General features: G+C 32.0%; 9 protein-coding genes across 18 annotated transcripts; 4 read left to right on the plus strand and 5 right to left on the minus strand.

The window, feature by feature from the left end:
- Positions 1 to 6,096: 6,096 nt before the first annotated feature.
- Positions 6,097 to 8,395, minus strand: SCL8 (SCARECROW-like 8). Its single transcript, XM_088126021.1, has one exon. It carries the CDS (start codon positions 8,126 to 8,128, stop codon positions 6,296 to 6,298), a length of 1,833 nt encoding a protein of 610 aa, XP_087982147.1. The 5' UTR covers positions 8,129 to 8,395; the 3' UTR covers positions 6,097 to 6,295.
- A 40,350-nt stretch (positions 8,396 to 48,745) lies between these two features.
- Positions 48,746 to 53,472, plus strand: LOC111026158 (protein DETOXIFICATION 35). Its single transcript, XM_022304180.2, has 7 exons — positions 48,746 to 49,176; positions 49,995 to 50,620; positions 50,967 to 51,023; positions 51,445 to 51,683; positions 51,773 to 51,891; positions 52,550 to 52,636; positions 52,980 to 53,472. The coding sequence occupies exons 1-7, from the start codon at positions 48,910 to 48,912 to the stop codon at positions 53,055 to 53,057; spliced, it is 1,473 nt and encodes a 490-aa protein (XP_022159872.1). The 5' UTR covers positions 48,746 to 48,909; the 3' UTR covers positions 53,058 to 53,472.
- A 2,001-nt stretch (positions 53,473 to 55,473) lies between these two features.
- LOC111026113 (Ribosomal protein S5 domain 2-like superfamily protein) lies at positions 55,474 to 65,704 on the minus strand. The gene is made up of 4 exons (XM_022304108.2): positions 64,843 to 65,704; positions 60,215 to 60,655; positions 56,011 to 56,091; positions 55,474 to 55,884 (listed from the first exon to the last, which is right to left on the minus strand). The coding sequence occupies exons 1-4, from the start codon at positions 65,420 to 65,422 to the stop codon at positions 55,793 to 55,795; spliced, it is 1,194 nt and encodes a 397-aa protein (XP_022159800.1). The 5' UTR covers positions 65,423 to 65,704; the 3' UTR covers positions 55,474 to 55,792.
- A 735-nt stretch (positions 65,705 to 66,439) lies between these two features.
- LOC111025387 (SKP1-like protein 21) lies at positions 66,440 to 75,946 on the minus strand. Of its 3 annotated transcripts, none has more exons than XM_022303242.2 (10): positions 75,703 to 75,944; positions 73,454 to 73,773; positions 72,990 to 73,211; positions 72,659 to 72,850; positions 72,465 to 72,575; positions 72,121 to 72,196; positions 71,730 to 71,839; positions 71,428 to 71,606; positions 67,168 to 67,298; positions 66,440 to 66,920 (listed from the first exon to the last, which is right to left on the minus strand). In XM_022303242.2, exons 2-10 carry the CDS (start codon positions 73,487 to 73,489, stop codon positions 66,871 to 66,873), a joined length of 1,107 nt encoding a protein of 368 aa, XP_022158934.1. In that variant the 5' UTR covers positions 73,490 to 73,773; positions 75,703 to 75,944; the 3' UTR covers positions 66,440 to 66,870. The 3 variants fall into 3 exon arrangements, with proteins under 3 accessions (XP_022158934.1, XP_022158941.1, XP_022158945.1); XM_022303249.2 differs by having other exon boundaries at positions 66,440 to 66,915; positions 75,703 to 75,940; XM_022303253.2 differs by lacking the exon at positions 73,454 to 73,773 and having other exon boundaries at positions 75,703 to 75,946.
- Positions 75,947 to 80,476: 4,530 nt separating this feature from the next.
- Positions 80,477 to 82,236, minus strand: LOC111023219 (uncharacterized). Its single transcript, XM_022300605.2, has 2 exons — positions 81,712 to 82,236; positions 80,477 to 81,047 (listed from the first exon to the last, which is right to left on the minus strand). The coding sequence occupies exons 1-2, from the start codon at positions 82,171 to 82,173 to the stop codon at positions 80,751 to 80,753; spliced, it is 759 nt and encodes a 252-aa protein (XP_022156297.1). The 5' UTR covers positions 82,174 to 82,236; the 3' UTR covers positions 80,477 to 80,750.
- A 3,646-nt stretch (positions 82,237 to 85,882) lies between these two features.
- Positions 85,883 to 96,850, plus strand: LOC111023204 (short-chain dehydrogenase TIC 32, chloroplastic). The gene is made up of 8 exons (XM_022300580.2): positions 85,883 to 86,042; positions 86,884 to 87,115; positions 87,849 to 87,928; positions 89,014 to 89,164; positions 89,556 to 89,634; positions 93,922 to 94,006; positions 96,115 to 96,161; positions 96,480 to 96,850. The coding sequence occupies exons 1-8, from the start codon at positions 85,937 to 85,939 to the stop codon at positions 96,636 to 96,638; spliced, it is 939 nt and encodes a 312-aa protein (XP_022156272.2). The 5' UTR covers positions 85,883 to 85,936; the 3' UTR covers positions 96,639 to 96,850.
- A 2,302-nt stretch (positions 96,851 to 99,152) lies between these two features.
- LOC111026040 (short-chain dehydrogenase TIC 32, chloroplastic) lies at positions 99,153 to 105,430 on the plus strand. Its single transcript, XM_022304006.2, has 8 exons — positions 99,153 to 99,476; positions 100,803 to 101,034; positions 101,162 to 101,241; positions 101,739 to 101,892; positions 103,945 to 104,023; positions 104,214 to 104,298; positions 104,784 to 104,830; positions 105,068 to 105,430. The coding sequence occupies exons 1-8, from the start codon at positions 99,275 to 99,277 to the stop codon at positions 105,224 to 105,226; spliced, it is 1,038 nt and encodes a 345-aa protein (XP_022159698.1). The 5' UTR covers positions 99,153 to 99,274; the 3' UTR covers positions 105,227 to 105,430.
- A 1,202-nt stretch (positions 105,431 to 106,632) lies between these two features.
- Positions 106,633 to 111,802, plus strand: LOC111026104 (short-chain dehydrogenase TIC 32, chloroplastic). Of its 4 annotated transcripts, none has more exons than XM_022304097.2 (8): positions 106,633 to 106,911; positions 107,488 to 107,719; positions 108,187 to 108,266; positions 108,392 to 108,545; positions 108,873 to 108,951; positions 110,129 to 110,213; positions 110,498 to 110,544; positions 111,455 to 111,802. In XM_022304097.2, exons 1-8 carry the CDS (start codon positions 106,806 to 106,808, stop codon positions 111,584 to 111,586), a joined length of 915 nt encoding a protein of 304 aa, XP_022159789.1. In that variant the 5' UTR covers positions 106,633 to 106,805; the 3' UTR covers positions 111,587 to 111,802. The 4 variants fall into 4 exon arrangements, with proteins under 4 accessions (XP_022159789.1, XP_022159790.1, XP_087981106.1 ...); XM_022304098.2 differs by lacking the exon at positions 111,455 to 111,802 and adding an exon at positions 110,654 to 110,993 and having other exon boundaries at positions 106,634 to 106,911; XM_022304096.2 differs by having other exon boundaries at positions 106,635 to 106,911; positions 111,505 to 111,802.
- A 511-nt stretch (positions 111,803 to 112,313) lies between these two features.
- On the minus strand, positions 112,314 to 119,007 carry LOC111025562 (mitogen-activated protein kinase kinase kinase YODA). 5 transcript variants are annotated; one of them, XM_022303463.2, is made up of 13 exons: positions 118,713 to 119,007; positions 118,429 to 118,540; positions 117,008 to 117,599; positions 116,145 to 116,876; positions 115,779 to 115,866; positions 115,607 to 115,669; positions 115,178 to 115,338; positions 115,007 to 115,082; positions 114,758 to 114,817; positions 114,544 to 114,651; positions 114,162 to 114,401; positions 113,660 to 113,751; positions 112,314 to 113,585 (listed from the first exon to the last, which is right to left on the minus strand). In XM_022303463.2, the coding sequence occupies exons 3-13, from the start codon at positions 117,553 to 117,555 to the stop codon at positions 113,084 to 113,086; spliced, it is 2,670 nt and encodes an 889-aa protein (XP_022159155.1). In that variant the 5' UTR covers positions 117,556 to 117,599; positions 118,429 to 118,540; positions 118,713 to 119,007; the 3' UTR covers positions 112,314 to 113,083. The 5 variants fall into 5 exon arrangements, with proteins under 5 accessions (XP_022159155.1, XP_022159150.1, XP_022159143.1 ...); XM_022303458.2 differs by having other exon boundaries at positions 117,008 to 117,616; XM_022303451.2 differs by having other exon boundaries at positions 117,008 to 117,616; positions 118,417 to 118,540.
- Between the last annotated feature and the right edge of the window lie 2,889 nt (positions 119,008 to 121,896).

A 121,896-nucleotide genomic window follows, 5' to 3' on the forward strand; every position in this document is an offset into this window, starting at 1 on the left:
TGGTCGTTTTCTTGCCTTCCATGGACCCACGCTTTGGACCTACCCCACTTTTTCACCCTTTATTTTCTTCCTTCTAATGAAACTTTTTCAATCTTGATCCCATTCTTCTTCGAGATTAACAGTGTGTGATCACTTTTCCACCGTGGGTGGCAATGAGTTTTAATAACGTGTTCATGGCATAATTAAGTAATAGTAAATTCTACGTTTATTCCTGTATTAATTTTATATTTGTGTCGATTTTGTTTTTTTTGTCCTTTCCAAAATCTTTAGTTTCTTTTCTATGATATATATCAACACTAATGATCCATGTCATTAATGAGTATTAAAAATTATTAGCAATATTCCAATCAATTTTTCATTAAACATGTCACTTCTATATTTTAATATGAGGTTGTCAAAACGAGTAAACTTAACGGTAATTGTTACAATTTGTAAAGTTTAAGGTAAATATTGCAACACGTTTCCAAAGTTAAGGTACAATTTGATAGAAATTGAAAGTTTAGAGGAAAAAATAGATTCACCTTACTAAATTCATGAGTAAAAAATTTTTTTTTATCCCTTTCTAAAATAGGTTAAATTACAAATTTACTCCTTCAACTTTTAGATTTGTGCTTGAAAAGCCTTTTAACCTTAAAAAAAATCTACGTCATTAAACTTTTAATTTTGTATCAAATAGATTTGTGTCTAATAATACTTTGAACTTTAAATTTTGTAATTGATAGAACCTTGACCCAATCAATATTTTTAAAATTTCCAAACTCATCAGATACAAAGATCCACTAATTTTAAAAATGTTCAAAGTTCAGAAATTTAGTAAATACTCTTAAAAGTTCATAGACATATCAACTACATAATTAAAAGTTCTCAAGTTAAACTATCCATTCAACTTTTAAAATAATATTAAATGCAACTTTTATTTATTTAAATTTTTTTTTTGGGAGAAAATTGAAAACATGTGTTTGGGAGTAGCCATAAAAATGTACTTTTTGGAATAAAGTTGCTCAAAGATAAGCATTAGTAATTCTGTGCTTCCATTGCTTTGTCAAGTCATTTCAGATGCTAAAGCCTAAAGCCTTGCTTGGGGCCCACCAAACTGCACACAAGAGAGGGGAAAAAAAAGCCTCATTTTACCAAACCCTTTGACTCTTTACCCCCTCCTTCCTTTGCCTTCTTCCTTTTCTTTCTCTTTTCCCTTTGACCATTACATTATTGCCTATTCTCAACTTTCTATATTTATTCCATTATGGTCAACATTTGATTTGTACTGGAAAAAAAAACATTTCATTTTGAGATTTCAATTTTATAGAAGTATCGATATATTGGACATGTGATCAAAGTCTCACATCCGCCGGATAAGGGGGAGATAATTGTATATAAGTGAGGGAAACGTCTTCATTGTTATGAAATCTTTTGGGTGAAGTTTAAAGTAAAGTCACGAGGGTTATGTTCAAAGTGAACAATATATCATACCATTGTGGACATGGGTGGAGAGTTTGTTATCCTAAATGGTATCAAAGTCATGCTCCTGACTTGGCTGTGTCGGTAGAATCATTGGGTGCACTGAGCCTTGAAAGATGATAATCATGATATGATATGTGGTTGAGCTCTATCGGACATGCAGTGTGCTCTAGAAGAAGAGGAGTTTGCCGAGACAAGAGTTGGATGACTATTTGAGGGGCTCTATCGGACAAGCAGTATACTTTAAAGAAGAGGAGTTGGCTTGGATAAGAGTTTAATGACTAATTGAGGGGAGACTCGATGGTACACTTTATTCGAGGGGGGAGTTCTTGGTAATGCAACCAAGCTCCTACATTGACTAGATAGGAGGAGGGACATTCTATTAAAAAAATAAAGCTACGATTCGGTTTATTTATTTATTTTTTTTTTTGGATTTACTGATTTAAATGAATTCAAATGAATAGTGTTTTGGCAAATTTTGCAATCAAAATAGTAGAAATTCTTGCCTTGTTTTCATATTTGGAAATTGAAATTTTTAAATGCAGAATTACATTAAGAAAAAAATAAAAATTTTGGCAAATATACTATTTCATGTTATAAACTCTGTAAAACATAATATATTATAAATTATATAATATTGTAAAATAATAATTCTATAAAATTTATAACATGTATGCTAATAAATTAATTTATATTATTTTAAATTGGACGATATTTTAGTTGGTAACTATCCATAGTTTATAAATGTATATTACTAAACATCGGATTAACTTTTTAAACTGAGATTTAATTTCATAATTTACTAACAAAAACATATCTGAAAACATTGAGGATATGAAATACAACTCTGTTTTTCATTAGATTTTTTGTTTTTAGATTTTTTTTCCAGATCACCAACCACATGCACCATAAATTTTATTAACAAAAAATTAATGTATATATTGTTATTTTGTTAAGATATTGGACACGTGAATAAGCCACTTAAATGCTACTATTAACGCATTAAATTTGATCAACCCTTTAGCAAAATTTGACCTACTCGCCAACAGAATTCGTTCATTTAATTAGCACGTTCATAAGGCATGCTCACGTGTCTAAATGTTAAAATAAAAAAAAACAATGAAAGAAGCATTAAATTTTTATTTAAAAAGTTTTACATTTCTTTATGAAAGGAATTGAGAATTTGGAAAAAAAAATGAGGAAAAAAATTTAAAAAGAACTATTTATTAATATATTATTATTATTATTATTTGGTTACAGTTCTCCAATTTCTCTCCAATTACGTATAAAAATTAGTTGGTTTTCCTTTAAATTTATTGAATCAATTATCGTCATTTTTAAAATATCTATTTCAAACTTTTACCTTTATTCAATTTCAGTCTATAATATATTTAAAATATTTATTATAGTTTATAACTATTAAAATAAATAACTAACGTTTTTCTCACAATTATTTGTCTAAATTGTTTAAAAAATAAATAATGTGGTTTTAAATATAAATGCCGACCTGCTGTAACATGTTAAAGTATTTGCACCATATAGGTTGGCAAAAGCAAGCCTTGGTTAGGCAAATATTAAGTGACAAAATAAATATCAAAATTATTATTTTTAAAAAAAGTTATCATAGATGTTTTAAAAGTTTGGAGATCAAAATAGTTGGCTTTTTAAAGTTCAGAAACTAAAACCATGATGTTGGAGGCGTTGACCAATGTTATGCCACGTAGAGGATAGAGAGTAGACAGGCTAATGAGTTTGCTGTTGATGATATTTTTGTGCAGGAACGACCTTCAACACTTAGTCAGATACTGGACATGGAAAGCCGGATGAAGCTGGTCTCCTTATCCAGATAGCGCATACCTAACAGGCCGACCTAATTCGGCCCACAAGTTCAACTAACGGTTGAATTTCGTGTGGGATACTCAAACCTATAAATAGGACACTTCGTTCTTCAGTCAGGTATCACATTTTACCTCAATCTCTATATTAAGGTCGAGTTAAAACTAACTTGAGCATCATATTATTTGTTCCTTGTGCACGCCTTTCCTTTCCAAGCGGCCTTCCAACTCTTATTGGACATCCAAGCTCTCTCAGTAAGCATATCTTGACCAGGTCGATCTTGATCGATATTTGTTGTACAAACACATGAGATTTTAAAAATTTAAATATTAAAATAGAATAAAACATAAACTTTATGATATTTTAACTAAATTTATTTTAGTTTCCGTCTCCATGCTTTTATAGCAAACTTGAACCATATTGCTTAATAGCATATGAATCTGTGTTTTAATTTTTAAGTCACATGTTTCAAATTTGATATTGAATGTAAATTCAAGTCTAGCTTAGGTGGATAAAAGCACATATTATTAAGATGAATATGATTCGATCCTCCTAAAAAAAAATTGATAATTGAATTTTGGAAAATTAGAGATTTCTCTAGAAGTAACTCAGTACATTATACATATAATACAACAATATGTGAGGGTGGAGATTTGAACTCACGACTTTTTTATCGGAGATACATGCACTTTAACGAGTTGAGTCAAGTTCAAGTTGGTAAAATATATATTAAATCAGATCATAGAAAGGGAGTATTTAATTAATTTTTTTAAAACAGAGTCCTTTCTAAATCTTAAATAACCTTTTCAAAAATTTTAATTCAAAATTTTAAATTTGGTAGTTTCAGCAATATTGTTAAATGAAAAAAACGAAAAAGAGAAAAAACAAGATAATTATTATCCACATTACCACAGCAAAAACTATTTATTTATTTTCTTGAAGTGAAATATTCAAAATTTTGTATCCCATTTTTGTTTTACTTAAAAAACAAGATAGATATCAACACAAAAGACATATTTTAAAAAATTTAAAAAGAACGGTTAAAAAGGAATTAGTAATTTCGTGAATGCCAAACAATCAAATTGGTTAATGTACAAAAAAATATATGATTTATTGCGAAAAAGTAAAAAAGAAAAAAAATATTCCACCGCTCTAAATAGGTACCATGCGTATTATTGACCTTGATTTACTAAATTCACGCTAAAAAAATTCTGATCCCAATCAAATGATGTGTCAAAGTTGCAAGTCTTTTCCTAAAATGGACACTAAGATGAAATTCTCTCTCAATCGAACTTTTGAGACGAAAACGACGTTACGTTCTTCACCTAAATAATTTGTAAGTATTTTACTTTTTCGAACATTCAAAAAATAAAAAAGAGATATATCTGAACATCACTCAACTGATTAAGACATATAACATTAATTAAAAAGTCAAAATTTCGAATCTCCCTCTATATATTATTTTACTTAAAAAAAGGAGGGGTCATTTTTAGAGAATAATAAATCATAAATATTTAATTAAAAATTTAGGTTGTTGGCGAAGAAAATATAGAATGGAGAATAGAAAATTGAAGCATTAAAAGAAAAGGAGATTGGAGTGGAGACACAAAGGGGCTCACCAATCCCTACATCATCGGTGGGTGCAACTCCATGGCCATCTCCTATTCCTTCAATAAATGAGAATGCTATTTAATCAATTTTCTCAAACGAATCTGTCCATCTAAATCTAACTAATTGATTAAAACTACATATATCCGACCAAAAAATCGTGAGTTCGAATTCTCACCCTTACATTTTTGTATTAAAAAATTTTAAAACCATCTCGAATGTTCATGGTTTGATCCCTGCTCTTTGAACTCAAAAGGTAACAATAATAATTATTTTCCAGTTTAAATTTTTATAATGAGTTGTATAAACTTTTATGTGTATTTTATTTTAGTTGTTAAATTTATAAACATTTATAAAAAAAAATATTTTTAATTTTTATCTATGTTTTCGAAAAGATGAACAAGTGTTCGAAATCACTCAGAAAAAAACTGGTCAATTTGAAAACACATTCAATTTGATAAGTTGCTTATTCTAAATTTGATAAAATCTCTAGCTAAGGAATACATTCTTTTAAGCATATTACCATTTAATTTGTTTTGATTTAATTTGAATCATAATTAGGTAGGAAGGATGTAGTAAGAAAATATAAAATTTACCAAGTTGGTAAAAACCAATAATTATTGAAACGCATTCCATACAACAATCTTATTTTTGGTAAGAAGATTCAATAATTTATTGAAACATAATGCCAATAACATGCCAAATAATTAATGTAGGAGTAAATTGCTAAAGTTACCAATCAATGACCCCCATTTAATGTCTCTTCCCATATTACTTTTTTAATTACTTTTTAAAATCACTAACCATTACACTTTTAAAAAATTAAAAAAAAAGTTACTATTAATATTTAAATTTAATTTCGAGACGCAAAGATATTATTATTTGTAACTAACTCGATAACAAATACGAATGATAAAGGAAAAAAGAATTTGACTTTCGAATTAGGTAACTACTATTAATGATTAGAAAGAAAAAAAGTGGATTAAATTACAAATATAATACAAGCCCAAATCAGAGATCGACACGTACTCGACAAATAGTTTATACTATAGAAAATTTAAAAACAATTAGAAGAAGGAAAAAAAAAAAAAAAAAGTGGGCCCCATCCAGTTTGGTAATTTGAGAGGGGAATCGACACTACAACAAGTTGGCACTTCACCAAACTTCCGCTTTCACACACCCCAAAAATAGGAATATTAATCAAATTTTCTTTTTTTTTTCTTTTTATAATTTTTAGTTTACAAGAATTTTCTCGGAATCCAAACACTACCCCTTTCCGTTTTCTCGGGAAAATGTTAATATTAATAATACTTTAGAAAATTAGGTAAGAGAGTGAAATTAAAAATTGAAAAAAAAAAAAGGAAAAAAAACATAGCAATGAGTAATGTTATTTTTAACGCCAAGCGGATGCGACGGTGAGCGTTCGGCCCATCCAACCGAAGCAAATTCCTCCGTTTTCTTCCTTGACGGTGAAACCTGGGTTGACTCGGTAACCTGAACTCAGCCGAGTTTTCATCGACTCGGCAACGCTTTGACTCATCGGTCTCAAGTTGAACCCGGCCATTCCCATCCTGGCCCGCCACTTACCGTAAACTTCGCACCTTTCGACCCGGTCCCTGCCCTCGCATGCCAGCGAGTTGGCGAGTTTGCGACCGAGTCCCTCCTCGACCTTGACCCGGTCCGGGTGATCTCGCTGCATGGTCGAGTCGATTGAGTCGAACAGCGAGCTGTAGTACACACATGACTCGGTGACGCGCGCCGCGAAGGTGGCGGTGTTCATGTTCAATTCTTGCTCCATTACCGTCACCACGGCGGGCGCCAGCCCTTTCACGCGGCGGAGGAGCTCGTCGCGGGGATTCTCCGTCGACACGCTCTCGTCCGGCATCCGGTACAATTTGAACGCGAAATTCACTGCCAGCGGCTCGTCCGGTTCGCAGCCGAGTGACTCCCGGGTCAACTCGGCGAGTTTCTGTCTCACGATGTTGAATTCGAAGCAGACGCCGACTCGGTCCGCGAGTTGACTCAGCGACTCGCCGACCTGTTTCAGATTCTCCTCGCCGCCGCTGCCGTGGCCGTTCTCCGCCACCGCCGTCAGTTTCACGGCAAGCTTCCCTTTCTGCCGGGCGGAGAGGAGGTGGAGGAGGTTCATGTACTGACCGCCCTGCCCGATATCGAAATCCACGACATGGAATTTGTGATCCTCCTGCCCAATCGCCTCGAGGATCGCGAGATTCGCCGCCATGAAAGCGAGCTTGAAACAAGGAGAGACGTCGTAGAGCGACTGCGTCGACGCCGAGTGTTCGCCGCCGTAGAGCTCCGCCACCGGCGGCGGATTTTCCGCAGCATTCGCCCGCGATTTCAGAGCCAGAACCATGTATTCCGCTAATCTCTGTACAGAACTACCCCTCGCATTTGAAATCTTCATCACCGGCGCAAGAATCTCATCAACGACCTCGAATTTCCCCTCCGAAATCGCCGCCGCAGCCTCCGTCACCGACTGCTTCCAGCAATCGGAGGCCGGAGAAGCCACCGACGACGAGGAGGAGGACGAAGACGAGGACGAAGCAGAGGAAGTCGGAGAAGTCGAAATAGCCTTCGGATTCTGAGTGGTCGGACTCGGATTCGGACTGATCAGATTATATATAGTCTCGCACCATGCGCTGTTGGAGTTGGTAATCACCGACGCCTCGTCACTCCCGTCGTCCTCGTCGTTATCTTCAAGGAGCTGCTTCTCGAGCTCCTGAAGGCGGTGATTCATCATCTTCTTCTCCGATTCCTGCGCCAAGGCCAGATTCTGAACCGGAAAGGCGGAGTTGACACCGAGCGTGACCGGCTGTTGACGGAGCTGCTGGAGAAGCGCGCCGGAGCTGGTCCCGTAGAGGCGCTGCGACTGAATATCCGGCGAGGGGAGCGACATGGTGGAGTAGAAATCCAAGTTAGAGAGCGGAGAAATCGGCGAGGCCTGATTGTAGCCCCTCGGCTTGACGGAGCGGAGGAAGAGGTTGTTGAGAGGAAAACTCTGTTGGCTCTGATGATGGTGGGAGTGGAGATCGGCGAGATTCCGCTTCCCAAGCAAGGAGGAAGGGATTTGGCGAGCGATCTGCGCGGCGGAGGCCGGATCCACAAACGCCCCGGCCGACCTGTAAACATTGGGCTGAGAGGGGTTCGCCATGGATCTGCCGGCGGCATAGAAATCGGGAGGTCCACCACCGGTGAAACCTTGCATCTTGGTCTTCTTCCTTATCTCTCACAACAAATGTCTCAATATTCCGATTGGAAAACGGAAGAACATATATAAATATAAAAATGAGAATAAAAATAAAAATAAAAATGTATATAAACAAAAAGAAAAGGGAAGCAGTTAAAAAGAAGGGTGGGGAAGGGGATTGAGGAAGCGCATGAGAGAGAAAGTTGTGTTTCTGTTACTGTAATGGTAATGGGTTTGAAATGATCCTCCTGAATATAACGGAAGAAGATTGAAGAGAGAGAGAGAGAGAGAGAGAGAAGGTTTCAAACTTTTAAAAGTTTTTTTTTCTTTTTTTTTTTAATAATTATTTTGAGAGAGAGAGAGAGAGAGAGAGAGAGAGGAGAGAGCATCTGATCTAATATCTCTCTGTTTGTTTTGTTATTTTTATTTTTTGGTTTGGGTAAATAAAAAATATTAAAAAGGGAGAAAAATGTGGGCCGTCGGATGAGAGGGGAGATGGGGTTGGGTGGCGACAGTTAAGAAGAATTTGTGGTGATAAAACGAAGTCGACCCATGCTCCTTACTTTCCACGAAACTTTTGCTTCTTCCAACATAATCCCCAACGCCCATCCTCCGCGCGTGTCCTTCTTCTTCTTCTTCTTCTAATAAATAATTAAATTACATTTCTTTCATTTTACACTTCTTCAATTTTAACTTTAATTACTAATTTTGTTTAACAGTAAAAGTGTCAGCCTCGTCACCAGAAGTTAATGAGTTTTGAATCCTCCTAATTGGCACACAACTGTAATATAAAAAATGAGATTAAGAATAAAATTAATGAAAAAAAATGGTCCCTTTTTTTTTAACTGTTTTAACTTTGTTTGTTATAATACTTACTTTCTATGGTTTTAAGAGCTTTAAGATCTTACGGCCTAAGATAAAAGCACATAACTAATAGAAAGTTGAAACAACATAAGGAAAAAAACACCACAAACGTCAGAAGTAGAACAAGAAAAAAATAACAATTTAATTATGAAAATAACTCCCCAACAAAACAAATCAATGGTTGGGAGAGATAACGAAAGCAAATAGTAGCATGAATATATACATCAATCGCTTTGAACAAGATGTAAAATAACTGGAGTAGGACAATAAAATTACGTTCACATCAAATGTGAGATATATAAACGATCCAAATAATTTTTTATACTCTATTATATTAGGTGAACAACCTCCAGTAATATGATAAATTCACGTTTATATCATTGTCGTTAACATATTCAATATGTGGCATGTATTTTGTTGATATAGCAATGAATTTGTTTGTTTATTTTTATTTTATTTTTTCCGTGCTAGTAAGCTATATTTGTATGTAAAAAAACAATTTAGACACAGTTTGTAAGGTATTTAATTGAAACTTTTTTAAAGTCTCAGATAAAATTAAAATTTTTTAAATTATTGAAATAAAATTCACAAGTAATTGTAGGATTGGATTTGTAATTTAATCATAATTTTATTTTTAATATATGAGACTCGATATATCATTATTGATTCCAAATATGTTAATGAGAGAGTTGTTACCTAATGCGTCACTAAATTAAATATCTCATTTATTTGTATTGTATCCTTCCAAATTATAATTGATTTTTTGATAATTTATCATCTTCTACTTTTTTATTCTTTAAAATTTCATTTTCTCGAACGGTATAAATTTAAATTGGAAAAGAAAAAAGAAAATTAGACGTTGAAACAAACTAACACCTTTTATCTCTACATTTGTAATTTTAAATTTAAAAAATGGAAACAAAAATGAACATTTTGTCTCCCTCCCAATGAGTTATAGTTCACTTATTTTCTAATTTTTCTTTTAAAAAAATATTGATGAAGTTTTTTATTTCACTTTTTAAAAATTGTACTTTCTCATTTAATGATTCTTTATTTTATCTTTTACGTCTTAAAAAGTAGATTAAAAAAAAACAATTGTGGGTAATAAGTTTATTTAAAAAAAATAATTGAAAATAAAACCTATAATTATTATAAAATGGCATAAAATAATATTTTGGGTGAATTCTGTCATTTTAAAACTTGAATATTTGTAAGTTCTGATAAAATAAATTCAATATTGTCATCCCCGGCATCAGGATGATTTTGAAAAGGGAAATTTTGACAAATAAGCCAATTTTGATGTCATTTGTTTGTTAAGGTATAATTACTTTTGTATTTTTCAGTTGCAATATATTAGTATATTTCTATTTTACTGTGGGTTAGACCATGTTTTCACCTTTAACTTCAGATATTTTCGTAATTCAGAGGTGTAATTTGTCTATTTTTGTTCATATTCCTTCGTATCTATTGAATATAGTATTAGTTCATTATTTTAACTTTGGTTGAATTTGATTCTCATGCTTTCAACGTATTTATTATTTATTTTGATTCATGTATTTTAACTTCTGTTTTTTAGTTTATATACTCTCAAAACGTCTATTTTGTTCTTGTACTTTAAAAAATTGATTATTTTATTATCTATTTGCAAAGTGCGAACACAAATTTTATATACAATAGATATACAAAATTGTGACAGAAAGAATTGAGATAAAAATAAAATAAAACGAACAAAAAATATTCAAAAATACAATAATCAAAATAAAGGTTTCAAAAGTAGGATGACTAAGATCCACAAAAGTTAAGTTAAAAGTAGATATAACAAAACAGATGTTTTGAAAGTATAAGAATCAAAGAGAAGAAGAAAAAAAAATCAAAGTTGAAAATATATAGATCAAAATAGTATTTAAAATAAATATCAAAGGTAGAAAGAGACGTTAGCATGCAAATAATTAAAGAAAGAAATTTGTTAAAAATATTATTGTTGTCATTTACGTCCTTGGATTTTAATCTTATTTTTTTATTAAAATTTCAACAAACAGGACGTTGAATGTATTTTTTAAAATGTAATATGATTTTATAATAAAAATTTTCCTTATGAATAAAATTTATATTAAAATTAAAAAAATATGCACCAAAATTATCGCTTTTTAAAATATATTGAATAGTGAAGGAGTGTGAGGGTGACGCGGTGGGAGGGCGCGTATAGAGGGGGGGAACGGGAGAGTAGAGTGGATGAAAGAGGCAAAATCCGGGAGTGATAATCTGACAGGTGAATTTAAAAAAGAACAAATAAAATAAAAGAGAAGGAAAAAGAAAAAGGAAATGAAGGGACAAAAAAGCCCATAGAATTGAATCAGTGGAAATCTAGTTTCACACGTGTACAAAGGGGAGAGGAACATTCAGCAGTACTTTGTCACAGCCACTTGGGATTAAAAACTCTCTCTTCTTAGTCCTTCCTTCAGCCAGTTGCCAAAATCCCACAACGCCGCAACCGCCACCTGTCGGTTCCCTCCTTCGCCAACCCCTATCCACACAACTTGCCCATCCTTTTTATTTTTCTATTTTCTTTTGGAAAAAATTGTAAAAACCACTCCTGAATTTCGCTACTTTGCTACGAACTTACATTCACATCGCGGTCGACCTTAAAAGTTGTGAAATTGTTGCAATTAGACAATTAAATATTGTAAAATGCACCCACCATCGTTAAATTAGAATTAAAATTTGTTTTTTTTTTCCTGTTGATGCAGATTCTGGACGAGATGGCAAGTCAATTGTTGATCAAAGACAGCTGTTGATGAGACGAGGCGATGACTTGAAAGCAAAATGTTATTCTAGTACGGTGCTTGACATGTATGTTTAGAAGCTTAAGTTAGTATTAATTAGTCTACGTATACCTTATAAGAATTAATGTATTAATCTCTTATATATAATGCTCTAGTTAGGTAATAGGTTCCCAGGGCCAAATATTTGATAATATTCTATTTTCTTGTTTCTTGTTTTATGTTTTTTTTTTTTAGAAACATAGATATTTGATAATTATTCATGTTTCTCACTTTGCAAACAATCAAATCAAGTTTCGTGTTTTTTTTCCTCTAGTTTCTTTTTTTTTTTTTTAACAAAACGTAGATAAAACATAAAAGTATTATTTTATCATTTTTAAATTATAAAATGCATGATAAATATAAAAAAAATAAATTATAACCTAAAATTTTTTATTTAAAATTTTGGAGAGTAACCGACAAAAATTAGTTATCAAACATGTTTCTATTTCGTTTTTCAATAAAAATAAATAAATAAAGAACAAGAAACACGAAAGGGTTACCAACACAATACTACTTTTCTCTATTGAAAATGAAAAAAAAAATTAGAAATAAGAAATAAAAACCAAAAAATAACAATGTTATCAAACCTTATTTAATATATATATTTTAACTTGTTTTTTTCCTTAACTTATAAAACTCAAATTGATGAAGCATAAAAAAGAAATATCAACATATGTCGATCGACTCTAGAACCAAAGTTGAAGTTTTTGTTAAATGATTAATAAAAAATTATGATAAGGACGACTAAACTAACTTTTCACGTAAATTTTGAATGTGTTGACATAACATTAGAAAATTAGAAAGACTAAAATAAAATATTTAAAAGTTTATATGAAAAAATAATAATAAAACTAAAAATGTATTTTGGTCTCTAATATTTTGGAGAGATTTTTTTAAAAAAAAATTTGATTCCTAATCTTTTAAAAATTTTAAATTATTAATAATGCATTAAAATTTTCTCATTAAGTTTTATGGTCACAAAATATTAGAATTAGTTGATAAAATAATGATATAATATCATAATACACCTCATTAATTAATTGAGTTAAAAGAAGATAGCACTCACCCATAGAATAAAATATGAAAAAGAAAATTACTAACTTGGCCTGTAAATGTTCATTGTTATATAAAATTGATCTATTAAAATGTTGGTAGGTTAATGAATTTCAAATTCATAAAAGTTATCATTTTAAAATTTATATATCACCACTCTTATAATATTAGTGAGTGTAAGCACTCAATTGAAAAAAAAACAAAAAAAAAAGTCAATATACAATGGATGAAATTGAAACTTTTAAAAACATTAGCTACCAAATTAAAAATAATAAAAAATATTATAGATTAAAAATACATTCCCATGGAATAATTATGAAAGTTAATTCCAACTACTCGTTAATGGATGGTATTAATTATTATATATATAAAAGGGGTTTTGATGTAATGTTGATGTAGGGTGGTGTCTAATTTTAATTTGATTTTGGTGTGATTAACAAATTTTTAAGGCTTATTAAAGCCTATAAAGTCTAAAATTAGTAAGCTTAAGTTTATTGATGAAATTAAAATTTTTAAATGACATAATTAGATGAAATTAGCACAAATCGTGAAAGCAATATTAATTTTGACCTAAGATTAAATAATTTGTCAACTTCTTCTTTTTTTTTTTTTTTTTTTGAAAAAATTGTAGTGGTCAAAATAATTTGTATACAATTGTATTAAAACAATATTAACTCAGTGGATTAAGATATCTTTGACCAATAGATTAGAGGTTTAAATTGTTGAACTAAAAAAACGTAACTCCATTATTTAGATGAGTATTATTGACTAAAATGTTAGAGGTTCAAATCTCCACCCGAACAAGTTGGTGAACTAAAAGAAAGTATTTATAAATTATGTAAATAGTTTTTTTAAGTTTAATTGTATAGGATGTGTACTAAAAAAGAAAAAAAAAATTGTAAAATATCTAAACCTTTTGTACATGCGAATAATGCTTTAATAGGTTGAGTATCAAGTTTTAGCTCAATTTTGTTAATATAATGATAGATTATAAAACAAAGTTATAATTTCTAGATTTTGCAAATGGTAGGGATGTCTGAAATATTTTTTACATCAGAGAGGCATAATCTAAAAATTAGACAAACCACCGCACTTTGTAATTACTTTTTCAAAATAAAAAAATATTTATATAAACAACATGTACTTTTAAATATAGTTAAAAAGAATTTAAAATTTTTATAAAAATAGCACAATCCATATGAAACTCTAACTCAAATATAATATAAAATAAACTAAGAAAAATGGTACTTACCCTACATTAGAAAAGAAATGAAAAAAAAAATTGTGACATTTTTTAGGATAAGAATTAAATTTAGGCTATGTTTGAAAATTAAAAAAAAAAAAAACATTTTATCCTTACATTTAGAAGTCTATTTTTAATACTTCCTTAAAATAAATTAAAAGTATCTAAAACTAAGCCAAAAACCCACACTTCAGTCGATGAATTTGAAAATCGAATTATAGAAATGTCTTAATCCAACCATATTAAGGATTTAATTTTCTTGAAATTTTGTAAAAGGGTGTATGACGTGGCGTGTGGGCCGACTAAAAAAATGCAAACTTTTTAGTGTAATGAAAATTTAATTAAAAATGATTAAGTCACTATCTCTGATCAGAATGTAAGTGAGTTCGAATCTCACCCCACAATGTTGTACTAAAAAAAAGAAAAAAAAAACGGTTCAAAATTGACTTTTTTGAGAAAACAAATTGTGATGAAAAATTAAAAATAGATTTTAAAACAATTTCATTTTTGAAATTATTTATTTATTTATTATCAAACAGTATAGAAACTATAGTAAATGCACTAAATTAATAACTGAAGGTGATTTTATTTGAAAAATCATTCGGAAAGACATATTAGTATCAAAATATTTAAACCGAAGTAAAAATCATCCAACATACTAAAATAATCCCACTATCCAAATTCAACATTGAATTTGATAGAATTAAAAAAAAAAAAAAAGTTCAACATTAGTTCTCCGAACCAAATACAAAATATTAAAAAAAAAAAGTATTTTTATTTTTATTTTTACGAAGAGGATATTTTGAGGATGGTTTGTGTCTAAGTTCATAAGCCCTACCACCATGTGCATTGAATTTCATATAAATTTTATTATCAATTTTAGATAATAAATTTGCTTCATTGATTGCAATGGCAGGCCATTTTTCTAAAGTTAAAGTGGAATTTAATTTCATTAATAATTGTTTTGTCGTTTCAATTACTTTAATTTATTTTTCATATTGACGAAGGGATCAATTTTTCATCCACAATTTGTTTTCTCAAAAAAGTCAATTTGAACAGTTTATATTGATTTCAACTTAAAAAATAATCTTTTTTTTAATTAAATTTCCATTACACTAAAAAGTTTGCATTTTTTTAGTCGGCCCACACACCACGTCATATACCCTTTTACAATTTCAAGAAAATTCAATCCTTAATATTAACACTGAAATAATTTTAGATATTTTATATGATGAACAAAATTTAGAAGATTTTGAGGCGTAATTATTCTGTATTTAATTTTTTTTCTTTAATCAAAAGGATTTGACTTAACATATTTTGATCTGATTAAACTATATTAAGTTGACAATTCTATAATTAATTATCAAAAATATCTTAGAATACTTTTAATATCTATTACATAATTACATTATATGAAATGAGAGGACATGGAAAAATTACAATTTATGAGTAAATAAAATATACAATTAATCAATTTAGTGAGTATTTGGTACCATTTCGATTTGTTTATCTATTGTTTTCTTTTTTTCAATCAAGGAAAATATAATTGCATTTGGTAACTGTTTTTTTTGTTCTTACTATTTTTTTATTAGAAAAAAGATCAGAAATTCTTTGATAACTCTTCCTTATTTCTTGTTCTCTAAAATTTGAATTAAGAAAAAGTAAAATCTTTATATGAAAATTAAAATTTCTAAATTTTATGTTATATTTATATTTTGATATTTATTATGCATTTTATGAGTAAATAAAATAAAATAATGCTTTTATCAATATTTTTTAAAGAACAAAAAACTGAGAACATAAAAAAAAATAATAAGAAACTTGATTATTTTAATGTGCGAAAGAAAGTGAACTTAAAAGAAATTATTCAGATATATCTTAAGATATATTCTAATTACAACTGAACTATGCTCGCTTTGTGTTCAAATTACACATTTATGTTGAAATTAAGTTATTTATTAAATGAGAAGTTTTTTTTCTTATGTGTTAAAGTTACCTATGTAAAAAAGGTTATATATGTGTTTAATTTTTGTGTGAGAGGTTACATGTTTGAACAACTATATAAACCATGTATAGTTGTTGGTTTGTTTCATTTGTGATATTCAAGCATTTCTTATTTGAGTTCCTCATCATCTCACAAGAATTATCTCTTCTTTTGAGTTGTTGTTTTTGTTTGTGTTGAAAGCAAGTGTCTAAGAATTTTGCTAGATTCGAGTAGTTCAAGGTTGTTCTTCTATCGGAGTTAGTAGTGTATCCTGCTGAGACGATCGTTATAGTTTGCTAACAACTTGTGCAGAACAAATATTTGTCTTCAAGTCAGCGTTATTAAAGTGTGTCTCGACTGAATTCAAGTTTTGGTTTCATCAAACTATCAAGATCTGTAATTGTTTGTAGCAAGTTACACTGTAAATTCAATTTTTATGTACAACGTATACTTACCCAACACTTTGGAGTTTATTTCATTTATATACTCCTATCATTTTAGAAGTTTAAACTCTACCATTGACCTGTCAACTTTTCCTTAAAAAGAGAATGGAAATATGATGTGCCATTGAATTGTAAAATAGTGAAGTACACGTAGGCGTATATTTTCAAATATGTTCTTAAACTTTGAGATATAAGTTTCAAGGTTAAAATATTATTTTGGTCCCTTTATTTTAACTATGGTTCATTTTGGTTCCTATACTTTGAAAATGTTCATTTTAGTCCTTGTAATTTTGAGAATGAATAAATTTTTACAACCTCCATTTTTTGTTTCCAAGTGTTGACGACGGAGGTTGTTTGGTGACAAACTCTGATGGGGGAACTCAGTAATGAAGAAGTCAAAATCGAACAAGAAAGGAAAGAACTATGAAGACGATTACCATTATGATATTCAATGATTTACTTTTTATTTGACAATTTAAAATTAACATGTAAACTATTTTGTTTTTAATGTCACATCATCACTCTGTTATTTTTTTTAACGGCAAATTAAAGGTAGGAAATAAAATGAACGTTTTTGAAAATACATGGACTCCCAAGTAAAAGTAGAGAAACCAAAAGAGCATTTTAACCGAGTTTCAATTATGCCCCTATGATTTCAAAAGTTTCATGGTTTCGAAACAACCATTGCACTAGATTCTTCGTTAAAGTGAAGAAAGGAACGTAATGTAGCATTGAGTTGTATATTCAAATGAAAAAAAAGGAACAAATTCCAAATGGGAGCTTTTCACTTTTTTTTTTTTGTTAAGAACCACATTTAAAATCTTATCTAAATTTTAACGGTAAAAAGCAATCTTTATGAAATTTCTTTTTCCAGTTTTAGTTTTTGAAATCAAATAAAGATTTCTATAATCAAAAACATTTTTAAAATACAAAATTTTCTTCAAAAAGAAATTAGTTAAATATTGAAGTTATTTTTTCAGGAATAAAAATATTGAAGTTATTTTTCAGCCCATAAAAATAAAAAATGGAATAGCTATCAACTGATATATAACTGCTGAGCTCAAAAAACTTATTTTAACAAAATAAATTAATTAGTAGTTTATTTCTAAGATTGAGGGGACCAAAGATATAATTTAATGTATATTTTTAACTTTTTTTTTCCACCACACATAGAGGTTGAGATTCAAAAGTCTGTTTTTGAAGCAAGTTAATTTATTAATTGTCTTTCAGCTGTATTCTAACTTTTATTTAATTTCCACCATTAATATACTAGTAATAAACTACTAATTAAGACCCATTAATTTGTCTAACTATTTGTCTAACTATTTTTCCAAAAAAATTTTACAGCACACATTGATTGAAGTAAGGTTGATGGGGATACCAGATTTTTTTTTCTCTTTTGTTTCATTACCATACTAATTAACTATAGGAATTATTATAATAATAATTATTTTTGATCGAAACTATAGGAATTATATAGGAATTATATAGGAATAAAGAAGTTAAAATATAGAGATAGAATTGAAAATTTTAGAATAGGGTTTCAGGTTGAATTTTGGCCAAGACCACCGAACAGACATCAATTGAAAAAAAAAAATAAAAAAGAGGAAGCAAAAAGTGAGACAGATTGAAACAAATTAAAACAGATAAATTTTATCCAAACTTAATTAATTTCAAATAATTTTTTGTTTTATATTTTAGAAAATGGAGCCAACCGAAAAATATAGTAAATCTTTTTCGGATTCCAACCTGTACCTGTATCTAAAAATATTAGATTTAAATGTTCTTTTAATTTGACTTTTATTTATGTATATATATTTTAAGTGCTATTTTTCATTTTGGATAATGTAGTAAATAAAATGACAATTTTAGTTTATGATAGTAAAATTTTAACCCCAGTTTCATATATACCTAACAGAAACCATTTAATATATATTTATGACTACATTTAAATAAATTTTGTGAATGAAATATAATGTAAAATTGTAATCGAAATAAATAAGATAGAAATAGAAATAGAGGAACAAAAATAGTCCATCTTTAAAAGTTTACAAGGACCAAAATAGAAGTTACGAATAGTGCATGGATTAAAATGAACAAAAATTAAAAATACAAAGGTTATAACAGACGTTTTGAAAATACATGAATTAAAAAATAGATGAATTAAAATGAACAAAAATCGAAAATACATATACTAAAATAGCATTTAAACGTGAAACAATAAAATTAAAAAGTATTATTTAACAGAAAATAAGAATAAAAAATAAAAAAGGGTAGCGTGTAGGCAAATCTAATTGAGAAATTAGTTACCAACCAACTTACTTTATCTTCATCTCTCTTCAAAATATTGGCAAAATCTCACACTTTTTGACACGTGTCGATCATTCACATGGTCACCTTGTCCCTTGCCTAACTCAAACTCCTTGACCAATCACATTTTTTTGTCCATTTTTATTTTTTCCCTCTCTCTTTAATATTCCATTTATTGTGTTATTTTCTCAAGGAGCAAGAGGGAAGAGATACCTTTTGAAATCCAAATTTGCCTGTAACTCTTTTCCTTCTAGACTAGGGTTTGGAAAAAGGGTTGGTATCAAAGTTGATAAATCCGTCTTTTAACAACCCACTGATAAATCGCATCTAATACGATCTATAACTACAAGCACATTTTGAAAATTTGAAATTTTGAATGAATATTCTTTTGATTTAGTCAATTTTGATGAATTTATCTTAATATTGAGTAAAAGTACTTTATTTTAATAAAATCTCTTTAGCTAACTACCATCTACCATCGAGTCTATTTTCATATTTTTATTTAGAAAATGTAGTTTTTGGTATATTTTTATATTGTAGTTGTCATATCACATTAATTTAGACCTAATAGTTACTTGTAAAAACGAGAGATAGTGAATGAATTCAATTTTGACACTAATACAAGCTCTACTCAAAGTTGGTACGACGATTGTATTGATGGGGAATATTAGCGGTGTAAATAATTCGGATTGGGTTGGATCAGTTGTTGGAGGAAATCGAACCGAACCAAACTCACTTCGGTTTGGATCGAGTTGCGTTGAGTTGCTATTGGGTCGGGCAAAGTTTTTTTTTCCCTTTCTTTCTTTCTTTTTTTCACGTGAGGCCAAAATGCCTATATACCATGAATCTAGACAACCCCTTAAAGCGTAAATATATTAAAATAAAAAACAAAATAATCACAATATTTCTTTTTCTTTCAGATTTTAGATCTTCTTTTTTCATGAAATTCCACCTCTCCGCTTCAGATCTTATTTCCACAAAAACCCACTTCATGTATTCTTTTTCATAAGATCTTATGAAAATGTCTTTTGGGTGGAATCGAATCGAACTGATTTCTACAATCAGTTTGGATCGGATCCTTACACCCCATTAAATATGAAATGAATTTAGGTTTCATGAATGAAGAAAGGAGAAAAAACTGTGAAGGATAAAATTAAACATGTTAGCCAGTGATTCACAAAAATTGTCATGCTTCATGTGAAACTATCAATTTATAGGACAAAATTAGCTTCTGTTTTTTTTTTGGTGACGTTTATATATGTGTATAGGTAAAAATACATTTCCACTTCGTGCAACAAATTTTGAAACTAGTTACTTAATATACCATGTTTCATAAAATTATTTGAGTGGGAATTCTCATAAATCAGATAACAAGAGTTCACATTCTAGAAGAAAATACATATATCCTAAGTAAAAAAATAATATAAATTTCATCAACCGATGGACCAAAAGAAGATTTATTTTATTTGTTGGTTCTAAATTCTCTTTTCCTCAATAAAATAAAGTGAGAGAGAAACCATTCAAATATTGGAAAATTTTATATTATCCAAATTGCCGAAGGCTAAGGTTGTGGGAATAGAATGGTTGCCACGTGTCCTATTTTAATATCATTTTCATGATTATTCGAAATTGGAATGCAAATCGAGAATGAGGCTCTCTTTCATGGGCAAAATCGTCATTTTGCATCTCCCTAAGTATTAGAAGTCGGTGGAGGCGTAATTAATCGACAAAGAAAAAATCTGGAAAATAAAATAAATTTAAAATCTTGAAATTTTTGTTATTAATTTAATTTATTATCATAAAGAAACAACAAATTCCCCGTCTCAGCAGTCTTTGAAAAATAACATTGAGAAACGTGGTTCTTATTTTGCATTTTGTAGACTAGAAAAATACTTGTCAATTTCCAAAGATTTAAAAAGTAATTAAAAAAGAAAATTTTGATTAGGAATCCTTCCCCTGAAAAACTAAACATCGGATAAATATCACTTAAATTTACATTAAAACTTATTAAATATTTATGAACTTTCAAATATTGAGTAGTTTTTTTTTTTTAATTACAAGTAGATGTTAGATTCCAACGTATGACTTTTGGTCCCAAAAGGGTGCCTTAACTCGTTCTTTAAATATTTCATTTTAGTTCACTTTGTCTAACAAATTATTTTAATCTTTTAATATTTACTGTTAATTTTTTCATAAGCCTCAGTCCATTTCAACGCACCAATTTGAGTATAAATCTATTTCAAATATCAATGGTTCAATTATCCACCCCAAAGTTGTTAAACTAAAAAAGATCATTTTGTAACAATTATATTTCTATTATTTTTTAAAAATATTATATCATAAATACATGAATGAGAATTCAAATTTGCAACATTTTTAAAAGGTAGACCATATTAGATTCAACCTTTTACGAGTTTTGATCCAAAATTTAAATTTTATGTATTTAAAAATATATCTTCATTTTATACCATTTAGGTAAACATCTCAAAAAATGTTTTTAAAGAAATTAATGAGAAGAAATAGTATATATTTTATAGTACTAAAAAGTGAATATGTGGAATCAAAAAAGAGTTTAGATCTCTAAGAGATTTTTTATTCACTATTATACAACAAAAAGAAAAAAAGAAAAAAGAAACAAGAAAAGGCCAGTTGGAAAAGATAATGCGGGGCATTGTTGTCTTTTAATGATAATGCGGCGCCTTGACCCGAAGAAACTGGGTGACCGGCTACTTGAAGAACCGGTCATGAGAAGCATTTTTCGCAGTGCTGACTAAACGAATCTCACGCACATCTACGGAAGTTGACGCGCAAACGCTACCTGATCTCTGACATGACATTATTTATTTATTACCATGATTATTATTATAAATTTAGTTAATTTATTTTGTTCTAAGAAAGGGGAGAATCAAACTCATATATTATTGGTCGAAAATATGTAATTCAATAAGTTGACCTAAGTTGAAATTGAAATATTTAATTTGTTTATTTATTTGTGACTAATTGGTATTTATTTAAAAAAAAGTGTCAAAATAAATGTTTGAACTAGATTTTTAAATTTAAAAAATATCTAATAGATCACCTGAGCTTCAATTGTGTGTCTAATAGATTATTGTTTCAATCAAAATCTTTTTAAATTAACAAATGACATAAAATTAAATTTTATGCTCGATAGAATTTTCGACGCTTTAACTTTATGTCTAATACATCTATGATTTTAAAAATATCAGTAGGATCAGAAAATATTTCGGATTTATTTGATACAAACTTTTTTGACAAATGATAGACTATATTCTAACTTAACATTATTATATTATTTTATTTTATTTGCAACATAAGCAATATGTTCTCATTCTCCTTGTATCATGCGCTACCATTAACTCAATATCAACGGTCAATATTTGTATATGTAGCTTTATTTTCTCAAATATTCATAAATATGTATGTCATAATTATATCATTTGTTTAAAATCAATTGTCATATATATTTTTGAAAAAGTTCAGCCCATTTTATGAAAATTTAAATCATTTTATGTTTTTGTCCTTTCTATTTTTTTGTTTTTTAAATTTTAGTTCGAAAACACTAAATTTGCTTACGTGGGTCTTTCTTTGTTCACAACAATCTTTTCAAAATCCAACTTAAATTTTATGAACTAAAAAAATTAACTACTTTTTTTTATTTTATTTCTAAAATTTAACTAAAAATCCCAAATATGTTGTTAAGAATGGTGAAAAAATTGTTCGAGAAATATGTATAGAAAACTTCAGGAAACACAAAACTAAAAATCCAAACCCAATTATTTTTTTAAGACAATTTTGTTCCCTCCACGGTACTCAAAGTTTCATGAACAATTGTCTCCCAGAATAGGACAATATACCAACCTGTGAATGCAGCACTTCACACACAGGACTCAATGAACTCACAATATTTAAGTATTCGTATAGAAGAAAAGAGAGAATTTTGAGAGATCAGTTTTCCTGTTTTGTAAAATCGGGAGGAACCATACACTATTTGTGGCCATTCAAATAGTCATATCTTTTCATGTAAAGTTATGTCGTTTGATAAAAGGACATAATCTTTACAAAAGACGCACAAGTTCATGAAAAGTTGTGATTCTTCTATTTTAACAAAAATAATTTTATTCAAAAAATTCCAACAAAAATTACCAAAGTAATTGCTAATGTACAAATGATTGATCATAGTCCTTACTAATTTACATGTATTTTTAAATTTTTTTTTCTATATATGTAATTACTTTTTAGTTTATCTACAAATTTTGTAATATTTTATTTTATTTGAGTTCATGGTAACATTTTATTTACATTAGAGTAGGCTTAATTTTTTTTTCATATTCGTGAGTGTTTTGGTCCGTTTATATGCACCTCGACTAATATTACGAGACAACTACTTAATCCTACTACACTTAATTATCAAATAAACACATAGAAAATTAATTAATATTTAGGTGGCTATTATAGGGTTAATATGAACTTAACTTGAATTTGTAAAACAGGAGAGAAACAAAAAGCTTAAAACTTGACTCCAACTGAAAAGAAAAAAAAAAAAACTTATCCCTTGTTATATTCTTGACTTTCAAATATTCATGAACTTAAACGTTCTTTTTAGAAAATTTATTTTAATCCTCGTAATTATAACTTTGTTTAAAAATTTCATTTAGCAATGCTTGAAATCATCATATTGTCTAGTTTTTTAATTTAATTCTGAATTTTGCTAAATAACTAAGAAAAAGTTAACAACCACACAAATGTCATATAAAGTTTAAAGAATAAAAAAAATCAATTGAATCACATAATAATAATAATAATAATAATAATAATAATAATAATTCTAACCCAGGATCTTTTAGTCAGAAAAAAATGTTAATTATCATTTAACTAATTAAGTTCATGTTAGCCCACATCAATATATTGGTTCCGTGTAGATGAATTCGATGTTACATTTTTTTTTTAAATTGATATTTTAAATGGGTCAATTTTACTGTTCTCAAAGGAAGGAAAAAAAAGGGTCAGTTTCATTTTTTCTTTAAAAAATATTTTTATTTAAATTTATTTTTAAAATAATGCTGCATTAAATAAAATTAAAGAGAAAATGCTTCTTTGAAACTTATTAAAAAAATGCTTTTGAAATTTGTCCCCACTTGGTCACCTCTTGAAGAGACGATCATGTCATTTTCAATAGTTGATCATCTCTTCAAGACGTCGACCATAAGGACGTGGCACAAGTGCCACGTTTGATTTTTTTTTTAAATCAAGACATGGTCGTCTCTTGAGAGATGACCATGTGTCGGAACCCATTTTACAGTCGTTTTTTCAAGGGACAGAGGGACAACTTGGATTTTTAAGGGAAAATAAATATTATTATATTTAATATATTAAAAAGTAGATTTCATTCGAAGAAATTGATTAGTGGCATGGTGGAATGGTGAAATTTTCCTAATAATAATAATAATAATGGTGAAACGAAATTTATTTTTTAATATATAATATATAGTAATATTTATTTTTTCCTTAAAAATCCAAGTCGTACCTTGTCCCTTGAAGAAAACGACCCTAAAATGGGTTCTGACACATGGTAATGTAGAGGCAAGCTGGCTAGAGTCGTGATAGAGTTTAAATTCACGTATGGGCGACGTGCAAGTGAGTGCAAGTGAAGCTTGGTTGAGGAAGAAAGAACTTCGCCTAAGGTTCGACGAAGCCACAAAGGGCGCGAAAAGTGGATTGGGGCTAGAGTTTCCCGTAAGGCTGGCCATGGTCGAGCTTAGATCATGGCGCCATACGGTTGAAAAATGTAGGATTGTGACATTTAGTATCAGAGTCGAAGTTGGCTCCATGAGTAGAGATCAATGCCCAAATCACAGAGTGTCATTGGGTATTAGAGCTGTTCTTTGTACGTTTAGTCGGACTGACGATCATATCTTGATTTTTAAAAAACTCAGATGTGACCTCCATAAAGCGCCACGTCCTTATGGTCGTCCAACTACTAAAAATGACATCTAAGTGGGGAACAAATTTCGAAAGGATTATTTTTTTAATAAGTTTCAAAATAAACCATTTTTCTTTAATTTTATTTAATGCAACATTATTTTAAAAATAATTTTAAATAAAAAAATTATTGAAAAAAATCCAGTTTCAATTGGTTTATTTTAAACAATTGAATTTCTAAGGGAAATATTTTTATCAAAGAATAAAGAAGAAAATACCCAATCGCTTAAACACCTTTCTTTCCCACTTTCTTGCAAGGCATTCAGGGATATTATTATTAGCCTTATTGCTTTTCTCTTCACCTTGATTTCACTCGAGGCATGATAATAATTGTAATGGGCCCAGATTCGACCCGACACGTGGGTGAATCTTCGAGTGGCACAAGAATTGTGAGTCCAATTCGAACTTGATAGGAAAAATTCGGGTGTCCCAACGACACGTAACTCCATTCGAATACTCTCATTGAACAGAGTTCACTTAGTAGGATATTCGTTGACAACATTTGACAGGATTAGTATGATCTCGCGTGCTAAAAAATCTTTAAAATTGACTAACAACTCTATGCCCGACGTTACAACTCGAATTTTCTAGAACACGTTCCCCCCGAATCACTCTCCTGTAAAAAGGAGTCATACCCTTAACAAATGTACACGATATATTGTACTATATTCTTTACTCTCGAGTGCATTTAGCAGAGTACGTACTATATTGGTATTGAGTTCGATTTTGCAGGTGATGCGCACAAGAAGCAAACTACCACGATATCATCGGCTGGACACATCAACATACTGAATTTTTGACGACGACAACAATAATAATTTAGTACTAACCAAGTTGAATATTTTTAACTGATTCTTTTAGAAAAAAAAAAGAAATTTGAATAATACTTCTCTAATGTATCAAGTTGGGTATAGGTTTGGTTTGGAAATCATTAGATTGGTGTCCCCACAGTAAATTTAGAGATAGGAACCCTATCAAATAAAAAGATAGGTTGCTTTACCAATAATTTTATTTTATTTTAATTCTACTCATCAAAATATAGTTTATTTTGACAAACACTTCATATCTTAAAATTACATTCTAAATATAATCTTACTTAGAAGATTCATTTGCAAATAGTTTAAGTTTCAAATTAAATTTTAGGTTTCCACCTTATTTTGGTCTCCAAGACTTTGGTGAAGAAAATTATGGGGCTAAATGAATAATCTTATCTTTATGAAATTTTTATAATTATATTACATAAATTTTATATAAACAAAGTTTAGATATGATAAATTCGTAAAGAGAGAAAATTAATGATTTTAATATTTGATCATTTCTATGGGAGAGTAATTAATTAAGACCTTAATTTATGAAAAGATATATGCTAATTAACTACAACATTTATTGAATTGCAAAAATGGATCCCTCTTTAGTTTGAATTGTGAGTAAAATTATTGAATTGAAAATTGGACCTCCCTTTCCTTCTGGAAAAGAAAAAAAAAATTAATGTTTTCCTCCTATTTTTGAACTTTACTCTCCCTTCAATGAAATCACTACTATATAAATTATAAAGGTTGGGATGGGTGAAACATTTCAAAATAATTAATTATATCATTTTTTTTAATTTCATAATTTCAAAATAATTTGATCCTACTAATTTTGTCTAGGAGACACCAACTTCAACATAATTTAACCTCGTTGAGGAAAAAGATTGTATTTAAATTAATTAGTATTTAAATTGAGGTAGTGTCGATCATAACAAGAATGATGTCACGTACTTCTCCCCATGGTACTATGCTATTTATAGGGAACTTTGAAATATGATCCATATCTTAGTGCAATCCTAACTGAGGTGGGGCATATGCGTTGGTCCTCTTGTGTCGAGTCAAAGGTATCCCTCACTTCGATTTAGAATTATCAGCTTGACTTCCACGTGGTCTTATCCAATCGTCCCGTATGTGGCCTGATTATTAACCATGTGGTGGGCATCTTCTTACCCATAACAAGTGAATAAAATTATTTTTTATCTCAGCCGTTAATTTTTACATTAATTATTTAACAAAAATTCAAACCTAAGTTTGGATAGGGCGACTTAGGTTTAGGTTTGTATAATCTTTATTTTGTAATTTGTAATAAAAAAGAGAGCTAATTTATACATGGATCATTTAATATAAGTTAAAATAAAATTACACGTGGTTGTACTAAAAAGTAATAGATAAATAAAGAAAATTACACATTAGATTTGATAAAAAATATAATAATATTTTTCTCTTGAAATTGGTATATAATAATTTAACAATGAATAAAATAAGTTTAGTAATATTGTGAAGGCAAATTTTATTTTGAAAAAAATATTTTGTAAAATATATCCAAGTTTGTTTTATTATTATTTGTTTTAATTGAGATTTGAACTCACCACCTTTTGATAAGTGACATTGTAAATTATTGTTGAGCTAAGTTCATGTTGCAAATTTATTTTCCTATTTATTGTCAAAGTTAAATCCTTCAAAGTTTATTATTTGAAATCCTAAGTTTGTTTTATTGTTATTTTTTTTAGTTCAATGGAGATTCGAACTCATGATCCCTTAATATTTATTTGAGAAATTAGTGTATTTTAAGAGAGAGAGGAGTTGAAACAAAATATGACACGTCAACAAGTCTAGGGGTACGTAAAACATTATTATTATTCGGATGAGTAAAACATTAAATATATGGTAGAAACATGGAAAAATGTTTCCTAAACGGATCTAGGAGTTAGGAAAACTAAGGTATTAGGTACAGGATTTCGTATGTCATGGAGGATCAAGTTAATAGGAGCTACGAATGACTATCGTACACATAACGAACACTGCACATTAGTGTGGTGTTAGTTCAACACATTTCAATGTCTAAAGTAGATTGAGGGTTCAGTTTAATGCCGCTAGAAATAAGATTGTGCAACATGCCTCGTGCATATATAAAGGTGTCTTCTCTTATTTATAAAAGGCCGTTTGAATCGTCTCTAGCACCGATCTCGATAATTTTCCGAGATTTTCGTTGACTTAATGACATACAGGATATTCAGTGATTGGACCAGCTCAGCTTGGTGGCTCGACAAGTTGGTGGCAAATCCTCACCTTTAGCCCACCTTGATTGGATGTTGTTCACTTCTGTTGGATGAACTAAATATGATAAATCCGTCCATAACACCATGTTTAGAAAGTATAAGTAAATATCGCACATAATGAGGCGGACACGAAAAGAATTTGCAACAACTCATTTTCTTTCCCTTCCAAATGGTAGATGAAAAGTCTATTAGTAAAGTAAGCTCAAGATCACTTTTAAATGATTATAGCTAAAGTGGTAATTGAAGCCAAAATGATGCTTATAATTCCATTGGCTTGAACGTAGAAGGTGTTGAAAACTATTTGTCATTCATAATTTGTATTGATCTCCCTTTCCTATATTCTATCTTTGAGCAAGTCTCCTCCTCAAATGATGCACTTCCACAAAAACAAGTCATTACTTTTAGCCTCGAGGTCTAAGAAAGAAGCTTTGCTAAAGTATTTGGTTTCGAGAACTTTTATCGTAGCCCTTACTTATATATTTATAATTTTAAGGCTACCCATCCGATTTTTTCTACCTTCGGTTTTTAATATTATGCATGTGTTTGAAGTCCAATATTGTATTATTAGTAATGTTCCTTCTGCAAACAAAAGCGCTCTGAGTACGATATATAATCTTATCAAGAAAGCCCTTTTAAACTATTATTAATGGTCTCAGAGGCATGATTGAAAATCATTTTAGGAGTGATTTTACTCACAAGTGATTTTGTGACATGGGCTTTTATATAATTATTTTAACGTTTGGTTATATATTTTTTCAAGTGATTTTCATATAATTAAAAGTGATTTTGAATTGCCAACATGAACATGGTTTCAGCAGTAATTGACACTTACTCCTTCCCTTAAGGTCGGAGGTTAAAAAATATTTTTCGACCTCTTAATATTTGATTTCGAATGTTATTTTTTAATGACCAAATTAATAACATTCTCCAACTAGAGCAAAATGAGGGATAAACATGAATAGTTGTCGTGGGTGATCCTCTCAAAGGTCATAGGACTGATAAATATGGAGATTTTAAAAAATCATTCTATCGTAAGTAAGATTTTGTAATATTTTTTTTAGTACAATAAGATTTTGTAATATTACTTTGACATCTATGAAGAAAATATGGAGTAAATACTAGCATTAGGATTATTAGAGCCTAATCATCGAATTGACCTGCTGGGATCAAGATATTTTAAAGAAATTTCACATGGTTAAGAGCTTCTATGTTAACGTGTGTGATTGCTTTAAAATATTTAAGATATAGATTAAAGAGTCCCAACGCAAATTTCTCTTGAATGAATTATGTTGATTATGATTTTGAAACTTTGGGAAAATGGAGCATGTGACTATATCCTACTTACTCAATCAGAGTTGGATGTTGTTTTGCTAGCAAAAATTCTATTTTGGTTTTCACTTTTCTCTACAACTACTTTTTTCTACAACCATCTTGCTCATTTTTTACCCTCGACTACCTATTGGTTTTTATACTACAAATTTGGTGCATAGAGGGTAAATTTTCACAAATCACCCTCATGATTCCACAATATATGAAAGGTATGGTTTTATAAATCATCTCCCATTGTCTTCCCGCTAAAATTTGTGAATTCTGATCTCAGCCGATGCCTACCTTCAGTAGGCTGCAAAGGTATTGTATTCTTGAACTGACAAGGGCTTTGTTAACATGTCAGCTGGATTGTTTGTTGGGGTTACCTTTCTCAATTTGATATTATTGTTAAATATCATTTCTCTCAAATAATGTATGGTACTTAACATCAATATGCTTAGTATGATCATGATAGAGAGAATTTTCGAAAGAGCTAGGATAGTCTGGTTATCACAATGGACCATTGGAATTGATATCTTTCCTATATCAATTCAGTAGCTAGACCTTTTAACCAAATAGCCTATTTTACTACATTTTTGTCAAGGCTATGTACTCTGATTCAGTTGTTGAAATGAGCAACTACTAATTGGAGTGATGATTTCCAACTTACGGTGATTCAGAATAGAGTGAAGATATATTGTTTAGTAGATCTTCGTCTATCTATATCAGCTGCATAGTCAGCATCGACATTGTTGGGACTTAGCCTAATATTAGAAGAGCAAATTGTCCCATATCGGGAAAGTACAATAAGGGGGTGTGTTCCAAGTGCTATGAAAGGAGCTCGTGCCTTTGGATTTTATTCATCCTCATGGTATGTCCACTTTATCATGATATAGGATATGATGTTAGAAGCTCCACAGGTTTACATACGGGCATTAGCTTCATGGTTATGCAAGGTGTGTGTGGTGGAAGTTACGTCGATGGCTGAAGAACTTCTAGATGAGCTAAGTAGGTGAAAGTTGCACCATAAATTTCAACTGGATTTATTGACATGTGACAAGGAAGCAAAATTTTGGAAGGCAACAGTTCAAGTGGTCTATTTTTATGGTGGAGTAGGCTATAGTTCTCTGAATCGAAAACTATGATTGTCGATGAAGACAATATTCATTTGATTACTTACATCTTGAGAAAAAGATGGAGCATATTAATTAATTATTCAATTCATATAGATACGATCTTTTTATCACTTACTACATGATTTAGTGTGCACTTACATCGGGTTATTAAATCATTAAACAATGCCACAAGGGAGAGCAACAGGGAGATTGAGGAAGAGCTAGAAATCTGAAAACTAAACTCTCTTTTTAATCTCTATTAGTCTTTCTCATCTCAAATATTTCATTTAATTTTTTTTTAATTTGGCTATAAATTCTCTTTTTATTATTAGATGGTTTTTCACTATGGTTATACCTTTTTTTTTAAAAAAATCTACAACGAGAAGACAACAATATTAAATTTTCATTTAAAGTATAAGAATTTGTTTGTTATAATGAAGTTGGATAATTTTGTTATGTTTTTTTTATAATATTTCTATTAAGATCATATTATTTAAAAAAAAAATCTAAAGATTCAAATGTAATGAGATTATGTAATTGGATAATAATAATATTAAAGTTTTTAAATGTAATCAAATAATAATAATAATAATAATAACTAGTTGTGTGTCTCACCCTCACTTAGTCTCACTCTCACCCTCTCTCAATCTCGCTTTCGCTCTCTCTGTTTTCAAAAAAGTCGAGATTGAGAAGTAGCGGATTATCGTTTAGAAAACTTCTTCAAAACTGCCTCCACATGATCTACAAAATCTTCAACAAAGAGAAACTATCGGTCTCTAGAATCGAAAATAATGTTGATGGAGAAGATGGTGATTGTTTGAGTGTGAATTGTAGGTCGGATTTTCCACGGTGAAACTCCGATCATAGTCTTGGACTTTCTTGGAGGGGACGTGAAGGTTGGCAAATTCTTAGAAGAGCCAACAGTAAAGAAAACTTAAGTTCAAAAAAATAATAATAAATAAAAAAATAAAATCTGCAAACATCCATGTCAAAGGCCCTCAAGCTTTCCCAATAAAAAATGCTAAGAACTTTTGCAAAAACAAAAAAGAAAAGTATATGTAAGATTAAGGACAGCTAAGTTGGGGGCAGGCAACGTCAAATCATTGAAAAGAAATGAAAACAAAACTGAAAGGGCAAAAACGTCATAACACAACAAAATAAAAAATGTGAGTAACTGAAAGCACGCGATCCTTTTCCGCGTGTCTGACCGCCGTAATCACCAGTGGAACGGCACATCACATCCAAAATTTGCCTCTTTCGGGGCCGTCTGATGCACGGAAGGACACGTGTCAAGATCTGACTGCGGACCCACAGGAAGCTGTCGGTGCGGTCGCCCACGCGGGATCAGAACCCTCGTATACAAAAGCTGGGAGGCACATTCAGTGATCAAAACGTGATTTAGAAATTAGAACTGATCCTCTGAATCCAAAACCTTCTAAATTCCACCCCTTTTTTCTTTCCTCTCTTTATTTTATTTTATTTAATTAAGATTAAAATATTATTTTGATCTCCCATCGTTTAAATTTGTGTTCGTTTTGTCATTATACTTTCAAAATGTTCATTTTTGTTATTATACTTTTAACTTTGATTCACTTTATCAAAATATTTCTTGTATTCCATATACTTTTGAAAATGGATCATTTTGGTCCCTATTTGCAAAATTTTAAAACAAATTTTACACCTAATGGAAACTCTTTAATATAAAATTATGATAACATTTTAACAAATACACTAAGTATAGTGTCGTGTTGAAATTGTGGTAGAAAAGATTAGATTAAAAGTTATATTAAATGATCAAAATTGATCACTTTTTAAAAGTACATAGACCAAAACGATCCTTTTTTAGAGTATAAAATGAAAGAAAATTGAAAGTATATGACTAAAATAATCAAAATAATATTTTAACTTTTAATCAAATGTTTGGATTTATGGATGTTGGCCCATTCAATTTTTGTACTAAATTATTGTCCAACTTTCAGTTGCAAATCATATATATGTATATCACTAACAAATTATTGTTGCTTTTTCTTTTCCCTTTTGGTACACAAAAGGTATCTTTTCAAAAAAAATTAGAAAAAGGATGTGGAAAAAACAATAAAAGAAGGGGTAAATACTAAATTATACCAGATGTCCCATTCTCCTTAAAAAAAAAAAAGGTTTTCAAAGGTTTGAATTTTACCTTTAAACTTTTGTTTTGTTTCAAAATTACCATTCCATTACCTTTTTTAGGTTAAGGAGAAGATGTAAAAGTGGTATGGTGGTGAGTTATAAAATAGTGGTAGACATGACAAACGTTTCGGGTTTCATTTATGCCCCTAACAAAGGATATATTTTAATTATATCTTTATTATTTAAAAAGTTTATTTTAATCTTGAATCATTGAAATTGTTTATGAGGTCGCGATGAGTTGTATAAAAAATAAAAGATAAAAAGAGTCTTAGCCGAATTTAAAATGACGTTATATAATTTTGAGGGCAATAAAACAAATTTGGAGATTAGGGTAAAATATTGTTTAATCTTCTTACGATTAAAAGATGGAGGGAGAAAATTTTTTTGGAGCTTCTATGTCATGATTAATTTATGAAAATTAATGTTAGTGCATGAATGGAGGAGAGGAAGAGACAAACAAAGAAATTCAAGACAACTGAACCTAGAGATTGTTGTTTCTTGATAGATTTCTTAACATTTGAGGATGAAAATTGTCTTCCTTCATTAGTCAGTCTTTTTCTTTGTTGTTCTTCTAACTTCTGTAGACCCACGTTTTCAATCGACTCTAGTCTTCCACAAATTTTCTCTCAATAAACATATTCCTCTCGTAAGAAGTGAAGCTTTCTCCCTTACTCATTTTCTCTGTTGACTTTTACAATGTTTGAGTTAGGGAGGGTTTGATTTTTACACATGGATGACTTTTTTCACAATATTGCTCCTCTCATTATTTCAAGCAAAACTTTATGTCTTAAATATGTTTTCCCTTAATCTAATCTAGACAATTTTGTGTGGGATTAAAATCCTTCAACTCTTTTATAACTTACTGCCAAAATACGCCCACGTATAATCTTTATTTTTCAACTAATCGCACATTATATTTTTATCTTCATTTTGACGAGAAAGCTAATAAGGTTGTTTTAAAATAATTTCACAAGTTAAAGGTTAAAATGAAACTTTTGAAACCATAAGGGTATAATTGAAACCTATTTAAAATTCAGGGGCATAATTAAAACATGTCCTATTCCACGTGTACCAATATTTCACAAGTCACAATCATATCACTTTTTCATCTTCATTCTAACGAAAAAATTAGCGGAAGGGTAATTTTGAAATAAATATAAAATTTAAAAATGTAGGAGTATTATTTATTTATTTATTATTATTATTTTTAAAATTAAAATGTGTAGGAGTATTATTTAAACCTACCTAAAGCTCAAATCATCTTTTGTATAATTTAACCTAAAAAATAATACATTGCCAACAAAAAGTCTGGTTTCTTCAAACTAATTTTGTTTAACATTTTCTTAGGTTAATTTGTAAATTTTCTCATTTTCTCATTTCTTAGGTTATTTGGTCTAAGCTTTTAAATATAACTATTTAAGTTTATTCTATTGTAAAATGTCGTCTCACTAAAATAATTTTTTGAAAAAAATTTAAGAAACAAAATAAAACAGAGTTAAAAGTCTTGTGATAAAAATGGACATTTTGAAAAAAAATAAGAGACTCTTGAAACAAATATGAAAATACAAAATACATATTTATATTTTTCTGAAAGAAAGAAAGAAAAAGAAAATAAAAAGAAAAAAGCTATATGTTTATATTTAAAGTAAAAAATATTATTCATAAAAAGTTAATATCTAATATTCTATTTTTTAAAAGGACTTGAAACAAACCAGAGTACGAAATGTCTAATTTAACCTATTTAAAATTTTATATATGCAGCAGAAATATTAACTGTAGAAAATGATTTACAACGTTCTACTTTTGAGAAACTAGAAAAAAAAAAATTGTATTCAACAATTTTTTAATATCTATTAATGACCTAGATCATTGAGATTAATAAATTATGGTTAAAAAAAACATGCATGTTCATGTATTTTGAATATTATCTCAATCTATTTATTTATTTTTTAGGTGAACTAGAAAATGAAGATTCAAACTTACCACTGTTGAGAAGTTGAGAAGATAAATAATATCTTAACCAATTGAGTTATACACTGTTGAGAAGTTGAGAAGATAAATAATGTCTTAACCAATTGAGTTATGCTCATGTAAACATGTCAGTTTAGTTTCAAAACTTTAAAAAATTCCAATTACATCTTTAGACTTTAGTTATATGCTTATCTTTAACATATATTATCAATACTCAAATGACGAATATGTTGACTCAGTACTTCATTACAACAAATTTGGATGAGGAGACAGTGATCTAACAATTAATTGGATGAATTATAGATTTTGATGTCATAGACCAACAACTACTCGTCCCAAATCACAATAATTGTATATACTGATCATTCTTTTTCAACTTTTATGTTAGATATCATAATGATTAAATTTATCTTAATCTATCCGTTTAATTTTTTGGTTCACTGGTAATAATCATATTTGAGATAGCGTGAACTCCTATATTATCATTTACTCCCTATTTAATATTTATTTTCACAGTATTACACATGATGTGTTAATAACAAAAACTAAGCAAAAAGATAATTCACAGCTAAAGAATATAATTTGTACTTTGAAACTATTTAAAGTTCATAAATTAATTTTTAATATTTTTTTTTTATCGAATCCATCTTTATTCTATTTAAAATATCTCAAATATTAAAAAGAAATCATTGCTATTATTTTCTTTTCAAAAGTAAATATCTCAAATATTAAAAACAATTCATTAATTATATTAAACATTACTTTCATTTTCTTTAATTTAAAAAAGGTCTTGATGTGAGTGTTGTGTTTGGTTGGAGAGAATTAATCGCAACCACGAGAAAACACGATTTGATAAAGATTTGCTTTAATCTAGATTTTCATATAAAAATTTGTTTTAAAAATCTTGGATTTTGATATTGGTAATTATTAGGATAATTAGTTTTTTTTTTAATACCAAGTAAATGTCTTAACCAATTCAACTGCTTCGGTGGAATCTTTTGTGATTTGTATAATTAGTATTTGAGGATTATCACATTTAAGACCTCCCAATTAATTTTTTAATCTTTTAACCAATATCAATTTCTTTAAATATACATTTTTAATTTATAAAACAACCAAATGCAAACAATTAAACTATCTATAAATTCTCTGTTTATAAAACTACCCAATACACTATTTTTATAAAATTACAAAAGTCATGTCATATTTAAAATAAAATTTTTATTAAATGACACGATAAAATAATAAAATTTAAAATACTACGTGCTCATTACTTTAATAATTTTATAAACATAATCTGTGATTCCTTGCTACAGGGTAGAGATATATTATTGTTAAATTTTACTTTTTCATTTTTTTTTCTTTTTAAATTTAAGTTCAACAACATAATGGATCTTTTGTTCGAAGATATTACTTCAATCAATGGACTTGTACTCAAGTTTACATGCCATAAACATATTATCATAATTTTACACTAACATTTAGATATTATTTTGTTATCTTTGTAGTGAAGAGAATTTACGGATTCGATAATAATTGAAATAATAATAATAATATAGAAAGAGAGAAATTATATCTTTATTTCTCGAAATATTGAAGAGAATAAGATCTGTTTTCATGTGGTCCTAAAGTTGACATACAATCTTATATGATTAAACTTCACTTCTAGACAAAATAATAATAAATAAATAAATAATTATTGATTGTAGGTTGGCTTAGGGTAGGTATCATTTTAAGTCAATCTGTGGTCCTAAGTCTTCTTCTATCTTTATTTATATATTGACACACGCTTATATACACATGAGAATTCGAACAACTAACTTATAAAAATAGATTCGTGATCTTTAATTTGAGGTTTCATACGCTCTACGTCGAGATTGATTTGTTGCGCTACTTTCGACTTTTGGAAGATGATATTGAGGATATATCGGAGGTGGAGATGCTTCTTTCTGATATTCAATGTCGCTGCAATTTGTTAGGTTCTATTAATTTTTGCTTTACTTTTCAGGAGGGTAATGGTGTTGTGTACCAATTAGCTAGAGCTACTTTGGTTCAACGTGTTAATAAGGTGTGGCTTGACGATGTTCCCTCCGCCATCATCCGAGTTTTTGCTTCTGATCGTCTTTGTTGCATTCCTTAGTTTGTTTGTTCTCTGTTGTTATTTTAAAAAAAAAAAGAATTTCAACAATGAAGAGGTAAATAGTTATAAAATATCTCAATCAATTGAATAATGCTTAGATTGACATGTTTTAATTAGCTAATCTATATTTAGTTTGAGTATTATATTTCTATATGTTCAATATAACTTTGGCTTTAAATTTACTCTTTTTTTCATCAGTACGTTTTTGAAACGTTAATTTTAGACAGTAGACTTCGAATTTTTTTTCTTTTAAATTATAAATTGGTTTCCATTTCCGTTAAATTTTACATTTATCTCATATTTGGTAGTGCTTCTAATTATGACAAAAGTATTTTAAAGTGGTTAAAAAACAGAAATGTTTAGGTTTATTTTAAGAAAAAAAATTAAAATACTTCAAAATTCATTTGAAGATCAAATGATGGGTGCTTCAATATATATATAATATATACAATCATATATATCAATCATATAATTTTTAGTGTCAAAAACGAGTATAACTCAATGGTAATTGACATGTACCTGCAACTATGAGATTGTGAGTTTGATCCCCCACCCTCACATGTTGTACTAAAAAAAACTCATATGATTCTTAGTATCATCTGATTTAAAGTGATTTTATGTTTTTTTAAAACTAATTTTTAATTTGCCAGACTTTTTTTTTTCAAATTAACATCGAAACATAAATGAATATTTTAACCTTACAAACATGAATGTTTAAATAAATTATTATTAAATGATTAGCAGTAGTTGGACATCTATTTCTTCCGTATTCAAATTCTATACTCACAATTAGTTGTGCTAAAAAAAGGTGATTATTAAATTTATATCTAAGAATCGATGAGATACTTCTTTTAAAAAAAAAAAGAAAAGGAAAAAAGCTAAAGTGAGCATAGCTCAAACAAAATTGATGAGATATTATGAACAGTTTGATAATTGTTTATTGTGGTTACCATACCTATTTCAATTTCCTTTGTAAATTAAAAAAAATAATAAGCAATAAAACAATTACGAAACATAATTATGTTATTCAATTGAAAAAGAGCAAAAAAAAAAAAAAATTAGAACATTATCAAACGAAACTCAATCTAAACTTTAATTATTTGGGTCAAATACGCCACACAAAAAAACAGCTATCTTTTCTTTTTAATGCTTTTCGGTGGCCGCTTGATGTGTGATTGAAGATGCATGTACATGCCTGTTCATTTCCCCTCTTCCACTCTTAGTTTTGTTTTTATTTTGTTTGTAAATGACTTTTATTCTAATAATCTAGCATCAACCTTTTGTTTTCTGAAACAAAACATTAATTTTATCCAAACTAATTAAACCTATACCTAAGTAGAGAGATATTACTAATAGGCATGTCAGTTTTTTTTTTTTTTTCATTTTGATCTCAAATAAAGTCAATTAATTACATGATTGAACTTTCGATTATGTTTTTAATTCATGATCAGTCCTTTGCTATTAACATCATTCATGAAATATTGAGCTCGTAATGTCCATTAGATAAATTTTAGTTGAATTTGGTGGGGAGAAGAAACATGTCGGTTGTTGTTTTGCTCTGTATCTCAAACATTTGGCTTTAGTGAGTTCCTATTATGAGTTTGTTTCCATGGGCAAAGGTGTTTCAAAGGGAAGCCCACTTTCAGAGGCAAGAAAATAACGCAATCGCTCTCACAGACATTTTATCAAACACATCACATGCATGCATTTGTATTCTTTTTCTTGGTGTTAATATTGGCTCAAATTCAGCACCATGGTGTGCTTTGATGGATCACTCGCAGTCACAAAGGGAAAGAAGTAGATTCTCTATCTCCTTTAATTATTTATTTTTAAAATGGGTGTTCAACATTCAAGCATCTTGACCACCAATAGGGAATTTCCTCAAAGGAAAAAAAAAAGAAAAAAAAATCCAAATTTTATATGCTTAGACCCATATCCAAAAGTGGGGATTTACTATATAAATATAAGAGAGGGAATGAGAGGATGATTATTTATAGTTTGAAATTTGATTTTGGTCTCTATTTATAAAATTTTAACACAAATTATATATGCGGAGGGAATCGGTGAAGATGGGGAGAGCAAATCCTAACCATCCGTACGTCGTACTTGTTCTTGCAAGTGCAGCACCACGGGAAAAAGGACGATCCCTTGACACTTAGCACCTCCCTCATGGAACGTTAGCTGTAACGCACTGACGACTATCGTACTCGAGGTAGCCTCGACTAAGTGTTCAACATTCTTCTGTGTTCGTCCCTTTCTCATTTCAGAGATTTCAATTTATACTCGAATAATCCACATGTCCGAACAATAGTGGTCCAACAGTTCAAACTTTTCCCTCTAGGATTGAAGAATGAGGGTTATTGAACCTAGATTGATCTATGATAGGAAAATGAATTTTTCATTCTCGTCCCCAAAATCAAAAAGATTTTTTTTTTCAATGTTGTAAAACATAACATTTGCTCTTTATTGTTGAATTTGTGCTTTTCATTTAACACATAGGTATTAATTATTATATGATTTTTTTCAAACTATGTGCATCAAATATAATAATGTTTTATTCTTTTGAAAAAAAATACGTGACTGTTGAATTAGAAAACTAGTTTACCTCATATTTTTGTTAAATAAAATACGAAAAAATGAAATTAAAGAGTAAAATTAAATTTAATACAAAGTTGAACTAAACAAAATATCAGATCAAAATAGATTCTTTCAAATATATCTGATCCAGTGAAATCTTCTTTTCATTAATTTCATTTTGTTTATTATCTTGACCAATTTCCATTATTGAGTTTTTTTTAATATGCATGTGAAATGAATACTTAACTTTATGTATTTTAAATTAGGTGTAAAGTAAAATGATATTAGGTATGGGCTTATAAAAAAAATGGAGCCAAAAATATCTTGCCCTGAGGATATGTTTATATATTAAAAGTAACCTCCATGTTGACAATTTTTTTCTATAGTTTTATTTGTGTCACTTAAATTTATTTACTATAATATTATTCCTTGTTACTAATGAGTGATATTAATGTAACAATTTTGGCACAACCTCAATATTAAATCATATACATACTGACTAAACCCGTGGAAGAACTACTACGTGGAAAGGACTTTTGATAGTAAATCGTATACACTCATAAGATAGGATTGAAGCTTAGAAGAAAATAAAGAGGAGAAGAAATGAATTATGTGTTGTGTAAAACAGATATGGATTTGTTTTTGAAGAAGAGAAAATGAAAACGTTTTTTTTTTGGTTTTAATGAAATTAATTAGAAATATTAAAAATATTAATTTTCCTTTTCAGATAATAGAAATAAAAATAAATAGGCATAAATAATTGAAACTTTTAAAATTATAGGGATCCAAAAGTCAAACCATAATGATCAAATTCGTGATTTAACCTTAAACCTGTTTTAAGTTAGGGTAATATTTGGTCACTCAATTTCATGATTATAAGTTCATAATCTTAGGTCATTCTTATTCCAGGGGTATAGATCCACAAATTCTTTGATTCTATACTTTTTTTTTTTTTTAATACAACAACAAGTGGAGTGAAAATTCAAATTTACAATCGTTTTGGTAATAGATACCCTTAATCAGTTAAGCTAAATTTAATTTATATGGTAAACTACTTGATTATATTCTTGTTAATAAGAAGAATCTTGAACTAGAATTAAGTTTATAAGTAAAACTAAAAAATTAACAGGCTCATTAATATTTCTGAAATAGTATAATTCAATAGAAAAAAAGATCATACTGTGGAATTTTCTCATCTTATAGGATATCTTTTATAATTTGTTTTGGGATAAATTGAGCTTTGGGCCTATTTCTTGGGCTTTGGGTCATTCCAGTGAGCTACTTCTTGAACCCATTATGCCAATCTCATGGGTTCATTTTGTTCACATATGTGCATAATATATATTTTCTCCTAGAATTGAAGTTTCAACTTTTTTAGTCGAAAATATATATATATCTAAATCAGTTAGTTATTCTCAAATCGACTATATTCCTAATATTTGATTGTTTAAAATTTATTCTTTTGATAAAACTTTTGCAAATAAATTTGTTAAATTATACGAACTACGGTTGAATTGTTATAGTGATTGTCACAATTTCTCCAGGGACCTCGACACATGACCCTTCTCCACTTATTCTTTTTTATTTTCCTTTTGTTATAATGGAAAAATTGTTAATCAATAATTATTACTTAGTTGTTTGATTTACCGTAAATTTGTGTTTAGCATCCAAAACTCACGACTCACAGTTGGTTGATTTTAGAAAATAAACCACAAATGTGGAAGTTGACAATAACTACTAGACAATTACTAAAAGTTACGTCTACCGCTACTTCATACACAACTCAATAACCATATCAATTTCTTTCACTTGTTTTAATGGTGAATAAACTAAAAAAGCATATTTGAATCAATTTTAAAGACCGACAGTAGAAATGAAACTTTTTAAACCATCTGGACATAATTGGTTTTACATTTTTAATCACGTTTTTTTTTTCTTCTAAAGGAAATCGTATAATTTTTTTATCAATGGTAAATTTAATAATAAAATATTTTTTTAATTAATTCAATCTTTATGTTGGTATAGTATTATAGTCTTATTTTAATATCTTCTCTAATTTTTTGTAGGTAAATACATATAGAAATAAATAAAAACATTTCAAAGTTTCTGTAAATTATTCTTTTTAAAAATTAATTGCATAAAACATAATTTTAATAAAGAAACTAACACTATACTAAATACTTCAAATTTCACTCCAAACCTTTCTTGTATATCTGGAGGGATAATTTAGCCTACTAATTTCTATTGAATAAACTAATATCAAACTTTCAAGATGAATATAGCTTTTTTTTTTCTTTTTTTTTTAGTATAACATGTTGAGGAAGAGATTTGAACTCACAAACTCTTGGCTCGAAGTATATGCCAATTACCGTTGACCTATGCTCACTTTACGCTTTTTGTTTTCTTTTACTGCAACAATATGAATATAGCTTAATAATAAAGATGTCTATTCTTTTGAGATTGGAATGTCAAATTCCACACACTCCTATTTATTGTACTAAAGAGTAAAAACATAACGGTTTGTTATAATTTGGTTATCAATATTATTTAATCAGACAAAACTGAAAAATAATCAAGAACCATTTGGTATATATAGTTGAACAAAGGAGTAGAGGTTCCAAATGTCCCACTTTTGAATGTACTCAAAAAAAAAAAGTCCCACTTTTGAGAATGGCACTTCTCATTGTCTTAGAACAAAAGTATCTCTTTTTTCCATTTCTTCTATTTAATTTAACAATATACATAAATCGTTAATTACGTTTGGGTTGTGATCACTAAATTGATGAACTTGGTATTTAAAAAAATGTTATTTTATATAAATGGATTTATTTCGGATGCTATATTTCATTTTTGACTAAATTACAACTACCCGAATTAAAATCCTCCTTACTGTTATTGAATAACCTTAGTTATTAAGCGATAAATGTTTGTCAACATAAACATAACTCAGCGGCTTTTTTTTTTTTCGGTACAAATCAATAGAGATTGGATTGATACCTTTTGAAATATTAAAGGAAAAAAAACATAAAACATATTTTCTTGGGTACAAATGATAAGTAGGACTTTAAATTTCAATCAATATCGACATTTTCATAGACATTTCTATATGTTCATAGTTTCAACAACTTTCATAGACATTTCTATATGTTCATAGTTTCAACAACTTTTGGAGGATACGAAAGGGAAAAAAAATACGCTGTCAGAAAAATAAAAAGATGCAAGGAAAAATAATAGGGGAAGGATATAATTAAAATATGAAAAGAGTATTCTGGAGTAGTATAGGTTTATCGTACTATTGAAAAAAAGACGCTGAAAAAAAAGTTGTCAGAAAAATTAAAATGTAATGACGGTTTCTGACCGGGAGAAAGTTATAGAATGGGAAAATTTTTATTATAAATGAAAGGATTTAGAGGTTATTATTGATGGAAAGTTATTTTGGAAAAGTTTGAAAGTATCTCAATATTTAAAATAGGTGTCCACCAAATATGATAGAATTTGAAACACATTAAATATAATAATTCAAATACAAAATAAATCACACTAAACTAATTTGTATTAATTAAGGGTAATTTGAAAGCAAAACATTATAATTTAAATTCGAAAATCTAGATGTCTAAATATTTAACGTTATAGCCCTTTATGAAATATGTAATATAATTTGACTGACTAATCACTATAGACAAAAACTTGATTAAAAATGGCAAATAAAAAAAATAGAATATAACTCTTTTAATTTACTTTGTAAATTATCTGATGGCGAATTGGTCTAAGGCGTTAGACTCAAGTTTTGGTCTTTGAAAGAGGGTGTGGGTTCAAATTTTTTTTTTAAATCGCTAATTCTACTGTTATTCTCAAACACACCCTAAATCTCTTTTGTTAAAATCACTTATTCTATTTTGAGGGATGGAGAGTGTCATTTACTGCTGATCTATACATGTTTGCATAGAGTTTAATTTGCCTCTAAAATTTGACATGTTTGAGAGTGATTTTAACATCGGAATCACTTTTACTCGTGTCAATATCACTTTCATTTTATAATAGAATATTTGGCAAGGATTTCCTATCAATCATTTGGAGAATTTAGGTCAATTCTCCAAGTAATTTTTTTTAACAAAAAATTAATAAAAAATAGTAATTGTTTTAATTTTCAAAATGGTCTCTCTATTCATCTTATTTTCACCTTAAATTTTGAGAAATTTTTTTCCCTTTCCAAAATTTTTGTGACTCTCAACTTTATTTATCTTTATTTTTGTTTATACTCTCTTTAATTATATAGAAATTACTCTAACAAAATCAATTTTTTTATACAATATATGGACGTGGGGTTCGAACTCATGAACTCGATTAGAAATAGGTGTCTTAACCACTTGACCTATGTTCGGTTTGGTCTGAACTTTCTCAATTTTGTTACTTTAATCTTTTCAAAGTTCTCAATTTTACATTTTTTTTAATTCTCAATTTTACTATAATAAATTTTCTATAATAAATTTTCAATCAAGTCTGTCCGCAAGAAGATATGTTACAAAAATTTGTTAATAAAAATACGATGTGTGATTGATTATTATTTTGTTAACATATTTAGATACATTGGATATGACACGTTGGACTCGCCACTTTGGTAGAATAAATTTTTTTGATGGGCATGTTGAATTTTATTTTGATGGACATGTTAAATTTTATGTGTCACGTAATAGTGGCACATATATATATATATATATATATATATATATATATATATATATATATAAATAAAAGGACGTGTCCAAATATATTAATAAGAGTAGAATTTAATCATACATAACTTTTTGTTAACAATTTCTTGGCCACACGTGGGAAAGTTTGCCACTTTTGACATATCACTTTGGTAGAAATGAATTTTATTGAGGGATAAGTTAGACTTTTTCTTAAATAATATTTAAATGTGCTTACAACTAGTGAAATGTTTTTTTCTTTTGAATTTTTCTATTATTATATTTATCTCTCTCATGTTTCAACAATTTAATAATGGTTTGTGGTTTCCTTTTTTTTATTGACAAATTGAATTTTGTGTCCAATGGTATCCGACCAAGTGGCTCATCAGTCATAACCACATCTCCAACTATTTTTATAAAACAATAATTTAATATGAAACATTATTTTTTGTTAACAGATTTTTATATCGAGAATATAATTGAGAAATTTTAAAGGTTAAAATGACTCAATTAAAAAAAAACAAAAATCATAAAAGTTTATATAGACCATTTAGTATGTTTAAGCTTAAACTAATTAAATTTTGTTATTTGAAATTGTCAGCTCGAGGAGAGAGAGCATAAAACTAATAAAGGTTAGTTACAAATAATAAATAGTTTTTTTTTCTAAGAATTGCAAAAACTGTCCCTATGGGATTTTTAATTACAATCACACCCATAAATTTTTAATTTATCCATCACCCCCAACAAATTTACAAAACTATAAGCTTATAAGATTATTAAGGTTTTCGTCCTAGCCATCAATCGATTAAAGGTATAAAAAGCTCAAAGAAATTCTGACTCAGTTAGGGTTAGGAAATAGGAGGTTACCTAGGAGATGAAGGGGTAGGAGAAATCGAAGAAGTATCTGATGTAATGCTCAAGGCGAATGGCTGAGAAGGAGGAATCCTGCCCTAAAACGACTAATTTTGAAGAACGAACGGAAGGAGGTGATGGAAATGAATTCGAATATATACAAATCGGGTTTAAATACCTAACGACTAGTAGCCCGAGTTCAGAAAGGGAGGAAATCCCTGATGATGTAGGTCAAGTGTCCGAATTCGTCTCATAAACAACTTCGGAAAAATCAAATAAAGACCCCTTGAATATTTCCAAAGTTGGGGGCTATTGATCAAATCGGAAGTTCGACTAAGCTGACGTCATCCTAATCCACTTAACAGGCTCGCACGTGCACCGACTGTGTCGGTAGGTACGAGTTCGAGAGATTACGAACTCTACCAACAGGCAGAACTCGTCCCTCCATGTTCGAACTCTCAACCGCGAATGGACACGCTCTCCCCCCCCGAGCGCATCGGTCGCCCGTAAATTCGAAAATAGTCGTGGGCTTGGCTTCAAGCCCACTAACACCAACGGTAATCAAGGGGTACTATAAATACTCGTAAGCAAAGGTGGTAGGAATCTGACTTTACAAGCATAAGTCTTCCTAAAATCCTCTACTGATAAAATCTCCGAACGAACCCGTCGTGGAGTGTTCTTGAAGACCTCATTGTGATTACCGAAAATTTTCGGTAAGAACACAATAGCATTAAAAAATTATGATTTAAATTATAACTGTCTTATAACTTGGCTTAATTGTAACAGTCCTAATAATTCAACAATGGATTATTTAATAACTTGACGTCTTTTTTTTTAATGAAACCATTTTGCAACATGTCATTAACAGTCATATATAACAGCGCATGATTTTTTTTCTTTCTTAGTACAAGTGAAATAGGGAATTCGAACTCACAATCTCATTGGCTAGTTCATATTTGCCACACACATGAAATTTAAGTGCAATAATTTGGTAAATTTGGGGAGTGATTAATCAAATAATTTTTATTTTATTTTTTGCAATTTTTACTTATTATTTTTCTGAAAATTTGTTAAATATAAATTATAAAACAAATAAATTGCTCATAAAGAAACTTGTCTTTTAAAAAATAAAAACTGAAAAGTAAAAAAAACCTATCTAGCCTTAATTAGCGAAATACTAGTAAACTAACGCGTGTGATATAAGTACTCTACTATTTATAGTTTTTAATTGCAATGTAGTTTAATTAATATAAAATTTCTCGGCATAGGAAGTTGTCTAACATGAATTTTTTTTCTTTTTTAAAACAATCCAAACATAGCCGCAGAAAACAAGAACTTAGTTCAGTTAATAAGAAAGGCCGAGAAAATAAAACTTTAATTCTTATTGGAAAGGGAGGGTTTGATCTACGTGTTTTCTAATTCATATATATAATTAAGTATGAGCTCAAGATATTATAAAATCATCCGAAACACTCATTAAAAGTGGGAAAGATGGTGGATCATTTTTCCCTGACTCTAATTGAATAACTTCAAATAGATAAAAATAAACATCAAAAATTAAAAAAAGAAAAAAAAACGAACACAAACAATATATAATAAATAAACATAAATCAACTAAAATTATAAAAACACAAATTATAACAACATTAAATATAAAATAATTTAAAAAGTCAAATGGGAGGGATTACACCTATGTTTTGGACCATTTTTTTAAAGCATATATCAATTTGATTGGTGTTCAAGATCATGCCATATCTTCAGCTATGAATTAGATCAAAGTGCCTATAAATGTTTATATTTACCATTGTACTACCTACTGCGCATGGCACAGAAACAGACCAAAGATATGAAAACAACTTTCTTAAAGAAGAAAAAAATCAAGTTGTTGTAGAAAAGATTCATCAAAATAAGCATAGTGGTTATTGAAATATATCTTCAATCAAGAAGTCCTGAGTTGATGATATACGTAGGAATCGCAACTTTTAAATTTCATTATTAATTCTAAGTAAATATAGGACCATAAACTTTTAGAATTAAATTATTGATATAAAAAAGGAAGATTTTTCGTTATATAAGCTAGTCCTATCTCTAGCTTTTCATATTATATGTAATTAAAGTGATTAAAAATTAAAAAATATGTACTTAATAAATTTGGAAATAAATAAAGAGAAACATAATACTCTCAAAATATCTTTCAAATTTTAACTTTTTAATATATTATTGATTATAGAATATATAATACATAGATCGAGACGAAAATATATTAAAATTGAGGGACTAAAACATAAAAATATAACAATCGAACGTGTTTTTTTTAATGACGTGGCTCCTTGTCCGCCGCTTATTTCACCAACTTAAATTGGAAAACGATTTTCACGCCTATGCCTACCTAACTCCTGAGGAAAAGGTTAAAAAAAGAAAAAAGAAAAAAACATTAATAAGGATTTTTTCCTTTTCTTTTGGAGAAAATTTATAGTAATTTATTTGAATTACTCTTAATTTTTAACAAATTATGATCGAATAATTATTAATGTATATGTTATCGTATGCTTTGAAATTATAATTTATAATACATAATCTTTTAGATAAAACTAAAAGAAACTTTAAGGTATTCATCAAAATAAATTAAAAATAAAATTAAATAAATGTCTTGACTAAACAATTATTCGAACATAGAATTGTTATTCTAAAACGAAAAAAATTATTGAAACGAAATGACGGAAAAGTTAACTTGGCATTTAAAAAACATTATTCAAAAGTATAGTTGAAAATAATAAATGGAATGCTATTTTTGTGCTAGATTTTTTTTCTTTTTTTTCTTTTTACATTTTTATCATCAAACTTTCGAAATATCATTTTACTCCATAAATTTTTAACTTTTATCCATTTTAATTTTTTATCAATTTTTAATTTCATTTTTTTCTATCACAATTTCAACCCAAACACTACATTTAATAAATTTTTTAAAAATTTGTAATAATTTTATATTAAAGATTTTCATTTTGTATATGTATTCAATAATCACTATTTAATACCATTACATAAAATACATTTTTCTATAACCATTATCTTTCACACATCAAAACTACACAATTTGTAGTTACATTGGTTTAACCTCTCCCAATAATTTCTCAAAGTACCCAAAGTATTAAATTTCTGGTAACATATTCATATCTCCATTGTTGGCGGATAAAATACGACGTGTCAGTGGAGAGCTAGAAAGACATCATTTTGACATCACGTACGTAATCTAAGCTCAACTTAAGATCTAAGATCGTACTCTTACTTCTCGAACTTCATACTGCTCAAGCTTTCACTATAAGCGTAAAAATGTCCATCAACATCGATATTTTATTGACATAATCAATGACTTTATTATTTTTCTTTTTTCAGGATGCATAATCAATGACTTTTTTTTAGTACAACATGTGGAGGCATGGAATCGTACTCACAACTTCATTAACCTTTATATATGTCAATAACCGTCAGCTATACTCACTTTGACGATTTTTTTCTAGTTAAAAATGTTGCTTTCATATGTTTGGTCAATTTCTTTGCTAGATTTGTAGTGTTGCGCAATAGGTAGTACAATGATAGATATAAAAGTTTGTATGCATTTTAACCTAATTCGTAATTGGAGATGTGGCATGATCATGAACACCAATCAAATTGATATGTGCTTGAAGAAAATGGTCCAAAACATAGGTGTAATCCCTCCCATTTGACTTTTTAGATTATTTTATAATTAATGTTGTTATAATCATGGTTCTAACATCGACACAAATCGACATTTCTGTCTTAATAAAAAAAATCGATAAAATGTGAAAAATATCAACAAAATGTCCTTAATATATATAATATTAGTATTATTTATTTTTTAACTAATTTAAAAAGAAAAAATATTTATTTATTAGTTTAAATATTTTTTACGGTTTTTTTATTTTTTATTTTTCTAATTTTTACGTAAATATCCATAGACATCAACGTTATCAAGGGAGAGAGAAACGAAAGGTGAATGATCCCAACGGCCCATAAGTAGCAGCGAGGTGTATTCGGAGGGAGGCGCCATGTTTGACGACCTTGAGATTCTCTATACTCTGCGGTAGCTACGTCCAAAAGAGTCTGCAAGCGCAGCAGCAGCAACCAGAAGAAGAAGAAGAAGAAGAAGAATGGAAGCGCCTTTGCTGAATGGCGTCGCCGTCGCCATCGCCGAGGCAGACTACGAGCCGGTCAAGAGTCTCGGTGAGGTGAAGCATTTGTTCTTTACAGAGACGATTAAGCTCTGGAAGTTAGCGGCGCCGATTGTCTTCACTATCATTTGCAATTTCGGAATCAACTCTCTCACTAGCATGTTCGTCGGCCATATCGGTGACGTCGAGCTTTCCGCCGTTTCTATCTCTGTTTCCGTCATCGGAACCTTCATCTTCGGCTTCATGGTGCGCTTCCTTCTCTTCTCGTTATCATCGGTTTTCTTTAGGTTCCTGCATGTAAATCTGTAATGCGGATGGGTTTGATTGGGATGTATACGTATCTCAGTGTTTATGGACTGCAGTGCAGGAGAATATGTTAACTATCACATTTCTATCTCGTTTTCTTTTAACGAAATTAGACCGAGCAGAAAAGGATTCTCTCTTAAATTACTCTACAAAACGTCTAAATATTGATGTAGGATGACTGGATGAGTGTTATTTTTTTCCCTTTTGTTTCTTCTTCAATTGATTTACCTGCTGAAACTAGCCGGAGATTTAAATTTTAGACAAACAAAAGTTAAAAAAAAAACAAAAAAATGGTTCTCCGTTTTCTAGATCTGAAAGAACTTTCTGCTGATTGTAATAATTTCGTGTTTGTAGATGTGCGCTTGCGTCTACTTTTCTGCCTATTTTGTAAGAAGTTTTCGTTTCTGTGCCATTTTTTGCGATGCTAGAAAGCATGGTGAAAAATGTAAAACCCTGAGTCAAAAGTCGATCAGTTTATTTCAGACAAGAACTCGTCCTCAGATTCCTGGTCTGATTCTGTATTAGTGTAGGATCTAAATTGACAAGGGTGTCGTCTTAGATTAGAAAGTTATATAGAAAATGATTTTAAAGTCTCCTTAAAATTTTGAGAATCGAAAGATTATACGTTGGAAGATTTTGCTCCTCCTTAGGAATACTTTCTACCTCTGCCCTGAAAATTGCTTTCATTTGTTGTCTTCATCTTCTTCAGCTTTTTATATTCTCAACTATTATTAAACTTTATTTTCTACAAAATGTAGCTTGGTATGGGAAGTGCGCTGGAGACGCTGTGTGGTCAAGCTTATGGCGCTGGACAAGTTTACTTGCTTGGTGTTTATATGCAACGTTCATGGATTATCCTTACAGTCTCCGGCTTCTTTGTTCTGCCCATTTACTGGTATGCTGCGCCAATCCTAAAGTTTCTAGGACAAGCAGATGAAATAGCTGACCTTGCAGGATGGTTCACAAGGTTACTAATCCCCGAAATCTTCTCACTTGCGATTGTTTTTCCCACCCAAAAGTTCCTTCAAGCCCAGAGCAAGGTCAATGTCCTTGCCTATATTGGGTTTCTGGCCTTGTTATTACATGCCGGGATGCTCTGGCTCTTCATTTTCGTATTCAACTGGAACTTAACTGGTGCAGCCATCGCAAGTAACATCTCTAGTTGGGTTACTTCTATAGCACAAGTTATCTACGTTGTTGGTTGGTGTAAAGATGGATGGACTGGTTTGTCGTGGTCGGCTTTCAATGATATTTGGGCTTTTGTTGGGCTCTCCTTTTCATCTGCCGTAATGCTTTGTCTAGAACTCTGGTATATGATGAGTATAATTATTCTTACTGGCCATCTGGATAATGCGGTATATGCTGTTGGTTCCCTTTCAATTTGGTAAGAACAGAACTCGACTTTTTCCAATTCTTCTTTTTCTCGTGGCTTATCTATGGCCTTATCTTTTACTAATATTGTAACCATGATAATAATACTGTACCCTTCTGCTGTTTCTACATCAAAATATAAATTTTTTTCTGGATAGAAATTGATTGAGAATCCCTAGCAAGTTCATGGCACAATAATGGGATTATTGGGTGATACGGCTGGGAAATAGAAACCTTGAGAATTGAGAAGCATGAAAAACTAATGCATAGCTTTGTTAGAGGAACTTCAATTTTCGAGCATGTACATTTTAAGCAGAATTTGTAGTTATCAGTAATCCATTTTACTTTTACTTTTGCAGCATGAATGTCAACGGGTTGGAAGCAATGGTATTCATAGGTATAAATGCTGCCATTAGGTATGTGATCAGATCAAGGCATTATATTTCTTCTCTCTCTGAAGGGTTGTTACTGCTACTTACAATTCTAATACTGGGTGGTCAAATCATGAATCTAAAATTGTGAAGTTCAAATAGTTTACTTGAAATATGATCTCATCTCATATTCCACATAAACTATAGTGTCAAAACAGAACAAAAACTGAAGATTTTGGAGGATAATTTTAGACTACCAATGGTGGTGCTCCAGGCCAATAGTCTCCTGTTGCTTCAACCATCATCTAATTCTTGTTTATATGATCTAGAGCTGAAGATATGATAGTTAAAGGCAGCTACGGCTTATTGTGGAAATTAATCTTAAATCTGTCTATATTCTTTACTTGATGTCTACATATAATACTTATTATAAGTGTGCTAAATTGCATTAGTTTTGCTTTCTCAGCGTGCGGGTTTCCAATGAGCTTGGACAAGGACGTCCTATGGCAGCCAAATATTCTGTATATGTTACAGTATTTCAGTCTCTTCTTCTCGGATTACTCGCCATGGTGATTATCTTAATAGCTAAGGACCATTTTGCTATCATTTACACCAACAGCAAAGAAATGCAAGCTGCTGTCTCTAAACTAGCATACCTTCTTGGAATCACCATGGTTCTGAACAGTGTTCAGCCAGTAATTTCAGGTACCACATCTACCATGCTTTACAAGTCTACTAAGTTAACAAGATTCTCATTCTCCCTTTCTTTGTTTACTTTTCCTGATTTTTTTCAGGTGTCGCTATTGGAGCTGGTTGGCAAACATTGGTAGCATATATCAATCTTGGCTCGTATTATGCTTTTGGTCTTCCCCTTGGTTATCTTCTTGGTTATACAAAACATTTGGGAGTTCAGGTCAGTAAAACTGCTCTAGCATATGAAATATAACTCACATGTGAGATTTTATTTTAGGTTTAAATACTATTTTGGTACATTTACTTTCGGCTTTGATTCTTTTTAGTTTATGTACTTTCAAAATGTCCATTTTGGTTCGTATACTATCAACTTTTGTTCATTATGGTCCACCTACAAAATTTTAATACAAATTTTATATACAATGAAAATTCTTTAATACAAATTTATGGTTACATTTCAAAAAAATTTACTTACTTAAGTGTTAGACTAAAATTGTGGTTGAAATGAATGAAATAAAAATGAAAACAAAGGGACAAAAATGGTAAGTTTTTAAAAGTACAGAGATTAAAACAAACGTTTCAAAAGTATAGGGACTACAATGAAAAAATGTTGGAAGTATAAAGATCAAAATAGACATTTTAAAAGTACAAGGACTTAAATAAACTAAAAACGTTTTAAAAGTACATTCTATATGTTTCTTATAAAAAAAAAAAAACAGAAAAAAATAACAAAAAAAAAAACTAAAGTGGAAAATATAGAACTAACATAGTATTTAAACCTTTATTTTATCATATTTTGTCTTATATATCGTGCATAAACATTGAACCATTTTCCCTTTTGCCGTATGGAATATAAGTTATGTTCTTCATAATCATAGGGACTGTGGGGAGGCATGATATGTGGACTGTTCCTTCAAACCGTTCTGCTTCTGATCATACTCTATAAAACGAACTGGACCCATGAGGTAAGTCTAATCCCTAGTCTCTCTAGTCTCTCCCTTCGCCAATTAAATCATTTTCAAAAATTTTCATGATATTTGGTTACGTATTCAAAAATAATTTAAAATATTTTTTACTTAAAAGTACTAAACATGATTTACCTCTCGACTTCTGAAGTATTTGATTGCCTAAGCAAAAGTTGTTTAAAGTAACTTTAAAGTTTATAACTAGTGTTCCTTCCAAAAGTGTTTACAGAAGAATTATCACACGCTTATTTTCAAGTTCTACCAAACTTATTATTAGTGTGTCGTGGAATATTGAAAACTCATTCGAAGCGCCCGTATTTAATCTACCAAATCACACGTGCAGGTGAATCAATCGGTAGAACGTATGAAAAGGTGGGGAGGACAAAAGGTCGAAATCAACAACACCGCTGATTACACGTGAAGTAGATTGTCAAAAGAGTAGGTCTACCCAGATCCCTCTAGCTCAGGATGGAAGCATATTTTGGTTCGAAAACTATATTTCTAATCCCTTATTTCTTGGATTTGCAAGGCAACTGGTTAGTTTTGGTTAGAAGAGGTGATGCAAGTCACTAGCATGCTTACTCATTGGAAAGAGTAGAGGGGGAAAAATAAGCAAAAAGAAAAAGAATGAAAATGAGATCAAATTCTAACCCAATTTTGATCATATATGAGATCAACTACTATTATATTATCTATAAGCACACTTTATCATTAACTAGTGATTAGGGATCAATCACGTTCTTTCCTCCTTCCAACCCTTTTGTAGACTCTATTGCCCTTTTGTTAACTATTGGAATTAGTGATTCGGTTGATAAATAATTGGCATTCTATCCCAATTTGTTGTTCTAAGAAAAAAAAAAGGCCTAAATTGGTATCGGGGTGTGAACCTCAGACCTAAGAGGAAGGAGTAGGTACCAATTATCGTTTAGTTATACTCGTGTTGGCACCAATTTTGAGTGATTATTAATTATTTAGGTTTGAAGAGGTACCAATTTCACAACTCATTCAACTTTGTCAAAATAATATTCTATTGGTTAAAAAATACTTTTGGTCTAGGTATGTTGATAGAAATTAGGGATGATCAAATGAGTTCAAAAAACTGATCCAACCGATAAAAAATACGTCGGTCGGTTGGTGTTGGTTTTCCATCGTGAAAAATCGACTAGTTGGCCTGTTGGCTCTTCTGATATCAAAGAAACTGACCGACCAACTTATAAATAAAAAAAAAATTTAAAATTTCATACAAGTAAGCAGAAAAAAAATAGGTAATAAGTTGCCACGGTTTCACGTGATTTAAGTGAATTGTTTTTATTAATAATAATAATAATAATTTATTATTACTATTTTCTTTTTTATTTATTTTTATTTATTTTCCTTTTATTTATTTGTTATTATTACTTTCCTTTCTATCCGATCTCCTTCCCCAGCTATTTTATTTTCCTTTTCCGTTTCTCTCTCCATATTTCTTTCTTTTCTTACTTCATCGTTTTCTCTTCTCCTCTTCCATTTCTTCTCCTCCTTCCTCAATCGTCTTCCCCTCTCCCATTTCTTCTCTTTCTTGCCTTCTAACACTTATCTAGATCTGCTTCTTTCTTGAGTTTAATATTGGTTAAAAATTGATCAAACCGACCAACCGAACTGTTGATTAAACGTCGATTTGTACATAAAGGTAAAAAAAAATTTCCCGACTGATCGATGCTCACTCCTAATAGAAATAACGAATTAGTTCTTTGAACTTTCTGACCGGTAACAACTTAATCCATAAAATTTATTACGTAATAATTTAATCTCTATAGTTTATTTACGTAATGTTAAAAGATACAAGAGACTAAATTTGTAAATTTTTAAAGAAAAAATAAATAGAAAAAAAATCCAAATATTAGAAACTTATTAATATTTTATATATATTATTAGTATATTAATTTGGATAATTTGTCAGGATGGCCGAGTGGTCTAAGGCGCCAAGACTGAAGTTTTGGTCTTCGAGAGAGGGCGGGTTCAAATCCCACTTCTGACAAATGTGATTTTTAGTACCTTTTAATTTTTTTAAAAGGAAAAGTATTGATATTTAAGATACTTTTAAATTCAATTGAATCAACCAAACTATGAATTATTTAAGTTGAATTGAGTTAGGTAATTTAAACCATTTGTTCAAATATTTATTTGAAAAAATAACGAAAATATATGCATATATTTAATTTTCAAACATTAAATTAAAATTATTAACTTGATATCAATTTATATAAGCTAGATATATATTTTAGTCTATTATATTGAAGTATTTTTCGATTTAATCCTTATTATTTAAAAAAAATCAATTTAATCCCTCATATTTTAACATTTTTCAATTATAATCTTCACGTCTAAAAGCATTAAAATTATAATGAATTTATATGATATGATATTTAATAAGTTTAACTAAAATTTTTACTTTGAATCCTTTTTCTATTCTTTTGCTAAATAAATAATATATATATCACAATTCATCACTTCCCAAACATCTATTTTGTTCACGAGAATTTAAACTAAAATTTTCTTTCTGGTACAATATATAGGATGAGAATTTTAACTCACGACCTTCAGACATAAGTATCCGTTGATTAATGTTCAGATTATAAAAATTTAAAATAATTAATTATGAAAGAAACCTATATTTTAAATGATACAGTTAATCCAAAAGCCTCCAATTTATAGATCAAAATTGCATGTTAAAAAAATAAAGGGGAAAAAACCCAAGGGATTAAAAGATATAATAAATAAAAGTTCCCTTGCATTCCATTTGAGTGAGAAAATAGAAGAAATAACCATAGGATAAGCAATCAACAATAGAATAATGATTAAAAAATAAAAAAATACTTTGATACCTATAATTTCATTGAAGTAACAATTTAGTGTATAATTATTACACTTTCAAATTAGTAACAATTTTCAGTCCTTTAAAAAAAATTTATAGGGGCTTTAATGTCTGAGAGAGAATCCATAGCTTAATGGTAAATTCAATAGCTAAAGCAAACAAGGTATTTGGAATAAACAAATTGTGTTGTTCTACGTTACAAAAACGATGCAGGAACCAACCTATTTGAAAATTTTGACAAATTATTGTAGACGAAAGAAAGTTGAAGGTTCCATACAAGTAGATGCTGAATTGCCTGCCCCCTAACGCTTGACCCATTGGAAGCTCTTTCTTGCCTTCGCTTTTCCCGGCTTCTTCCGTTCCACGACACGTGCATCTCGCGTCAAGAAACCAGCTACCGAGCAAACAAAAAAACACCAAAATAGATCAGAAAAAACAATGCTCTTGCTCTTGATACATATATATATCAAACATTCTCATCACAGCTTAACATGGAAAAAGTGTGGTCAGTTTATCTTACAAGCTCGCAATGGAGGACGGAGATCGGGTTCCCAATTCTGCAAGGCTCTGCTGATCCCCAACTGAACAGCTCCAACTTGGCCTGTAACTCAGACAGTTCAGAACTTTTCGCTCACTCGAGATCATATACGGAGATGGAAGAGATAAAATAAGACAGAAAACAAGATGCATTTCTGTATGCAAGGCAAATAAATGCAAAAATGTAAACCATACAAGCTTATGCATTGCATTGTATGTGCTTCCGTAATTCGTAGCACCACAATATTTTTTCTTTTATATTAATAAGCATCCGATGAAGTTCAATAAACATAAATTTTCATATCGCTTGTGATATATATTAACTCCGGCACCCGTTTCAAATGCATATCCATTTTTGTACAGCAAGGTTAAAAAAATTCACGAGCACCAACCAATAACCCGTCATATGAAGATACATGCGTCCAGCTAAGTTGAAAAGTATTGGCAGAAAAACTTTTCTTTTAAGACAGTTTTTCAGTAGAGAGAAATAAGCACAGACGAGGCGATAAGAGATTCAACTCGCTCAACGGTAAAGGAGAATTATGGAGAAAGGCATTAATCAAAAAAGAAACACAAATACAAATAATAAGACTAGACTTGGTAATCTCAAAACTCCAAATACAGATAATAATAAGGTTAAATTACTTTTTTGGTCCATAAGGCTTGGATATCAATTCCGTTTTGTCCTAGGTTTCAAAATCGTACCATTGAATCCCAAGGTTTAGGAAATACACTATTTTAGTCTTTTAACCATTAGTCAATGTAAAGAAAAATGAGGTGGTCCTTTTTATAATAAAAGTAAAGGTGGTCTTTCTTATGAGGTTGTCTTTTAACCATTAGCTTTCTCCTTCCCCTAGTGCTTCTGTTGCAGATTTTTGGGACCAAGGATCTTGCGCTTGGCAAGTGTTGACAAGAAGAGCTTTAAAAGATGATGAAGTTGAGGAGTTTTCAGCCTTACTGTCCTTGCTCAGTTCAGTTTCAGTCACTAATGAGGTTGATAAAAGATGCTGGTCTTTGGATCCTTCAGGGGTATTTTTGGTTGCCTCATTCAGAATTCTTCTTCTATGCCCAAGGAACTTTTTGATGCTCTATGGAAAACAGAAAGCCCAAAGGAAGTTAATGTTTTTGCTTGGATTCTCCTTCATGGAAAGGTTAATACAACAGATGTACTGCAAAAAAAGATTCCTTCAATGGCACTTCATCCTTCTGTTTGTAATTTGGCGAATCAGCATATTTTCTTCCATTGTTCCTTTGCTATGATTTGCTGGAGTTTTTTCTTCGAGCTCTTTGATGCTTCTTGGGTTTTCGAGTTTGATTCCTCAAAGAACGTCATCTCCTTGTTGAATGGACAGATTTTAGCACCCAAAGCATGTCTTCTATGGCGGAACGAAGTTAAAGCTGTGCTGTTTAACTTTCGGTTCAAGAGCAACCAAAGGATTTTTGAAGGAAAAAGTAAAGATCCGGTTGAGGTTTTCAAATTAGCTAAGTTTAAGGCCTCTCAATGGTGTGTTCTTTCTAATTTGTTTGCTAATTTTTCTTCTAGTTTAGTGGGAGGCTTTTATAACTCCCCATTACGTTTTGTTGTAACATTTTATTTTGTTGACTTTGTTTTCACTCATTCGGGGGTTTGTATCTTTGAACAATTTCATGTTCCTTTTCATTAATCAATGAAAAGTTCGTTTCTTGTTCAAAAAATATAATAAAAGTGAGGGTGTGGCAGTTAAAAATTAAAATTAAAAAATAATAATAATAAATAAATAAAATACCTAAAACTCTCTCTGCCCTCCACCATCCCCATCCCCAACTTGGGTACCCCCAACCCCTTTCCCTTCCCTCAGATCTAGCACCACCCTACCCCGCTATACCCCACCCCTGTTGCCTGTCTCATCTCCTTCCCCATTACCTCTCTCAAATCTGCAATCTGAAAAACCCACAACATAGCCATGCCAGAAGACATGATTCCAGACATTAACCTCCAGGGAAAAAAAAAGAGGATAAATCTTCGATGGCCTTCTAATCTTGCATCTATGGAGCAATTCAGTGTCATTCCAAAAGAAGATGAGATTAAGTTTCTTCAATAACAATCATCGTTCTTATGATTTTTTTTGTAATTGTGTACAAATTACTACTTCTTGGTGCTAAACCACAGGAAATTCTTTTATAATTACAGTTTAGAAATGTTCAACTGTGATTGGAAAGTTGTACTTCATTACTTCTTTGTGGGGAGGGGGCTTTCTCGTTCCCGGCCCTAGCCTGTTTTTTTTATGTCTTCCTAACACTATCTTTTTGTTTCCTACCAAAAAAATAAAAAATAATAAACGGCTACATCAGCACTTTTTTAATCAAAAAGACTACCTCATTATAGTAAAAAAAAAAACTAAAATGGAGTATTTTCTTGACCTTGGGATTTAATCGTAAGATTTTGAAACTTAGAGACAAAACAGAATTGTTGCCCAACCGTGAGAGACCAAAAAAGTAATTTTACCCTAATAATAACAATAATGATAATAATAAAAAAATATATATCGAGAGTACACCAAGAGCGAGCACAAAAACCATATAGACTCTTAAAGCTCATCCAACTCTCTAGCTCTATTCTTTATGATTCTAATGATTTATTACCAACTATGTCTCCCAAAAGAGCAGAACGACAACCTTAGCTGTAGAAATCAAAATCGTTTTAGCTTTATATTTAAAATGATGGGCACAAAGAAGTTACTCCCACAAAACCCAGAGTACTCTTAGGCAAGCTCCATGTGACCCACAACTTCCTGAAAAAGCATACCTCAGCATCCAAAGGTGAATGGACAAGGAAGGAAAAAGTTTCCCCATCCCATCGTTACCAAATGCACAACTAGAAGAAATACCAAAAAGGGACATATATTTTGAACTACATCTGCAGTACTACTAATGTAACTTTGAACCGAACCAAGTAACCAACTAGTATGCTTTTAAGTCTCTCACAAACACTCTGGAGTTGATTTCATAGAAGATATTCACTAAGCTGACAGGCCTGAAGTCTTTCAAGGATTAGTTGATTGAAGTCTCTCTCCTACAGTCCTTGGCTGGTTAGTCTACAGATTGTTACTTTCCTCTTGCTCAAGTCTTCCCCTAAACTTTTTAGATTACTCAAGCTATTTACTTACAGTTCATGTATTTTCATTCTTTTGTCATAAGTAGTCTATTGGAGAACTTGATATTTGTTACTGGATATATTTATTAGTAACAAATATTTGTTACTGGTTTAGCCAGTTAAATAGGGTGAATGGATTGCTAGCCCTATAGGTTATTTACCGGCTGTACAGATTTTTTTTCAAGCCTACTTAAGGGCTTTCGTGTAATGTATTTGTTCACCTTGAGTTTTCAATAAAGAGAATCAGATTTCTTTTTTTTTTTTTGGTGCATGTGAAATGCACATGTTGAGTAGATACTGTTACTGCATAAAGCAAGATTTACATTAGAATCAAAACTATTAGTACGGGAAGATGTACATTAGAATCAAAACTATTAGTTCGGGAAGTGTTAAATGATAGGTGATGCAACCTAGGATCTAAAACTCCAGGACCAGAGAAAATCTTTATTCCATTTTTAGAAAATAGTTGTTGAAAATAAATGAGACTAATGAGCGATTTAAAATGATGAAGAGTTACTGATAGAATAAAATGAAAGAGACTAATGATAGTGTTGAAAATCTTTATTTCCCCATTAGTCATTGCCGGTGTCTCCTCTCTCTCACCACAGATGGTTATTGCTAAAAATCTCAAGGATGAATGGTTGGAGGAATGGCTTCTTTTAATGGAAAATCTGGATGACTTTTCATTGTGCTCTTTCAGAAATAAAAGGGACAGTTGGTGCCTTTTAGCTTTAAACATTCTCTTAACTTATTTGGATAATGTTCTCCAAGGAGAAATTCACTATCCACCTAAATCAGACAAAATGAAGAGTAAGCAGATGATCATGATCCAAGTTTCGGCAGAAGATGAAGGAAACATTAAAAATATGCATGCATAAGTTTTCAGAGGAAAAACTATGAAGGAGTGAAATTTGGATTTATTCTGGTTTAGAAGCTAGCTGGCATCATAAACTTAATCGCAAAACATAAATTTAATCACAAACATAACTCTACGTAAAAGATGAGATATTAAGAAAAGTGATGCTAAATGTGTTTCAATATTAACTTAGCTTACCTGATGTACCACCTCCTTTTACAGTACATGTCACATCCCAAAGGCCTAAAGTTTTGGTCTCGGAGAAAGGTCGAAGAAGAGCAGCCCGACTATCAAGCATTGGAAAATAGACATCAAATTCTTTATCATTCACTATGAACTTGCCATCTCCTGGCTGAATCCATACACGGGCAATGCTGCATTTCCTTCTTCCCGTGCCATATGCTCTTCCTTTGTCATCTACCTGTCTCACTCTTGCTTTTGCAACCTCTTCTTGTTTCTGGCGCTCAATTTCAGCTCTTGAGGATTTTCTTGTATTTTTCTCATAACGCATATCCTCTATTTCAGTTAGAGGGGGCAACCCCTCAACTCCTTCCAAATCTTTCAAAGCAATCAAACTATCTAACATGTCATCCGTGATTCCTGATGCAGCTATGAGGTCTCCAAATGTGCAATTAGGACCTAAAGTTTGACATAATAAATAAGATAACTGAAACAAATATGTGAAACTAATATAGAAATCAACCATTATTCAAATTCCAATGATCAACAAATTAACCTATGTGAGTACACAAAAAGGAAAATGGATCGAATTCCAAGCTAATTTCATCCATATTAAAAATAATCATACTTAGCATATAAAGGTAAATAATAATTTATTAAAATATGGAAGCAGAGAGAAAATTCATCCATACAATTGATGGTGTTGACCTGCCAATATACTTTAATCATCTCCTTTTCTAAAAAAAAAAAATTCAGGGATAGGAAACATTTTAAATCCGCCATCAAATCCTAGGGCTCAACCCTGGACACTTTCCTTTGATATTTGCAAAGTTACTAACCAGAAACTAGTAAAGAAACATATCAACAAGACCTCCAAAACCAAAACTAAGCAGACTATATACTGAAAACTTACAAGAAAGTACTCCAATAACAATTAATCTAATAAAATGCATAGCTAAAGAGCTTTGGAAAGTACTCCAATAACAATTAATCTAATAAAATGAATAGCAACTAAGAGTTGGATAGATCAGTCTCACTCCGAGAAGCCACATACACTTTATATCAAAGCTCTTCTCCAAAGTGGTACTTTTGTTTTCGAAAACTTGCTTATTTCTTTCAAGCCATATTCCTACAATCAAAAACTTGACAATAATGACTCGTAATACTAAAGTTTTTCCTTCAATACCATGGCCGCAAACTAAAACAAGTCCTGAAATTGCTGACCCAAGAACAACCAAAAATATGAAAGGAAGCCTCTCAAAATTGCCAGCTATAATAACAATGAAGAATATATGATGAAGATCTTCTCCAGGCTCCAGCCTAAGAACAATGTGGACAGCAACTAGGATTTAAGGGTAAATCTGGGCATTTTCTTTGAATTTTGCAAACGAATTCAAACTTTCAAGAAAAACCAACCAAGATATAAGATTCACCCTTTTGGGCTATTTTACTTCTCTTTTTTTTTTTTATATCCGTGAGTGTCCTGACCAACTTGTGCAAGCTCAACTAATCTTACGAGATAACTACCTAACCCTACTACATTTAATTGCCAAGAAAACTCAGGTTAGTTTGAACTCATCTCCTCTAAGCTATTTACTACTTACATTGGCTCTTATTGATCGTTAGGCCAACTCACGATGATTCACCTTTCATAAGGCTGAAACAAGGGATAACCAAAATGGATTTTTTTCTTACTTGTCAATGGATAGCCAAAATAAGTTTTTTTTTTTTAACTTCTCATTATCTTTTTTTCCGGGACATATCGACGTGTTTGTGATATGTCTAACTCACAATGATCCTTATGCCATAAAGTGTTAGGCTCTCCAAAAGAAAATGTCATAACCACTTAACTAGAAGAGCCTCACTGTGAGCTCCCAAATTGCCTATACCAAAACTGTGTAAGGTATCTCCTTACTGTTTTACTATTCCAAAACAAAGAATACAAGCTCATAGGCGATACACACTCAACCCACCAATTCGTGAGGGCGGGGAAACTTTCATAGACTTCACCTAGGCACTGAATACAAAAAGCATAATCCTTCTAACTAACTTGCCCCCTGTGTGATTCTCCCCCTACACTACCTTTTTCTCTCCCGGGGCCATTAATGCTACTCAATTCTCATTTCTACCCCTCCTGCTGTAGGTGTTTACGATAGGAGGCCTAACATATTGCTTGACTTAATCCATTTGAAACAACCTCCTATCTAACCGAGTGAGAGCTTGTGCCCTACTCAAATCCCTCCTAGAGAAAGTTTCTCTTGATCTTCTCCAACCTACAATGGTAGAAGGAATCTTAAATAGAGACGGAAATTATATATGAATCACACTCAATATGAACTAATAAGAGTCAACTTGTCACCCTTAGAGAAGAACGCCTTTTTTCCATGGGGGATGATGCTTTTGGACCTTTCCAACTACCAAGTTCATAAACGACAAACAATATGTGTTATATCCAAGAGGAAGTTCAAGAGGAAGTAAGCAGCTTGGAAACCTCACAACCCACAACAGACGCCCGTCTAACCACCTTAGTTGAATTGCAATTAATTCTACTATTTAACTTTAGTCCTTGGTAACCTTACATCCTGGAATGAGTTCAAATACTGCCAAAATATAGTTTAGCTTAATAAACGAAACCTTCCACCTAGAACAGAAGAAAACCGTGTTAACAGAGCAAACTAAAGATGAGAGAAACAGGCTTGTTCCTTACCCATATGAAAGCCCTCAATTAGACCCTTAATCTTATCCATCCCAATGGCCAACTTACTAAAGACATCAACCACCACAAAAAAGAGGAAAGAAAATAAGGGATCACTTTGCCTTATCCCCACCATCAGTTCACTATTCTCATCTTCAAGGGAGACATGTCATTCTTATTCCTCCACGAGCTCACAATTTTATGAAAGAAAGAGGTACTATGGTCACCCTCTTTAACCCACTTCACTTTGGCCTTTCCTCTCCAAGACACACCAGTACCTATTTGATGGAAGTAAACAAAAGTATCTTTTAACTTCAAAATGTGGTGGACTTCTACAAATCCCAAATTTCTTTTGATGTATACACTATTCAGAATCTTCTTTCCTGTGCATACTTGCTAGCCCTAACCCTTTTAAACATGGTTTATTCTTCTTCTTCAAATTTCCAATACCCATCCAGTACAGATCTGAAAAAAATTTATGTTCACTAGATCGAAGCTTGAGGTCAAGTGCCAAACTCTAAAATACCTGCCAGCCAATAAACAATGAGATATTTGATGTACCAAGCAGAAGGGTCAGAAAGATTCGAACCCCATGGCCAATACGATTTGGGTAAATCCAAGGGTTCACCAACTACCATATGAACCTATGGAGTTAACTGATCAGTAACATGCTAACCAACCATTTCTGGCTTAGCTGAGATTTTTTCAGACAATTGATATAGTTCTATTACAATATGCTGAATAAGTGAGATTTAAAAAGGATATTGACTCCCTCAGACACTCAGGAGGTCTGGAACTCTCCACAAACAGTACATTGAGCCTACCCTTCCCCTGCTGACATCCCTAATTGAACTTATCCCACAGCCCTCACTTACATACTCATGACACATATCTAACTATACCCTTGAAATTCTCATGCATTTTTCCTTGTGCCTTTCTCCTTGCATACATAATCTGCATTGGCGGTCTATTAAGCCTATCAAATGTCTATTAAGAGACATTTAATATGAACCTTCACAATACACGACATTTTACAACTTGCAAACCCGTTACTTTCCCAATCTATTAATTTAATGAATGTCATATTGCCTGATGATAATGCTTTAATATCATAGCCTAATGCCGCTTAAGATTAGATTTTTCTTTAGGCATGACTCACGAGTAATGAGCCAGATCCACCAGGCATGCTATCCTTCAGATGAAGCCTGCATGAACTCCATAATAATCGAAATTCAAGCTACTGACAACTGATAATCAACTAAAAGCTACCCTCACCTCAGGAGGTTTCGATCCAGAAAGCATAAATTGAAATTCAATCGTAACATACAAACCTAACTCCAACATCTCCTGCTTTTCATGTGCTAATTATGATGGCATCCATTCCTAGAAAAGTATCGATCACTTAAACTTCCTCACTCTTGATACCATTAACCACAAAGAAAGTAGTTGATGCTTTTCCTAAGTTCAGACATTAGAAATGTCAAAGCAAGCCTATTACTAGACTCCTGTTTTCTAATCTACTAAGAAATAAATCTTAAATGATTGCGCACACACGGAAAAAAAAAGGGAGGGATTTGAACAACACATATCAGCTAAAATAAACTACAGAAGGGTGAAATGACAAGAACCAATAAAATTCAAGTTATTCGACTAACCAGAAGAAGACGTCATTTAAATCTCTAAACAGAGGGAAAAAAATAAAGGTCCAATGGTCTCAACCCCCGAGTTCTGTTGTTCTCAAGATAAACACAGAAGCTACGAGAAAGAACATTCTTATCAATTATCATCCATGAGTAACCATCACAGAACCAATGATCAGGAAGACACCAATATTTTACCCAACTGAACCATAAAATAATACCTACGCAGCTAGAATATAGAAACCCATTTAAATGCACTAGTCGTTGAACTTGAAATACACTCTTCCCAATCTAGGGGGAGAAAAACTTGCCTTTAAGGACGGCAGTGAGTTCCTGCTCCTCCTTTTCGAGCTTCTTAGCGTCCTCACTGCTCCCACCATCCACTTCTCTACTCTCATCTCTAGATTCACCAATTTCAACTGTATACTCCTCGATGTTAAAGACATCACTCTTCTCTTCCTCCACCAAGCTCCACGGCTCGTATTTTTTCGCCGTAACCCATTCGTTATCACCAGCGCCATCTTTATTTCCTTGAATTTCCTTCTCCATGCTCGCAAAAACGTCCCCTTCGGCGCCCCGATCCCCGTCCTTCGATCTCACCCACGAATCGTCGTCGACTGCAGCAGAATCATCCTCCGCAATGCCATCAAGGTTTTCAACGTCCTGAGTGAATAATTGGTCGAAATTTCCATCATTCTCCTGGGAAAGCTTCCACACATTGCTCGTCGGTTGGTCCCTGCTTCCACTGCTCTTATTGTTATTACTTCCATTGTCATTGGTGGAGAAGAATCGGGGAAGAAGGCGAAAACTAGGACTCTGAGGTGGGGGTTTAGTGGAAATCAAGGCGAGTAATTTGAAATGGGAGGGTTTAGGAAGTAGACGAGAAAGCATGGTGGAAGAAAGATGGCTGCGAGAGGAGAGAGCCGCCGCTGGGTATTTTAACAGAGAGGGAGAAGAAGGCTTTCGTGAGATAGGAGAGACTACTGGCAAGAAGGAGCAAATCTAAGTGACTGCGAACGAGAGAGAAACGACGAGTGACGGCGGCGATCAACGGCGGCGAGCGGCGACGGCGAGGCGAGAGAGGTGGGTCTGCAACTGTGAAGAGGAAGCATGAACGTTGATGATTAGAGAGGAGAGTTTAGAAGGGTTTTTGCGAGAAGCAGGAATTTTACCCAAGGAGGAGACAAAAATTACCCAATTATTTTGGGTCAATGGTTTGTAGATTGTAATAGAAATTTTCACCTTTTACCAATTAAATTTCAAATTTTACTACTTTTTCATATATATATATATTCCTTTTAATGGCAGAGATTCAAACCCAAAAAAAAAAAAGTTCATAATCATTCTTCCCATGAGATTTCAGGGGTGTTCGGGTAGGAGATGAAATGGGATGGTTTGACGTTATAAATGGACTAATCGTAAAAATGTGGCTATTAAAAATTAATTAACAATGTTGTGATATAAAAACACACTTTAGTGAAAAGTATTCTATATTTTAATTTGATGAAATAAACATACTACCTAACGGTAAGAGATTGTGTATTCGAATCTACTCCCTAACATATTGTATTAAAAAAAAAATTAGATTAGATATCTAGTGTAGTCCTAAAAGTTAATGGTTCCATCTCCACCCCTACAATGGTTGATTAACTCCAAAAAAAATTGTTGTTCTTCCACCATTAGTTATTGATTTTAGTTCATGAGATAGAGATTTAAACTCACGATCTTAGTTTCGATGGATCCTGTATATCTTCTCAATTTTTTAATGTCAAATGTCTGAGTGAAGTAAACATAGCCAACATATATAAATACTACTCCAAGTTGACTAAAGAATCATATGACAGTTACCTTCCATTATCACCAAAACTGCTTTACTATTGAATGCCAAAATTGGGTTACAAACAAATGGAAAGAATTAAGATACCATTTTTATGCAGTGGACATTAATTTCAACAACAATACATATAAGCCAAAATAATGCTGGCTCAAGTTACAAACAAACAAAAGAAAAAACAAAATGAAAAGGCTCAAAAAAAAGGGATGAGCCAATTGTGCTCTCTCTCAGCGATACAGCGCCAGTTTTTGTTCCCCTCCCTCCCCCCTTTTCCTCTTATGACTCTCTTTCATTTCTCTGCCATACAAAATCCCACAAAACAAAAATTTGCATCTTCCTCATGAAATAATGCCCCTATAAATCTTCCCATCAAAACCATTTACACTGAAATCTTGCAAACTCTTGCTCTTCCTTACAGCAGCAGCTCCTCCCAGAATCTGACCGCTTCGAATCAACCGAGCTACTGTGTTCAAGTACCAGAAAGCAGATTGCCTCTAGATGGTTACTACCTTCGAACTCCAATAGGAAGACTACTACCTCCTATCAGCACCTGTTCTAGACATATCAAATCAATACACCAATCACTCCAGTAGCTCCACACCAAAAACATCGATTGTGTTATAGTTTTGTAATTTTCTAAAACCAAAATGCTCCACCCCTCAAATTGGAAACATGTGATATTAATTCTCAACTAATGATCAGTTGGTTGAATTGAATCAATCAGCAACTCAGCCCTTGTACTTAAAATGTTATATTACAACAGTTCATTCTAAGGATAGGAAAGAATTAGCGCAAAACTTACTTGTGAATCTCGGTGATGAACCATTGCCATTTAATACTGTCACGAGTTTTCTTTCTTGGCCTAGCGATAAAATTTCTTGCACTCTTTCTGGCCAATCTGAATTCAATCTTCTTGCAAAATCCTCTACTTCCCTGCATCCAAGAAATTGATTAACTCAAATGGTGACAGAAAGTGCATTTCGAAGATGATTGCTATCAGTTACTATAAACTCCTGGAAAATATGATTGAGACTTCAATTTCCTTTTCAATGATAAATGAATTAAATTTACATCCTCCTTTAAGAGAAATACAATAGCTTACCCCGTTAACAAGACCCTGAAAAGAATTTATCTATATCATATCAATAGAGGCAAGCAATATATTAGTAATCGACAAGCAACGCAATCTTTTCTTGGACAAGAACAAGCAACGTATCAATAATTGGCAATGAGAAACTAGTAATGAATGTATAATACTCAAATATATTTCCAAACACGGTCACACGACACGGATATGGCAAGACTCAATTTTCAAAAAAGTAGAATACAGCACGTTGGGGACACAATAATATTTTTCATTTAAATATATGTGTGTACATATTTGAAATATTATCCGTATTTAATACTGCTATGAAGGAGAACAAATGAAGGAGAATGAGAAAAACGCAAATGGAGAAGAAACTAAACAACCTCCAAAGAGGAGCAAGTGAAGAAATTGAAAATGCAGAGGCTATGACATGGGACATTGGCATGAGAAGGAACCTTTTTGATAGAGAGCTGAAAGGTGGGCGTTGTTTACTGGTAAACTTGAAGGAATGGTTATTGGCTAGGACAATGACTCCTTATGCTGGACTACAGACAGGAAGGGTGTTTTTTCAGTGAAATCGGCCTTCATGGCAATTACCTCCCCCTCTCCCATATTAAATGCAGCCACCGCTTCTCTCATCTGGAACTTCAAGGTTCCAAAGAAGGTTAAGGTGTTCCTTTGGACTCTCTTTTATAAGGGCACAATACAGCTGAAAAAGTCCAAAGGAAATTACCTCAGTGGACTCTCTCACCTTCCGTTTGTGATACGTGCATTAGGAGTGCTGAAATGGTGGATCATCTCTTCCTTCATTGTATCTTTGCAAATACAGCTTGGAACTATTTGGCTTCCCACCTTGATTTGGCTCTCTGTCTCCCGAAGAAAATAGATTTGGCTCTCGGTCTCCCGAAGAAAATAGATGATTTTATTGCTGAAGGTTTTGGTGGTTCTCTGCTAAGAGGAAAATCTTTTATTCTCTGGAATTGTGGTGCTAGAGCCCTTCTATGGTTGCTTTGGAAGGAATGGAACCACAGACTTTTTGAAGAGAAAGAAGCTTCACTTGACTCTTTTTGTGTGAATATAAAGCATACTGCTTCTTGGTGGGCCTCGATCCACAAGAAGGTTTTTTGTAACTATGGTTTTCTTTTGACTCTTCAGAGCCGGAATTTCTTGATTGCTTAGTCTCTTTGGAGAGGGTCCTCTCGACCCTCTACCTCTAGCTTGTTTTTCCTGTATTTTTTGGGCTCCTCTCTTTTTATTAATGAAAGTTCTTTGTTTATTATCAAAAAAAAGAAATTGAAAATGAAAAAAATATATATGGGAGAAGAAACTAAGGAGGGGAAGAACCGAAGGAGAAACTTACGAGAAGGAGAAAGAGAAGAAATTGCAAAGAAAAAAATTCGGGAGAGAAACCAGAGAAGAAAATGGCTAGGAGACGAAAGAAACAAAGAAGATAATAAAGAAAAAACAAATTAGGACACTCTAATTAGCGTGTCGGACACCAAACTTAGCCATTTTTAGCATATCAGTGCTTCCTAGCAATTAACCTTTTAAGTTATGTTGTTTTATCCGAGGTATATTGTAAACTTTTTCTAATAATACATTTTTTGGGATCAAGAAACCAAGCTTTCACAAAGAAATTTTTTTTCAATAATATATTGAGAGAAGCTAGATGATGACGGTGGTGGTGTTAAGGTTATTCCATTTAGTTGAGATGTCCTTGTGAGCCTACCTTTTTTTAATATAAAAACAATCAATATATTGAGACAACAATGGTTGTACAAAAAGATTCCATTAGAGTCTTCTTGTCTTACAAAAATCTTTGATTTCTCCCTTTCCAAATAAGCAATAAGATGCGCATCACTTTTTGAGTGTCTGAGTCAGCTTGCACACACCTCGACTAATATCATGGGACAGCCGCTTGACCCTACAATATTTGGTGCTTGGAAACACAGAAATTAATTTCTAAGGTAGTTGCTCATCATGGGACATAGAGTTTCACCTCATTCCCTCTCAATTTACCCTAGCCTCTTTGGACCAATAAGTCACCCATACACGCATCACATAATTCCACAAAATTATAGCCTTGCCATTAAACTACTTTACTGCTAGACTTTAGAAGAGTAAAAAATCCATGCAATCGCAACATTCCAAATTCATTTAAAATAAAGCACCAGGCTTCTTTATAAACGCACAGTGGAGGAAAATATGGTCAAGAGTCTTGATATCCTTACAGCACATGCAGCAGACTGAAGAGGCTAAAGCCTAAAGGGAAACTTCCTTTGGAGTTTATCAGCTGTGTTTAGGCTTCTATACATACGAGACCAAATTAAGAACACCACTTTCTTTGGAATATTTAATTCCCAAATGTAGTCCACCAAGGGGTTTCCAACTTGGCGGTTGGTTTTGTGAGGTGGATGAAGGTACATTTTGCTGAGAACAAGCTGTTTGGCTCTAGCTTCCACAAGATACTGTCTTGGTTGTTTCCAATTTGAACCGCATCCAGTTTTCCGTAAATTCAGCCTACCTCCTCTATGACAAAGACAAACAATCTCCTTCTAACTCCCCAGATCCCAAGTGCGATGCTCAAAATCAACTATGAGTGCGCCTTTTAGACGATAATGCTTAATATTCAGGGAATAAGAATAATGGGATTGGGGTCTGCCCTGTCCAGGCATCTTCTCAGAAAAGAATATGCTGCCCTCCCATTTACCACTTTGAACTTCACAAAACTCAAAAAACTAGCCTGGTCAGCCTCTAGTTGTCAGCCAATTTATTGAACCAATTGTGGGTCTCCACTTCATAAATAGTCACAATCACTCTCCTCCACGGCCATTTTAAAAGGATGGCTTTATTCCTTTGCAAACCAACCCCTTCTCACGTTGAGTAGGCAGGGACGTCCAACACTATCTAATCAAATGCTCCCTTGGTTATTGGTACCCCACTCTAGAATAAGTGCATCATGTTATCATTAATTGAATACAACCTAAACCCTCCTGCGTGAGTAGACCAAAAGGCTACAAAACAATTGATGGTCTCCGTTCTTTCCTCACAACTTAGATGTTTACTCTCAAAAATCCTATAATTTCTTTCTGCCCATAAACCCCACCATTATAGTTTAGCACTTCATTCCAACCCATGTCCACAAAAGGTGAAACCGTATGGTTTATACAAAAGGTACCCAACTCTCAAGTCTCATGTAAACAGTCTTTTCACAAAGTATAGTGCATGTCCCATTGGGCATTGATGAAGGATTTTACCGATTCAAAATATTCTTGGAAGTGGCCTCGAGATAAAAAAAGAAAAGAAATCCTGGGTAATTGTATTATAATTTGGGATAATCGGCTCCAATGAATCAAATAAGGTATTTTCCCCTCCCCATGAAATTTGGGAGAATGATATTCATGTCTCTAGACTAGAAAGCTTATGGTTCTGAGAGTTGTTTGTAATTATACTTTTGACATTCAAGGAGAACTTTTTCAGCTCATTTGGCTAGTTTTGGAGGTAGTGCCTCCATCCCACTTTTCTGTCCCTCTTGGAACAATTTTTTCAGAAGAAAATGTGGTAGATAACTACAATTATTCAACACTAACTAAAATTGAGCTCAGTATAAAGAACTCTAAGAAAAAATGAACAAATAATCTAATTACCATCCCGCTTGTATCACACAAAGCCAGGAAATAGCTTTCACAAATTAGAAATTAAAAACAAATATAATCTATATATATTATATGCCGTGCATGTAAAAGAGTTGAGGTTGCAGCAGACAGCAGTGCAAAATATATAATTAAGCAATCATAAAATGCGGGTGCTCAGAAATAGGGAAAACCGTATACATATGAGCATGCAGAAGAAAACGAGCAATAAAAAGTGAGAAAAAGGGTCCGTGTTGTCAACTGACATTCAACACCCGCCCAAAACTTGAATGAAGTATATAAAAAGAAAGGTATGCTGCAACCTTGATTTGACATATCTAACCTGTCAAGTTCCTCTTTCATTGCTGGATCTAGATCATCATAAATATCACCATCATCAAACTCGATCTTAGGTGAATAAATAGCAGCTGCCGAATCCTGTGATTTCACAGTTCTACTCGGAGATGCCCCCAAAATCTTGTTACACTCATTCTGGCGACAAGAAGGAAGAGCATCCAACTCCTAAAACAAGAAAGCAGAATTTAATGATCAGAGCTACTTCTGATGTGAAAAAATAACTTATATTAGACCAAAGGCCACATATTTAGACAAGCAAAAAATACAAAGCCATGAACAGATGCAAACCCCTATTTTATCATGGTTCCCATTTTCATTGGTTGAAGAAGAATCCTTCTGTTGATCTTTTCTCCTCCGATTTTTCTTTTTGTTTTTGTTTGTTTTAACTGCCTTTGAATCTGCATGTGGAATAATAATAGTTGAATTACAAAGAACATAAATAAATAAGAGACATTTTGAAAATCTCAAAAGAATGTGGACAAGTAGCATCTTTTCTCCTCATGTTTACAAGTAAATTGTTGCAAATTCTTATAAATTGCAAAACCACTGGAGAAGGACAGTAGAATGCTAGGTGTGCAATACAAAATCCAAAACATCAAAAGAAGAAAACGACTCACTTAAAAGTTAAAACCATGAAATGAAAAGAAAAGGCAACAACGAGTGAACAATTCTCAAGTACCTCCATCTCCTCCATTTATAAATGACAATAAGTCATCCACTGATCTATCATCCACCCGCTCCTCGATCTCAACATTCTGAAATTGTGGAAAATGGACATGCTAATGAGAATTAAAATTGTACAACACGACTCAATCAGATTAAGTATAGTATTCGAGCCTTGGCAAGGGCTTCAGACGTGTATATGAAAAATATCTACAATATATAGAGTTTGGGATTATTTTTGCCTCTTTTGTTCTTGTAATTTTCATATTCCTTATTACAGGATATCTCATCCCCTGTCTCCTGTAATATATCCTTAATTGATATAAATTATGCTTTTCCATCAAAAAGAGGGTAATGCACCTTCAATTTCTCTCTTTCTCTTAATTCTTTCCTCTTTCGTGCATATAATCGATTTAAGAGCCGAATGCGTGGATCATCTGTTATGTTTCGCAGGGGCTCCAACTTTTCCTCCTGCAGAGTTAAATCTGAGTGAGACACTTAAACTGAACATGCATGTGTGTGTGTGTGTGTTTGTGCATGTGTGAAGGACACACCTCTGTGAGATCATCAGGTAGGTGAAATGTCTCCCTTATCTCCTCTGGAGTCTTTCCTTCAATAATTCTAGCAAGTGCCCGGCTAGTTAGATCAACCAAAGGTTTTAATTGGAGGCTATCCGCAGCAGACGTCAATTCACATAGCTTTTTTGTATCCATGCGAATGAATTTCTCATCAAATGTTTTACGCTCCTATGGCAAAGAATAACCCATGTTTCATTTGTAATATGACTACTGAGTTGTCCATAAGTAACAGCATCCATTCAATCTCCACAGCTCCATAACTGATGGCAGTGGTTAGAGGTCAGAACAGGTTCAGAGATATACTGACCTTATTAGAGCGACCCGGTACTTGATGGAACCTGCAATAGTCAAGTATTAAGCCTAATATGGCAGGATTCACTCGCTGTGGAAGAGATATAGCATAATTTTTGGAGGATCCCATCCCTGTTTGGAGTATTTCCCGACAAATCATAGGGCAAAACATAGCAACCTCTTCTTCAACTTGTTGTATTGAGCCATCGGCAGTTTGAAGCCAAATGTAAGACTTCATCTGGAATAAATACACATTACACAAGAAAAACTAAGCAGCGGACGATGAAGTGGCTGTTGAAGCAACTTAGATAAAAGTGATTTTTCTCATCAAGTTTGTCAAAATAAAATTTTTTAAGTTACTGTCATCTTAATTGAAGCATACAACTTTGAGACGGAAAAAACAGCATGGAAAATTCCGTGCCTTGTTATCAAACAAAGACAATTTCCTTGAACCTAGCCTAAATTCATAATGTAGCATACCTCAGGTTTGACTACCGCCATAGCACTTTCAGTCATCTGATGTAACACTGCAGTACTTATCACACACTCGTTCAAGGAAAATAAATATATGAGCACTTTGAACCTCCTCACAGAAATTAGGGAGTCATACAGAAATAAAAGTTTGCCTTCTTCAAGGTCTTAAATTTGTTAAGATTCTCAGCTCTTTATCAATGCCACCAAAGTTGATAAAAAGGAGATCCCAGACAAACATATCTGTTATTGATAATAGAACTTTAAGGAGCTAGCTGCACTATACAGAAGGGACTCACAATCTAGAGGACTGGCAAATAACAAAACACCTGAGATCAAAAGAAATGAAAGCGAGCATTATTGAAAAGATATGCGAGAACTTCATATCAACCACACACTTGCAACATTGCATACACATACTAGCTATGTACTTGTAAGTTGTAACATGTCAACATAAAAGGCATATCATACCTTACAAACAGGTAATAAAATGATGTGGATTAACCAAAATTCATTGCCTAGACTTGGGAGGAACGGAGCATCATGTTCTAGAAGATAGGAGTAATACACTAGTTTTTTTTTTTTTTGATAAGAAACTACATTGAGAATAATAAAAATAGATATGAGTAATACACTCTAGTTTAACTAATAACTTTTCTCTGAATATTGGTAGAGTAGGAAAATAAAATTCCAAAAAGATACTCCAGTTGTAAATCATAACTCTAAAGTCAATTTCTGCTAGCCACCGGCCACTCTCTATATACCATTAGAAAGATGAACCCATTATCTCTCTGTTCTCTTGCTCTGTTTTCCTTTTCCTATATAAGAAATAGGAAAAACAAATACGAGTGAAGAATGATAACACATTTGGCCCTTTCAAAAGCCAAAAAAAAAATCCTATTGGTCATCTAGAAAGTGCAAGTTCCTCTTCCGGTCTTCCCTCAACAATATTCCTAAACTACCCTAAAAAAATATTCCTAACATTTCCTTCAAAAATCTTACCATTTCTATCCAGCCAAAGGAACCAAGAAGCAGCAATGTTGATGCTAACCCCGACTGACCTACAAAAACTATCTGAAAATAAGCTGTAAACTGGACCTGAAAGTCTTTTTTGTCCAGAGGTGTTACCTGCTGGCAGCCGGCAGGTGAGGATATAAGAACTATTAAAGATGGAAAAAAAAATCCATGGATAACAGACAGCAAGATGTTCCTGTTTTCAGTTTGCGTCTTGCAGAAAAAGTCCAATTTGGGAATGGGAAAATATTTGGATTTCTCCTTCGGACAATCTTATAAGTATTGATTTGATACTTTATACTGCTTAAAACTCAAGGTACTACAAGTGAACAAAACTTCTACCTAAAAGAAATACACCAAATACGGTTATTTGAGGATTTCTTTTTCTTTGGGAATAAAAGACAAAGTTAATTCACTAGGTTGTAATTACTAAATACAAGGAAAGAAGGACTCAGTCAGTATGGTCGACTACAAAATGCAAGGTCAACTTCATCCTTCGATCTTTACCCCTTCAATTGCATTGTTCAACAATTGTATCTAATATTCCATCTAAGATCCAAAATTCCAGCCACCAAGAGGCTACTTTCAAAAGCAACAAAAAACCTTCACTCTCAAAATCGAGCATCAAAGGTAATAAACAAAATACATGTTCAATTACAATTTTTCGTGCACTTGCTAGATAAGCAGCAGGGAAGCCTGCATAGATATTTGAATGAACTTCACTGTAGCAAGTGAAATTCCATTTCTAACGACACTTCAGTTACAACACAGGGAGACGTTCCTGAAACTCCAAGCATACTACATATAACCAGAGACTAGGGAATCTCAAATTTTCCGTTGCCTGGATTTCAATTAAGAGAAAATGGTAAAATGCGCTCATTGCAACCACGTGCCAACAAAAGACCAAACTCAAAGCACCCAAAACCGAAAATTTAGAATCCATTTCCCCATTCTTTTGTCAAAAAAAAACCCAACAAATATAATTAATTATAATCACAAATCGTACCCAATCACAACAGATTAAAACCTTAACCGAGGCCATTTCCAGGAAGAAAAGAACAACCAAGTGTAACTGGTACCCAAAAATCAAGCTCATGTTGAATAACCCCCTATTGGCGCTAATCAAATGAATCAGAATTCCAACCAATAGGAACTAAAAAGACAGAATTAAAACAGGATAAAACAAGATGGAGCTGCAAACATGGGGAAACCAAATTTAGAACAGAAAAAACATAAATTGGTACCTTGGAAATGGAAATGTTGCTCAGCAAATGAAAGATTGGAGGAAGAAGAGGAGTAGAGCTAGGGTTTCAGACAAGCCTCTGTTGATATTCTGCATTTCCAGATTTTTTTTTTTTTTCTTTTACGCTTAACAATTTGTGTGCGGTTCGTGTTCCGCACGTGACCTCTATCAAAGAAGCTGGCCGCCGCACGTGATGGTAGTTAGGGTTTCGGGTGGAAGACGAAGCAGCCCCATCAGACTTGTCCTCGCCGGAATGTTCTTATGGGCTGCTTGCTTCGTGGGCCTTCAACACTCACCAATTTCTCTTTTTCTTTTTTTTCTTTTTTTTAGCTCGAGATGGAATCATCAACTTTTTTTTAGTAGGTCGGGATTCAGATCAACAACTTTTGGTTAGAGGTCCTAACGAATTAACTATGTCTTGGCAAGCAAATCATTGACTTTCAAATAGAAATAGCTATTTTATATATTGAGTTATATTTTGATTTGTTTCATGATATTAAATTTTTGCAATTTTTGCAGACATATCAAAATTTCCTAATATTCGCGAGTTCAATATTGACTCGTGGGATGAATCGCATCTCTATAATACCACAAAATAATCAACAAGATATAAACGATGTCAACAAAATATCATTAATATGAACTGTAATAATAATTTTTAACTTATTTAGAATTTGTGGAATATTTATGTGTTAATTTAAATATTTGTTATTAATTTTTTATTTTAATAATTTGTTTATAAATATTTATCAATGTCAATATTTTCATCAATATTTTCAAAAAATTGAAACTTATATATTTTATCGGCATCCATATTTAAAACATCGATTTCAACCCTTAGCAATTTTATGATTTTAAAAGTTTACAAACATTTTCATAGGTTCATATACTATTTTTAGTACAATAAATATGTGGTGAAGATTTGAACCTTCAACTTCGAGAGAAGACGTACAATCCACAAATTGAATGTCTAACTTTCAAAGAAAGAGTAAGATGTTTTAACCCTTTAGCTAAGGTTGCCTATACATGTAAAAATATTCCTACGATATATGTTCTTATATTATTTAATTATCGTACTTTATGATATCTTTTCCCTTATCAGTTTTTTTCTTCGTTCGTTCGTTTATTAGTCTAAACCTTTTGTATGCTATATATATGTATGTATTAAACTTTTAATGCTTTTTAGAAAAATAAACTGCCTGTTTAGTTACATGTTTTTTTATGTCGTGTGTGTATTTTTTTTTTCTGTTTTCTCTATATGTTTTATTTCTATGTTTTTTTTATTTCAAAAAAAAAATTCTATGCTTTTTTTATTGTTTTTTTAAGATTTGTTTTTATATTATGTCCTTTGAGTTCTTATGCAAATTTTTTTTTCTGTTTTTCTCTTATGTTGTTTTTCTGTTTTTCTTTTCTTTTTTTTAAGTTTCTGCTTTTTCCGTTTTAAAAAACTTTTTTTCTGTGTTTTAAAAATAATTTTCTAGTTTTTTTTTCACACTATAAATACCTCTTGAGTTTTTGTTTTCGAGAAAAACAAAATCTGTTTTTAATTACCTTTCTCTGTTTTTTTTTTCTTTTTCTATTTAGGTAAAAAAACTATTATTTAGTACAAAACTGTGGAGATTAAAACTCACCCACTTTCAGTTAGATATAGATGTCTTAATGAGTTCTATTCTCAAGTTGGATTTCTATTTTTATTTTTGTTTTCAATACTTTTCATTTTAATTATCACCATATACACCATATAGTATATTCATAAATTATCAATATTGAAAGTAAAATTCAAACAATGTATATGAAAATTTAAGGAAATTGCATAAACCACCACGTAGTTAGGGATTGTTACCATAGATCTATGAATTTTCAATTTGATTCATCACTCTTCTGGATCTATTTTCAATTTAATTAATCACTCTTCTAAACTTATAAAATTGTTGCAATTAAAATCAACCATTATAACATAGTATGGTACAAACTACTCTTAAAGCATAAGGATCGAAGGGTAAAATTACTCTAATTTAACCAAACAAATTTTATTACATAAAAATTGAAAACTATAATTGTCGATGCTGATTTCTAGGTCAAGTCCACGTAGGTCTCGTTCAAGTGCCATATATGCGCTTCATCTATAGTAACTGAACACACAAGAATCTTGAGGGTAAGAGTTTGTCATAGGATAGGTGTTTGAATCCTCTGGGGAAATACGGTTTACCTTTGCTTGGGTAGCCTATTTCTTTATATATGAAATGAAGACGGTTTGAGAGGGATGTCTCCACTCTCTTGGGCATCTGCAGGGGGAGAGGTATGTCCAGGAATTTGTGGGGGCCACCAACATCATTTGTCTCCTACTGCATCATAGGTAGGTGGCTCGACAACTCCTGTGTGGTCTTTAGAAGCACGCAAAAGGTTTCGGCATTGGGTATCGACACCTGTTGTCCATCATATAATATTCTTAAGGAGTGCTCGACCATGGTATCTCAATTCGTGCGACTATGTTGAGTTGGTTTCTAGACCAGTCCTCGCGACTCAACCAAGCTAACAACACTTACTTTTGGTTTTTACCTGATAGTAATAATATTAACTTTAAAAATATTATTTTAAATTGAAACTAAATTACTTATTAGAATATAACCCCAAGCACATATGTAATTTTGATGTTGATAAATGTATTAATTGAAGAGAATCAAAATATAATTGATCATTAACTAAATCAACCAAATCGGCCACCAAACCAACCATCTATTTTCGGTAGGGTCGTTGATTAAATTTTCAAAAAAATCATTTTGAACATTAATATTTTATTTTTCATAAATCGATAGGTCCGTTAATGATTTTTTAACTTATTTTTAAAATATTATTTTTACTCGACTTGTTCTATAAATAATGCTTAAAAATTATCAGGACCAGGTCAAATGGGATCATGTGGTCTCTTTAAAAATCCACTTGGTATCTGCGTTTGTGCCACATATTATAAATCCTTTTTTCAAAAAATCTTCTATGTCCCACGTTCCTCAGTATTAAAAAAAAAATTAACAACATATTTAAAAACAAAATCTTAAAAAAATCAATTTAACTAATTTAGCATTAAAATTTTAAATTAAATATATTGTTAAGAAAATTTAATCAGATGGTACCTTTCCATAAATATTAATAGAAAAAGGAAAAAGCATTCATAAATATTAATAGAAAAAGCAGAAAACCACGATGATGATGGAGAATGGTTCTCTAGAAGTTTAGAATTTAAGTCTAGAAATCATAAGTGAAAATGAATTTTCACCAAAATCGTGTTCTATGGATCGAAGTGAAGAAGGAATGAGATGTTGATGAAGGAAAAATGAATCGTGAATGATTGATAATTTAGAGATCATTGACTCCATGCTTTATTGGGTTCCAGATGACATCATGTAATAATAGGGATGTTCATAGGGTGTAACAATAGAGATTTTCATGGTATCTTGAGAGTGGTGGTAGAATTAATAATTTTGAATTTTTTTTTAAGAATAATTGTTTTTTCGAAATCATGCTAAGTGATACCTTAAAAATCAATTTAACGTAATTTTAAACTTCCCTAAAATCATTTTTTTTTCCAACATGATAAATACAAATCGGAGTGTTTTTTACAGTGATCAAAAGTGATTTTTGTAAAAGCATTCCCAAACACACCCCAAAATACATTTTGACTAAGAACTTAATTAATTGGGTATTGGCCTTACTACTAGTTTTCTTTTCAAGAGTTCAAATCTTCGTCCCCTCATGTACTTAGAAAAAAAAATTCTGAACACAAGTGCATGGACGTTAAGGGATGCTTTCCAACATTGTCAAAATTGTTTTCCCCCTTTTATTCATTTAATCTAACGTCCATTACTTTGTGTGTCTTGACAAGTTCATTAAATGAATCTAAAATATGTCATATTATGATTTGTCTATTCGCCACATCAATTGTGTGTTTGGAAGTGACAGTATAATTAGTAGTGATTTAAAAAAAAGATTTAAGTATAATTGTTTTTTTCAAAACCACCATCCAAATGATACCTTAAAATTTAATTTAAAGTGATTTTAAGCTTTTTTTTAATATCAATTTTTTAATTTACCAAATATGATCAATGGTGATTTTGACATGACAAAAATAATTTTTGTCCTCAAAATTACTCCCAAACACATCCTCAAACACGTCAACTTCTACCAACTTCTATGTAAACACAATTTTATGATTCAAATATATATCACGTCATAATCATAAAGTATTGATTGTTAAGATATCGAGTCATCCACCTCATCATATACCACATGGTACTCTAAAATTTGTTCGTTGATCCATGTATACTCTCATTGTTTACCACGTATGAAATTTGTCTTTCACATTTTTTTTAGCCATAACTTTCCAATTTTAACTTCAATAATTCTAGTAAAACTAACTTATACCAAAACAAGAAAGTAGAAAATTCTCTTTTCTCCAAGAGCTTTTAATGTAATTTCAAAATTGTCCTAATACAAGAAACCAATTTTGTATTCAATATATAGAACATCCAACTAAGAAGTTTAAAAACTGTTAAGTAACTCAATCACCCGATCATATTACAATCAAAGTATCCATATAGCCCTTGGAATTAAATTAATAAACCTCTCTTGGAAAAAATAAAGGAAATTTCAAACATCGATGATATGCTCCTATTAGTATAGACATTCTAATAACGGCCTACACAATATCAAAACTTATTAAAAAGCAGATACAGTATTAAAATTTATTAAAGAACTTATTAAAGAACTGAGACGAAATATGAAAATAGCTTAGTGATATATAAATGACATATTTACTCTTTCATAGAGGTTGGAAATTAAAACCCTACATTTGAACGAGGAACTTTTCTTTTCCATCGATAATTATCCATATTACATGGACACATGATCTAATTAACTAAGCAGTAAAGCTAGAAACTTGCAAGTAAAACTCCCATTACAAATAAAATTACTCCAAACTATTCAAACATATTGCTATGGGTTAATAAGTATTTTGTGAATAAGAACCAAACATGGTCTTCTTGTCCTGATCCCTCAATGATCTTTGGACTTGTGCAGAGAATTATAGTACCTGTTGAGAGCTCTTGGGAGATACACAGGCAACAAGAACCCGAAGAGATTGAAGCTCCAAAGCGCCATGTTCGCCACCGCGAGCGCTCTTCCGACCAGCAGCCGCCGCACAGACCCGCTGAACTCTTTGTCTTCCTTCGCGAACTCGTCCCGCAGCCACTCCGCTATGGTGAAGATCCTCCTCGAGTTGTAGAACACCGGTACGAACACGCGGATCGGCGTCGAGAATCTGTCGTTGTTTGCCACGCCTTCCATGAAAACCTTGGTGAGAATAACCATAAAAGATTAATTAGCTGATGCACAGCAGATAGATTTGGATACCATGGCACATCAAATATATTGAAACAATGGGACTAATACCAATTGTTGTACACCATTGAATATACGAGAGAGAAATTAAAATTTATGTTTTCATAATTGGGACTAATTAATTGCTAAAGAATAACGTAAGAAATTAATTACAAGATAGATAGATAGCTAGCCATGAAATCTGAACCCTACTCTCTAAATCATATTTAGCTTGGTCCCAACCCATCATACATCACAATTTTAAGGCAGTTATTGTTTTCTGTCTTGCAATAAAAACAATTGATTAATTCTAAAATCGACTAATAAAATTAAATAACCAAAAACTAATAATTCCACAAACCAATGATTATCACTTGTTTAATTTTACTATAAATTTGTTAAAATAGGATTCATTGTAATTAAGAATAGTAATAATACTTTATAAAACTAATTATATATGCAAATTATCGATTTGGCATTATATTGAATAGATTATTAAAATAAAAGTAATAAATAACATTTTCATTCCGACTTATTTTCGTTCCAATTTCGAGTGGATGAAATATTACTGAAATAAACGGTTTAATTTGATTTTATTTATAGTTTAAAAATATGAAATGTTGGTTTTATGAGAAACCTGGCTGGCGAGAAGAAAAACATGGGGAGAAGCGGCTTTAATCCCTTCTTTATCGTCCTCGAAGAATCCTTCTAGAATGTACCCGATCGGAAGGAACAGCCCGATCGCCGCCGCCAGCATCACGTACAGCCGGAGCACCTTGCTCTGGCCGGGGCTGAACACGCCTCCGTCCTCCCCTCCGCCACTCGCCGGGAACGCCACTCTCGAGATGAAGTACATGTAAGCAACGGAGAAGAGGACGAAGGCCAAGTCTTCCGCGCACACCATCCCGCTCGCCGAGAATATCACCACCACCGCCAGCGCGTTCAGCTGCCGGAAAGACAGGAACGCCGCCGCCGGCTTCCTCCGCGCGCCGCCATGGACGACGGCGCCGGACTTTCGGTCGCAGATCTCCTTGTGGAGGGTCTCCTGTTCGCTCGGGAGGCTGATGTCGCTGCAGGTAGGGCCCACCCCGCCGGACATTTTTATTTTCTAGAGAGAGAGAAATTACAGAGTCAGAGAGAGAGAGGGGTTCAGAAGGAGGAGGTTGAAGGAGGGGAGTTTAAAGAGAGTGTGGTGGGGGAAATAGCCAAGTGGCCGGCTGTGAGGGATCGAGGGTGACGGTGGGGACGTGGCGGCGTCAGGTTGGTGGAAACGAACACGTGGTTGAGATTTGTGAGAATGGGTACTGTCGTTGGTCAGGAGAAAAATGAGATGAGATCCTTTTTTCTGGGCAGACCAAAACTAGGGGACGTGGCATCATTTTGGAATTACAAATTTAATTTCTCAAATTTTCAAAAGTTTAATCCAAAATCTTTAAAAATTGTCTAACCAATCTCTGTTTGTACTCAATTTTGTAACTAAAAAGTCTACTAAAAGTATTAAAGCATGTTGATTAGATTAATTTTTAGATATAAATTTGACAATTTAAAGATTTAGGATATGCAAAAAGTGAAAGTTTAAGAGTATGTCTAAACACATATTAAATTTTAAAGATTTATTTAAATATAAATTTTAAAGGTTTAGAGACCCATTAAATAAAACAGGATGCCAAAATAGTGGTTGAGGCCTTACTAATAACAGCAGTAATATTAGTAAAAGTAACAAATGTCATAGAGAGTAAATACAGATCATTCAAACAATTGGCCTTACCGATCGTTCTCAATTGTGACTTATCTTGGATAAGGTAAAAATCACTAAAGAAATCAACAAAGTAATCATCAAAAGTAGAGAGCTAACATATAAGAACAAAATTGTAAGTAAATTGAGGCACGATTAAGACATTCCGAAGCAAGAAAATAACATCACAGCAAACTCAACAAGAACACGAGAAAGCATAGGTAGAATAATGGATGTATTCTATACTCGATGGAAGTTACGAAACATATCCTTAACATGACATATATTACTTGATGCACCTAAATTTATTATCCAAAAATCAGTAGAGTCTACTCGAAAGGAGAAAATTTGTGAGGAACAAGTACTACCACATTTGAAACAGCAAAGATGTTGCCTATCTGTTTAATAAGAAAAGCTCGAGTGCAAGTGCACACTATCACAAATAATAATTTGATAACAATATTATGAGATCATTTCCACAGGGACTTGAACTTTTTATTTGAAAATAATAGTGAAATGCTTGAATGAGCAATCGGTGTTGTGGAAATAAATAATAATATTGAGTTTGAAATGATTTTTACTTCAAGATAAATAAGTCTCCCTACTTCAACTTAGTAAGTTTAATAGATCACAAGGTGCACTGGACACATTGGTAAATTTTGCACTAATTTTACTTCTAAATCAACTTATGTCTAAGTGATCTAAAGGATTAAGGTTAGGTACGTACACTACAAGAAAAATGTGCTTCGGCGACGAAACATTTTTCGTCGCATTAAGGGCGACATAACATCTTTCGTTGCATACGCAGTAATGAAAACAGAAATCGTCGCTTAAAAATGCGACGAAATGAGTTTTCGTCGCTGAAGCTCATTTTCCTTGTAGTGGTATCAACATGTATATTAATAATCTGAACACTAAGCTTTCATAATCAATGATTAGATTCTATGTTTAGGCTTATTAATTAGGTTCTCTATCTCTGAAGTAACCTTTTCAATGAGTTATTCAACTGAATTTTTAAGTTATCTAATCTAACCTTTGTAGAATCAAGTCAAGATTAGTCCATTTCTCTTAATCGGCCAAATTAAGCATCAATTAATTTTGTGAATCCAATTGAGCAATCAAATAAAAAATATACCGTTCACCCTTGAAATTGTGTAAAAATAAAACTAAGTATAGAAAGGCTAGATTTAAGGAATTTAGCTCAGGTTGAAAAGAATGTAATACGATGAAAACTGAATTCAAGTCCATTTTTAACCATCTAGAGAATTAAACAGGAAATTGAAAACAACAAGGAACAATTGAAAACTTAATAGAACTTAATCCTTGCTTTTTCGAGTTTAGAGGAGTTGGATCACTTGTTCAATACCACAAATATGTTAGCCTTATCATTTTATTGTTTGACGGATTAGTTACAGAATAAATTTTGGCTATGTTTAGTATGATGACTAAGAGTTCATCGTTTTGAAATTCTTAATCTAGGTTCTCCTTGAAGTTATGTTTCATTAGTCTTCCATAAGCAATCTAATCCTTCTATCTCATTCTTTTCATGGGAATGTTAGGGGTTCACATACCCAAACGATTTCTAATTTCAATTCGCTAAGATTTCATATCAGAAGGTTTTTCCAACAAAAAATATGCAATTATTATTATTATTTTTGCTGATTAGACTAATGACATTATCATCTCCTTCTTGTCTCTTCTCTTTTCTTCTATGGTAGACCTTGCTGTTGCGTTGCTTCCCATCACCACCCCATGCTGACTCTCCTTCCACATTTGGAATGAATGTGTTCGCTTGATTTGGAATTGTTCCATATTTGAAATGAACAATTCGTTCGTTCTAAGAATGAACGAGGTTGTTGATTTGATATGGAACGAATCTTTCAAGTTTGGGAGGAGGGAAAGGGTCAATGATGAATGTATTTTATGCTTACTCTTATGTCTAATTTCAATTAGTTTTCTTTTAACTTCAGTGATGTTAATTCATTCTTTTTTTATTTATTTTGTAGATAACGGAAGATTGGTTTTTAAAGTTTATTTTGAAGATTCTCTCAGAGCAACAACAGTAAGGAAAAAAGACCTAACACCTAAGTACTACGACGCGAAGCGCTGATCATCACAATGTCTAAGTACTTGCGTGACGGATTTTAGTTTTCTTATTTTAGCCCTAGTCGCAGGATAGAGGAAAAAAGAGGGATTTTGGAATCAAAAGATAGACAAAGTTGAAGATTTTGAGAGAAATGGAAGGAGCTCGAAGAACGAAGATTCAAGAGATCGTCGGATTTGTTTTCTCCCTTCTTCATTCTCTTTTCTTACTCTACCTCCTTCCAATTCTTTCTGGATTCAAGTATTAGTTAAATAGTTTATTTTATAAAGCATTGATGATGTAGCCATTTATCTAACTTTACTCTTCTATTTTTAGTCGATTTCTCTCATAAATTTCTGTTGGTTGTGAGAATTTTTCTACTCTAAATGCACTCTTTGAATTTGACCAATCTTTACATTAATTCTTTGTCGTAAATCAAGGTTGAGAAACAAAATTATTAACCAGACACATTCTTATAAATTTTATGATATTTTTGGATTCTACGTGCTTAATTATAATTATTTGAATTGTGGAAGCCGTTGTAGAGACATAGATACCCTACTTTTCGAAAAAAATGTCGTCATTACTTAAAAAAATATCGAGTCAATAAAGTAGAATCCACCGACCATCTTGATTTAGAAAAATTTCGATTAAAATTTTATGAGTAACATCGATGAAGTTGTTATTGCTTAAGAAAGATTATCGCGTGAATAGTTGCGTTGTTTCTTAAATTAATTTAAATGATTTCTTTACCTACAGTCTATTAAACTTTCCATATTGATATGGAGTTGAAGTAGAAAATTTGGTATTAAGTAATCTATCCTTTCTTGTGGAGACATCATTTGTATACTTACAAATTCAAACAATAGTCAGCAAAGGCGTGGCAGGTGATTGCACACGTGTAACACGAGTCAAGGAGGCGACGGAGGAGGTGGCAGAATGCATGGTTGCTAGGAAAAGAAAAAAATAATAAAAGAAAATTAAACCGAAATTAAAAGCATAAGAAATTGCAGAATACGGAGCGGGTTTTAAAATTCCGTCGAAATGTGGTTTTTGAGAAGCAAAGGGCCCTCTGGATTTTCATACTCTTCCACAGCCGAGGAAGTTACTGACGGAATCGATGGCTCCGCTCTCACCGCCATTGTCACAGGTCTTCATTTACCTAAAACACTTTCTTCTTCTTCTCTTTTACTTCGTTTTTAGTTCTGTATTTGCTGAAACATGAAATTTTATCTGTTCCTCTGAATTTGAACCATCGGAAATGGTTTTAGAATTTAGTTTTGGTACTTCTATATCTTTTTGTTTCTGTATTCATTTATTTCCTGTTCTCGCCATGACTGTGGACGGATATATGATTAGAATAGAAAACATTGGGATCTTGAGCTTGGACTGTAGTAGTTCTGCCTGTTTTACTCTCAGTTTCTCGATCAACATTAATTGGCAATATTTTGGTTCATTAATTTTATTTTTAATATAATTTTTTTATCTTGTAATTAATATATTTTTTAAAATATAAACGTTACTTTATACTATAAAATTTTAAAAATTTTGTTTTAAAACCGGATCAAAATGAACATTTTTAAATACAGTCTTAAAATGAACTAATACTGACATTAGAAAATAGTATTTTAATCTTTTAAAAATAGGAAACCAAAAAGGAAAAGTTATTAAATGAGAAATGCATAACAGGTTTCCAACTCGCTCTTATTGTTTGTTTTTGAATGTGTTTCTAAATCATAATGTGTAATTAGTTATTGAAAAGTATGCTTTTTCTTTGATTTTTTATGTAATTTTAAAATAACAGGTTTTAGTTCACCATTTGATTAACCATTCTCTTGGCTTGATCTTCATTACTAAACACAATAGTGCTGAAACCACATATCTGCAGTTTGCTGTATCTCTTCTTTTTGCTCATGACTTATTGTAACCAAGCATTGTTTAGTTGCAGTTACTAGTTTTTTGTTCTTGCTTATGCTTCTATATTCTTACAGGAGCATCGAACGGTATCGGCTCTGAAACTGCGCGCGTTCTTGCATTACGCGGAGTCCATGTCATTATGGCTGTTAGGAACTTAGATGCTGGTAGAGGTGTTAGAGAAGCCATTGTCAAGGAGAATCCCTCTGCAAAGGTTGATGTCATGGAGTTGGATCTTAGCTCGATGGTGTCTATAAGAAAATTTGCCTCAGATTATCGGTCGTCTGGGTTTCCACTTAACATCCTCATGTAAGAAATGGACTTTGTTTTTAGCTCACTAGATTCTCTCCGTCTTTCATAGACGTGTTGCTTATGAAGGTGACTGTGGTATGTATGACTTTTGGTGACAAGTGCTTTTTAACCTGTTAATATGTCTCAAAATTTTCATAGATTTTAGACTAAGTCATAGATTTTAGACTAAGAAGCACGGATATAGACACCCAATACGGATTTGACACGACAAAGATACGGTGATACGTCATTTCTTAAAAATCTAGTGAACGGACACAAAAATGACACGTTTATTAAAATATACATTATTTTTTTAAGTATCATTTTTATATCAGAAGGAAAATTTAAAGTCACTATATGCATTTTTATGTTAAAAAACGAGTCTGATGTATTTTGCTCTCAAAATCTATTTTTGTCCAATATTACTATTTTTGTCTATTTTTTATGCTTAACGAATATTTTATAAGTGTCTAACAAGTGTCGGATCTATATTATAAGTGTCTAACAAGTGTCGGATCTATATTTACAGTGTGTGACACATATTTATTGAGTTAACAAATGTCCCATAGGAGTGAATTATAGTGTTTCTTAGGGTTTTAGAGTGAGTGTCTCACTCATTCCAAAACTCATTCCAAACCCACTCTTTATTCTTGCTAGTTCCTCATTTTCATGTCCTGGTATTAGCTATTTAGTTGAAGATGTGAGGCAATTTAGCAATACTTTTCTAATTCCTTTACTGTATCGTTGGAAGTAATAATGCAGGAATATTTGGTACCCCTTTTGGACTTTCGAAAGAGAACATAGAACTGCAGTTTGCAACGAATCACTTAGGTATGTAGCTTACATACTAGATTATTTCTTGCATAATGAAAGCTTTTAATTTATGTGAACTTGTGAAAGCTTTTAATTTATGTGAACTTGCAAGAAGATTTAGGATACACATGAAACAATGGATTCTTGAAGACTTTCATCTATAAACGGGGATTATAACTACATATCTTTCCTGATGTTAGATGTGGGTGACTCAAATATTTTATGGCCCAACTTTAAAAGGCCAAAAGAATTGAGGTGTTGTGACAATTGAGGGATCAAGCTAGGCAATGAAGCTAGGGCTTTTTTAAGTACAACAAAATGTAGGGTGAGGATTTGAATCTCCGACGCTGAGAAGTTGGGATACACGAGACGTGGATATGATACAACACGGACACGGTGACACGTCATTTTCTAAAAATCTAGGACACAAAAATATGCAATTTTTTTTAAGTATATATACTTTTTATATTAGAAAATTGAAAGTCAATAAATTTATGCATTTTTAGACTTAAAAACACGGAGTAGGATGTATTTTGCTCTTAAAATTTATTAGTCTGTTTCATATTACTATTTATGTCTATTTCTTATGCTTAAAAAGTGGTTATCTGCCCTCCCTTAAATTGTACCCTTATCTTCGCATTCTTGGATCTTATGCCTAACAAGTGTTGGATCAATATTCATTATGTACAATTATTGTTTTGATACACATTTATTGAGCTAAAATATCGATACATCTCCAATAAATGTTGGAGTATCTGGCACGTGTCTAATACGATCACCTTACTCAAACTAAGGTGTCCACTTAATTAGTTGAACTATACTAAGATTGCAAGTTAGGTCTTTTCCTAAATTTTAGGAGGTTAGGATTTTTTGATAGTGTAGGGATATATTGGCAGCTGCGATTTTCATTACAATAGATTTCTTTCTTCTTCTTTTCCTATGTTTTTTCGTTGTATGAATTTTCATGTAAATTTTGTTTAGTGGTGGTTCTCTTCCTTTATTTTGCCTTTTTCATAACTAAGATCTCCCCAATTCAAACAAAACCGTTTATTAAAATAGAATTACCAACTCTAACATGATTTTACCCTTTCGAGTCTTTCCAGGTCATTTTCTCTTGACAAATTTGTTGTTGGAAAATATGAAGAGAACTGCCATTGATAATAAAAAAGTACGAATCGTAAATGTCTCTTCAGAAGCTCACCGTGCCACATATCCTGAAGGCATTCTATTTGACGGGATTAATGATCAGTCAAGGTAATTATTTTTAAGCTTATAGAAACTAAGATGGAACGCACCTACTTTTATGATATAGGAAGCTTATAGAAATTACCTTGTAGATCCTGAGTTTCCTGACTTTTAGCTCTTTGCTTTTGGTAAAAATACTTCAAATTATAAGGCGTAAAAGGTGGTTCTACAATTTTAAAATTGGGTTCGAAGTATTTTCTGTTCATGCACTTATGTAAAAATTGTTTTACAAATACTTTCTCACAAAAGTGCTTTCATGCTCTTACTCATAAACTAACAATTTTAAGGAAAAAAATATTTTTAACATCGAAAGAGTGCTTTTACCATCAGCACTCCTAGACATAGCCTTACTAACACTTACTCATGTAAAAGTTTGATAGTTCAAATTTACTCATGGTAGGTACAGTAAATTTCGTGCTTATGGCCAATCAAAGCTTGCAAATATTTTACATGCCAATGAGCTTGCAAGACGTTTCAAGGTACGAGGACTTGCATTCTCTAATGTCTGTCCTAACAGGTCTGTCTAACAAGTTGTAGATCTTAAATATTTAATTTTGTATCTAATATGCGTTTTAACTTTAAATAGTGTCTAAAAATTGAAAATTCAACGACATATAAAAATCCAAAATTAATGGAATTGGAGGGACAAACTTATGACATGTTATAGACACGCTTCTAAAAAAGGTTGAAATAACTAGACCATTCTCTAGATTAAAAAGCTCACTTCACACCAGAAAATGAAGGTAATAAAAAATGAAAAATACTTAGGTTAACATTCAATTTTTTACAAGTATCAGAGAGCAATCTAGAAAAATAGATATTTTTATTGTTTCTCCAAAAATAAAAAAAATTGTCAAACTTATTAGGTGGTTAGCGCGAGGATATTTTTATTGTTTCTCCAAAAATAAAAAAAAATTGTCAAACTTATTTGGTGGTTAGCATGAGGATGAGTCTTGATTGGTAAGTAGCTAAGTATTGTTAATAATGGACATGGTGTGGTGAGGGAAATGTTTGATGTTTAGGACAAATTTTTTTGAAAATAGAAAAGATCACTTATGGCATGTTGATTTTCTCCCTCACATATGAAAATGTCAAAGGGAATGTTGGAAATGTCGACGGAAATTTAACTCACAATGAATTGTGTTGTCTTTTTTAGTACAATAAACGGGGAAGACGGGAGGTTGAATTTCCGATCTCTAGAGAATGTGCAAAACACCTTAACTGCTGAGTTATGAGTTATATGTTTCCTTTTAATGTTTCACTTTAGATATTAAATTTGTTTTTAAAAATATTCTGTAGGGGTGTATACGAATTAGTTCGGTTTGGTTCGATTTAGTAAAAAATTGATGCTGAATCATTCGATTCTGAAATGTTTTAAACTGAGAAGAAGAAAATTTTCCTCAATTAGGTTAAAAATCGATCTGGTCGGTTTTGGGTCCAGATGGTTCGGTTCGACTTTTAATCGATCTTTTGAGTTTTATTACTTGGCAACACTGATGGCAAGGGTTGTGAGGGGCTGAGAGATGAGAGCGACACAATTTTGCAGGGAAAGAGAGTGCAATGTCCGCACAACTTTAGTAATTAGGACTGGGGAGGTAATGAGGAGGGTGGGACGATGAGATCAGTCTCCACCATATTTCCCTGATTGGTGGTGGTAGGTAATCGAGAGTGAGGGGAGAGATCGAGAAATGGGAGATTGAGAGGGGTGATCTTGAGGGCAAGGGAGAGGAAGGGAGAGGAAGGGAAAATTATTGGAGGAGGTAGCCACAATGTGGCGGATAATTTTACTTTTACACCGTTGGATTTGTTGGATTTACAAATCATAAGGTTAAATTATCACTAAATCCAATAAGGTTAAATTATCACTAAATCCAAAAACTTAAAAGGTGATGGGTTATGGTAAATTTAATCCTTTATTTTAGTAATAATAAAAGAAGAAATACAAGAAAGGGATGAAAAAGCACTTCATGTATGGGACTACATCCAGTCTTCTGCAACTGTAGATTCTATAATGATATGAAGATTACAATGGACCTCTCTCACGTGTTTTACAAAACTCTCAAGGTACCACAACAATGATATTTAGACTTCTATACTAAATATCCTTGCTAAATCAATAAGAATGGGCTGAATTCACTAAAGTCTTACGGTCGTCAATCACTTGCTATTGCATGCCACTCTTTTCACTTCGGTAAAAAAAACCCATAAAAAAGCTACGAATTTTATATAAAATTGTTGCAACGTCTCAGCGTCGTGTGCTCGACTCTTCCTTTTCTTCTTAGGGTCTTGTGGTAGCACTGAGACGCTACCCTCAATGTCTTGTCTCATTGTTACAGAAATGTAACATGATTTTTCTTTGCTTTGTGCCAGTGTCGTGATGCTTTGATTAGCATCTTGATGTTGTCCTCTCGAATATGTTGGCTTCAATGTCTTGTCTCATTGTTACAGAAATGTAACATGATTTTTCTTTGCTTTGTGCCAGTGTCGTGATGCTTTGATTAGCATCTTGATGTTGTCCTCTCGAATATGTTGGCTTTGCAATATTGGTTTGGCTCTACAATTCTTATAATCTCCCACTTTGAGACAAAATATGGATCTCACCTTCTATTGCCACAACCATCTTTGATCTTCTTGGTAAGCTCGTAAGTCTAATCTTTTACTCCGACGACTTACTCCGACTACAACATCTTATTTCTTGGTGAGCTCCACGTTTCTTCTTGCAACATTATCTGATGAAACTCCAAAGTTTCTTTTGCAAATTTAGCCAACTTGAAAAAAAAAAAACAAAATATCAGTAATCAATTGTTTCCATTTGTATTTGCCTCGAGGTTGGGTTACCTATATGGACTTGTCTCCCGACATGTCTATGTACTCTCATTCAAACTAAGTGATGACATTCAAGGATTCCTTTGATTTTTTTTATCGAATGACTATTGTATTTTCATGTAAATAGGTGCAAGAAAGCTATATGGAAAAAAGATGGTTAAATTCGATGTGGTCTAACGGGGAGTTAGAATATAGGTGTAGGCTAAGTAAATCAATCAATAATTTTGGTCCATAAAATCAATCAATAATCTTGGTCCATAATAGTGAAAGTGAAGAACCAATTAAAAATAATATCAATAAGGAAGTTCTTGCTATTGGGTTGACCATTGCATTCAAGTTGATATTGTCCGCTTTGGACATAGCTCTCACGGCTTTGCTTTTGGTTTTACCCAAAAGGCCTCATACCAATGGAGATAATTGTCCTCTTTTATATACCTATGATTATTCCCTTCCCTAGTCAATGTGGGACTTTGTTTGCAATCACCTTACAAACCCAACACAATCTTTAAACAAACATTTCATGTACCTTTCGTCTTGGAAGCTCTTCTATTTCCCCTTATCACTTGGTCGATGTGAACAACCTTCTATCCAAAAATACGTGTACAGAAGTTGCATTGTCAATTACCCATTTTAATGAGTGGTCTTATGCTCTTGTGTTATCCTTGGGCATTATGTTCAACTATATTGGCCTCAGGCCTCTTTACGTTCTTCCTTAACTTTCTACATTGTCTCTTGAAATGACTTTTCTTAGGACAGTAATTGGCCTCAAGCCTCTTTACATTCTCCCTTAACTTTCTACTTTGTCTCTTGCAATGACTTTTCTTATTACATTAATAACGTTCGATCTCTTTATTTCCATTCCTCTTGCTATTTCTTTGCTATTAACCATCAAATTCATCATCTACATACATATATATATATATATACATACATATATATATATATACATACATATATATATATATACATACATATATATATACATACATACATATATATATATATACACATACATACACATATATCTACACATACATACACATATATCTACACATACATACACATATATCTACACATACATACACATATATCTACACATACATACACATATATATATACATACATACACATATATATATATATATACATACACATATATATATATATACATACACATATATATATATATACATACATATATATATATATATATTCTTTTTTTACTTGAATAGTAAGAGCTGAGCTTTATGTAGGTTCTTTTCCATTTTTCTTCCAGTGAATTTCCCCAACACAAATATCTCTAAAATTTTCAAACTTTTATTTCCTAACAAAATAGACATAATTGTCTTCGTCTTTTCTCAACTTTCAAGTGAAGACGTCAACTGAAGAATTACATTAATCACGTCACTAAAAGTAATCTTAACCAAACTTTGGGAACTAAACTTATAATTGAACTTGTTTTTTATTAATCTCATAAACTGAGTTCCAACATTGTTTTAGGAATGCACAATTATATTGTAGATTGTCTTAATATTCTGTCAATTCTATGATTACACCATACTGCATCAGAATCGGATAGGATTTTTTTTTATATATATATCCGTGTGTGTCCCTTGCGCACATTTTGACTAATCTCACGGGACAATTGTTTGATCCTACTATATTTGGTTGCCAAGGTAACTCGTAGAATCGGATAGGGATATATATCTTCATATAAGGAGGCAATTCTACCCATCATCGCAATAGGAGATAATATTCGTTAAGTCAATTGAATAATGGAAAGGTTTGAGTTCCCAGCTGCAGAACTAAAAAAAAAAATTCTTGAAAATAATTTTTTACATTTGTCATTCCTTTTTTGTTTTTGTTTTTTTTTTTTCACTTTTCAATAGGGATGGTTATGGAGGAAGCCATTCAAAACTAATGATTTTGTTCTTGCACAGGAAGAACAGATAAGCATAACTGCAAATTCACTTCACCCTGGAGCGATCCCTACGAAGATTATGCACAACTTCCCTTTTGGCAAAGGTAGTTTTGTATGACTTGCTTGATAATTATTTTAATTTTTAGTTGGTTCTGATTTTTCTGTTTTCTATTTTTTGTTTTTTGTTTTCTATTTTCTTATTTTTTGTTTTTTTTAGAAACATAGAAAATTAAATATGTTTCAACGTCGTTTTTTTGAGAGAGTAGGAGAAAAATTAGAAAAGTTAGCTAAGGTGACAAATATGTTAGAGAAAAACATATCTAGAGGAAAGAAAAGTGATAGGGAGTAATTTTTAGTTCGAGGAATATATGTTTACAGAATGAGAAGAAACTTTAGAGAAAGTAAATATGGAGATAGAGAAAAAAAACTTAGAGAGAGTTTATAGAGCGAGAAATAGTTAGAAAAAGAGAGAAGCCTTGAGAAGATTAAGGTGAGAAAAGTTTGAGAAAAAAATAGATAAATTTCTGAGAGGGAAAGAGAAGATTTTAGAGAGGAAAGCTAAGAGAAAAATAAATTACAAAAACAATAAAAGTTATAGAGAAATTTTCTTGTAAAAAGTGTTGGTGAAATATATATTAGGGAGAGAAGATAAATTAGAGAAACGAAAATAAGTTATAGAGGTAGAAATTTTTTAGTAAGAAATTTAAGCTAAGATTTTTAGAGCAAAAAGTTCGTGAGAAAAATTAAAAATTCGAGAAGAATTTAAGCCCTGTTTACCTACTAATAGGAATTTGAATGGAAATAAAAAAGGGAGAGAAAAAGGCAACCATCGAATAAGGAATGAGAATGAGATTGAATACATTTTTTAAAGGAATGAGATTGCCCTTTTTGAGGGAATGAGATTGCCAAATTTGAGGTGGGTCACACTTTTTATTCTCAATTTGGTAAACACCATCAGAGGGAATCCTCCATTCCCATCCCTTTGAAGACATGACCTAAGGTTAGAGAGATATATCAAAGAGAAAATAAAAAAGATAGGTCAGAGATACATCCAAGAGAAAATAAAAAAAATTAAAAAGAAAAAGTGAAATTTTGAAAAACATAAATCTGTTTCTAAAAACTAGTTCTTTTTTGTTTTTGAACTTACAATCTAGAAAGCCTTTTTAATAAGCTAAAAATAGAAACTCGATAGTTATTTTAATAAAAAATAAAAAATAAAGAACAAAAATGGTTATAAATTGGCTAAAGTATTTGCTTATACATTTAAAATATAATTGGGATTAAACTAAATTCTCTATTTCACAAATGTGGAAGTAGATCTGTTATAGGCTAGGTATATCAAACTTCACTAATCTTTTACGTAATTACCAATTTGATTAAATATCTTTTAAAAATCTTAATTTTACCTTAGTAAATTGAAATTTCTTAATTAATTTCTTCTTAAAAAAAGATATGTTAAAATTTGTTGACAAAAAATATATGTATCATTAAATGACCACTTAGACATCAAAGGACAAATTTCGTTGATGGACTTTTTGCAAGTTGGACTTTATGTGTCTAAGTGGCATTTCCACTTAATAAAACGATAGTTTAATAATCTATCATCTTTTTATTAACGAATTTTAACTAACATAAATTTTTGGTACATTAGGGATAAATTTAAAAATTTTAAAAGCTTTAAGAACCAAATTGAGAATTATCTAAAAGGTCGAGGACTAGTTTGTATTTCTACCATTCTTTCACTACATGTATTGTTCTTAAAACTCATCTGTTTCGTGGTCTTTTCGCCCGAGCAAAATTTTCACAAAAATTTATAAAGATTTTGTGATTTTATTCAATCCTGCCTTTAAAGACATTTGATGTATCTCAACTATACGATGTTTATTTCTCTAAAGGCGGGAGGCTTCTAATCTCACCATTTATTTGTTAAACTAATAAGAAAAAAACAAAACAAAAGAAGTTATGTGCCTCAATATTTTCTCCTCTTCTTTCTGGAAAGAAGGCAGGCAAGAACTATGAATGTGAGAGGAGGAGAGAAAAATGAGAATAAGATTTCATTAAATTCAATTTAGATACAATCTAATAACTTATTTACACTAATAAAATATAATTCAAATAAGAACTTTCTAAAAAAATAATCTGGCAATACATACTACTGTTGCTATCTTCCAATTATAATATTTCTAATCCAACGTCTTTGATTTTCTTGCAGTTATAGCAAACACCATCGGCAGACTCGCATTTAAAAATCTTCAACAGGTGAGTTCTCTGTAGAGTCATAAATTAACACAAATTTACAAATATTGAGACACATCATAGTCTAAATCAAATCTATAAACATTTTTAAAAAGTAGAAACTAAAAACGATATTACGTGGCCTAGTATTCCAATTTGCATATATACATTACGGTGAAGAGAACACGAACCGGTAATTTTCATATACAGTGAGAAGTTAGGAAGCATATGCACTCTTAACCGTAAAGTAAAATTTAATTCAAGTGAGGATTTAGATATCGATGATATATCTTAACTAGTTGACAATTTTAGAGCGACATTTTGAGATGAGTGATTTTGCAGGGTGCAGCAACAACATGCTATGTGGCATTGCATCCGCAAGTGGAGGGAGTGAGCGGTGAATATTTTGTAAATAGTAACCTAAACAAGGCAAGCGTACGAGGTCAAGATGTTGAGTTGGCTAACAAACTCTGGGATTTTACCACTAACTTAATAAAATGATCAAATCTCTTTCTTTGTATATGTTAAGTTGTTAGCTAATCACGTTGTAAACAACATAAAATTCTTAGTTGTGTTCAAATTTTTGTACGTGGAAGACCCCAATAGTAAATACTTATGTTAGGAGGGGTAAATAAGGGAATTCACCCCTTCAAGTTAGTTCATGCTTATAATACTTTTGAGATCTTGTGTGGTAAGTTTTTTATTTTTGGAAACGAATTGTGTCAGGAAGTTTATGCTTCGTTTGTTAGAAATGTCATCACGAATTATGTTTAGGATAAAACTTGGCTTCGTTTGTTAATTATTTTTCTTTTAGTTGTCAAATATTTAATGGTGGTAAGGACAAGATTGTTCAATTAAATTCGCTTATGGTATGGGTTAATCCCATGGTATTTTGTATATTTTTGGGGAAACTTTATGTGGCCAAAATTAACAATGTAAAAAGAAAGGTAACAGTTTTACTAGGAAAAAGAATGATATCCGGGAGAATTTGCCTTGCAAGCTGGAACAAAAGACTATATGGTAACTAGTGCTCCAAGATCTCTTGTCTCGAACAAGTTTTATTAATTTTTTTTTATTATAAAACATTTCAATTTTCTACTCAATATTTTAATTTTACTTTGTTATTAAATATCAATAAATGTTTTTGAAATAGAATGGAATATTATTAAATATTAGAAGAATAAAATTACAATTTTTGGAGATCTTCTTCCGTAGGTATATACCCCAACCCAAAAGGTGGCTCAATTGCCTGGACATGAATTGGCTCCACGATTCCTTGGTGACGCCGGCCGAGTCCTGATCCGGGGAGGTGGCGCATTGATCGGAACATTTCCCTGACAAAGACATTGTCACTAAAATCGGGCAGGGCTAAATATTCCTTGACTGGTATAATATTTTATATTAAATGATGGTTGTTCTAATAAAAAAATTATTGTGTTAATGTATTTTTATTTTAATTTTTTATTATTTGTTAATATTAAACTCAGTGTTATAATAAAAAAATATTTAGTATTTTAATTAAAAAAGATTAGTACAATAATATATTTGTAATTAGTTGTCTAGTTCGAGGTTGTGGAACTCACATATGTACTAAAATATATTTAATTAGTTATAAATAAGAAATAAGTATACTAAAATTTCCAGTACACAAATAATATTCAAAATTTCTTTTTAACTCTGAAAGATTACTTTTGAAAAATTTCATAGATTTTAAAGGAAGAACTGCACTATATATATATATATATATATTTTTAAGTAAGACTTCACTATTATTCTTGCTTCTTCTTCATTTACATGAGGTATATAGCTATATAATTGGAGATGTGAGACAAGTTAGCAAACTTTTTTTCCTCATTTCTTTACCGTTGTTTTTGGAAGTATTTAATAATAATGCAGGAATATTTGGTGTCCTTTTGCACTTTTTAGAAGATAGACTATAGTTTGCAACCAACCATTCATTTATTTTTATTTTTTTTAATACAAAGAACGTTGGAGAACAGAGAGTGAGATTCGAACCTACGAACTTTTTGGTTGGAGATACACATCTTAACCAATTAAACTAAACTTAACTTAATAAAATAACAGGTACTCTTTTGGAGTGAAGATTCTAATTTTTCTACCAAAAAATTTTTTGTTCTATATTTATTTAAAATTATTTTTGAAAGATAATTAAAATATATTTTAAAAATAGTATTTATATTATTTACAATTTTGAATAATTAATTTAAATAATATATTGATTCTTATAAATAATTTAGTAAATTTTTTAATATATTAATATTTTTTTAAAAATTGGGTGTGAGAGAAATCTGAGTAAATTTTTTTTTCCAAAGTCCTTGTTTCAAAAAAGATAAAACTTAGGTGATTACAACAAGTCAACAAGTCGATAGTATGAAGGTTAAACCTCCCGTCTCAAGAAAACAAGTATATGTCAATTATTGCAGACATTTCAGCAGTGATGGTTAATTTTTTTTAATAATAGTAAATAATTATTTGAGAACATTCTCATTTGTTGTTTTTAGTTTTATTAAAAAATCTAAGTATTTAACAACTATTTATATTTTTTATTTTTCATTCTTTATATAAATTTTGGAAACAACGTAAACATGTTTTTTGTTATTTATTTCCTATTCCAATTCGTTTCAAAACATAAATAAAAATATTGATAGAATCTATGAGTGTTCAGGTCATACAATTCAATTTATGTATTAAAAGAATATAATACCTACCGACTGATAATACCTAAATTTTTAAAAATAATTTTGAATATACGTCACCTACCAACTTGAACTTAACTTAATAGCTTAAAGCACCTATCTCCAATTAAAAACTTTACTTAATAGTTTAAAGCATCTATCTCAAACTAAAACGTCCTATCTTTGTTATATATTAAAAAAAAAAAAAAACATGTCAGCTTATCGTCTTCGAGAGTGAGCTAAAGTGCATCGAACCGAACCCATCTCCATTTTCCCTTGTTTCCTCTATATTCATTGTTTTCATTTTTCAAAGTGAAAAATGGATCAACAATCAAAACATGGCATAAGCAGTTTGTTTCAATTTATGAGTGATTGCGTAATGCAACGTGAAAATTTTGCAAACGAGTGAAGGGGGGCGAGAGGAGAGAGGTGGCAGAATGCATGGTTCATATTGAATCAATCAACCCAAATGATTTGTATTTTGCAGATTTCCATTATTCTCTTTCCAAACTCCCTCTCTTGTTTTATCTCAACAAAATGTGGCTGTTCAGAAGAAAAGGGCCCTCTGGATTTTCATCCTCTTCCACCGCCGAAGAAGTTACTGAAGGAATCGATGGCTCTGCTCTCACCGCCATTGTCACAGGTCTTAATTTGCCCAGAACCTTTCTTCTTCTTCTTTTTTTCTCTGGATTTGATCTGGGTCTCGAATTTCGGCGGTTTCTTCCTGGTTTTGTGTTGCGAATTTTTTCATGTTGCTGATTCTAACTGATTGAGGACACTACTTTTTATTGGAAATCCGATTGCCCTGTTACCGAGAGAAAAATTTATTGGATAAATTATAAGTTTAGTCCCTCAATGTTAACAAATTTCTAATGGGTTTTTGGATTTTTGAAGTTGTGTATATCAGGTCGGTGCTTTAGAAAAAAAAATCATATAATTTCTTGAACTTTTTAGTTTTGTGTCTAACTCATTAAGTTTAACGTTTATGACTATATTATTTAAGGATTATTTGGTAGTTAATTTGGATGGCGTAAGTGTTAAACTGAAGAAAACTAACAATAACTTATTAGATCGTTAAGGATGTATTAGAATCTTTTCAAAGTATAGGGGACTAAATAGACATAACTCAGGTATCCATTGGAATTTTTTTGAAGTACAGAGACTAAATACTCTAAAAGTTCGGGACCAAATTTGTAGTTTAACTAATTTTATCAATTAGTTTGAATTTGAACCTTTTTGCTGACCATTAATCTTTGAATTTGAACCTGTTTGCTGACCATTAATCCGTATTAGTTTTTTGGAACATTGTTTGAAATTTTTTTAGTCTCTCTACTTCAACTCCGGGAAACATTTTTGGTACTTCTATATCTTTTTGTAATGATTTGTGTCCTGTACTGTAATTAGAACTCATTTGAATTTTGAGTTTGGACTGTAGTTCTGCCTGTTTTACCACCAGTTTCTTGACTAGATTTATAATGAGATTTTAACGGTAAAGACAATCATTACATTTTTTAAACTACAAAAAAAGCTAAATCAAAAGAAAATATGTAGACCTAATCATTACAAAAGGCAAACTTTGGAGATTTTAACGAAAAAACAGGGTGGTTTGGCTTTTGACTTCAGATTTCCTAAAGATGGATAAAATAAATAGACGAACTAATGCCAAGTAATATGAGGCATAGTTTTCAGGTTCCTACTTCCTTTCTCAGAGAAGTGAAGGTTGCTGACTTGATCTTCTTTTTCTTTTTCTCATTTCCTATGTGTTTTTCTAAAGAATGATTAGTTTAGTTTAACATTTGAATAGCCATTCTCTTGGCTTGCTCTTCATTACTAAACACATGAATGCTGAAACGCATTTCTGCAGTTTGCTGTATTTTTTTCTTCATTTTTTGCTCGTGACTTATTTGAAACAAGCATTGCTAGTTGCAACTATTAGTGTTTTATTCTTGCTTATGCTCACATATTATAGGAGCATCGAGCGGTATCGGCTTTGAAACTGCACGTGTTCTTGCATTACGTGGAGTCCATGTCATTATGGGAGTTAGGAATTTAGAAGCTGGTAGAAATGTCAGAGAAGCCATTGTCAAGGAGAATCCCTCTGCAAAAATTGATGCCATGGAGTTGGATCTCAGCTCAATGGTGTCTGTAAGAAAATTTGCCTCGGATTACCAGTCATCTCAGTTTCCACTTAACATCCTCATGTAAGAAATGATAAGCATTACAGCAACATGAAGCCCTTTTTCTTTTGTTCACTTGTTTCTCTGTCTTTTGAAGATGTAATGCAAGTTAGTAATTTTTTTCCATCTCTTTTCTTTTCTTTGTTGGAAGTAATAATGCAGGAATAATGGCTGTCCCTTTTGGACTTTCAAAAGATAACATAGAACTGCAATTTGCGACGAACCACTTAGGTGCGTAGCTTATATGATAGATTATTTCTTGTATAATGAGAGTTTTTATTTTTTAATCCATGTGAACTTGCAAGAATATTTATAAGATACACTTGAAACTATTGGCACATCAAGACTTTTGTTTATGTACGGGACATTAACTATTGTTAAATATGGGTGACCCAAATTTGTTAAAGCCGAACTTGATAGGTTTTTCGATTTATTGATATATTGGTGGCTACCACATGGGAACTCTTGTACCCACTGTCATTACAGTGGATTTGTTTCTTCTTCTCTGCCTGTAGCTTTTTCTTGCGTGGTTTTCCATGTGAAATCTGTCTTGTTATTGTCTTGCCCTGTCTTTATCTCGCATTTTCGTAGCAACCAAGATCTCCTCCATTCAAACAAAATCATTTTTGAAAAATAGAATTGATGGATAGTTCCTTAGCTAGAACTTAATTTGTTATGTATGGCCAACCATTAACTCTAACCCGATTTTATACTCTGAGTCCATGCAGGCCATTTTATTTTGACAGATCTACTATTGGAAAATATGAAGAAAACTGCCATTAAAAGTGAGAAAGAAGGAAGAATTGTAAATGTCTCCTCGGAAGCTCACCGTTACACGTATCCTGAAGGCATCCGGTTTGATGAAATTAACGATGAATCAAGGTAATTTTTCTTAAGCATAAGAAATCAGAATGGAATCGGTTTTTATGATATAGGAAGCATTCTTTGAGAATTGGGAATTAAGTGCTTGGCAGGGCTTTGTTTTCCTCCTCCCTACAGGAAGCTGACTTTCAACTCATTGCATTATCTAAAGACTAGAAACTAACGAATAGTAACTCAGTTTGGGTGTTGTTGCTTGCTGCCATCTTTTCTGTGTGCACTAAAGTTTTGTTAGGTTATTGTTATTCTCAATTTGACATCTCCAAATCTACCCTGAATAAATATGGTTTAAGAATATATATAAAAGCTTAAATATAATCTAACCTATTAGTTTAAATTTTTGGATTTAGTAGTAGAATAGATTAACATAGTATTAGAAGAGGCGGCCTAGCCATTTTATGTGTTGGGTTTTGTTAATTAATATTTGAAGCCCAGGGCCAAACCGAGTGTAGTGCAATTGGTTAAAGACATCTATCTCCAACAAAAATGTTTTGAGTTCAAATCCCCACCCCACATATTCTACTAATATATATATATATATTTGAAGCCTAGCAAGATCCCAACTTTCAGATTGTAGGATGGGTTTTTCAATGAAAGAAGATGGCACTTCTCGAATGAAGTTTAGATTAAAAAGGATAACAATGTGGTGGCTATGGATTTTCAGACGATCATTGCAGTCTCAAGGCTTCACTCTTTTGATGATAGCATTGCTTCTGTAGTCGGAGGTTTTCTTGGGTATTGGCGTAATTTGGGAAGGATGCATGTCAAGATTGAAAAATGGAATGCGGAAAAACATGGAAGGATGGAGTGGTTTGAGTGCGATGATGGCTGGACTAAAATTAAGAATTTACCTCGTTTTATGGAATAAGGAAAATTCTGTAGCCGTTGGTGAGAAATGTGGAGGATTCACTGGCATTTTGTTGGAAACCATTAATCTGTTGATTTTTTTTGAATTGAAGAACTAATCGAGGTTAAGAGGAATCAATGTGGATTCATTCCTGCTTTGGTGGTTGTTCACTATTTTTTTTTTCTCGGCGATGTGGCTGTTCAATTTTTTTCTTGGGGATGTGGCTGTTCAATTTCTTTTCTTGATTGTTGGTAACTCTTCATTTTGAGCTGAAATTTTGAATATAATGGAATCAGATTGGTTTAATAATCCCTTCAACTGTTTGCGAGCTATGGAACTAAAGGAGAATGAAAGGTCTCTTTTGGAGGTTGATCCTCCTTTTATGGTTAGTTCCGGAGAAAAGTAGTATGGGGATGAAGGAATTGTTGGCTTGCCGTTGGCGATTGGTTCAAAGTTGTCATAAGGAGATCGATGGGTGTAATGGAGTCAATTTTGAGGTGCCAAAAAGGTCTTTCATTTTAATGTTGAGTTTTTTGAAGTAGAATTCAATGGGGTGGGTCTGCTCGCTTAGTATTTGAAAGTAGAAGCTAATGAAAATCTTTTAGTCTCCCCTTGCATGAAGAATCCAGCAAAATTGGATTAATTCTTCATTACTGAGGAATGTTTAGAAATTAAAAAAAAAAAAATTTGTTGCGTTGTTTGCTGGCCTGGAGAAATCGGCTGAAGTTTCATGAATGCCTTTAACGAGGCATTTCGAAATTCAATAATTCTAGTTTTTGAGGTTATCAAGGAGAGAAATTTAATTTCTGATTTTGAGGACGAAGTATTTTAATCTTCTCTTCCGACTTCTGATAAGGAATCCAATGGGGTTTCCTCTTTTGCAACTCTGGAAGCTTCTGATCTGATTATTGACAGAAACTTAGGTGTTTATTCGATCTCTCCTAGTTCATTGGAAGGGAAGGAAGAGTCAGACATTTTTACTCGAAAGAAAAGCATTAGAAAAGATCTTGCTTCGGTTTATAGCTATAGATGGCGAAGGGTCAAATCGGCTATTAACAAGAATATTTTGCTAGTGCCTCTCAAGGAGCGGCAGTGTATTCCTTGAACTCTCTTTTTGGAATTGTTTGATGTTTAATGGTCTTTTTCTTCGAGGCCGCCTTAAGCCTTTCAAAACAAACTGTTTGATAGTTCAAATTATTCCGTTGTAGGTACAATAAAATGCAGGCTTATGGCCAGTCAAAGCTATCTAATGTTCTGCATGCGAATGAACTTGCGAGACGTTTCAAGGTATGGGAAATTCTTTGGTTGATGGTGAAAGTCAGAAATAAAAAATGAGAAAGAAGAAACAATGAATGGCCTAAGATCAGGAGTTTATTTCCGTTAATGTTCTTTGAAGATTTTCGTTCATCTTTCCGTTTTTGTTCACTAAGGATGGTTATGGAAAACCATTTAAATTGATTGTTCTGTTCTTCTACAGGAAGAAGGAGTAAACATAACTGCAAATTCACTTCACCCCGGAATAATTCGTACCAATCTTTTCCGCCACTTCAGTTATGGCAATGGTAATCACATAGATCATTTGATAACCATTACGTTTTTAGTTTTCTGCTTTTTTAAGATCTATTTCCACCCATGTGTTTCCTGTCTTGTTATCAAAAAGTAGTTTTTAATAACTTGTTTTCGTTTTTGAAATTTCGGCTAAGAATCCAAATGTTTTCGCTAATGTATTTGCTTATACATTTTGAAATGTTTACTGCAAGGGAACTGAACTCTATTTCTTGGATCACATGGATGGATGCCAGATTCTTTTACTACTACATTGATGAAATTGTGCTGAAATTTTCTCTGTTCAGATGTTTTTCTCGATTAGGTTTTTTCACGTAAAATCTATATGTTCTTATGATTTTCTTCCTTCAATTTACCATCTTTTATCCCACATTTTGTATGACAACTTTGAAGAATTTTTCTAATTCATAGCTTCTATGTTAACAAATACGCTTCTTACTCACGAGGATTTAACGCTAAAAATAGTTTTGGTTTCTTGCAGGTATAGTAAACACTGTTGGCAAACTCGTATTTAAAAGCGTCGAACAGGTGAGCATAATGCTATGGAGTCTACTTTATTGAGACAAACGCTGAGATATTATCATTAGAACCAAAAAAAAAAAAAAATTGCAGCTTAGAATGTCTTCACATTTTTTTCCTTGATTGGAAATAATATTTCATTGGAAACTCAGTCGAAATCTCAGGGACCAAAAGCATAATTTGTCCTATATTTCTCCAGCGATGCATTTTCGGGTTTCTTGTTTATCGACATGGTTGTGTTTGCAGGGTGCAGCAACAACATGTTATGTGGCATTGCATCCACAAGTGAAGGGGGTGAGCGGTGAATATTTTCTAAATAGCAACCTACACAAGGCCAGTCCACATGGCCAGGATGTTGACTTGGCTAATAAACTTTGGGATTTTACCACTAACTTAATCAAGTAATCCAACTCTTTTTTTCTCCGTACATTTTGTTGTAATATTTCTATCTATGTTTTTAGGAAGCTGCATTAATATCTGACCATTTAAGTTATGCTCGGGTCCATCGTTGTGTCTGTATCTTGTGTGGAGTTGCAATAAAGTTTATGATAATCCTCTGGTTTGCCAAAGAGAAATGATATTTAAGTTGGTTCTTTTTTTCTTTTCTGAGATCATTTTGTTTTTCTTTCGGTATCCTTGAGCTTAGATTACTAATTACAGATAGTTTTGCAAGTTTCTGTTTTTGTTTAGTTGAATAACCTCTGAGACGGGGATTTGAACTTCTAATCTATTGGTGGAGGATATATGTCTTAACTAGTTGAGATATGTTCAGATGGAAAGTTGTACGATTCTTTCAAAATTGTTTGACAATACTTCAAAATTCGTTCTTTTATTAAAATTATTTAAAAAATCGAAAAGTAGTTCTTCGATTTCTTGTGACCATGGGGTAATATTAAGATGTTATGGTGGAAAAAAAAGGGGTCTATTAAAAAGACAAAAAGGGGGTTCTGTTAAATAAAAACCTATCAGACCTCCCCAAAAAAAAAACTATCTATTAAATAAAAATTTGAAAGTTTATGAATTAAAATTGTAATTTAATCAATATTTTATCGAGGAAATTATAAAAATCACTCCTAAATTACATAGGGGTTATTACAATCACACTCCAAAATTTTCAATTTGATCGATCACGTACAAATTGTTACATTTAAACCCTTGAATATTACAAAATGCATCAACCACACCCATTAATTATAAGAATTGGTACAGTCAAATCTTAACTATATGATCTTTATAATTTAACCCAAATTTTTTAACCTTATAAAATTTGAAAACTAAAACATTAAAATTTTTGGTTTCATATTAATGTTGAGTCAACATCTCGGTTTAAGAAAACAAAAAAAAAAGTTCGGATTTAATTGTAGCAATCCTATGCTTCGAGGGTTGGATGGTAGAAAAAATTATAATTTGAGAAATCTGTTCATTTCGTAATATTTAAGAATTTAAGTACAACACATTTTGTAGGTCTAGAGGGTTGGATGTAGAAAAAATTATAATTTGAGAAATATGTGCATTTCGTAATATTTAAGAATTTAATTACAACACATTTTGTAAGTCTAGGGGTGATTGATGAAAAGTTTGTATGATTGTTTTATAATTCTAATGTTGATTTTTTCAAAATTTTCAATTTTATTAATATTACACACACATATATTTATTTATTTGGGTACAATAAAAAGCGGAGAGTAGAGAATTTAAACTCAGGACTCTCGATAGAGATATATGTCAATTATTTGAGCGGCTAGCTGTAACAATTATTGTTTTTGGTTTCATTCACCGTTAACCTTTTTTGTTTATGAACAATTATTCAATGCCCACGTCGAGATGATGCTGACTTTGGTTGACAATATCCGTACTCGGGAAATTTTCTCAACCTCCCTTTGGTAAAAAGAAATTCTGGGTGATCATGCAAAGCAATTGAAGTTTTAGAATTTCCTTTCAATTAAAATTTTCACAAATCCCACCAAAACCAGAAGCGTGAGGAATGTGGGTTCTTAGCAGGAAAGGCCCATCTGGGTTCTCAGCTTCTTCCACAGCCGAAGAAGTTACACAAGGAATCGATGGGGCAGGTTTCACTGCCGTTGTTACAGGTCATTTTCCAATCTCCACAATTACTTGAATTGGGTTTATCAAGGAATCTCTTCGTTTCTCTATTTTCGAACTGGATTGAACAAAATGCCCCTTGTTCTTATGAATTTTGTTTGTGTTACTTATTCCAGCTGCTCATCAGATTTCGAGAAAAAGAAATATGGCATAAGATGGGGCTCTTGCTCTCTATTTTATGGTTCTCTGATTGATTTTTCCTGCAGATTTCAGACAAAAATGCCATTGTTTAGCTTAGAGCTTGCTTATGGGTTACTGGGTTTTTTATAATTTTTTTTACTGGGAGATGCTCTGTTCGGATGTTTCACTGATTGAATAAAATAATATGACAAATGGGCCAGATCTTTTTTCTGCTACGTACTCTTCAATGTCTTGTTTCGTTTTGTTGAAATCTTAGGACTCATCTTGTTTCTTGTTAGTGGGGTGGCAATGAGTGTGTTAGTCCTCTCTTTTGGAGTTGCCTTCAGTGTATGATGAAAATTAAGTTTAACTTTTAAGGAGCTTGAATGAATGAACATATTGAGCGGTTCCTTTTTCTCGTCATATGGTGTGCATCAACACAGGTGCATCAAGTGGCATTGGCGCCGAAACTGCTCGTGTTCTTGCGCTGCGCGGAGTACATGTAGTAATGGCAGTTAGGAATGTGGCCACTGGTAGGGATGTCCAAGAAGCCATATTCAAAGAAAACCCAAGTGCCAAAGTTGATACCATGGAGTTGGACCTGAGCTCAGTGGCATCTGTTAGGAAATTTGCATCAAATTTCAAGTCTTCAGGTCTTCCACTGAACATTCTTATGTAAGATAGCGAACTTATGACCTAATATGGATTCTATAGTACATTTTCAATCTGAAGCTATGTTGTGCTGTTTCCTAACTCCAAGAACCTTCTCTTTGTTTCTCTCTGTAATTTTAAGTTGTCCTTTGACTCAGTCCACGAAGCAATAATCATCTCTTTCATGTGTATGTCGCATACTTGTATGGTAGTGAGTCTCTGATAACTTTATGGAGCAGTGCTTTTAAGTGAAACAACTGTTCTATAAGCAATTTTTTTAAAAGAACCACAAGGTAATTGATTTTTCTAAAAGCGTTTAAATTGATTTTTAGCATTTCTAGAATTTTCGAGATCACTTTTAACGATCTAACCAAACACCATGAAAATTTTGAAAAATACATTTAATGTAGGCAAAAAGTGGGGAAAACTGAACATTTGCACCGTTTGCAGTGATCTAATTTCTAAACAGCAACATTATTTTCTTCCTGCAGTAATAATGCAGGAATCATGGCGACACCATTCTTACTCTCAAAGGACAACATAGAATTGCAGTTTGCTGTAAACCATGTGGGTAAGTACATCATCAATAGAATATGACTGAATGTTGCTCCCTCTTTTGTAATTAATGAACGGAGATCAACGGTCTCATCCATTGTTGACCTATGGTGCTATATTTCTTGTTTGTTCTTTTTGCAGGACATTTCCTTTTGACAAATCTATTGATGGAGACCTTGAAAAAGTCAGCAGCAGAAAGCAACAGAGAAGGAAGGATTGTCAATGTTTCGTCACGACGACACCAATTCTCATATCATGAAGGCATCCGATTTGACAAAATAAACGACCGATCAGGGTAACTTTTTCTATATCAATCTTGACTATAATTCCTTTTCTGCTGGCATAAGTTGATGCACGGTTTCTTCGCGACATATTAGTTTGTTCTCATTTGAGGATTGTGAGGAGTCAGAGGGACATCAATCAACAGCATTAACTATGAAGTTTAGTTCCTTGTTACTCCTTGGCTTACTACCTCAAATATGATGAAAGTTGAATCAAACTCCTCATATAATATAGAGCAAGTTTGCTATGCTATGATTATGGTGAAAATCGTTACAAACTTGAATCATATAATCTACTTCCATTTTCATTTAACAGGATTACCGATATTTATTCTGTACAGATATAACAGTCTTTCTGCATATGGTCAATCGAAGCTTGCTAATGTTTTGCACGCTTTCGAACTTGCGAGGCAGTTGAAGGTTTGTGACATGTTTGTTGAAATATCTCTCTTCAATATCATTTTTATAGCATTAGGCACCCAAAAATGGTGTGTAACATTTTGCACTATCATTATTCAGAGATGGAATAGTCTGCATCTTGTTAAATATATATTAAAAGGTCAGTAAGATTTTGAGGTGAGAAGGATGTGTTGTGTTTAAATTCTTATTGCAAAGTATTATTTACAACTCACTTATTGGATCTTGTGCTAATTTTCGAGCCCATAAAATAAGGGGAGTCTTATGATTTTTTTTCTTTTTTTTTTTTAGTACACAGTCTTGAGAACCATTAAGAATATATTAAAAGATTTAATGTTCTTTCACCAATCACTTGAAGATTTTGAGGTGAGAAGGATGCCTCGTGTTTAAATTCTTGTTGCACATTTTTTTCTGAACTATTATTGGGAACTCACGGGTCGTTTGGTAATGTTTCTATTCCTTGTTTTTTTTTTTCATGAATGAAAACAAAACTGTCTTTGGTAACTATTTATTGTTTCTTGTTCTTTCTTTTTTTATTAAAAAAAAAAAAAAAAAAAAAATTTAAAAATTTAAATTAATATTCCAAATTTTTATGTTATTATTATTTTAATATTTATTATGCATTTTATAATTAAAATGATAAAATAATACTTCAATTTTAGTTTTTGGAAAAAATTGGAAATGGGAACAACAAACAAAAAACTTGATTTTGTTATTTCTAAAATTTCTACACAATTTTGAAAATGTTTCTAAAAAATGAGAAACGAGAAACAAAAGTTATCAAATACTTATATTTCTCAAAAAATGAGAAACAAGAAATAGGGAAACAAAAACGTTACCAAACGGACTCTTACTTGCTTGTGAAATAAGGGGAGTCTCAAGAACCGTTTTTTTTTTTTAAAGAAACTATTTCATTGATAATATGAAATATGAGAACAAAAAGGGGGAGAGACCCATAAGAGGACTACAAAAAAGCTCTCCAATTAGATGAGTCTCAAGAACTGTTAAGAATATATTAAAAGTAAGATCAATATTCCTCAACCATTCCACTTGAGCTTTTATGTTAAGGAATTTGGTGTTGTTTATCCCATTTTCTGCTTCTCTGAATTGATAAACTCTCAGAGAAGGTATAGGGGAATAGACACTTTATTACTAAGCAATCATTTACTTCTTAATACAGGAAGAAGGGGTGAAGATAACTGCTAATTCACTTCATCCTGGAGCCATTCCTACTAACCTGTTTCGTTATCACAGCCTTGTCAACGGTATTAAATCTTTTTCATCTTGCCGTATCGAGTTTCGTCATCTGATCGATTGCTCAAAGCTCTGCCTTTCACTTCAATTCATTTTAGAGCATATTCAGCTTCTATAGTACCTTTGTCTTACAAACTGTGCTCCAAATGACATGATTGTCGCCAAGTTCCCGATGTGGTTTGTTGCAGTATTACCGTATTTTATTGACTATTTCGATGTTGTGTTGCTGCTCCGTTATCACATATGTTTTTCCTAAACACTTGACATTTTAAATGTCTGCTTGAATTTGATGCAGGTTTCCTTGGCCTTCTGGGTAAACATGTCATGAAGAATGTACAGCAGGTAATGGTCTAAATCTCCTCTCTTTTGATTGTTCTTTCTACATGTTTATTAAGTCAACTAGATTCCAAAGTTTAAGCTTCTGCTGTTTTAAATTCATGTTTCCTCGTAGGGTAACCTCAAAGATAATTTATTCAAGGATGAAATTTAGGTAATGACCACCATTAAATTTGATGTCAAGTAATAGAGAGAAATGTAGTAAAGGAGATATTTTTTTCTATTTTTAGAAAATTTAAAGAGCTGTCAAATTGTTATTTTGATCGACAGAGTGTTTGCTAGTTAGCATCTAGGTATTTTTCTTTTTAATTTAGGAGGCTCAGCTTTTAGAATAATGCAGAAAAACGGCGTTGTGTTGCAAAGATTTGTTCTCTAGACCTCCTATTACGGCACCATATATCACTATGTAGACCAAAACAAATCCTATTTTGATATTTGATTTTTTTTTTTACTTATTTTATTTTGGTTACTCCGAATCTCAACTTTCAAATGTTATGTTTTAGCTCATAATTTTATATAAAAATATTATTTTTTTATCATTAAATTTTATTAATTATTTAACAAGTAATTAAAGTTCAACACTTAACTTACTACACGTGACTTCAAACAAGCATCCTTAAAGATTTCTATGGATAGCCAAACCGAGTATAACTCAAGTGGTTAAGGCACATATCTCCGATCAAAAGATCATGAGTTCGAATTCCCACCCCGTACTAAAAAAAAAAATATCTCTATGGATAAATATATGGAAAAAATATATGTATCAAGTTTTTGTTAAACATTTTATTAAACAATTAGCCATAACCATAAGAACTAAAATAATTCATTTTTAGTGAAAATCAGACTAAATTAGAATGTTTAAAAGTTTTGAACTTTCAAATTAGACGATTAAAGAGTAATGGTCATTTTGAATCAGATAGTAGAAAAAGTCACCGACATGTTCTACTGTTATCGTCCCGTTTTCAGGGAGCAGCGACGACATGCTATGTTGCATTGCATCCACAAATTGAAGGGACGAGTGGGCAGTATTTTGCAGATAGTAACATAGCCAAAGCAAGCTCACAAGCCAATGACAGTGAAATGGCAACAAAATTGTGGAACTTCACCCAAAAGTTGATATCCACTGCTTCATAAATTTCTCAAGAGCTTATATCATTCCCACTGCTTCTTCATCTGTGAATCTGAATCAAGATTTTCATCTTATTAATTGTAAGTTAGAAGTGTAAATTTTCTTAATGTGAAACACCTTGTGATTTTGATGATAGGTCTCAAAGCTTGTTTGATAACGTTTTTGTTTTCAATTTTTTAGAAACATAAGCATTAGATAACTGTTCTTATTTCTTTCTCATTATTTCTTTCTCATTTTTTAGAAACGTTTGCGAATTGAATTTTGAAAACAACACAATCAAAGTCAAAATTCTTGTTTTCTTTATCCTTATTTTTAAATTTTCCATAACGTAATCTATAAAATGCATAATAAATACAAAAAAAGAATAAATATATAACATTTTTTAATCTTTAATTTGAAATTTTAATTTTTATATAAAACTTTTACTTCTTTTTTTTTATTATTTAAAATTTTAAAGTGCAAGACAAGAAAGATTACAAAACAATTAACAAATGCAATTCTATTTTTCTTACTAAAAAAAGAATAGACGAGAAAAATGTTACAAAAGGCCCGAAGAAGATGTAATTTGAGAGAATCAACTTAGAAGTATCCAAGCTGGATAACAACCTGTGGAACACATTTCCTCTGAGAACAGATGATAACTATATTAAGATTAACTCGACTTTTTCTTTTTCCTTTTTTTCCTGATTTACTGAGTGGATACATACAGTTAATATGATCAAACAGTATACAGTAATGCTCTCGACGAGCATAGATGAAGCATCAAGGGTCTGAAATGCACACACTTGGCGGTATCGGGTGATGTCATTAACAAATTTAGAACCCAAGTTCAGTGTTGTTTCAGTTCCTGTACATTAGCTTCAGACATAAGGGGGTCAGAAGGGCAGAGATTTTACCATCTCAATCTTTCTTACATCTTATTCGACGATGTTAAAGTGTAGCTTTCATCGTCGTGAATGATTGTTTGGCTTGGGAGCATTGCCATAATATAGATCTCTTCAGGTTCAATCCTAAGGCGAAATTGTACTAAATTTTGTACAATTTGATGCCACTGTATCATAAGCTACCAACAAAAAATAACGTTTCTTCTTACCCGAACGCCAGCTTCTGCGGCCGTACACTAATTACTTCCATCAAGAAGTTCGCCTTTCTTTATCTGTTAATTGTTGTCAGTAAACTTATACACCACTCGACACTGAAATCGACTTCCTGCAGCTCTTCCTTTTGAGATATCAGACCTTATGCACAGATCCGTCTGTTTTGGGTCTCTACGATACGACACTGCTTAATTTCTTCATAGTTAAACAATATGTTTCAGTTTCAGTTTCTGTTTCTGTATGTCAAAGCAGAGAGAGCCTCTGGTGAGCTTCCTCTGTTAGATGGGTCCATGAAATTCCAGCAGTTGCTTATATCCAACTATTTTCGGTTGGTCAATAGAGAGCTCGGACTTAAATCCAGGGACGGAGTTGTTACATGATCACTCAGCAGCTGTCTCGACACGCGATCAGCTAAGACTGCCTGCCCATCGTACAATTCCCAGGCAGGCTTTCCAAACTGCTTTCCTAGAAAATCAGTTTCATGGTGCACCAGCTCAGAGAAGATGTGAGAGCCAGGCTGAATCCCCTGAAATATGTCGAGGTTCGTATCGTGATAGGAAGGACCGTTACTATAGGGACCTATCGAAGGCTTTGGCAAGCTCCCAAAACCCTCCTGTAAATATAGAGATTGTTTGAGGTGCTGGTGTGGAATGGCACCGCTTCCTCCAGTGAGAGGAGTGGATGAGCCCGACATGTTCCGAGGGCTGGAGATGGGCGACGGTGACATTCTTCCACTGGGATGTTGTGGTGACCGAGAGTGCACCAGAGGGCTTCCAATGGGTGAAACGGGGCATGATAAGTTCCTCGGTATATGAATTTCACTGGCACAACGAAAAAAATCATGAAAACTTGCCCATACACAACACAACACACACACACCATTAAAGAAATGAACCTGGAATGAAAAGCAGCTGTTGAGAGTCTAGATGAATGAGCTGCAGATCTGTCAGAATCCAAGAAGCTGAGATTCCTTCCTTGCTCAATACCCTAACATTTATCAGTAAATCAGAGTTGTTGGCCAAAAGATCTTTAGATAGAAAAGGAAGAAATCCATAGTCCGAGCTCTTGATTTTATACGAAGGATCAGCGTGTAAATATTGATAATTTCATGCACACAAAGAGATAGATTCAATGCAATGCAACAGAAGGGTGAAGTCAAATCTGTCTATGGAGTGAAGAATTTCAACTAAAAGGAACGCAAACTAACAAATTCCATCTAACATTAAGTCATTTTAAATTTCGGGTGAGATAAAATCAAAACATCTCGAGTTCATACCAGTTAGCTGCACAAATAGACCAATTTCACAAGCATATAAAGCATCCAGAACCATGTGAGCTAGCATTTGTTAAAAAAAAAGTGGTGATACTAACTGAAAGATGGTTGAATGGGCTCGTACCAGATTTCTTACTCCATTTGTGATTCCTGGAGTTGGATCCGAATGTTCAGAACCCAAAATCGGTCTTTCAAGAGGTGCAGCATGTTTGACAAAAGGGTGCTCCAAAAGCTGAGCAGCTGTAGGACGATGAGCTGGATTCCGTTGCAGACATTGTCTGACAAAGTCTTTTCCATCATGTGGAAGGTGATCTGGGATTTCAGGAAGTTCCTTGCTGTTGCCAATCTTAAACATCGCAGCAACCTGTAGACCTCAGCATACAAACACAAGTCATAAGCAAAAAATAGAAAATATGAGTTTAACCTGAATCCAACTGGGAGCGAAAAACAATTAGAAGTAAAAATTAAAGACCGAGAAGACTAGAACTTCGGTTTAAACCACTCACCCCCTCATATTGACTCCAAGGCGGTTTTGTCGTTGCCATCTCCAAAACCGTGCATCCAAGACTCCAAATATCCACCGCGAGGTTACAACCATTCGAGTTTTTTATAACCTGTGAAAGCAATGCAGTTGGAGATTGAAAAGAACCATCAAGTTGAATTTTCAGCAATGAAAGTCATAACAATAATTTGCTTTAGTTAAAAGAAAGATGGTCTGACCTCAGGTGCCATCCAGTAAGGGCTGCCTTTAAAAGACAAAGGACAAGACTGCCCAGTGATCTGAAAGGCAATTCAGGATAAGAATACGAGTGAATATACGCGTGATGTATAACAAAACAACAAAACTAAAGCCTTAAGAAACTAGAAAGGAGAAAAAAAGAGAAACATAAAGTACTATTCCTAAATAAATAAGATCTGCAAAAATGTGTTTTGAACAGAAGCATGAAATAGACTAATCATAAAGCTTACATGCTTTGCCATCCCAAAGTCTGCCAACTTAACACGTCCAGTGGGATCAACAAGTATATTTGCTCCTTTGATATCCCTTTAAAGGAAAATTAAAGTTAAGCAAGAAAACGAACTCCGAAATACAGGTTTATACTTAAAACTACCAGAGTATGCTTGGATGATTCAATTCACCTGTGAACAGTACTTTTAGCATGTAAATATGCAAGCCCGGAAAGTATTTGCTGAGTATAACTACGAAGTGCTGATTCTCCAAGCTGTCCATATTCCTGAAGAAGTTTATAAATGGAGCCACCAGACACGTATTCAAGGTATATGTATAGCCTGTCACCGACCTGTACAGAATATTTTTAAGCTTAAGTAGGAAGCACGAGATTATACCAGTGGAAATTCAGTATAATTTTCTATCATTCAGAAAAATAACAGCACATATAGATTCAAGAAAATTTCTGTATTTGTAGAATATATTCTAAAATTAATATTAGCTCCATGTTGTTTGGATGATGAGCAATATATCAGTATGCAAAAATTAATCACAAAATTTGATATATATTTCAACGGTTGCATGCAAGAAAGGAGAAAAAAAAAATTCATAATACTAACCGTTTCAGATCCATAATACTGGACAATATTTGGATGCCGTAAACGACTCAACAAGGTAATTTCCTGAAACAATACTGAATCATTTTAATTCCAAGTAGTTATTTGAGGAGGAAAAGAAAGGGAGCAAAGCACCAAAACCATAAGGATTAATTCCCATCAATCAGGAACGTACCTGCATTAATTGCTTGGCACTCTCCTTCGACTTTGCATCATCTGAAAATAACGTAACCTCCTTCATCGCACACATTTCACCACTTTCACTAAACCAATCAGAGTATAAATAAATAAACGAAACTCAGGAGAATATGAACAGAGGCATAAGTTAAAATTCACGTGAAAGTTTAAGTAATAACTTCTACACTGCAATAGCTAAATTAACAGTGCTCGTAAAGGAAGAAGTAAAGTTTACTAGAAAAATTATGGCACGACGAGTAACTTTCTGAGCAACAAACAAATTTTACTTTATGAATAACGAAATGATGCAATATGTGATGCTTTCAAACAACAAAAGGTAGAAATAGCTCAAAGGTCTATGTACCTGTTAAAACCAACATAGACATGCCCAAAAGTACCCCTACCCAAAAGCTTCCCCTTTTTCCAACGGGAGCCTGGACTTGCTGGATTATCTGCCCTTCCAGGACTTCTTGGAACAGAAGGAGATGTTGCAGCTGAATTGGAATGAGAAAAAGGAGTATTGGAAATTGCAACGGGAGGCAGAGGCAAGCGGTGAGTTTGTTTCTCATCGGGCCAGCTTGTTTGCGACTCGGTTGGTATCCCTCCTGCCCTCGGATGAATTGGGGTCACTGCACCACTATGGACTCTGGAGCTGGGGCCAGGGCTGGTCATTCTGGGACTAGGTGCTGGAGAATATTCAGGACTACCCCGGCTTTGTTGCAAAAATAACTGCCCTGACAAATCACCACCCATAGAATTATGCCCAGAATTGTAACCAGAACCAGGACTAGAGCAATGGCCTGATCCAGGAAAAGTGACATCCATATAGAGCTTTCCAGCACTGGCAGCATTATTAATAACTTGCTCTGCGCTAAAGGCCCTTATGGGACTTCTAGAAGGACTTGACATGGAACTGTCTGGAGGGATGCATAAATTCCCATGATATGGAACTTGCAAGTTTGGAACATGACTGCTTAAAGGCCTCCGCTTGGGTGATGTGGAGAAAATGTGGTTGCTTAATGAGATATTTGCTGGTTTTCCGGCCTCTCGTGAACTTGGTTGGGTGACGGTAGAAGACTGATCCTTAGCAATGACACTACAACAGAAAAATAATTGAAGCAAACAGATCAGGTACGAGCAATTTAAATTCAGAGAGCTTTTGTAAGTCATTATAAATAACCCATTAATGCTAAAGGTTTGTCAAGGTATATGTCATATGCAGCTCACCTGGAAGGACTGCCTGCAGCAGTTTTAGTCCCAAGATCATAGTCAGTTGCCTGTGGACTACGATGGCGTGAATCGGATAGATCGGTACTATCAATAGAGCTCTCACTGGACACTGAACCATTACCAAGATCTGCATCTAAATCTGCATGGTTCGGTCTCCTACCAATGCATGCTGGCCTCGGGAGTGGTAGAAATGATGATGGCTTGGAGCCCCTTTCTGATCTTGGTTTAGGTGAAATACTAATCCCAGAGTCTGTCCGACCTACAATTGGCAGCTGCACACCGGGAAGTGGAAGAGGTTGTGCTTGTGGCCTTTCAGAAAAGCTTTGACATCTTGAAACTTGTTTGGAAGGTGAAACTGATCTTGAAAGGATAGGAGATCGAGATCCCTGCTCAGAAACTGCGTCGTTGCAATTTCTTGGAGACCCTCCTGATTTGCTGTTTGTTTTACCATCAGAAGTTCTAAGTTTCCGCTGCAATGTGTCGATAAAACTTTCCTTGCTCTTCTTTACTTCTTTTGACGCCGACTTCCCCCACCATGGAGGCATATTTCTTTTACTTTAAAGAATATGCAATCAGCACACAAGATTTCCTAGAGGAAATCCATCTCTACAATATTAAGACCAGAATATGACTTGGTAACTAATTTCTACACCGCAATTTTAAAACCATAATATGATCTTATCATATAGGAGTAACAACAAAGGTAAGAGATAAGTTCTAACTACCACATTACACAGAAACCTTAAGTCGCATGCTAACAAAGACAAACTTGCAGGAGAATGAATGACTTTAAATTAATCAATAGATTGCCATCAAAATATTTCAAATATTATTTTTATAAATTCATTGAATAACACTCTAATCATCCTTAACCGTACACAATTTGCACATACAGACAAATCAGATTCATGCCTATTATACAATTGCAGAAAAATCATATAACCAAAAACCAAAGCACGATGGGAGGCAAAAAAAAAGCAAAAAAATCTCTATCGGGTGGCTGTGGCAGCATTTGTTTAAAGTCTCAATGTACAGCCATAGTAAACTCTTTAAAGAATCAGTTCTATTAGGGCTTGGTGGAGTATGGCTCAACACAGACACTTCAAGTCAGTGGATGAGCAGGTCACTCATATAACTAAGATTTTAAACTCTCAGCTGACCTTTCAAAGCCCCAAATCATTTAACTGCCATCTTTCTTTCTATTTTATATACAAACTATTACAGGATCATCATTGTTGTTCTATAATTTGTAACTTCAAAGGTTCATCTATCCAAATCCCTAATTAATTACCATATCCACTTCCAAAAAATTGCACTGTACCCACTTGAAATCCAGATAGATTTCAATAAAGGAATCCCATTAAGTGCAACCCAATTTTGATAATTCGGTTCATCACTCCCATTACATTGAAACTAACCGCAGGCATTCAGCCAGCTTCTAACAGTTGCAGAATCAAGAACCAAGCACACTGTTATCCATTTCTCCGTTCCGCTGTCCAATATTCTCGGAACCAATCGCCAAGTTACGACCTCAAAATGCACAAAAAATAGTTCAGAATGCAGATCTACTAAATTTTCGAGGGAGAAAAAAACTGAACTCGAAATAGTTGAAATCACTAACTCAGCTCAAGTAAACTGAGTAATTAACTTATTCAGATGTGTACGAGTGAAGGAGCGAGAGAGAATCTCATACAAGACTTACTGAAACGAAAAGAAGTTGAGAGCTATAGATCCCCGGGTGAAGGCAGTTCACAATTTCTCCCAAATCAGACGGAATCAATCAAATTGAAGATTGAATATGCAGAATGAAAACCCTCGAAATTGTAGCCCAAAAAATCAAAGAAGAAAAAAGGGACTAGCATGAACTTCTACAATATATATATATATATTTTTTTTTTTTTGAATTCTGAGATTGGCAGAGATCGGTAGAGAGAGCGAGAGAGAAGACAGGTTAGAGAGAGAAGAGGGGACAGACAGAGAGTATGTCTAAGCAAAGAGACATGAAAATGTCTGAAAGTTGATTTTTTTTAATCTATTTAATAAAATGATTACTATTTGAAAAGGATGACAACACATTTTCAAAGCATTGTCTTTTTTTTTCTTCTTTCTTTATTTTTAGTTCATCCAATCAAAGTTTGTTTTGGTATGAATAAAAAATTACTCATTGTTTAGACTAACTTGATGAAATAAATTCAGTGAGTAATTCTATGGTAGAAATGAGAGAGATTATGCAAACATTTTTAAAGGTTTGCAGTATTTTTCGATTTTGAATTTATAATCATGAGATGATTTAGTGGTCAAGAGTCATTGTAAATAACAAAGGTTTATAGAAAATGAATTCAAATCATGGCCTACACAATCAAATATAAAAGAAAATCATGTTAAAAAAAGTAAATATCTTAATAAATATATTATTCATATTATAAACTCATTATATTTTTGTAAAAATTAATTAACAATATTTAGGTTGAAGTAAATATATTACCCCTCTATTCTTATTTGAATTTTTTTTTCGAAAAAGGGCTTTTATTTTAATATCTTGTTTTCAATCACAAAGCATCTTAAATTTCTATTAACATGTCGTTATTTTCATATGTTCATAGATTCGATATTAGTATAGGTGAATCAATATATTTATAGTATGGCGAAATCTTTTTATTTTTTTATAACTTTTAGAAATAATCATCGATATCGATATTTTTATCAATATTTCATAAAATTGAGACATCGATACTTTCATTAACAGTAACATTTAAAACTTTGACTTCAACATTAATATGGATATTCGAACCTCCAACCAATGATCGATGATATATACTTTAATTAGTTGATTAATGGACTCATATTTACCTAAATCAATAGATTTTTTAGCAGATCGACCGTAAGCTCCAACCCCATCTTTCTAACAAATTTCTCATTTCTTATTTTGCATTTCAAATATTTAATGAAATTTTCTCATATGGTATAAAATTTTAGTTTATATCTTATTTTGGTGGTTCATGAATTTTCTATCTCTAAATTTTTAAATTTTTAAATTTAGTTTTGCAACTTCTAAGTTTTTTTACATTTTGGGTCCATAGAGTTTTTAAATATCTATTCTAGTCCTGGAACCTAATAAATAAATAAATAATAATTATAACAATAATTTCGACTCTGGTCTCTATTGAATTTTAACGATTTAGTTGACAGATGTTGATTTAAATAAGAATATTAACCTATTGATATAAACACGAGTCACATAGATCCTTTTAGAATATTTCATTCAAATTCTAAACTATCAAAATATTTATTTTAATTCCTAAACTTTTTTTAAAAAATATTTTAGTCACAAAATTTTCAAAATGTTTATTTTAATTCCTAAACTATCTCATGCATGTGTAACTGTAATTTTGACTCAAAAAGGAATAAATTTGAGAGAGTAGGTTCTAAAAAATGTCAAACTTTGTGTGTAAAAGGTCTATTTTTTAATGGATTGAATGGGCTATCGATTGAAGGGTATCACCTTTTACAGAATTTCATTGAAAGTAAAAAAGAGGTGGCTGCTCGATGGAGTCTATGCTTGGCCAAAACACCAAGAGGCTCGAGGGAGATGATAGAAAGAGGAGGTACAAAAATTTAGGGATATTTGCTCCAATTCATCTCCAAGGGTTGAAATATTGCCTCAACGAAGCTGGATTGCAATGAGGTAATCAGATTCAACAAGAAGATTGTTGCAATTTAAGGATTGAGTAAGGCGAAGACCTTGGAAAGAATCATGAATAGTGTGTGAAAGGTTTATTTGAAGAACCATTGCCTATAAATGTATTAACATATGACACTTGTTATCAAATGGAGATCGTGATATAGAATTTAATTGCTCAAGTTCGATCTATATTTGGTTTTAGATGATTAAAAGAGTAGTGCATATACATCAAAACAAAAGTCAAATATCAGATGAGTAATAGAGAGACCTAAAAATTTAAGACAAAATTAGAATGAGAAATTAAACCTCAACAATTAGAAATTAGAAAGAATATTAAGTATCTTATATGTTAAATTACGCTCAAAATTGGTGATAAAATTTTTGTAGTTAAAATAATATAATAAATGGACTTTTAACGTGATGTTGTATTTATAATTACTTTATAAAAAAAACATACTTTCAAATATATATATTTTTTAAAATGATTGACACTGGCTCAAATTTTAAAATTAAAGCAGGGTAAATTGATTCGAGTTGCAAAGTCAATCAAATTTTCAAAGGGGCTCGATTTCGAGTCATGTGTACCTACATAGGCTGTGTCTTTAAAATATATTATCATTCGAGTAGTAAACGTTTGACTCAAATCATCATAACAGAGCTAATTTCACTCCATCTTAATAAAGTTGTGATCCACGTATCGATGACTATGATGGAATAGGTTTATACGACCAAGACAAGTTCATCCTCATAAGTGTATTCCTATAATTTGCTTTCACTCTTTTGTTAGAACGAAACTAGAAGGTCAATTTGAGTTATTGATTTCACATGGCAACTAAGTTTTTTCTTCTATCATCTTCCTTTTCACTTGGCTTCCTTCGAGTGAAAAAAAAAATGTCTTTCTTTTCACTAGGTGTGGCTTGACATAATTGTTTGAGACATTCTTTTAGTGTCATTTTTACACTTTGTGTGTTTTCCTTGTAGGAGCCCAAACCGCTTGTTCAAACCCTTACTTCGAGGTTTTTTTCCTCTTTTTATCGACAAAACTGTATAAATTCTTGTCTTCAAAACTTTTTGCAAAGACATCTAGAACTATCCAAAAACTTACTTTAAAAGAAAGTAGCTTAATGAAGGTGAGAATGGGTGAGGGTCGAGTCGAGAGATCTCATTTCTCTAAATACCAACTTGAACAAGTTGGCAGTTTTTG

Source organism: Momordica charantia, assembly GCF_013281855.1.
Source record: "Momordica charantia cultivar OHB3-1 chromosome 6 unlocalized genomic scaffold, Mcharantia_2.0 BLBB01000006.1, whole genome shotgun sequence".
Lineage (NCBI taxonomy): Eukaryota > Viridiplantae > Streptophyta > Magnoliopsida > Cucurbitales > Cucurbitaceae > Momordica > Momordica charantia.

Bases quoted from the DNA above. Each gene is read 5' to 3' on its own strand.
- SCL8 (XM_088126021.1), bottom strand. From the start codon at position 8,128: ATGCAAGGTTTCACCGGTGGTGGACCTCCCGATTTCTATGCCGCCGGC.
- LOC111026158 (XM_022304180.2), top strand. From the start codon at position 48,910: ATGGAAGCGCCTTTGCTGAATGGCGTCGCCGTCGCCATCGCCGAGGCA. The intron at 50,621-50,966 runs GTAAGAACAGAA...TTACTTTTGCAG, and splicing joins GTTGGTTCCCTTTCAATTTG to CATGAATGTCAACGGGTTGG. The intron at 52,637-52,979 runs GTAAGTCTAATC...TCACACGTGCAG, and splicing joins AAACGAACTGGACCCATGAG to GTGAATCAATCGGTAGAACG.
- LOC111026113 (XM_022304108.2), bottom strand. From the start codon at position 65,422: ATGCTTTCTCGTCTACTTCCTAAACCCTCCCATTTCAAATTACTCGCC. The intron at 60,656-64,842 runs GCAAGTTTTTCT...GTCAAACTTTAG, and splicing joins ACTCACTGCCGTCCTTAAAG to GTCCTAATTGCACATTTGGA. The intron at 55,885-56,010 runs GTAAGATAAACT...TTTGCTCGGTAG, and splicing joins CCGTCCTCCATTGCGAGCTT to CTGGTTTCTTGACGCGAGAT.
- LOC111025387 (XM_022303242.2), bottom strand. From the start codon at position 73,489: ATGACTGAAAGTGCTATGGCGGTAGTCAAACCTGAG. The intron at 71,840-72,120 runs GTACTTGAGAAT...TTCCACATGCAG, and splicing joins TATAAATGGAGGAGATGGAG to ATTCAAAGGCAGTTAAAACA. The intron at 66,921-67,167 runs GTAAGTTTTGCG...TGATATGTCTAG, and splicing joins TTCATCACCGAGATTCACAA to AACAGGTGCTGATAGGAGGT.
- LOC111023219 (XM_022300605.2), bottom strand. From the start codon at position 82,173: ATGTCCGGCGGGGTGGGCCCTACCTGCAGCGACATCAGCCTCCCGAGC. The intron at 81,048-81,711 runs GTTTCTCATAAA...ATTCTCACCAAG, and splicing joins TTTTTCTTCTCGCCAGCCAG to GTTTTCATGGAAGGCGTGGC.
- LOC111023204 (XM_022300580.2), top strand. From the start codon at position 85,937: ATGTGGTTTTTGAGAAGCAAAGGGCCCTCTGGATTTTCATACTCTTCC. The intron at 86,043-86,883 runs GTCTTCATTTAC...ATATTCTTACAG, and splicing joins TCTCACCGCCATTGTCACAG to GAGCATCGAACGGTATCGGC. The intron at 87,116-87,848 runs GTAAGAAATGGA...TATCGTTGGAAG, and splicing joins TTTCCACTTAACATCCTCAT to TAATAATGCAGGAATATTTG.
- LOC111026040 (XM_022304006.2), top strand. From the start codon at position 99,275: ATGGTTCATATTGAATCAATCAACCCAAATGATTTGTATTTTGCAGAT. The intron at 101,242-101,738 runs GTGCGTAGCTTA...GAGTCCATGCAG, and splicing joins ATTTGCGACGAACCACTTAG to GCCATTTTATTTTGACAGAT. The intron at 104,299-104,783 runs GTAATCACATAG...GGTTTCTTGCAG, and splicing joins CCACTTCAGTTATGGCAATG to GTATAGTAAACACTGTTGGC.
- LOC111026104 (XM_022304096.2), top strand. From the start codon at position 106,806: ATGTGGGTTCTTAGCAGGAAAGGCCCATCTGGGTTCTCAGCTTCTTCC. The intron at 107,720-108,186 runs GTAAGATAGCGA...TTCTTCCTGCAG, and splicing joins CTTCCACTGAACATTCTTAT to TAATAATGCAGGAATCATGG. The intron at 110,214-110,497 runs GTATTAAATCTT...AATTTGATGCAG, and splicing joins TTATCACAGCCTTGTCAACG to GTTTCCTTGGCCTTCTGGGT.
- LOC111025562 (XM_022303460.2), bottom strand. From the start codon at position 117,555: ATGCCTCCATGGTGGGGGAAGTCGGCGTCAAAAGAAGTAAAGAAGAGC. The intron at 116,877-117,007 runs GTGAGCTGCATA...TTTCTGTTGTAG, and splicing joins GCTGCAGGCAGTCCTTCCAG to TGTCATTGCTAAGGATCAGT. The intron at 114,818-115,006 runs GTAAGCTTTATG...ATTGCCTTTCAG, and splicing joins ACTTTGGGATGGCAAAGCAT to ATCACTGGGCAGTCTTGTCC.